The 144179-nt window shown below is 46.5% G+C and overlaps 1 protein-coding gene across 2 annotated transcripts; it reads right to left on the bottom strand.

Moving 5' to 3' along the window:
- Window positions 1–45561: 45561 nt before the first annotated feature.
- ASNS (asparagine synthetase (glutamine-hydrolyzing)) lies at window positions 45562–65861 on the bottom strand. Of its 2 annotated transcripts, none has more exons than XM_051852951.2 (13): window positions 65748–65861; window positions 62079–62114; window positions 61211–61482; window positions 57896–58133; window positions 53802–53987; window positions 53484–53585; window positions 52636–52763; window positions 50749–50875; window positions 49145–49251; window positions 48011–48111; window positions 46665–46746; window positions 46425–46580; window positions 45562–45910 (listed from the first exon to the last, which is right to left on the bottom strand). In XM_051852951.2, the coding sequence occupies exons 3-13, from the start codon at window positions 61457–61459 to the stop codon at window positions 45701–45703; spliced, it is 1686 nt and encodes a 561-aa protein (XP_051708911.2). In that variant the 5' UTR covers window positions 61460–61482; window positions 62079–62114; window positions 65748–65861; the 3' UTR covers window positions 45562–45700. The 2 variants fall into 2 exon arrangements, with proteins under 2 accessions (XP_051708911.2, XP_051708912.2); XM_051852952.2 differs by lacking the exon at window positions 65748–65861 and adding an exon at window positions 64583–64792.
- Window positions 65862–144179: the final 78318 nt, after the last annotated feature.

Genomic DNA, 144179 nt, shown 5'->3' with positions numbered 1-144179 from the left:
AAGATTTTTCCATTTTTTGGTGTCCTCTTCTATTTCTTTCTTTAAGGTTTTGTAATTTTCATCATAGAGATCTTTAACGTCCTTGGTTAAGTTTATTCCAAGGTATTTGATTGTTTTTGTAGCTATTATGAATGGGATTGATCTTAGCAGTTCTTTCTCAGTCATGGCATTGCTTGTGTATACAAAGGCTGTTGATTTTTGTGCATTGATTTTATATCCTGCCACTTTGCCAAACTCCTCTATGAGTTCCAATAGTCTCTTAGTAGAGTTCTTTGGATCCTCTAAGTACAGAATCATATCGTCTGCAAAGAGGGATAGTTTGACTTCTTCCTTCTTGATTTGTATTCCTTTGATTTCTTTTTCTTGTCTGATGGCTCTGGCTAAAACTTCCAGAACTATGTTAAATAGCAGTGGTGAGAGTGGGCATCCCTGCCTGGTGCCAGATTTCAGTGGAAATGCTTCCAACTTTTCCCCATTCAATAGGATGCTGGCTGTGGGCTTTTCATAAATTGCTTTGATTATATTGAGGAATGTTCCTTCTATACCCAATTTGCTTAGAGTTTTCATCATGAAAGGGTGTTGAATTTTATCAAATGCTTTCTCTGCATCAATTGAGATAATCAAATGGTTTTTCTTCTGCAGTCTGTTAATGTGGTGAATCACATTGATTGATTTGCGAATGTTGAACCATCCCTGCATACCAGGGATGAATCCCACTTGGTCTGGGTGGATGATTTTCCTGATGTGTTGTTGTATTCTATTGGCCAGAATTTTATTGAGGATTTTTGCATCTATGTTCATCAGGGATATTGGTCTGTAATTTTCTTTCAGTGCTGCATCTTTCTCTGGCTTAGGGATTAAGGTGATGCTGGCTTCATAGAAAGAATTTGGGAGGATTCCCTCTTTTTCGATTGTTCTGAATAGTTTGAGAAGAAATGGGATTAGTTCTTCTTTGAATGTCTGGTAGAATTCAGCAGTGAATCCATCTGGTCCTGGGCTTTTCTTTGTTGGGAGGGTCTTTATTACTGTTTCAATTTCTGTTTCAGTTATGGGTCTATTTAGGTTTTCGATGTCTTCATGGTTCAATTTTGGTAGATTGCATGTGTCCAGGAATCTATCCATTTCTGATAGGTTTTCCTGTTTGCTGGCATACAGGTCCTTGTAGTAATTTCTGATGATTCTTTTTATTTCTGTGGTGTCTGTTGTTACGTTTCCTTTTTCATCTCTGATTTTATTGATTTGGGTCTTTTCTCTTCTTTTTTTAGTTAGTTGGGCCAATGGGGTGTCAATTTTGTTTATTTTTTCAAAAAACCAGCTTCTCGCTTGGCTGATTTTTTGTAATGTTTTTTTGGATTCAATCCTGTTAATTTCTTCTCTGGTTTTAATTATTTCTCTTCTCCTACTAGATTTGGGTTTGGTTTGCTGCAGTTTTTCTAGGTCCTTGAGGTGCGCTGAAAGCTCATTTATTTGGTACCTTTCCAATTTCTTGGTATAGGCACCTATTGCTATAAATTTGCCTCTCAATACTGCTTTTGCTGTATCCCATAAGTTTTGATATGTTGTGTTGTTGTCTTCATTTACTTCCAGAAAGTTTTTGATTTCTCTTTTGATTTCTTGAATGACCCAGTGTTCATTCAGGAGCATGTTGTTCAGTCTCCATGTGTTTGCATACTTTCTGGGGTTTCCTGAGTTGCTAATTTCCAGCTTCATCCCGCTGTGGTCTGAGAAGCTGCATGGTATGATTCTAATTCTTTTAAATTTGCTGAGACTTGCTTTATGGCCTAGTATGTGATCAATCCTAGAGAAGGTTCCATGCGCTGCTGAGAAGAATGTGAAGTCTGTAGATGTAGGGTTGAAAGTTCTGTAGATATCTGTTAGATCCATTTGGGCAATAGTGTCAATTAAATCTGCTGTTTCCTTGTTGATCCTCTGTCTGGATGATCTGTCTATTTGTGAGAGTGGAGTATTGAAGTCCCCCAGTACTATTGTATTGGAATCTAAGTCTCCCTTTAAGTCCCTTAACAAATCTTTTAAATAGACTGGTGCCCTGTAATTAGGTGCATATACATTTATAATAGTTACATCTTCCTGTTGAATTGAACCCTTAATCATTATATAGTGTCCCTCTTTGTCTCTCTTAACAGTTTTTGTATTAAAGTTTATTTTGTCTGATATTAATATGGCTACACCTGCTTTTTTTTGGTTTCTGTTGGCATGGAATATCTTTTTCCAACCTTTCACTTTCAGTCTGCATGCCTCTTTGTTAGAGAGATGTGTTTCTTGTAGGCAACAAATAGTTGGGTTGTGTTCTGTGAGCCAGTCAGCCAAACGGTGTCTTTTAACTGAAGAATTCAGACCATTAATGTTCAATGTGACTATTGATACGTAGTGACTTTGCCCTGCCATTTTCCCGGAAATATTTTCTAGTATATGCTTTGAGCTTCCCATGCTCTTTTACTGGTAGGTGTTCTTCCTTTCCCTTCTTTCATATTGATGGCCGTGTTTCTGTGTTTCTGAGTGTAGCACATCTTTAAGTATCTTTTGCAGGGCCGGACAAGTGGCCACAAAGTCTTTCAATTTCTGTTTGCTATGAAAGGTCTTTATTTCACCTTCATTCACAAATGAGAGCTTGGCAGGATATAATATTCTGGGCTGGCAATTTTTCTCTCTTAGCACCTGTGCTATGTCTCGCCATTCCCTCCTAGCTTGTAGGGTTTCTGATGAGAAGTCAGCTGTGAGTCTGATTGGAGATCCTCTGAGAGTAATCTGACGTTTCTCTCTTGCACATTTTAGGATCTTTTCTTTATGTTTCACTGTGGTAAGTTTAATTACCACGTGTCGTGGTGAGGATCTCTTTTGGTCATGTTTATTGGGGGTTCTATGAGCTTCCTATACTAGGATATCTCTGTCCTTCTCCAAACCTGGAAAGTTCTCTGCTAGTATCTCACTAAAAAGGCCTTCCAATCCTTTCTCTCTCTCCATGCCTTCAGGAACTCCTAGAACTCGAATGTTGGTTTTTTTAATAGTATCCTGTAGATTCCCAACAATATTTTTTAGGTTTCTAATTTCCTCTTCTTTTCTTTGGTTTGACTGTATGTTTTCCTGTGCTCTATCTTCTAAGTCCGATATTCTCTCTTCTGCTTCACCCATTCTGTTTTTAAGGCTTTCTAATGTGTTTGTCATTTGATCTATTGAGCTCTTCATTTCATTTTGATTTCTCTTCACTATAACACTTTCCTGTTCTACTAGTTTCTGAGTTTCATTTTGACTCTTCCTTAAAATTTCGTTTTCACGAGAGAGATTTTCAATCTTGTCCATTAAGGATTTCTGTAGTTCAAGGATTTGCTTTTGAAAACTTCTAAATGTTCTTATCATAAATTTTTTGAAATCCGTATCTTGCATTTCTTCTATCTCATCATCTTCATACTCTTGGCTTGGGGTGTTTTGCTTATTTGGAGGCATCATAGTGTCATCGTTGATCTTGCTCCCTCTATTTCTGTGTTTGTTACTCGGCATAGTTCATTCTTTTTGTGTCACTGTGCGTTTTTTTTTTCTTTTTTTTTTTTTTTTTTATACTGTGTCCGTGTTAAGTGGACTGCCTGCTGTTGGAGGAGCCTTGGAGGCTTGAGATGGGTGCGGCCTGAGAGCTCTGCCTGGTTCTTCCTGGTTAAGGGTGTGCAAAGGTGACACCCTCAGGTTATGCGTGGTAAATCTCTCTCTTTTTATTTATTTATTTATTTTATTTATTCAGGGGGTAAGTAACACCACAGGGCACGGCTGTGCAGAATTGATGGTATTTAGCTTCCAGTCTTTGGCTCCTCTGGACTCCCACTGGGTTGCCTAGGCTACTGAATTGTAGTGACTCAGTTCCTTAGCTCTCCCCCATTGATATGTAAATCCAGAGAGGAGGCCTGCTCTTTGTCTCTTGGGAATTCTTCAAGCCTTGCAGCCTTGTAACCTTTGCAAGGTTAGGGGGAAGAGAAACCCTGAAGCTTTTTTTTTCCTTCTTTCCGGTAGTGAGTTTGCTGCACTTTCCGGCCCCCCTCTAGATTCTGACCCCCGTTTCCCCACCAATGTCTCGGGTTATTGAGCTCACCTCCCCTTCCAGCGCCGATGTGTGGACTCGGAGCCCTGAGCGTCCCAAGTCTCCCCGCTGTTGTCTGTGTGGCATGCACTCCCCTTGGAGCACTGGCGTGCACCCTGGGGCTTCTGCGGCTGGGTCCCGCGACTTGGCTTGTGGGCGACCTTGTTCTCCCAGTAGGTCCTCCGATTCACGATTCCCGTGCAATTTTTTCCTGGTTCTTTTTTCTGCGGCTACCGTAACTCCCCTTTTATTAAACTAAATTTTCCTGGACTATCGGTGCGCGCCCTCACTATTCCGCCATCTTGGCTCCGCCCCTCTCTTCAGATCTTAATGGAAAATGAAGTTCTCTCCACTCCAGTTTCCCCAGACATGTACATCAGCTCTAACCCAAGTAAATCAATCTTCCATGGTGAAATTTTACGTGCACATAGAGAGGCATTTTGAGAACTAAAGACACTCTTTTGGTTGCCCTATTGAATAATTGATAATTCCATCTCCCTCTGAGATTATACAGTGAATTGGCCCAGGTCCTACTTACTTGTCTAGTTTTGTGGTTGCTACCCTCAGGAGACTTGAATTATGCGATCTGCCCATGGGACAAGATGGAGTGAACAAGTGAGGCTGGCCCAATCCTCTGCCTGTGACTTCGTCAGGCCTACTCTCCCAGCATAGCCAGCTGCTGAGACAGGCAGCAATGAGCACTCTGGTGACCTGGACACGGAACCACATCTTAGGTCACACTGCACCTCATTTCCACATCTGCCTTTGGATCTTCTTAGCTTCCGGTTGGAGACTTTAGGCCCCTCAGGGCTTCTATTCTCCCCACCCCAGGCCCACTCTGGCCTCACCCTCCACCCTGATTCAATTTCTAGCTGCCCGAGTAACATCCCTTCTGGCTGGAGTCTGGCTTTGAGACTGTCCCACGGTCAGCCAGCTGGTGATTTCCCCCAGTTTCCCCAAGCCCCAACCTTGACCCCTGAAAGTGAGCATAGGTGCGACTTTGGTTCCCTGTCTCTGTCTTAGTGATCAGAATGGGCAAGGCTAGACTTAGACCCAGTGCAGAAGTGGGTACCGGCACCATGAGGACATACATCGTATGATTTGAGAAGCTCCATCACCATATCCGTAAGCTGTTGCTACTTAGCACAGCTCTGTGGGAATGATGACCCCACTCACCTCCTAAAACAACAGTTAATCCTAAATGAAGCACACATTTCTAGCAAAGAAACTGGCATGCAGTAAGCAGTTGCCGAGCTAACAAATACTATCATTGTCACTACTACCAGGTGTGATAGGGCCAGCATTTCCACCCTTAGAAATTCAGTCCTTTATCAGGGCCCCTCAGACCCAGGACAGTAATTCACAGTGGACATTTGCTAACAGAGAAATTTGTCGCTGTCAGGAGGGCAGTAGGTGCAAGAAACTGGAGGGCAGAAGCAGGAGGGAAGAAAGCCAAGACATATTGACAGGGAAGGCTGGGGACACTACAGATGAATCTGCAGCTGTGTCTGGGCTACCCCTCACGACACCTCAGTGCCTGGGTCTCTCATGGCAGACAGAAGGGCAGCTGTGTATTGGGCAGGTAACTACTGAGACATTTCTCGGGAGTGCCATTCACACAGAATGCACACAGGGTGCTGTTGACAAGACACAGTGGAACCATTCCCTCCTAAGTAGCCCAACAGGGTGACCCTGGACCAGTGCTTTTCTATACTCAAGATCCACGCCACAATCCCCCCACCAGACCACTGCCATTGTCAGAACCGCACTTCAAGGTAAAGAACAGTTGGTATATGATATAAGCCAGGTGATTATTAACTGGTTGTCACAATTCGGGGTTTGAGGGAGGGTTGCCAATTCCATTTCACGAGCAGAGACCCAGGATATTAAACACCATACAATGCATGGCACAAACTCCAAGATCAAGAATCTCTCCAGCCCAAAATATCGACAGGGCTGGAGTCAGGAACCTCTGCTTAATCTTGGTGACTATTTTTCCTTGCGTGTGAAGACTGCTTGGTGTGCAGAGGCAGAACCTGAGGAAAAGGCGGAGTTCCAGGCAAGAGCTGGCCAGTGAGGAGCCGTACTCCAGAGAAGGGTGACTCTAAGATCATGCATCAGCCCTGCCCCTCTCCCGCCTCTGGACGTTCACAGAGAACTGAGCTCCACATCCTTGCTACGTAGGCCTCAAGGGCTGGAGGGAAGCCCCTCACTGAGGTTTACGTTGCATTGCTATGCGGTCCTGTGCTATGTAGTGACTTTTCAGACAATAACAGGCTGCATATACAGTGGAAGTCCCATAGGGTTATATGACAGAGTGACGTCATCCACGGTTTTTATAAGTACCATTTCTGATGCTCCCTTGACAATGAAATCACCAACACATTCTCAGACTGCATCCCTATCAAGTGACTCATGGCTATAAAGACTTATAAAAAGTATGTTTGGGGCCGGCGCCGTGGCTCAATAGGCTAATCCTCCACCTTGCGGCGCCGGCACACCGGGTTCTAGTCCCGGTTGGGGCGCCGGATTCTGTCCCGGTTGCCCCTCTTCCAGGCCAGCTCTCTGCTATGGCCAGGGAGTGCAGTGGAGGATGGCCCAGGTGCTTGGGCCCTGCACCCCATGGGAGACCAGGAAAAGCACTTGTCTCCTGGCTCCTGCCAGGATCAGCGCGGTGCGCCGGCTGCAGCGGCGGCCATTGGAGGGTGAACCAACGGCAAAAAGGAAGACCTTTCTCTCTGTCTCTCTCTCACTGTCCACTCTGCCTGTAAAAAAAAAAAAAAAAAAAAAAAAAAAAAAAAAAAAAAAAAAGTATGTTTGGTTTCTAGAAAAATATATCCAGAGTAAGATATAAATTTCAAAAAAAAAAAAATGTATTCCCTTTCCTAAAGTGTAGGCAAATCAGTTTTGTTCTATCCCTGGATTCTCCTGGGTGTGCCCCTGTGTAATTTTCAACCTTCTGTTCTTCCAGGCACTAGACTCAACCATAAACTTCTGGAAGATAGATTTGTCATCTTTCCCATTTTATTCTTTGTGCCTAAAACAAGGCACCAAACATAATAAGCACTCAATAAAAATGTTTTTGAATGAATGAGTATGTAAATGAATATAATTTAGAATTTTGTGCCCAACTATCTTGCTATTTTTCTCCTGAGAATTACTTGGTATCTTTTCAAAAAGATTTATGTATGTATGTATGTAAATATGTATTTGAAAGGCACAGTGACACAGAAAGAGAGAAAGAGAAGGATAGATGGGAGAGGCCGGCGCCACGGCTCACTAGGCTAATCCTCCGCCTTGCAGCACCGGCACGCCGGGTTCTAGTCCCGGTTGGGGCACCGGATTCTGTCCCAGTTGCCCCTCTTCCAGGCCAGCTCTCTGCTGTGGCCAGGGAGTGCAGTGGAGGATGGCCCAAGTACTTGGGCCCTGCACCCCATGGGAGACCAGGAGAAGCGCCTGGCTCCTGCCATCGGATCAGTGCGGTGCACTGGCTGCGGCACGGGTGAACCAATGGCAAAGGAAGACCTTTCTCTCTGTCTCTCTCTCTCACTGTCCACTCTGCCTGTCAAAAAAAAAAAAATGGATAGATGGGAGAGAAAAATCTTCCATCTGATGATTCACTCCCCAAATGGCCACACTGGCTGGGGCTGGGCCAGCCAGAAGCCAGGATTCTGGAATTTCATCCAGGTCTCCCATGTGGATGACAGGGGTCCAAGCACTAGGACCATCATTCACTGCTTTTCCAGGCACATTAGCAGAGAACTGGATTGAAGGCAGAGCAGCCAGGACTCGGACTGGGACTCAAACCAGCACTCCAATACGGGATGCTGCCATCGCCAGCAGTGGCTTGACCTACTGTGCCCCATCTTCTCCACTTCTATGCATCCATCACCAGCTGATATCAAGCATGACTCCACGAAGTATCAATTCCATGTTTTTTTTTTCCTAGCAAGTTTCCCCCTTTCCTTATATTTCTAGTTAACATTGTCTGTGAGTCTCCTGTCCTTCATCTTCTTCCCTAGCCTCGTGAGCTTCCTAAGAGCCTTTGTTAGCTTCTCATCATCTTTCTGCTGAGCCATGGTCCAGAAAAGCCCCTGGTGTTGGAGCTGAGCCACTCTGTTCCCAGGACAAGGAGCCTGGTCCAGTCCCAGGGCAGAGCTTTGCCTATGGCGACTCTGGACACATCCATCCGTCTCTCTGTGCACAATGGCTTCCCAACCACAGCTGCCATGAGCCCCAGCACCCTCCTCTCTGGTTCCCTTCCTCCACCTGTCTACAAACCCTTCCTCCTCGCCAAGGAGAGGAAGAAAGACCTTCTCTGCTACTGTAATGTTTTGTTTTTCCACTTCTCTAGGAGGTAACAAAGCCCTCTTTCCTCCCTGCTTTCTTCTGCCTACATCATCTGCCCCTCAGGGATTCTGGGAGTAGTGTGTGGCTCAGAACCAGATGTCCTGCTCAGCCTAGGATTGAAAGCGTTTTTCAATGGCTTCACCAGATTGGGTTAAGAAGTGTGTATTTTATTGCTTCACTTGAACTCAGTAAGTACTGGAGAGCTCAGGCAATTGAAAACATGGAAAGGTCGAATTTAGAGAAAGTTTAATATAATGCATGATGTTACCAATAAATAGAGACAAGTAGCCCATGTGAACGAAGCAATGATTTCCTGCACACTGAACATCAAGGGACAGCGATTTCCGAGCAACCTGACGTATGTGAGGACTGTGATCTGCCTCTTAGAAGCAGGGGCACACACAGTGTAACAGAGACTCCCCCTATTGATGGATGACATCTTTTACACCTCCTGCCACGCCCCACATCTGCACAAGCCCATAACAAATCTCCAGGGCTCCCTCCTTTGGCTCTAGCAGGAAATCCAAGATACCTAAATATCTGCTTAGGTGCAGGTACTCTCAGCCCAGGCCCAAACACTACCCACCACAAGAACCCCAAGTCACTCTCCTTTCTTTCCTCTCTTAAGCCTTGCTCGCCTGTGGAGAAAGCCTCATTATATAACAATCATTTCCTGCCGTGCGTGCGTGCGTGCGTGTGTGTGTCACTGATCCGGATAGCGAATCCTGCTTCTGCAGAGTGGGAATGACATACAGTGTTTCAGGACAGAAGAGACACCTTCTCACCCCATGACCCCCAGATGTAGTCCAAGTTCAGCAGCAATAGGGCAAAGGAGGCCATGGTGGACAGCACACGTTCTACCAAAGTGTTCTATAAAGATCAGGGAAGGTGTAACATGCTGAGTGTTTATTGGCTCTCTCTCTGCCACACATGGTTGCTGTGAAATGAACAAAGTCTCGCTCTGGGTACTGGTGACCATCTCCTGAATCTCACCAGTTTGTTTGGAGGAAAATCAAGATGTATTCTTGCGCCTCATTACTACTTCTCAGAACAGGAAAAATCCAGAAGGGCTCAGCAGGACAGGCACGCCACAGAGCAGTGATCAATTTGTCACAGTAGGGAGTTTATACTGCCTGGACACTGACGTGATTTTGCCTAAAAGTTCACACAAAATTATTCTTAAATAATGGATCAATAGAATATATGTAATAATAGAAGACATTACTTGCCTGCAGTATTTCTGCCATTCTAGTGGGTTTGATGAGATCGACACTGACAGCTCTGAAATCAGATTTATATAATTAAAATCCACTTCGCCAACTGAGAGAGAAGTGTTCAAAAATTTGGTGAATAAGTAGAATGTAAAAATGAGTTTCTCTGACACACATCGAATACAGTTTTTGATACCTAGGATGTAAATGATGTCAACATCCTTCTTTGATTTAAAGAAAAATCTTTTTAAAATGCATTTCATGTTCTCTCTGAAAGGCACTGCATTAGCTGGTGCACTTAAGAGCATACAGAAACGCTTCCTCTTCTCTTCCTCCTTCATTGTATTTTATTATTCTTATTTCCCCTGCATCTCAGCAGCTGGGGATGGAACAGCTCCAGAAGATGGAACTTCAGGGAACGCTTCTCGTCTGAGCCTCCTAATTTCACCAGCCATTCTGCGTCTGTTTATTCATTTCCTGCTAGTGACGAGATGGATGTCTTTAATGTATCTGCACAGACGAGAGCCCAGAGGACGGGCAGGCAGAGCTGCATCACTGCTCACCAGCGACCCGTGATCACGGAGCATCCTCGATGCTCATGGCAGCAAACACGGGCAGCGTAATCCAGATAACGTGCCACGCCCTCAAGAGCCAGAAATCACCTTCTGGCACAGAGGTGTTCATATGAACAGAAAGAGGAGTAACTGTGTAAATTTCAAAAGCTTAGAAGTAACAATCAGTGGCTACTCTGCCTTACCCACTCCAGCACCTAACATGTGGCAGGCATATAATACATTTAAAAGAAAATGACCAGTTAGAACCACTGAGTTTTTGCTGATCGATTTTTTTATATATATATATATATATATATATATATTTATATTAACACACATTCACTGAATTAAAGATGAAAATAATCATTCTAGTTTAAAAGTTAGTGTGAGCTGAATGATATAAATTTTTGCTAACACAGAAATGCTCATTAAAACCAAATATCATCAAGGGCATTTGAAAGCCTTTCTCTGAATGCCTGGGTAAGAGTTTCTCTCAGGTACATCCTTAACATAGAAGTACTGAGCAAGTGGTATTTTTTTAAAGATATTTATTTATTTGAGAGGCAGCATTACAGACACACACAGAGACAGAGAGACAGAGAGGGAGGTCTTCCATCTACTGGTTCCCTCCCAAAATGTCTACAATGGCTGGAGTTAAGCTGATCCAAAGCCAGGAGCCAGGAGCTTCTTCCAGGTCTCCCACGTGGTTGCAGGGACCCAAGACTTGGGCCATCTTCCACTGCTTTCCCAGGCCACAGCAGAGAGCTGGATCAGAAGAGGAGCAGCTGGGATATGAATGGGGCCCCATATGGGATGCCAGCACCACAGGCAGAGTCTCAAACTATTATGCCACAGTGCCAGCTCCAAGTGGTATTCTTAAAACTGGTCTTACAGGTAGTGCCAGTTCACTCTCCTCATCAATGTACAAATTTCAACATCCTTGAGACAGGCAAAATGGGTTTTCATCAATCTATATCTTCACTAGCACTTGGGCTTCATGTCTAAATTTTAGTGTGAAGAGTATAGTTATTGTGGGTTTTATTTGCATTCTTCTTGATTTGTAAGTGAGAGAGCACATCTTTCAGCATTTTTATTGGTCATTCAGGTTTACTCTTATGCTCTTCTGTAAAGTGTCTCATAACTTTTTCCCATTTTTACTAAGACTTTTATATTCTTCATTTTGATCTGTAGGATTTCCTTATGCAACCTGAACACTAACACTCTGCTGGTGGTTTTATGCGCCTCAAATATATTCTACGCACTGTCTTTTCTATCTCCTTAAGACGTTTTTGATACAATGTCTATTTTAATATAATTGAATCTGTTGATCCTTGCTTTCATAATCACAACAGCATTGTTTTTAATAATAAAAAATGGATGCATCCTATTAACAAATAACCAGGAACATGGAAAATGAATAAATAAATTCAAATATAATCCAACAATGGAAGGATTTACAACAGTACAGGAATTAGCAATATATACATAGCAGCCTACAAATCCCACAAATGCTGAGTTAGAAACACAAGTCAAAGATGACAACAAGCAAGAAAAACACAGCTACACTCAACATTTTAAATGACTTGGCAGAAAGTATCATGTGACACATGAGGAGATGCTGAATTCGAGAGTCGGGTTCATCATTCGGTTCTTTGTGCATATTCGCGTCTTCACGCTATGGCGTGCAGCAGCATCTCTGCTGTCTGTCCCTGAAGAGTTCCACCAACCCCTGAAGCATCATACTGAAGACACCTGCAGCTGGCACTAATCCCACACCAGCCGTTACTATGCAACCTGTTACGAAGAGGGTGTCTCCCCGGAAGAGGAGGTTCAGACCATTCCGGAGCTTACAGAAAGGAAGATCATCCATGCTATGTCACCTTTACAGGCAGTAAAATGATTGATCATTGATCAAGTTATCATGAACCCCACAATATGACTTTTGGTGCTAAGCACATGACTGGACACCAATGTGATTATTCATTCTCCAAAAGATAGGCAGGCCAAAGGTTGTAATGGAATATAAAAGGAAGGGATTGAAAACTTCTACCTAAACTTTGGTGTGAAGAAGATAAATGAAATTACAGAAGCCAACTTTGTCAAACTGGGGGATTTTCACAGTAGCATCGTTTTAATGACTCCCAGTGCTAGAGCACAAACAACACTAGAAACATCACTGGTCTCTGCATTGTCAACAAGCCAACTGCCACCACCATTGCTTACGGCTTTGACAGAACATTCACTGCCAAACAAAATGTGTTGATCCTGGGCACAGGAGTAGCACGTTTGATGTAGCCTTGCTCTCCCCTGAAGACAGAATCCTTGATGTGCACTCTTCAGCTAGAGACATCTGCTTGGGTGGAAACGACTTCCTTAACAAAAGATCAACAATTTCAGTGGCAAGGTCAAGTGTAACATAAAAAAAGGACATTAGAATGAGAAGGCTGATAAACAAGCTAAACAAATGCTTTTCAGCACAAAGCATAGATTAATTTTCTCTGTCTTTGTATTTTTCCACTTCCACTTCAATCTCTTCATTACTTGAGTGCCCTTTGTCATAACCTTATCCTCTTTCAAAATACCCTTGTGTTTAGCAGACACTGGAGGTATCTACATCAAGTGTTTAATCAATGTGAAATTGAAATCCAAGTTGTTTTGTGGCTTGCTGAATCCTGTGAAGAGACCCTACATCAAGTCAACAAGGACAAATCATAGGTCCATGGCTGTCTGCTCGGTGGCCCTACCCACATTGCCAAGCTTCAGAAGCTTCTTCAGGACTTCCTCAATACTAAAAATGTAAACAAGAGAATCAACACTGATACATCTGTTGCTTATGGTACAGCTATCTCGATAACCATCTTAGCTGCAGAAAAAAATCTGACCATATCTAGTATTTATTACACTTTTTAGCTCTTTCCTTTGTTTTGTAATTGCTGGCACCAACATTATGCCAAGTAGGCACAAATCATCATTATCTACTTTAACAATCAGCCTGGTGTGCCTACTGGGGCTTATAAAGTTGAATGTGCAGTAACCAAGAGTAACGATATGTTTGAGCTCGCAGATGCTGCTCAGATTCAGGAACCTGGTGTGGATGCCTGCAGTGTCTGCTGAGTGCCAGGGTACAGTGCAAGAACATGAGATTCTGACAAAGGCCACAGGAGCAAAGAAGAGATCAAGTTTATAGCCAGCAAGATGAGGAGCAGAGACACAAGCTGATTTCCAAGAACTTTCTCAGACACTACGCCCTCATCGTGAAGACCAGAACAGAAATTGAAAAACAAGATCAATAATGATCACAACCACAGATTCTCGACTGGTGAGTGCTACATTGAGTTGACTTATGACAATATCAACTAGACAACAATTGTATGTCTGAAAGAGAAGAATGTGTGCATCAAAAGAGAGCAAGAGAGAGTGAGAGAGCGAGAGAGCAAGAGAGAGCACGTGCGAGCGCAAGAGCAAGAGAGAGACGGAGAAGATCCAAAACCCCATTTTTCTCAGCTGTATGAGAATGAAGGCAGCCCGGCAGAAGGAACATGGGGTGGTAACCCCAGCATGGAGCTTCTCATCTCCATCGTGATTAGGAGAACCCAGTGTGCCCAGGATCGTCTCAGTTTATGCCTCTTATCCTGAGCTAAATCTTAATAGCACCCTTCCCTTCAATATAGTCCCAGTGTAGAGATGTATTACATGCTCTCTCTACTAATCTTGACCTACCAGTCAAAAGCCCAGCAGAGCACAGGGTACACTCCACCTAACCACAAAATGTGCAAGACTCAAATGTTTCATGAGAAAGCCAATGGTAGTTTTTTAAAAAAACTTATATGAGAGGTCGGTGCCGCGGCTCACTAGGCTAATCCTCCTCCTGTGGCACCAGCACACTGGGTTCTAGTCCCGGTCAGGGCACTGGATTCTGTCCTGGTTGCCTCTCTTCCAGGCCAGCTCTCTGCTGTGGCCAGGGAGTGCAGTGGAGGATGGCCCAAGTGCTTGGGCCCTGCACCCCATGGGAGACCAGGAGAAGCACCTGGCTCCTGCCTTCGGATCAGCGCGGTGCGCCGGCCACAGCGCGCTGGCCGCGGCGGCCATTGGAGGGTGAACCAACGGCAAAGGAAGACCTTTCTCTCTGTCTCTCTCTCTCTCACTGTCCACTCTGCCTGTCAAAAAAAAAAAAAAAACCATATGAGAACTTCAGGATAAATCTATCAGTGGGCATTCTGAGTACCTGAATGTGAGAGCACAGAAAAAGTGAGTACATTGCACTCAATGGTTCCAAAAACAAATGGAAATGCAGTTCATCCTAAAAAATAGCACTCTCTTAAAACAGGCACCACACCAAACAGAAATGCGTCATAACAAATATTTAATAAAGAACAGAAAAGTAATGAAATGAAATACAACCAAATGCCTACAGTAGTTGTCCTTGGAGTAGAGAATTAGAAGTGCCTGTTTTTTTCTCCTTTATATTTTCTGTAGCTCCCAATTGTTTTACAGTAATCACTCATTACTTTCATAATAAGAAGACTTTTTTAAATGTTCAGACTGACTCACAAAAAAACATAATTGTAAAATTTGAGACACATTTAAAAGGACTCAGAGAGGCTAAAGCTAAATGGATGATCAAAGTGTAGGAAAGTACAAACAAAACCTGGAGATCTGGGTATCTGGCAGTGTAAACTTCAACCCAAAAGGTATGAAACAAGACAAGGACAAGTTTTAATGTTTAAGGGCATGATTTATATAATATATCTAGTGTTCCCAAGTGACATTAACAGCAAGCTTCAAAACGCAAATGCAGGACAAGAATTTGCCCTAGAAATTAAAGCACCACTTCAGATACCCACATCCCACATCAGAGTGCCTGTTTTGAGTCCCAGTCCAGCTGCCTGCTAATGTACCCTGGGGGGCAGCAGGTGATAAGAGAGGTCCTAGAGTCCCTGCCACCCATATTGGAGAGACTTAGACTGAGTTCCAGGCTCCTGGCTGCAGCTTGGCCCAGCCCTGTCTGTTGCAAGCCTTTTTTTGGGGCTGCACCAAGGGATGGATGGATTGAACTCTTTCCCTCCGTATGTCTGTCTCTCTGTGTATCTTTTGTCACTGTCTCTTTCTGAATAAAATTAAAATAAATGACTAAATACTGAAAAAAAACTCAGAAGCTATGGGAGAAGTTATGGGAGAAGCAAGAATAGACTAAACTTAGATAACATCACTTTGGTTTCCAAGTAAACACAGGATACTAATAAAAATTGACCATATATTTAGTCACAAAGAAAATCTTCCTAAATATTATCAGAGTAAAGACAGTCAAAAATATTATATAATCATCAGTGCAATAAACCAGAAATTTATAATAAATGTTTTAAAGGCCCTTCCACTTGGAAATTTAAAAACTCAATATTTCACATGGATTGAAGTAGAAATACATACTAAAATTTCTAAAAAATTTCTACATAAATATCACAAATCAGAATCTAGAGAGTATAATTAAAGCAATGACTAGAGGGAAATCAGTCGCATTAAATATAAATGAGATGAAAATCAATTAAACACTCAACTCAAAAAGTTAGAATAAGAAAGTAATTAACTCAAAACTCAGAAGGAATAAATGAAAGCATAACTTAATATTATTAAAAATAATTTAAAATTTAAAAGATATTTGAAAGGATTTGAAAAAATAAACAATTAGTCTAGTCACCTCATCAAGAGAATGGGACACTCCAAATCACATAGACTCAAAATATTAAATTGCAATGAGGAAGTAACTCTTCACAGGACAAATTAAGAATCAAGACATTATTTGCATGTATGTCAAAAAATGAACGCATTGAAAACTGCAATGAAATTGGTGATCTCCTAACAAAACTTCATATAGCAAAACTAACCCCAGAAATATTTTTAAAAATATGTTTAAATATGTCACTTTTTAATAGAAGAAACAGCAACAATAATCAAGTTTATTGCTACTCCCTTGAAAATACCAGGTGTATAAAACCGCCACAGAGGAAACACACCAATACCCAAAAGGTGACTAATACCAATTTATTTAGAATGTTCCAAAACACAGGTATTGAAGAAAACTCCAAGAGTTTGACATGGGTGTAACATTTTAATAAAAATCTAATAAACACTACACACAAACATATGCATGCACACACATATACACACACACAGAAAACCAGGAACCACTCACACTCACAGCAATGAAAAAATCTTAAGTAGAATATTAGCAAACAAAACCCAACAGCAACCTTATCAAAACATAGCATGACCAAGTGGACTTGAAAGGAAATAGTTTATATTGGAAATACATTAATATAAAATTTGTTATACTCATATTAAGATATAAAGGGAGAAAAATCATTTGGTCTTCTCCATAGATGATAAAATTTATTCACTAGGAATTTAAAACTTTTTTTAATAAAACTTAATAAAGTTAGGTCTCTAATCCATGTTGAGTGGATTTTTGTGTAAGGTGTAAGGTAGGGGTCTTGCTTCATGCTTCTGCACGTGGAAATCCAGTTTTCCCAGCACCATTTATTGAATAGACTGTCCTTACTCCAGGGATTGGTTTTAGATCCTTGATCAAATATAAGTTGGCTATGGATGTTTGGATTGATTTCTGGTGTTTCAATTCTGTTCCATTGGTCTATCCATCTGTTTCTGTACCAGTACCATGCTGTTTTGATTACAACTGCCCTGTAGTATGTCCTGAAATCTGGTATTGTGATGCTTCTGGCTTTGTTTTTGTTGTACAGATTGCTTTAGCTATTTGAGGTCTCCTGTGTCTCCATATGAATTTCAGCATCATTTTTTCCAGATCTGAGAAGAATGTCTTTGGTATTTTGATTGGTATCGCATTGAACCTATAAATTGCTTTTGGGAGAATGGACATTTTGATGATACTGATTCTTCCAATCCATGAGCATGGAAGATTTTTCCAATTTTTGGTATCCTCTTCTATTTCTTTCTTTAAGATTTTGTAATTCTCATCGTAGAGATCTTTAACTTGGTTAAGTTTATTCCAAGGTATTTGATTGTTTTTGTGGCTATTGTGAATGGGATTGATCTTAGAAGTTCTTTCTCAGCCATGGCATTGCCTGTGTATACAAAGGCTGTTGATTTTTGTGCATTGATTTTATATCCTATCGCATGTTCTCTGTGGACATATCCCACTTGATGCATATTAAACATATTTCCTTAACATGAATTCATGGCTTATCTATGTGAGGGTGCCTTCATGAGGTTCATGCAAACTGCAAATAAATGTGGATTTCGGGCCGGCGCCGTGGTAGGCTAATCCTCCTCCGCCTGCAGCTCCGGCACCCTGGCTTCTAGTCCCGGTTGGGGCGCCGAATTCTGTCCCGGTCGCTCCTCTTTCCGTCCAGCTCTCTGCTGTGGCCTGGAAAGGCAGTGGAGAATGGCCCAAGTGCTTGGGCCCTGCACCCGCATGGGAGACCAGGAGGAAGTAGGCTCCTGGCTTCAGATCAGTGCAGCACGCCAGCCGTAGCGGCATTTTGGGGATGAACCAATGGAAAAGGAAGACCTTTCTGTCTGTCTCTCTCTCACTGTCTACTTTGCCTGTCAAAAAAAAAATATGGATTTCACAAATTTTGTACCAAAATAAACTTATCTTTTAATTGTATTTTCCATGAACATTCTGATGTATACTCACATGATAGAATATAGATACAATAATTAGATATTTCATATATATATTTAGCAAATGTAGTACATTATTCTAGTATGCCTTGAACAAAAAGGGAGCTACAAAATTCTGCAAATAATGGGAAAACTTTAATATGGATGAGCTATCAGGGGATATTAGGAAGTTATTGCTGATTTTGTTAATTCTGATAAGAGTGCCTGTTAAGGAAAATGTTCTTATTCTTAGGAAATGCATACGAAGTACTCAGGGACTGAAATATCATATCTAAAACTCTGTTCCAAATACTCTCACAAAAAAAAAAGTACAAATGAAAAAGATTTGTAATTGTTGAATTTGAGTCATGGACACAGAAACACTTGTTGCACTATTGTTTCAATTTTGCAGTGTGAAATTTTTCATCAGAAAATATTGGAGACTGGGTGAAGTTTCCATAATCATGGCAGAACCTTTTCAAAGAAGGTTACTGTGTGAGTATTCCAGTGAGACTCTTGGGGCCGAGGCCCACAGACCCAATTAGGTCACAAGAAAGAGAAAGACAGAAAGACAGACGGACGGACGGACGGATGGGCAGGCAGAAGGAAGGAGGGAAGGAGAGAAGGAAGGGGGGGAGGGGGGAGGGGGGAGGGGGGAGGGAGGGGGAAGGGGGGAGGGAGGGAGGGATAATTTTTTAAGGATGCAGGTGTACTGGACCCCAAGTAGGGACCTGGCCCCCATGGGATACTCGGATAGCTCTGGCAACTGCCTGCCCTCCATGGCCCTCTGGGGAACCACCACAAGCTTCCTCTGGGTCTCCACGTTTGTCGTCATTTCCAAACTTCCGTCGCCTTCTCAACTCTCCTGTAAGTCTCCCTTTGCTTTCCCCAGTTTCAGCTGACCACAGCCAGCAGCATTACACATACACATGCCCTTCTGAAAACACATCGATCTCTCTCCTGGAAATATAGCTCAAAGACATGCTGGCAAAAGCACCAAGCGGTAGTCATACCACAAGATCCATTGTGGCATCATCTGTAAAAGGTTAAAGCTGAGAACAACCCAACTTCCAGCAAAAGGGGACTGGTGGAGCAGACTCTCAGACAGCCGCACAATGTAGGAATGCACAGCCAGAGAAAGGAGTGAGAACATTTTTTACTGACATGGAATGATGCTTGGGTTATACTGCAAAGTGAAAAAAAAAAAGCAATGTATGATATACTATGGATAGTATTATATTTTAAAAGGGATAAAGAAGATTATATATGTTTATATATGTAGATTTTCATAAATAGGCAATGGGAGGGTAAATCAAGAGTTAATAAAAATGCTCTCTGAGAGTAGGAGTAGAAAAAGAGGATGGGGGAGCCACAGACAGAGCAGCTTCCCCAAAGCAGCTTTAGCCAAGTTTCTTAGAACCTGTCCCTGTGGCTACCAGTGTAGGGTTCTAAGGCCCAGTAGGACACAAGAGCTGACCAGACTGAAGGGAGGAGAGGGTGTCCACCTGTCCACAGGGAGAGGGGCAGACAGTATGTGGCCATACCTAACATGCCTCTGCATTTCTACAAGCAGGACAACCCCAGGATGTGCTGCAGAACATGACCCAACACAAAACCTACAACAGTAGCTTTCATGTAATCTTGCCCCAAAATAATGCCTGAATATTCAGTCAAGCCTCTAACTCTCCCTCCCTAGAAAATGTAAGAATTAGAATAAAAAGTTTAACCCTTAAAAGGTTAAAGAAGCTACAAGATGGGGGCCAACAACGTGGCACAGCAGGTAAAGTCCCCACCTGTGATGCCAAACATCCCAAATGGGCGGCGGTTCGAGTCCCGGCTGCTCCACTTCCAATCCAGCTCCCTGCTAACGCACCTGGGAAAGCAGGGGAGGATGGCCCAGTGTTGTGCCTACATGGGAGACCCAGAAGTTCTTGGCTTCTGGTTTCTGATTGAGACATCTTGAATATGTACTGGGTATAAGATTATACTTAAAAATTACTATTAATTCCATAAAACTGTTTTTAAATAATGAAGCATTTAGAGAAAAACTGATGAAATAACATGATACACAGGATTTGCTTTAGAAAGTTAATGGAAGATAGGGCCTGTGTTGTGGCACAGTGGACTAAGCCACCACCTGCAACACTACCATCCCTTCAGGGTGTCGGTTTGAGTCCCAGCTGCTCCACTTCTTATCCAGCATTGTGCTGGATAAGGATGTTGGCTCAAATCCTTGAGTCTCTGCCACCCTTGCACGAGACAGATGGAGTTCCTGGCTCCTGGGTTTGGCCTGGCCTATCCCTGGCTGTTGAACCAGTGGATGAAATATTTCTCTCTTTGTCTCTCCCTTTATGTCACTCTGCTTTTCAAATAAACAAACAAATACTGAGGAAGATAGAAAAAGAAGAAAGAGAAGAAGGTGGTGATGAACGCCATAGATAAAGCAAACTGCAAAATGCTGAGGCAATTGTGCGTTTTTGTGCATTTCCTTTGTACCTTCTGTTACTACCATTAACAGGTAGCCGTATAACTTAGCGCAGATGCCTTGATGAGTAAATATAATTGACTCCACCCCGCTGTAGTCCACTGGCCCAGCTCTGTGGTTTCCCTATGTTTGGGTTGATGGTCTGCTGTGGTCTGAATGCCTGTGGTTCCCCCTACCCTCAATCCCTGTGTTGAAACTAATCCCCAGTGTGATCAGATTAGGAGGTGATTAGATGATCAAAGTGGAGCCCTTGAGATTGGGATTAGTGCACTTACAAGGGCCTGACAAGACCAGAGAAATCCCCTTCCACTGTGTGATGGCACAGCTAGAAGCCTTGTATCCCAGAAAGCAGGCCCTTGCCAGACACCAAATTTGCCAGCACCTTGATCTTGGGCTTTGCAGCTTCCAGGACTATGAGAAATAAATGTGTTAAGAAGCTATCTGACCTATGGCATTTTGTTACAGCTCCCTAAGTAGACTAGGATGCTATCTACTCACCCTGGGTCCAAAGAGCTGGGAAGAGTAGCTTATAAAGTAGAAGACTTGATCACCTGAGCCTGCCCCCCTCAGTGGAGTTGAGAACTGGCCACATCCCTGGAGATGGAGGACTGAGAGGCAGACACACTAGACAGGGACCCTAGTGCTGTTTTCTGGGGTGGGAGGAGCTGTTCTCCAATCAATCAGCTGTACGTGCATCTCAAAAACGATAGCATCTTCTCTTCATCACTTGTCAAGAATCCTGCTTGTCTACATCTCCCTGGACTGCTCACTGTTACAAGGACAGAATGGAAATGAGGAGTTACCATCATACCTTTGTAGCCAGACAAGTGACAAAGTGATTTACCCAAGGCAAGAGCAATAGGTTCCAGGGGAAATGAATGAATTGTATTTTAATAAATCAACTAGACTTGATCTTCAGAGAATTTCACTGCACTGAAAGCAATGTTCAAGATAACTAATAGTTATCATTAAGTATCCCATTCCCTCTTTTGAAAATATACGACTTTCAGAGCCAGCGCTGTGGCAAAGCGGGTAAAGCTGCTGCCTGGAGTGCCAGCATCCCATATGGGTGCCGGTTCAAGACCCAGCTGCTCCACTTCCAATCCAGCTCTCTGCTATTGCCTGGGAAAGCAGTAGAAGGTGGTCCAAGTCCTTGGGCCCCTACACCCACATGGGAAGACCCAGAGGAGGCTCCTGGTTCCTGACTCCTGGCTTTGGATCAGCATAGCTCCAGCTGTTGCAGCCAATTGGGGAGTGAACCAACAGATGAAAGACACTTCTCTCTCTCTCCCTCTCCCTCTCCCTCTCCTCTCTCAGTGTAACTCTGACTTTCAAATAAATAAATAAATCTTAAAAAAAGAAAATATATGACTTTCATTCTAAAATTCATATGTAATTGCAAGAGACCCTGAATAGCTAAAGCAATCATAAACAATAAAAAATAAAGCTCAAGGTATCACAATACCAGATTTCAAGACATATTACAAGGCAGTTATAATCAAAACAGCCTAGTACTGGCAGAAGAATAGACATGTGGATCAATCAAAACAGATTACAGACCCCAGAAATTAATCCACACATCTACAACCAACTAATCTTTCACAAAGGAGCTAAAATCAATCCCTGGAGAAAGGACAGTCTCTTCAACAAATGGTGCTAGGAAAACTGTATCTCTGAATACAGAAGTATGAAACAAAACCCCTACCTACTGGGGCCAGCGCTGTGACTCAGCAGGTGAAACCTGCAACCTAATGGGCACTGGTTCAAGTCCTGGCTGCTCCACTTCTGATCCAGCTCTCTGCTATGGCCCAGGAAAGCAGTAGAAGATGGCCCAAGTCCCTGGGCCTCTGTACCCACATGGGAGACCAGGAAGAAGCTTCTGCCTCCTGGCTTCAGATTGGTGCAGCTCCGGCCATCGCGACCATTTGGGGAGTGAACCAGCGGATATAAGACCTCTCTCTCTCTCCCTCTCTCTCTCTCTCTCTCTTTGCCTCTGCTTCTGCCTCTCTGTAACTCTGCCTTTCAAATAAATAAATAACTCTTTTTTTTTTTGACAGGCAGAGTGGACAGTGAGAGAGAGAGACAGAGAGAAAGGTCTTCCTTTAGCCGTTGGTTCACCCTCCAATGGCCGCCGCGGCCAGCGCGCTGCAGCCAGCGCACCACGCTGATCCGATGGCAGGAGCCAGGTGCTTCTCCTGGTCTCCCATGGGGTGCAGGGCCCAAGCACTTGGGCCATCCTCCATTGCACTCCCTGGCCATAGCAGAGAGCTGGCCTGGAAGAGGGGCAACCGGGACAGAATCCGGTTCCCCCGACTGGGACTAGAAGCTGGGGTGCCGGCGCCGCAAGGCAGAGGATTAGCCTAGTGAGCCACAGCACTGGCCTAATAAATAACCCTTTAAAAAAAAAAACTGCCTTACATTCTATACACAAATCAACTCACAATGGATCAGAGACCTAAATCTAATATCTGAAACCATCATATTTCTAGAGGAAAACATAGGAGAAACAGTGCAAAACATTGGCATAGTCAAAGACTTCTTGGACAAAACCCCAGAAGTACAGGCAATACAGGCAAAAATAGAAAACGAGATCACATCAAGCCAGGAAGCTTCTGTACAGAAAAGGAAACACTCAACAAATTGAAGAGGCAACTGACAAAATGGGAGAAAATATTTGCAAATTATACATCTGATAAAAGATTAATACCAGCATATACAAGGAGCTCAAGAAACTCAACAACAATAAAACAAGTAATCAGTTAAGAAATGGGCTAAGGTCAAGACTCTGTGGCAAAAAATATTCTACACAAAGGATCTCTATGAGACCTCAGTGGAAAGAAAGGGCCTTCAAAGAAGGATATACTTTTCTCTGAAGGGAGGAGAGAACTTCCACTTTGCTTCTGGATGCCTCCAAATACCGATGGAGTCTGTGGTCACAAAAGGCTTCCATAGCCTTGGCAGCCAATGGCAAGAGCCTCAGGTGATCACTGACATCATAAATTAGAGTTTTAATTGTTAATGGAACAACAGAAGTCACTGTGCACTTACTTCTCGTGTAGGACCTCCATCCTTAATGAGTTGTACTATGAGAATTGACTGCAAATCTTGTTCTCAAAGTGTACTCTATATGTGTGGGTGCAAACTGTTGAAATCTGTGCTTAACATGGAGTTTGTCCTCCATATATAAAAAAATCAAACTAAAAATGAACCATAATGAAGAAGGAGATGGGAGAGGGAGAGGGAGGTGGGATGGGAGTCAGGGTAGGAGGGTGGGTATGGGGGAAAGAACCACTATATTCCTAAAGTTGTTCTATGAAAAATGCATTCGTTAAATAAAAACTTTAAAAAAAAGAAATGAGCTAAGGATATGAACAGATATATGAAAAGATACTCAGGATCACCAGCCATCAGGGAAATGTGAACAAAAACCACAATGAGGTTTCACCTCACCTCAGTTAGAATAGCTATCATCCAACAATCAAAAAATAACAAATGCTGGTGAGGACGTGGAGGAAAAGGTACCCCAAAACACTGTTGGTGGGAATGTAAACAGTACAAATATTATGGAAGATAGTAAGGGGATTTCTCAGAAATCTGAAAATAGATCTACCATATGACCCAGCTATTCCATTTCTGGAAATTTACCCAAAGGAAATGAAACCAGCATAAGAAAGAGTTATCTGCATCCCCTTGTTTATAGCAGCTCAATTCACAAGAGCTAGATATGGAATCAACACAGATGTCTAACAACTAATGACTAGACAAAGAAATTGTGGTATATATAGACAATAGAATACTACCCAGCCATAAAATGAATGAAATCCTGTCTTTCAAAACAAAATGGATGCAACTGGAAACTATTATGCTTAATGAAAAAAGTCAGTTTCAAAAAGACAAACTTCACATATTTTCCCCAATTTCTAATTTCTAACTAATATACAAAGTACAAAAAATGTAATGTATATGAGTGAAATTGACATTTTGAGATTTGATTATTATTTATATAATATCTTGAGGATACTTGAGAAACAGCAGTTGTTTTTCTACTTACCACTTGTTGAGTTATTTATTTAGTGGAGGGTTAAGCTTATAATTATAAAGTAAATTGAAAGTGTGCCATTGTAAAAATTAAAAGAAAATAAGACAGGAGGAGAGAGAGTGAGAGTGAGGGAAAGAGGGTGGGGCGAGAAGGAGCATTATGTTTTTAAACCTGTATATATGAAATACATAAAATGTGTTCACTTTGTATAAATAAAAAATAAAATAAATGTAAGACTTTCCTATGGAAAAATCTGGAGGCTGGTACAGTAGGAAATATGTCAGAGAATTAGAAGCTCTGCTTATGAAAGGCCTTAGGAAGCCAGCTTAGGAATGTGAAATTTGTGGCTGTGTTAGAATTGTCCAAGAAGTTAAAATTCAAGTAGACAAGTAAACAAGTAGTCAACAAGGGCTAATGAACAAGTCAGAGTCTGACAGAGCTGGGACATCAGCTAAGAAGTTCAGGGGCAAAGGCCTGATCCACACCAAGTGGCAGTCGAGGTGCCAATATTGTGTGTATCAGGTTAAGCCACAGCCTATGATGTTGACATCCCACATCATAGCATCAGTTCCAGTCCCACTGCTCTGCTTCCAAGCCAGCTCCCTGCTGATGTGCTTAGGAAGGCAGCAGAAGATGGCCCAAGTACTTGGATCCCTGCGTCCCGGGAGACCACTATGGCCCAGACCCTATGATCATGGCCTTTTGGGGGGTGAACTAGCAGATGGACAATCTCTCTCTCCCTGTCTCATCCTCGCTGTCACTCTGCCTTTCAAAAAAATCTTTGTTTTTTTTTTTTTTTTTTAAGCATGGTAGTTGAACAGTAGAGGAAGCAAAACACCTGAAAGATATTCCAAAGTGAGAAGCAAGTTATGTTAACTATGTTGAAAATTTCTAATTGGGGAACTAAGATGAGCTGATTCCAAACAGATAAGAAATAACAGACTGGGAGCCACAACAGGAGGAAGACAACCCCTCTACCAGTCCCTGACAGGTAGGAACTGGAAGTACTTCTTGGCTAAGAAAGACATCCAAAGGCATTATCATGTCACTCTCCAATTCCTTTGTAAATACTGAATTATGCAAAAGGTGAAATTCATGGAATTCAGACAACTTTCACTGTTTTGAGTAGATAACCTGGGGCTCAGAAAAGCAGTGTTGGAATTAACTTACTAATAGCACAGAGTGGGCTTGACTAATACTACAGTGGGTGGGCTGAGAGTTTAGGTATCTATGCAATTATTTCATCATCCTTATATTTCCTTCCTATCGAGGATTCTAAGCTTTATCAACTTGCTAATCACCTTAGCCAGGTGAAATTCAATAAAATATCCTTGTCTTTAAGTTGTATTTACTGTGAAGTGTTTTAATTACCAGACAAAATTCACCTGGTAAAGGAACTCAGACCCAGGTTGGAAGGGTGAAAATTTGACAAATTATTACTGTGGTTGATGCTTTTGCTTGCAGACAAAACAGAAGTCTAACTCCCTCTGGAAGTCAATACTTCATATCCCAGTGTCAGCATCTTCAAACAGTGCCAATCCAAGAGAATTGCAGGCTATTTCCCAAGAGAAATGGCTCTCAAGGTACACTCTGCTCTGCAAAGCGCATATATCTTATTGCAATTTAACCATAATCTAAAAGTTAACTCCTCAAAATTGAAGATGGATCTGTCCAATTCCGTAAGCCTCCCATCTTGGCAATACATTGAAGTCACATGAAGACCTTTATATCTACCTCCTGTCCCAGCTCCCAATCAAGTTTTATTGGTCTGGAGTGTGGGCCGTGGGCCAAGGGCCAAGGGCCAAGGGCCAAGGGTTTGAGAAGCTCCCCAAGTGATTCTAATATGCAGAGCAGGTTGAGAATCTGCCAGAGTTGAAGACTGAAAACTCAGATTTCCTTCACTTTGCAAACAATGTCTTAAAATTCTGGAATTCTTATTAGACATAATACTGGAGTAACAGGGGGAAATGACAAAGGGAATCAAACAACAAATGCAAAGACAGGAAAAGTGGCTTTTTTTAAGGAAGTGAGAGGATAAAACTGTTACTTGGGGGAATTACTTAAAAGCTTTTTTGAGGGACAAATCAATAACCAAAGGGTGTTGTATAGCAAATGTTGAGTCTTCACAGGGCTGAAACTGTCCAGCGCAATTAGGAAAAAGATGCTCCCCTCTGGCAAAAAGAGGTTGCTTCCTGTTGGTTTTGTTCTTTGGTTGCTAAGTTGGCCAGTGGTTTTGGTTGTATCAAGGGAACATTTTGTTGAATTCTTCTGGCAGTTGAGAAACAGTTGTTTGGATTGTTTGTTTATGTAAGTGCTTTGGGGAAAGACACAGAAAATTTGGGAGGTGGGGGATGGCCTTAGAGTTGTTTTGACATTCATGCCAGGAGGCCCAATCCCAACATCTGGAAATGACCAGTGGAGCCTTGTGTACTAGAGCCTGGTTGCAGGAACGTCAAAACAGCAATGCAAGTGTCTGTCTTTTCCATGTTGGAATTCCCCTTGCCCATCCAGCTAGGTCTTCACTACCACCCAGTGTCTGTCTCTGTCTGTGTGTTCGTAGATGATGAAGAAAGGAGCCACAACCCAGATCCAATGAAGGGGGCAACCTGCAGTCGCAGAAACGAAACATCCAAAGCCAGGAACAGCCACTGGGTTTGTGAGCAGAGAGCATTAAGCCTACAAAGACTCACTGCACTTTCCTGCAGTTTTACAGGAAGAGCGCTTGAGAGATTTTAGAGATAAAAATAATCAGTATCTTCCAAAACTCTGTAAGATCAAAGAATATAAGAATACACCTTTCCTGTCGCTCCCCCATTCGTGGAGGAACAACACAGGACCCTGCGCTGTTCTTTTGTCTGCTCGGCCCTTCCCGGGTTGGCTGCCGACCCCTCCACCTCCGTGGAAGGGCGGTTCCCCCTGCCACTTTCCCCACTTCCGTGGAGGAGCGGCACACCACCGGCCGGCTCTCTCGGGGGCTGCTCAGGTGTTCCTTCAGATGTTCCTGGTGCATGTTGTCTCTCTCCTCCTTTATAGTCCTCTTCCACCAATCCCAACTCTGCTGCCCACACGCCGAGCACGCTGCTCTCCTCCAATCAGGAGCAGGATCAGCTCCTGCAGCTTATCAGTCAAATTGGCGAGAGGCAGCTGCGTAGAAGTTTACTCCTCCCCAGCGCCATATTGTGGGAGAGCAGATGCATAGAATAAGTCTTAATTCCAGTAATTTAGTCTAGTCTCAGTTGCTCCCCACACTTACCAAAGGTAGCCTCATTCCAGATGATCAGGAACGTACTTCAGCACAGGATGCCAGCGTCTTCCATATCTGTTGCCTCCTCTTCCTGAGAACACCTAGCGACATCTTCTGCCCTCCTGACTGGGAGGCTGAGCTACCTGATTGGGTGACAGCCAGTAGAAAGCGAGTGGAAGTGGCGGAAGGAACTTCCAACATCAGCTTCTAGAGCTTCCTGTATAAGCTCCCTGCTCTTTCTCTGCACTCACTGGGCACCTAGGTACAGAGACGCCAGTGAAGAGATGGGAAGAGACAGTGACAGCACCACTAAATGAAGCAGTTAATTGCCTGAATCATCACTAGAAAGGTCGCCTAGCAAACACTCTCTGGGCTGGGAAAAATATGAAAACATTTATTGCGTGAAGCCACAAAGATTTGTGAGTTACAGCAGCTCATTTCATTTAATCTGGCAATACACTACTCAAGTCCAAAGAGTTCCATTCTGTGCAGGCATTAAAAATAAATAAAAACAATATTCAAATCATACAAAGTATTCTTTCTGACCCCAGTGGAACTAAATTAGCAAATAAGCAACAGAAAGAAACCTGGAAAATCTTCAAATGCTTGAACACTAAATAGCACACTTTTAGGAAATCCATAGGTCAAAGAAGCAACCAAAAGGGAAATCAGAAAATATTTTGAACAGATGAAAATAAGAACACAGCATTTCAAAATCTATGCAATGATGCTAATGTAGCATTTGGGAAAAATCACAGTGCACTGTTATTATGGTTCTTTCCTTAAGAGATCTATATCTCAACTTTGCAATTCTGTTCCTCTTTTTTCATTATTTTCTTTCTGCCCATGTGAGGAAGGGAACTGGTTTAATCTTTTTGTCTTACTACTAGTTATCATAATTTACCTGCTAAACAAATAAGCATTAAAAAAAAAACTACTGTTGGCCTATAATGCTGGCTCATAGTGGGAGCTGCCAAGCATCAAGTGAGTAAGTAAGTGAGGTTCAGTTTGGAGAGAGGGAAATAAGGAAATGAAAAGAGTCAGAAGCTCCGTTGTCTATTACAAATCAAAGCATTACATAATCTTGATCCTACTGTACTCTCTTAAAAGGCCAACTGAAAAAGTAAGTCATCAAATTACAAATCTAATCTGGCCACGTCTAATGTATAAATGTCCTCCGGCATCTCCAACAAGATTGTATCCGGCCTCCCCTGAGCTTCCCCAGTAAGACTGTCCAATACATCAGAGACTGTAGATTCGTGCTAGTAGGTCATTTTGGATGTTTGTTTCCAGACTGATTTCTAACCCCCGTGACAACAGGAACGTAAGCACTGGCATGGAGTTGAACTTCAAGTCCTCCCAGCTCAAGTGGGCTGTCCCCAGAGAGGACAAAGGCAGAGCTGTGCTCACTCAGCCACCTTCTCAGAAGACCAGCGATGTACCCACAAAACTTCCATTTCCTCCCTTTTAAAACTTTTTTTAACCAAGTACCATATTTGAGCACATCACCTTGATTAACCACGTGTGCGTTTTTATCTTCTACACACTCTCAACACACAGAACGTACACATCGGAACGCAGAACTTCCCTAAATGGGCCTCACGTTAACTCCCTTGAAAGACCAAGAAAGTTCCAATGACCATTAAAAAAAAAAAAGATTCTGATTACACGTCCACTCCCCCTTCCTCATCTCGCTAGAGACTCAGCTTGCCAGTTTGCCCTCACTACTGAAGCATTGTGGGTACTGTCCCGCACACAAGAGGAGGATGGTGTTGTGGTTGGAGTTCCACTACCTTTCTGATGACTGCTTCCGTGTGTGTTGTCTGCATCCCAGAATGCCTCTCTCCAGCATCTGCGAAGGACAGCCAACCTTCACCACGTCCTGCTCTGGAGCTGAAACTTAGAGCACAAAGTTTACAACACATCAGCCATGCTTTGGGAGCTAATTTCCCCAGAAAACATTACAGGAGTTTGGCCACAATAATCAAATCCTGTTCTCAAGCTCTTTTGTCACTATTCAGTATTTTGCATAATCAGGTGAAATATGTTAATTAAATAAGTCTTTTGTGTTCCACATCTGGCCACCTAATATTTTAAATGGCATCATGTTAAGCAAAGAAATTCAGCCCTGTCCTCCCAAAGCAGCGTGTGAGTCTCACTAATTTGTGCTAGAACACGGTAAACCCTACCATTAATACGGCACCCTGGAACTCCTGGGGAAAACCGACACGGTGTGTTTAGAGTGACAAGTTAATGATCACAGCCATTTGCAGCCAACAAGAAAAATCCTTCGGCTTAGACTAATGTGTTGTTAGATGACAGGCAATTGCAAATGAACAGAATAATTATATTTCCAGGAACAATGCACTCACAGAGGAAAACAGACTTGGTTACTTCCTGCCCTCCACATTTGCCACAGAACAAACTGCACCCAAAGCACTCAGGGTAACACTGAGCAAATACTGCGGCAAATGCTGGCCACCATAGGGTCACTGTCTCTGCTGGAGGACCCAGGGGGAGCCCCCGATGAGAATGGGAGATAGATGTGTCCCCAGTGGTGTTTCTCTCGGAGCACCACTAACTACTCTGTTCACAAATCTAATTAATTGATTTCAACTACCAGTGCAACCTTGCTGAGCAAATTACTAATTTAACTCACTTGATAAATCAAACTGATACTGGTTGGGCTATCAGAGTTCGTGCCTAGCAGAAGGCTATGTTTGTTATTAAAGCAAAGGTTTGGAGTGCCGCAGTCCATTAAGTTTGCACATATAAATAGAGTGTAGAAAAACTACTAATATATCCCAACTAGAAACCCTTTTTGATACAAGGCTTTCAAAAAATGGGCTTTATAAGATGTCCCTGGATGACGTGTGACTCGGTGGTTCCCAAAGGAGCTGCGACTGGCATTCAGGAAGAACAGTGCCTCCTGTTCCGTGATGTTCAGCATCCGGGTGCCCATCCTCCAGGCACAAGTGGATTCTCCCAGTCTTGGACCACCAACAGTGCTCCCATACATTTCAAAATAGCCCCTAGGGAAATGGTGCTGGCCTCCTTCCAAATTAAAAGCCTTTTGTAAGGTTTCCCAAAAGGAGTTGAAGAATTTCATAGGTAATTTCCTAATTGTATGGTTAAGGATTCTTTCAAGAAATTCTAAATCAAAGATACAAAGGAGAGGAGCCAGTGGCTCAGCACTTGAAGCCGCCATGCCAGCATCCCATATGCACGCTCATCTGTGTACCAGCTGCTCCGCTCCCCATCCAGCTCCTTGCTATGCACCTGGGCGAGCAGCAAAGCTGGCCCCAGTGCTTGGACCCCAGCCAGCCCTGTGGAGACCCTGATGGAGTTCCGGGCTCCTGGCTTCAGCCGAGGCCAGGCCTGGCTGTAGGGCCCATCTGGGGAGTGTACCAGTGGATGGAAGATATTCTCCCTCCCTCCTTGCCTCTGTCAATCTGTCACTCTATCTTTCAAATAAAAAGATAAAAATCTTTTAAAAAGATACAAAGGTGTTAATTCTCAAGTATAATTTGTAATGAAGCCTAACAATGCTCCTCCTCCCTAGGTTCTTGTTTGAAACAACATGTGCACTTCAGGCCAACAGTTATTTAATTTTTTAATTTTAATTTTTAATTAGTTTTTAGCAGATTCCATGTGATTTGTAGATACAATTCTAAGGACATAATGATATTCCCTCCCTCCCTCCCTTCCCCCTTCCCCCCCCCCACCCTTATTGAGGGACAGTTCATTTGCTTTAAAAGAGTTGTAACCTTCCTGACTTGGTTTAAATCAATCCTCTTTGAAAAAGGCAGGGATCTTATCACAACAAACAAGCAAGAGCACCACCTAGTGGCAGTTCACTTAATAGGCACAGTGCCTTGGAATAGTCATCCAGTAACTAATATTGGAGACTTGGCCCTCTGGCCTCACCAGGTCCAGTGGCCTGACTTGCAAAGCTTCCTTCCTACATAGAATTTTAGATTTCAAGAATGTGAAAGTTCTGATGAGCCTGAGGAAGATAAGCAAGTGCTTGGGCCCCTGCCACTCATGTGGGAGACCTGGATGGAGTTCTAGGCTTCTGCCTGCAGCCCAGGCCATGGTGGCCATTTGGGGAGCTAACCAGCAGGTGGACAATCTCTCCCTTTCAAATAGGTAAAAGTCAATCTTTAAAAAAGTGTAAAAAATGTAATTTTTAAAATAAAAGTCAATCAAGCTCAAGTTGCATATCACCAAACTGAAACTAAGTTGTCTCTGTGCTTTCTGAGAAATCAGGAGAGGGAGGGGGAGAGGGAAGAACGGAGGGGGAGGGGGAGGGGGAGAGGGAGAGGGAGGGGGAGGGGCAGGGGGAGGGGGAGAGGGAGGGGGAGGGGCAGGGGGAGAGGGAGGGGGAGGGGCAGGGGGAGGGGCAGGGGGAGGGGGAGGGGGAGAGGGAAGGATGGAAGGGGAGGGGGAGGGGAGGGGGAGGGGGAGAGAGAGAAGCCGAATCCCCAGACCGGCTGGTTTTAGTGTGCATGAAAAGCAAGTGCCCGCATAATGCTTACCTGGGAAGGAACCTGCAGTGACCAGATGTTAGGGAATTTGCTTTCCCTACTATGCTGTTTCCTGGTTACTGCTCCAACTGCACTAAGAAACGGCAGCCTGGCTGTCTAGATGAAATGCCACCTGGCTCACATACTGAAAATAATCCCAATTAGATCACTGAACTAAGTCAGTAGAGAGGTTGTCTTTTGGCAGAGGAGATGTTCTGTTGGTAACTGGGAAAAACCAACAACCCCTGAAAGTCTGCTCCCACAACTCCCTGTCCCGGAAGGGGGCGCGGCCGTGGGAAGCCGTGGGAAGGCACTGGAACTGTGGAAGAAAGAAGCTGCACTTGCCCGCGGCAACCACCCCCAGCCTACAAAGCCAGTGAGGCTCCCAGCAGCTCCCTGGCGAGCTCTGGAGAACAGTGTGTGTCCTGGGACACCTTGAGACTGGGCGCACAGTGGGGAACGTCTCTGACTTCATTTCTCCCAAGAGCGCTCCCATTTGCTGGTCACTCTCCAAATGCCTGCAATGGCCATGACTGAGCCAGTCCAGGTCTCCCAGGTGGACAAAAGTAACCCAACTACAGAGCGGTCACAGTTGGGTTCCCTGGCCTTCATGACTCCCCAGCTCTCCGCCTAGGTAAGCCAGCCCCTAATTCCTCAGAGCAAACCCTTTATGCCCAGAGCGCAGGGAGTGGTTCACCTGGTGAGACCCTGAGTGTTGCAGATGCGTGGTGAGACAGCTCTCCTGCACTGCCCTGGTTTGAGAGGGGCAGTCTGTCTGGTTTTATGAGGCTGAGTAGCAGAAAACTCCCAGCTTTAAAAGGATCACACGGGCTTCCCAGAGAAACTGATGTCTGAGTAAGCCGGTCTTAAAGCTGGAAAGGGGGCTGGCATTCCACATAGACGCCGGTTCGAGTCCTGGCTGCTCCACTTCCGATCCTGCTCCCTGCTAATGCACCCAGGAAAGCAGTGGAGGATGGCCCAAGTGCTTGGGTCCCTGCACCCACGTGGGAGACCCGGAAACAGCTCCTGGCTTCAGCCTGGCACAATTCTAGCCATTGCAGCCATTTAGGGAGTGAAAGAAATTTCTGTCTCTCTGTCTCTCTTTCTCCTTCTCTGAAACTCTTTCAAATAATTAAATCTTTTTAAAAAAGAAAAGAAAGAAAGAATGGATCAATCAGAAAGAATCCAGGTGCAAAGCCAGACTTGGAGGCTAAAATAAAGAAAAGTCAGGAGACTGTCGCCTCCACGGGAGTATCACTCCAACCTTGCTAACATTGTAGGGGTCGGAACAAAAGCCCAAACGGAGTCCCACGTCCCTGCGCCCGCATAAGCAGCACATAACCTAGGCACAACCGCTAAGAGAACAGGTTGTCCTCCTGCCCTGAAATCCACCGTCGCAGCGTCCAGAAAGTCTGAGCGAGCTCTATCAGCCGCACTCAGGAGGGCCCAGCCTCTGGGTCTTCCTCAGACCTTGGGTTGCGCTGCAAAGCCTGCCCCCTCCTCTCGGCCTCGGGGTGAAGTACAGCACACCCACTGCTCCCTCCCCTGCTGTGCCTCACCTTGGCCATGTTGGGGGGGGGCAGCCTCCCCAACTCAGATCCTCCGTTGAGCTAGGGCATGGAACATAAAGTGGGGTGGGGGTGTGAGTCCTGGACAGTTTGAGATGACAGCAGAGGTCTGGGGTGCCCGTGGGGAAGTCGGCCCGAGTCCCGAGTCCACAGTGCCCACGCTGTTGTCACTGGCACACTGAAAGCCACACCCCCGATGAGGCTTTCCTTTCAGAGCAAGTAAGAGAAAGGCTCGGGGGGGGGGGTGGGATGCACCCTGTTTCTCTTGCTCTGATGGTTGCTCCACAGCCTAAAAAGGCTTCGTGGCTGGGGCCGGCCTTGTGGCTCAGCGGGTTAAGCTGCTGCTTGGGAGGCCACAGCCCACGCTGGAGTGCTGGTCAAGTCCTGGCTACTGCACTTCAGCTCCCACTTCCTGCTAATGCACCTGGGGAGACAGCACATGATATCCGGTGTCCCTGGGTCCCTGTCGCCCATGGGAGAGACCCAGATGGATTTCCATGCTCCTCACTTCAGCCTGGCCCCTCCCTGACCATGGCAGCCATTTGGGGAGTCTCTCTCTCTCTCTCTCTCACTCTGTCTCCCTCCCTTCCTCCCTCCCACCCCCCATTGCTCTTCCTTTCAAATAAATCTTATAGCAAACATACAAACAACTTCAGGGGCTGCTGCTGTGGCATAGTAGGCTAAGCCTCCACCTGCAGCGCCGGCATCCCATATGGGCACCACTTCACATCCCAGCTGCTCCTCTTCCAGTCCAGCTCTCTGCTGTGGCCTGAGAAAGCAGTAGAAGATGGTCCAAGTCCTTGGGCCCCTGCACCCACATGGGAGACCTGGAAGAAGCTCCTGGCTCCTGGCTTCTGATCAGCCCAGATCTACCTCTACCTTTCAAATAAATAAATAATCTTTAAAATAATTTTAAGGCCAGCACCGTGGCTCAATAGGCTAATCCTCCGCCTTGCGGTGCTAGCACACCAGGTTCTAGTCCCAGTCGGGGCGCTGGATTCTGTCCCGGTTGCCCCTCTTCCAGGCCAGCTCTCTGCTATGGCCCGGGAGTGCAGTGGAGGATGGCCCAAGTCCTTGGGCCCTGCACCCACATGGGAGACCAGGAAAAGCACCTGGCTCCTGGCTTCGGATCAGCGCAATGCGCCGGCCGTAGTGCGCCGGCCGTAGCACGTCAGCCATAGCGCGCCGGCCGCAGCGGCCATTGGAGGGTGAACCAATGGCAAAAAGGAAGACCTTTCTCTCTGTCTCTCTCTCTCTCTCTCTCTCTCTCTCACTGTCCACTCCGCCTGTCAAAAATAAAAAATACTAAAATAAAAAATAAAAATAAAAAAATAATTTTAAAAACTTCACATCTCTATCTGCAAAATAGAGACATTATAGATGTCTTTTGAATGCACACAACATGGTAAGTAACTCAATCAACATCTCTATTAAGAGTTGGTTATTACCACGATCCTAAATTAATCTCCACACCACATTTCAGGCTAAAGAGCTCTGATGCCTGATCATGGGGAATTAACACTTGACAGCAGGAGACAAGAGAACCAAAATACCCAAACAGAACAAAGCACGCACATAGGTGGGGCTCAGGACATGCCATCCCAAGCTACGCCACTTTGGCATCTTGATGAGCCACAGAACCAAGAAGCTCTCTCCGGCCTTCCCCAAAGCAGGTCATAAAAACTAGGGGGGATTTTCGGGTCTTTCCGGAAGCAGTTCACAAGACCCTGGTGTGACACGGGCCCTCGCTACACCCAGAGAACTGAACACACAGATCTGCTAAGCTTGTCTCTGCGGATTACTATTAGACCAAGTCCTGTTTGCCTTGCAGCATGTTCCACCGTTCACCAAACCCGTAACACTCACTCACCCTAAGTGCTTCTGCACGGCTTCGTTTCCAATTAGGACACCTGTGTCACATAAGACTTAAACACACATGTATGCCTTTCTTGTTAGCCTTTTGTCATAGGTGCCTTGGCCATGAGCCGAAGATGGTGGAGAAAAACATGCTTCCTCCCCTGCACACACACACTGGGTTGTTCTCTGAGGAGCGCAACATCCTGGCCACAAAGGCTCTCAGCACTGGTTTGCTGAAGGAGAGAACAGAACCGCCTCAAAACCCTTTCTTGGGCAGGGCATTTGCCACATGCGACACTTGCATGTCGCCTGGTGATGTCTGGCTCATGTCCCAGCTCCTCCACTCTGGGCCCTGCTCATGCACACGCTGGGAAACAGGGTGATGGCTCAAGTGCTTGGGTCCCTGCACCCACATGCGAGACCCAGACTGAGTTCTGGGCTCCCGGCTTCGGCCTGGCCCAGCCCTGGCTGTTGTAGGGATCTAGGGAGAAAACCAATGGCTGGAAGATCTCTCTCTGTGTCTTTGTCTCTCTCTCCCTTTCAAATAAAATAAAATTTTTTTAAAAAAAATCTTACTTGTAATATGAAGATAATTAAAAATGAATCTTAATGAAGAATGAGATGGGAGAGGGAGTAGGAGATGGGATGGTTTGCTGGTGGGTGGGTGATTATAGGGGGAAGAACCATTATAATCCAAATTTGTACTTTTGAAATTTATTAAATAAAAGTTTTCTATTAAAATATTCTTACTTGTAGTTACTAATGTGCTTCTCGACCTTTATATTAAGAACAGGAGTCAGGGTGGATTACTGAGCTGTGTGAACTGTCCAGGTTAATTTACACAGGTTATTGTTAGCATGTAGGACATGTTTTCTTTGATACAAAATTCATATTTTAATCAATAGTTTTAAATCAGGAGATTTTCCACAAAGCTCTGGATTTCTGGATTCTCCTACAAAGAACAGCAGAGCTGGCACTTGGCGTGGAAGGGCTGGGTCCCAGGAGCTACACTTGCTGTTACTGGCTGCAGCTCCCCAGGCTGCCTCCTCTCAGCATCGGGGTGTGTGGGTTCTGCGAATGTGACAGCACCATGCATGCTCACCTGTCTGCTGCTGTCCGCACAACACAGAGCTCACGTCTCCCCACCCCCACTTCCTCTTTCATCCCCCGTCTCAGTGGGGATCTGAGTTGGGGAGACCACCTTCCCCCTCCACCTGTCAAGGTGAGTCACAGATTTAGGAAAGAACAGTTGGTGGGTTTACTTCAAGCTCAGGCTGGTGGGAGAGAGCTGGCTTTGCGAAGCAAGCCACCCTCTATGACATCACTGTCACATGATCCAATACAGCAAAGATGACAAGGTCACCACCTGGGGTTGTGTCTTCTCATATATCTAAGGCCACAAAAACAAACTGCAAATGCACACATGCTTTCAAGATTCCAGTGTTGAATTTGACAGCAAAACTCCCACCACACGCGTGAGCCAGTCCATCAAATATCCTCTAGCCCCACCTTGTGGTCATCTGAGAGCTCCACAACCCAGAGAACCCCAGCGCCAGCTACAGCAGAAGGGACCTGGTTTAAGCTCATGTTGCCTTCAGTGTATTCACGAAGACCCCAAGCCAGCAGCTCATGGAATTTTATCTGGTTGCTGCTGGATGCACAGCCCCACACCTCCTGCCACGTGACCCAAGGACTCATTCCTTCCAGCTGTGTTTTCTTCTCACGCCTGAAACAGAACAACATCCACCCGGGGCCTTCCCTGCCCCTTCACTTTCAAAACCTCTGCTCCCAATGGCTAGCAATCCCATGAAAGCCCTGGTCCATGAGCTCAACCTCATCAAGTACTGTCAATGGGAGAAGCCCCCACTTTATTGGAAAGAACTAAAGAAGACCCTTCTTGCAAAGGCTGATGGTCAGTGCCGGGGAGACCCACCCAATGGCCATGGGTCACTGGACCAGCTATGAAATTTGCCCTGATATGCAGGGCGCCTCTTATCATCAACAGGCAACTCCATTGGCCATGAGCTGGCTATTTTCTTCTTCAATTCTTGGGTTGCTTGGGAATAGCAGCAATAGTGGGTCCCTGTCAAGACTGCTGGAGACTGAGAAGGATCCTAGACCATGTCAGGGGCACAGCAAGTCATCAGGACGTGGTAGCTGGGATTCTGTGCAGAGAATTTAAAACAGATTTGATCTGTTAGCAGCAGCATTTCAATGGATGAGTCAGGGTAAACAGAACGGGTGATTATGAAAATGAGCCGATGTGGATTTTTGAATGCATTCAAAAAGCAAATCAAAGCTGACCTGGGGTTGTTCACACCCTTCCTAGCCTCTGGGGTGTAAGGGATCTCACTTTTCTCAGAAAGTGCTTTCTGCAGATGTGGTTAGGATGGAGGGTCAAAGGAGAGGGAGATATAAGGCTCAGTTTGTGGAGAAATGGAATGAGAAGATCATGAGAATTTCCTGTGAACTTTCAGAGCCCCCTCACTTAATTTCCTAAGCTCTGCACAGGTTAGAGCTGTCCCCTAAGTACCTCATGGCACCTGCAGAGGTTCTGTGCTGGAGCTGATTCTATGAATGAACATGTCATCTCCACGCTTTGGCACAAATGAGTTTCTTCTCTCCCTGCCTTCTAGAAATATGCAAACATGCCTGAACAGGACAAACATGTCATGGGTGCCACCTTGTGGTTTTGTGCATTATCTTCCAAACACTCGGAAATCAAATACCTTTGCTGCAAAACCAGTTTCTGAAAGACACTGACAATTTATGAGAGCAGCTTATTTTCTGAATAGTATAAACATTCTCCAAGTTGCAAAGAGGACCATAAATTAATGGCATTCACTTCCTGACCAGATGGAGCCGGAAATCAGGGAAGAATTCACAGAAGACCCAAACCACAGAAAGAATACATGCATAGGTGGGTACATTACGAATTTTAAAAATCGTCATGTATCTTAAATTAGTACATGTGCTAACATGAGCTACCCGTAAATGAACTATGTCGCCATTAAAATGAATTAGAAAAAATTATGCAATTTTGTTTTTCCACATATGCCATCATATTTGATATTTCTATCCCTTGGAAAGGTCACAAAGAGTAGAGGTTAAAGACAAAGTCCACTCCCAGTATCAACTCTGTGACCTCAGCGTGCAGCACCAGCCCCCTGCACATCACACCCCTCACCCACAAAATGTGGATGACATCAAGGGTGCATCCCGCACAGGGCAATTCTGAGGACGGATCACAGCAAGAGCCAGCACGTGCCGCCATCTGCAATGCCAGCATCCATTTGGAGCCCCAGTTCAAGTCCAGGCTACTCTGCCTCCGCCCCAGCTCCATGCCAATGTTGCTGAGAAGGCAGCAGAAGATGGCACAGGTGCTTGAGCCCTGCCTCCCATGTAGGGGACCAGGATGGAGTTCCAGGCTCCTGGCTGTGGCCTGGCACAGACCTGGCTGTTGCAGCCACTGTGGGGAATGAACCACCAGATGGAAAATTGATCTTGTCTTTCTCTCTGCCACTCTTTCAAATAAATACATAGATAAATCTTTAAATTTAAAAAAATTGATTATAGCTTTTAGAGGGGTCCTGGGCCACCAGGATGATCAGTAAACAGTGACTCCCATTGTGTCACCAAAACGAGGTTGCCAGGAGCCATCACTTTATTGCTAGCAATCAGCCGCTGAAGCCCCACCCCACCCCACGTGTTCCTCGTTTCTCACCGCTGCCCAGGCTCTTTCACTCCTGACCGCTTCCGCCAACACCCCAGTCAGCTGGGGTGCCGTCTGAGGGCAGCTTTCTGCCGGAGACGGCACTGCTGCCGGGCTTCGCCGTGTCCCCTCTGCCCCCCGGGGCACCAGAATGAGCTTTCGTGTTGAAGTATCTCTGCTCTGCCCTGTGACGTGGGCAACAGGCACGGCTTCTTCCGAGTGCTGCAGAAGGGCCAGCTCCAGCCCCGGACCCAGCTCCCACATCAGGGCCCCTCCGGGCTCCTGACCAGCCTCTGGGTGGGCGCCCACAACGGGATGGAATCTTCACCTGGCTTCCCGAGAGAGAGGCTGAGTGTGTCTCGCACGCAGGAAACACAGGGGCGCGAGTTCCTGGGTGACGGGAACGGACTCGGGCGTCTCGCTGCTGTTCCCCGAGTGTGTGGTTCTCCTTTCTGGAGCGGGCCCGGCTGAGTGAGGTGCAGCCGTGTGACTTGTATGGAACGCCGGGAACGTTCCCTTTGCAGTAGGAGCTGTAGGTTTGGGTGCGCGATGGACCACCTTCCCCACCCGCTGCCTTGCTGATGGCAGACACGTGTGGTCTAGAAGGAGCCTCTGGCGGCCCCTGCCCCCTCTGCAGCCAGCAGCGGCCTCCACAGGCCAGGATGGACGCCCGGTTTGAGAACGAATGACTTCCAACGTGGCAAGACAGCGAAATGCGAGGCCTCTTTTCTCAGCGTCTTGCAGCCAGTGCGTGGCAGGAGAGCCGCGGTGCGGTTGTCTGGGAGGTGGCCTGCTCCCCCATTCCCGCTCTCAGCAAGCGCGCAGAGAAGCCGCTGCCCCTGACCCCGATTCCCAGCCCAGACCCGGGCTGCAGCGTCTGCAGGCAGCACCAGCGCCCTGGAAGCACCGCCTCGGACCTGAGCCAGCGTCTCTGGCTGCAGCTCTAAGCAATTAACTGAAAACCACCTCGTGTTGGCGATTTATTTAACCTGGGCAAGGCAGGGGTCACGAGTCTCCCCGTTTCCGCGACTCTCCTTGCTCACGACGCCACCCCCCACCTGTCACACAGCCGTCTCTGATACTCACAGACTCCTGGTGAAGAGCTTGGGCAGGGCAGGCCTCTCTCACTGCCCCGGCCTGGGGCCTCGCTGGAGGACTGCGGCTCCCTCCCGCACGTGCCTGGCGATTGATGGTGGCTCTCACGGCAGCCTTCCCTGGGAGCCCGGAGCCCAGACTCCCACACAGCTCCTCCGTGTAGGCGGGGCCTCAGGAGAGCGAGCCAGCCTGGGGTTCCTGGCACAGCAGGGCAAGCTGCCACGTGGATGTGCACATCCCATACCGGAATGCCAGGGACCGAGCTTCCTGCTAACACGCCGGGAGGCCGCAGATGATAGCTCCTGCCACCCGGGTAGGCGACCTGGATGGAGTTCCCGTCTCCTGCTTTGACCTGGTCCAGCCTTGGCTGTTGCAGGCATTTGGGAGTGAAACAGTGGATGGACAATCTCTCCCAACTCCCACCTGTCTCTGTGGCCCTGCCTATCAAATAAAGAGAAGCAAATTTTTTTTTTTTTTTTTTTTTTTTTTTGACAGGCAGAGTGGATAGTGAGAGAGACAGAAAGGTCTTCCTTTGCCGTTGGTTCACCCTCCAATGGCCGCCGCGGCCGGCGCACCGCGCTGATCCGATGGCAGGAGCCAGGTGCTTCTCCTGGTCTCCCATGGGGTGCAGGGCCCAGGCACTTGGGCCATCCTCCACTGCTTTCCCGGGCCACAGCAGAGAGTGGCCTGAAAGAGTGACAACCGGGACAGAATCCGGCGCTCCGACCGGGACTAGAACCCGGTGTGCCGGCGCCGCAAGGCAAGAAAAGCAAATTTTTAAAGAGAAAGCGCCTTTTGTGACCTGGCCTCAGAAGTCACGCAGCGCCCGGGCAATCAGAACACACTGCCGGGCTCCAGGAAGCAGGAGCAGCCGCCAGGGCTTGGAGGTTGTGCGTGGAGCCAGCAACGCTGCCCTGGCCACACTCCGCCCCCTGCAGGCGGCAGGAGCTAACGCAGCCAAGCGCAGAGCGCAGGTGCTAGTGATTCCTACACTGCCTAGATCTGCAGCCACACGCTGCGGGCGCCCTGCCCAGCCTCTGTCCTGCTGCCTCAAGGCCAGGGGACCCAAGGATCCGGGTCGCGGACCCCAGACCAAACGAAAGCACCCCCAACGCAGAGCGTGCGCTGACTTGGCCGTCTCGGGGGACCCACGCACCCACCTCAGAGCGTGTGGGGCCTAGTCTCGTGCCTTTCCATATGCTCCTTCTACAGGACTTGACAAGCTCCGAGGCCCTGGCAACCAAGTCTGCCTACTTAGGCCTTGCAGTGAGGGGGCTGCATGAAAAATGCCAAGCCTGTTTAAAAGAGCGTTGCGATTCTAGGTGGCTTTTGCCTGTCGTTTTTAAATAGAAGTTTATCATTACAGCAGATATTAAAGGCAAGTGGGACTTTCAAAGGGCAGATCCCCCCGGGGAGTGCACTCAGACTGATACGGGACACTGACGGCTAATCACCTTCCAGGTTCTGCGTGAAAGCACTGGGTTGTCTGTTGTCAGCATGCTATGTGGATTAGACACCACCTGCCCGTCAGCGCTGAATTACCAGGAATACGGTCCAGGACAGCAGGCCACCGGGTCCTGTGCACAGGATCCCAGGGCCACCATCTCCTAAAGCTTCCACTATTGAAGTCACAGAGGAAAGGCTAATGTTACACTGAACCTTATGTAGGGGCAGACAATTAGACAATTAGACACAGAGTTCCATGGTGGTTCCCTCCCTAAATGCCTGCAATGGCCAGCAGTGGCCAGGCCAAAGTCAGGAGCCAGGCACCTGAGTCCAGTCTCCCTCATGGGTGGCAGGGACCCAACACTTGAGCCATCACCGAGCTGGAATTGGGAGCTAGAGCTGCACACTGAGGAGCCTCGGATGCCTCAAAATGGGATGCAGGTGTCTCAACCAGCGCCTTAACCATCAGGAGAAACACCTGCCCCTTACGTAGGTCTTGTGTGTGATCAGAAATCCAGCAAGCGGCTGCCATTGAGATGGGCCTGCACTTTGCTGCTATAAAATTGGCTTCAGTATCTGTACTGTCAGGATTTCTGGGAGGTATCTAAATAGGACAGGAACACACGGTCACTGAAGCTTAAACACCTGGAGCCCCTGCCACTGCACACTGACATCCTGCTGATGTCATCCCTCAGTCCTGCACTGCATGCTGGGTAATCACCATCAACCACCTTCCCAAAGTGTTTTTGGCGTCTTGTAGCTTGGCAGAGGGAGGTTTTACCAGGAGTGGGTATGCCGGGAACCAAGCCACGAGTGGCGTTTCCAGAGTTTTGGGGAAATGTTTTTAAATTGTAGGTGATGGGGGCCGGCGCTGTGGCACAGTGGGTTAAAGCCCTGGCCTGAAGCACTGGCATCCCATATGGGCGCCGGTTCTAGTCCCGGCTGCTCCTCTTCCCATCCAGCTCTCTGCTATGGCCTGGGGTAGCAGAAGATGGCCCAAGTCCTTGGGCCCCTGCACCAGCATGGGAGACCCAGAAGAAGCTCCTGGCTTCGGGTAGGCTCAGCTCCGGCCATTGCGGCCATCTAGGAAGTGAACCAGCAGATGGAAGACCTCTCTCTGTGTCTCTCCCTCTCTCTGTAACTCTTTCAAATAAATAAAATAAATCTTTAAATAAATAAATAAATTGTAGGTGATGGCCCACGCCTTGCCTCCAACACTCTTGATTTTCCACTTGCCAAGTAGATTCATCCCTGTCCTACTTGCCTTCCAACCAAGCATTCTTCTATTTGTGTGCTACTTGTTCCTTTTTCAAAAGTTCCTAATAACTAAATTCACAATGTGTTTCCATATATTGTCCCTGAATCACCAATTGTGGGGAGCAACTCGGACTAGACTAAGTTACTGGAATTAAGACTTATTCTATGCATCTGCTCTCCCACAATATGGCGCTGGGAGAGAAGAAAACAGCTTCTACACAGCTGCCTCCAGTTCAACCAATAAACTGTAGGACTTGCTCCTGATTGGAGGAGAGCAGCGTACTCGGCGTGTGGGCAGCCGAGTTGGGATTGGCGGAGGAGGACTATAAAGGAGGAGAGAGACGGCATGCACCAGGAACATCTAAGGGGAACATCTAAGGGGAACACCTGTGCAGCCCCCGAGAGAGCCGGCCGGCGGTGTGCCGCTCCCCTGCGGAAGTGGGGAATGTGGCAGGGGGAACCGCCCTTCCACGGAGGTGGAAGGGACAGTAGCCAACCCGGGAAGAACCAGCAGCAAACCCGGGGAGGGCCGAGCAGACGAAAGAACAGCGCAGGGTCCTGTGTCGTTCCTCCACGAAGACGGGGAGCGACATAATGGTGCCGTGACTCGGATATGAAGCCTAGGCAGGGCTTAGTGTCGTTCCTCCACGAAGACGGGGAGCGACACCAATGAGCATTCAAATGAAAATCTACTTCCCCAAGTCAAGTTTAGATGACTTTCCTTGTACCCAAAATGCTTAGTGTGGGCTCTTATAGGGCAGAAGTCAACAAACTACAGCTCAAGGACCATATCAGAATTAACCCATTTTTCTGTTCATTAGTTTGTATTATTTTTATTTGAGAGGCAAACAGAATGGGCAGGAAGAGAGCTTCCATTCACTGGTTTACTCCACAAATGCTTCTATCAGCCAGTGCTGGGTCAGGCCCACACCAGGATCCCAGGACACAATCCAGGTCTCCCATGTGGATGGTAAGGACCCAACCACTTGAGTCATCACCATTGCCTCCCAGAGTACAAATTAGCATAAAGCTGGACTGGGGAGCTGAGCTGGGACCCAGGCACTCTGATATGGGTACAGACACTCCAAGTGGGGTCTTAATGCTCAGCCAAACACCTGCCCCACTTCTACATGTTTTTATAGTTTTAACAGAACACAGACGTGCCCATTTGTTGGCATATTATCCAAGCAACTGCTTCATACCCCAACGGTAGAGCTGTTGCTTCCAGCGGAGGTCCAAGAGCCTAAAAGAGTTAAAAAACAAAATTTGGTTAAGTATTTCAGTAACAGGGCAAGCACACATTTCATTAGCGAAGTCGCTGGAATAGTAAATGCTTGCTTCATACATAAAAGGATCTATTTGGATACAACTTTGAATTTTTCAATGAAAAATAAAAAGGCACTAATCACAATTCTCTTCAATCAGCTTGGTGCTTAAACTTTTGTAATCAGGCCACAAACCTGATCCAGTAGTATCAAATTCCAAGCAAGTTAGGATGAACTGATTGTAGTTCAAGTGCAGATGAGAAGTGACCTAGTTTACATAATATTCTACAGGTTCATTTTAGTTAAGGGAAATTTTCAATATACTTGAGGTAAGAAATAGCTTTTTAGTATAAATACAGAAAGTGACTGTACACAAATACCAGAGTCTTGTTTTATAAAAGTCTTATTTACAATTCAAATACATTAAAATGTCACCGCTGTCACTCACTGCTGTTTTTACTTTCTGTAGAATTGGGAACACTTTGTATGCCTAAAAGAATTTCCAGGTTTATCTTATTTTGCTGTTTTCACATGTGACAATTGCCACTATTTATAACACTTAATTTCTGATTATGTTATGACTAGAAAATTCAAACATGTCCAATAATTAAATAAAGCTCAGCCCTTGCCCTAGATAGCAGTCTCCAGAGAGATGCTGGCTCGGCCTAAAGAAAGAAAAAATGAGCTATCTTGGAATGCAGTACTGAAGGACTCTGGGCTCCAGGGTTGACCTAGTCAGCTGTTGGGAGCGAGGCCGGAACCAAGGCAGACAAAGAAGAGGCAGGCCTGGAAGCAGAATGTGTGTGAGAGAGAAACAGGCTTATTTAAGGTTGACTTCGAGAGGGGGAGACAGAGAGATCTTCCATCTGCTGGTTCAACACCCCAAATGCAACAGAAGCCATGAGCCAGGAATTCCATCCGGGTCTCCCACATGGGTGCAGGGGCGGGTGCAGGGGCGGGTGCAGGGGCCCGAGTGCTTGGGCCATCTTCTAGTCCCTTCCCAGGCACATTAGCTGGGAGCTGGATTGGAAGTGGAGCAGCCGGGACGCAAACCAGCAGTGCTCATCTGGGAAGTGGTGGCTTCACCCCAACACTGGCACCACACCCAGACATCTTGAGCAGCTCTGGCAGGAGCTGGCTCGCCCACAGCCTCCCCCTGACACAGGAAAAGCTGCCAACTCACTGACCTCTAAGCCAGGGTCTGAATGAAGAGATACAACTAGCGCGACGTTGTAGATGTAAGACGTTTATTTTGTTCCCGCTCAGTCAAGCCTCAGTGGTTGGCCCTCACCGTCCCCATATCCGTCCCCAGCCCCTTACCCTCACACCAAAAGGAACGGTTAGTCTCCCTGGACATCAGGGAAAGCAGCTAAGCTTTGGCGGCAGACTTGTAATGGGAGAGAGTGCGGGCGGAAGGGTCCGTGGCACTGATCCACTTGGGCATCCAGTAATGGGTCAGCCAGTCAGCCCGGCCCGGGTAGTGGCGCTCGAAGATCTGCCGGTAGTAGTAGCCCTCTTTGGTTTTCGGAGTATTGAAGGGGAATCTCTGGGCTGCTGCCTCCATCATAGCATCATCAACCTGCAGGAGAGAAAGCGGAAGAGCCAGACGGTCGTTAAAGGAAGGGCACGCGAATCCCTGTACTCTTGAGCTGGCTTCACGGAGCCAGAGACGGAAGGCACGGCAGGTCTCTGGAGTTCACAAACGGCCTCCGAATCACACATCACTTGGAAAACGCTGAAACAGCCGCAGGACACGAGGGGACCTTCACGTGCACGGTTATGCTTGGAGGCGCTGAGCGTTGGAGTCAGTGGTGTCTAACGATACCGAGACCAGCAGACGTCCCCCGGGTGTCAGAGGAAGGCCCGGGAGGACAAATCAGGGAGCGCTCCCTCCTTAGATTCTGGACACTACTCTATAGTTTCTCTATAGTTTTCCACACCATTTAATTCTTACATAGTTCTTATAAAACCGGCTTTAGGAACTACGACTCATGCCTGCCTATATAAAATGCCCAAACTAAAGGCAAAATGGATAAACGGTTCGAGCTCTTTCCAAAATGTTCTATTGAAAACATCTTTTAAGGCCATTTTACCTGATGTTCAACATATTCTTGCAAAATCCGAAACCAGGAGTTCTTTTCGGAGGTTATCCCATCACTGAAGGCTTCTTTTGGTCGCCAGAGAATCTCCTTGGGGATCAGGTTGGAGTCCTCGAAGGCCTCTCGCAGGAGATGTTTTTCTATCCCATTCTGAAGCGGAAACAAAAGGAACATCCAAGTCGCCAGGGTAACCTGACAGCAGGGACGGCGCGGCCCCTGAGCTGGTTTACCTACCTTAGGAATCCGCATTTCCGGGGGCAGAGACAAGTAATAGGAGCAGAAGCGGTGATCCAGAAATGGGACTCTCAGTTCAAGGCTTCCAGGAGAGAGAAGAAAAGTCTGTGTCAGAATGGGTGTGCAGCGTCTGTCACTCTGCCTTCAGGAGTGGAGCTGCCCGTAATTCAACCAGATTTGCAGTGATGCTACAGGGTCAGCTCACAGCCCTCTTCATGGCTGCCCTACACTGATGGAGAAATCCAAAAATCTTCATTCAAAACAATGCATATTAACCCAGCCGGGACATGAAATCAACTACTGGACGTGGTGAGTTTCACTTCTCTTGCCCTGAACACTTAAACATAAGTCTGATCATTAAGAATGCACCTTGCCCAAACTCTTCCAACTCAGAGGTTTCTCTAGAAGAGCCCATCTCCTATTAACAACTGCAGTAACAATTCTCCACTTCTACTACTAAGTGGTGAATAATTCACACACAGTAAGCAATATAAACCAGCATTCCACATTATTGCCTCATTGCATCAAATGCCACCTTGGTTGTCCCCTGAATCCTAGTGACTCTTTTTTAAGATTCATTTTATTTATTTGAAAGGCACAGTTACAGAGAGTGAGAGGCAGAGGCATAGAGAGAGGTCTTTCAGATGGTCGCAAAGGCCAGGGCTGGACCAGACCAAAGCATGTGTGCAGGGGCCTAAGCACTTGGGCCATCTTCCACTGTTTTCCCAGGCCATTAGCAGGGGCTGGATCAGAAGTACAGCAGCCAGGACCTGGACCAGAGCCCATATTGAGCGACAAGTTCAGTTCACTCCTCAGGCCCATATTCAATCATGTCCTAGTCTAACAGTGATTCCATGGAAGCAACTAAAACATGGAATATCCGTTGCTGATCGTGAATAGTAGGAATCCTCAATTCTCTAACATAACCAGCGAAGATGTGAAAACTTTAAACCCAAAGAATCATGGGTTTATAACTGAGTCAAACCTCTCACTGCCTCTTCTCATGGCCACTGCCACAGCTGATGGGAGATTTCTGTCCCTCTGTCTTTCCATCTCTCTACCTTTCAAATAAGTCATAAGTCTAAAAAGTAACTAAAAATGGACACTGCATCTAAAACAACCCACACAACACCTCTGCCCTTCGGCACAGCAGCACTTTGCAATCGGCCTCAGTCTTTCGGGCCGTGTTAAGAGACAGCTTTGTTCTCTATAGAAGCCATACGCACAGCATTTAGCCAACTGAATAAAAAAAAAATCAGCTACTGAGCTTTTGGCTTCCGAGTTTGTTTTCATTTTTGCTTTTGTTTTCTTCCCGTTTGCAGTGGCTTCCGAGAAGTCCGAGTTACCCGTGCGCGGCGGTGGTTCGGTCTGCTCGGAGCACGTCAAACAGGTAGAGCTCCTTCAGCAGCCTCTCGCTCTCCTCCTCGGCCTCCTCGGGAGACGGGGCCTAAGACACACAAACAGCTCAGGTCACGGAAACACCAACAGGTCGTGCGGAGATCGCAACACTCAACGCGCGAGAGACCAGAGGTTTCCCGAAGCCTAGGGATGCACGGGCGCAAGCGAGGCTCCACCCCTTCCCTCCGCCCACAGCTGGAGCACCAGAACAGGCGGCACAGGAACCAGCGTTAGTGCAGAGGGCCACGCCACGGCGTGGGTCACCCACATCCCGCATCGCAGCGCGTCCCGGGCCAGGCTCCTCTGCTTCCGACCCAGCCCCCAGCTACCGCACCTGCGAAGGCAGTGGAGGACGGCTCGGGTGCTTGGGCCTCTGCTACCCGTGTGGAAGAATGTTTCTGGGGAGTGAACCAGCAGGTGGAAGATCTCTGCCTCTCCCTGTCTGTCTGCCTTTCAAATAAGTAAATGAATCTTAAAACAGACACCCTGTGCAGCAGCCATAATGCCACAGGAGCCTAAGGAATGACAGAATGATGATTCCCATGCTTAACTAGCTTCGTTATTAGTATTTACTTAATTTATTTACTTATTTATTTGCAAGGCACAGTGACAGAAGGAAAAGACAGAGAGATCTTCCATCTGCTTGTTCACTGTCCAGTGGATGCAGCAGCCAGGGCGGAGCCAGGCAGAAGCCAGGAGTCAGGGACCACATGGCAGGTCTCCCACCGGGGCGGCAGGGGCCCGAGTATTTGGGCCACCTACTGCTGCCTTCCCAGGTGCATCAGCAGAGAGCTGGAACGCAAGCAGAGCAGCCAGGACTCAAGGCGGCACTGCAATAGGGGATGCCGGAGTCACAAGTGGTGGCTAAATGCAGCGCCCACCCCACCTCACTAAAGAATGGAAATTCTGTGACTTCTTCCTTCCCAAAGGAAACATAAAGCAGGCATTCAGAGCTCCCCTTCTAAGCTCGCGGGATACTCAGAGATCTGACTGCCACGCCAAAAGCACAGACAACAGAAAAGATCAAACAGTTCATGCTTTCCTTAGTGGAGCTCAGAGATCCATCCATACAGCGGCCTTACCTTGTGAAAATATATGTAACCCTGCGTAAGCTCATCGGATCCCTCCCCAGAGAAGATCACCACGCTGTCTGTGTTCTTCCGAATGTACTTGGAAATTAAATACATGCCTTAGACGAGAGAAATCAATGTCAACATAAGCCCCTCCCAAGATGCCTTTTATGAATCGGTTTTCAGAAGCAACTGCAAGCTTTACAACTGCACTGACCTTCGCGGTTTCTAGAATAATGACCTCGTAAGCTACCCTGCCCTGTTGCAATAGCATAACCCAGAACCATTCTGTAATTCAGAAAAAGTTTTAAAATTCTAGTGTTTTAGACCAAGAAGGAGCACCCTGAAATCTGGCTAAACTGAACAATGACTCTCACACCTAAAAATCCTGCCTTTCACCCTGGTGTGACTACACAAAGATATGGAGGACTTGGGTAATTGTTAATTTTGTTTTTATTTCCTACTGCTGCTTCTCATTTCCCAAATTTCACATGTAGTTGAGGAGACTACTTAATTTATTATGCCCTGCCTGCTGGGTGCCTACCCTACATTCCTCTAAACAAGTATTTCTTCTCAACTTTGTTTTACTATCACCCCCCTAAGGAGCTTTCAAAATTTGTTTTTCCTAATCCCACACCACGTTATGAAACTGCAGCAACGCAGATCTAGGATATGTCTGTTATTTACTATGATGCTTTGCAGGGCCTAAAACCTTTGTCATATCTAAGACTGTTTTGCCCTCCGTTGCAAGTCTTTTCAAAGACAGGCATATCGGGGGGTATGGGGGCTCTTGTCTAGTGGTTAAGATGCCTCCATTCCACTTCAGTCCCCAGCTCTGGCTCCGACTCCAGCTGCCTGGCAACACAGACCCCGGGGCGCAGCTGGGATGGCTCAAATATTTGGGTTCCTTGCCATCCATTTGGCACTCTTGGACGGAGTCCCTGGCTGCCAGCTTCAGGCCCAGCCCGGCTCCAGCTCTCAGCAGCATTGGGGATGGTCCAGCACTTGGGCACATGTTCTTGTTCTCTTTCTCTCTTTCCCTCTCCCTCTCTTTCTCCGCCTCTCAAATAAGTTTTAAAAATTAAAATGACATTAGAGGCTCACCAACATGGGCCCCATCTGACTTGGGGTTTACTCCAGTGTCCGCAGGAGACCCCAGGATAAAACCAGCACTGTTTGCAGGGAGCGCTAGCCTAGTGATTGAAAGGTTGTGCGATGGGGTATTTACCAAAATACGTCTAAAATAAGGAGTCCTTACTGAAAATGCATGACGTCATAGAACCACTTCCCCATCTCACTCAGACTTCAGCCCAGGAAATGTTACAGAAAGAAACTAGGAAGGGAAAGGGAGGGGCAGGAAGCAGGTGTCCACACCGGGGAGCACAGACATTGACCCCCAAGATGTGGAGGCTGAACCAGGTATCATTCTGTTCACTAAAAAGACATCAAGGACTTCTCAAATGGTCTTGAAAAATTAGTCACACAGGAATCTTATCTGTATTCACTCATCAATAATAGTTCTTACACTGCTGCTTGAAATAGCATTTTGTTAAAGCCTAATTCTTCTCTCGTATAAAAAAAACCAAAATCTTTTTGAGTACCATAAAATACCTTACCCACTGAAGCACGAACGGTTGTGATGTCGTAAGTTTCCAAGGAAAATATGACTTCATCCAGGGCCTGAATGCCCTCCTCAGAGTTAAAGAGGACTTCATGGTGCTCACTTCCAATGTGATTTGCTACCTGGTTAAATAAACACCCATACACTTGTTCTAAAGAACGCCCTCTGACCATCACACAGGGGGCAGGCGTTTGGCACAGTGGCTAAGGCGCTGCTGAGGATGCTAGAATCCCGTTCCAGAATGGTGGGGTTGGAGTCCTGGCTACACTCCCAAGTCCAGCTTCCTGCTACTGTGCACCCTAGGGGGCAGCAGGTGATGGCTCAGGTAATTGGGCCCCTGCCACCCACACGGGAGAACCAATCTGAGTTCCCAGCTCCTGGCTTTGGCCTGACCCAGCCTCAGCTCTTTGGGGACATTTGGGAAGTGAACCAATGGATGAGAACTCTGTGCAACTGTTTTTCTCTCTTTCCCTCTCTGCCTCTCAATCAATAATGAAAGAAAAGAAAAGAAAAGAAAAGAAAAGAAAAGAAAAGAAAAGAAAAGAAAAGAAAAGAAAAGAAAAGAAAAGAAAAGAAAAGAAAAGAAACGAAACGAAACGAAACGAAACGAAACGAAACAGGATGGTAGTTCAGAAAGCACTGTGCATTAACAATAGCAGAAAACAAGCGGAAACGATTCACCAGGACACACACGCAACTGCCCAGCCAGGGGCCGTGCCCGCAATGTCTCCACCCCGTGCTCAGCCACAGGAAGCCAACCTCCCATCAGCTCTTCCCACCCCCAGGCTTCCACCAACAGGCACTTGGTGCCCCCTCCTCCCCGCCCATTCACCTAACCTTCCCCGTCTCTCTGGTCCAACACAGTGCCCTGCTAAACGTGGTCTCCTTGTGCCTCCCTGACATCTGCAACGTTAACGCCACATGGAACAGCCCTCCTCTCATTCTGCTGTCTGGGGCTCTCCTGGATTCTCCCGTATTGATCACTTGCCCTGGGCCTGTGTCTAAGGTCTTTCTCCTCCCTTCTCAGTTCTTCCAGAGTAGGGCTCAGTCTCCTGCACACTGAATGGGTACAAGGTCCCCTCTGCCCATGGTTCTAAACACAGTGCTTATAGACAACAAAAAATAACAAAAACAGCTAACATTCGCTAGGTATATGATACATGCTAGGTTCCATCCTATGTACTTTGTACGAAAGATATCATTTTCCCCTCAAAACTGCACCATCCTGGACAAGCTACTGCCATCATGTGAGGACCAGCGGCATAGCCAGGAGCCGGTAACCAGACTCTAACGCCTCAGCCTTCCCACCACTCCGGGCGCTCACTTTCCCAAGGAGGACCGATTGGGTCAAGGCAGAGAAAAAGCCCAGAGTCCAGTGTACAGTACAGTGGAGATTCAGACATCGCACTCATTTTACTACAGTTAATTTAAAAAAAAAAAAAATTACCCTGGAGCCAGCATTGTGGCATGGCAGGTTAAGCCACTGCCTGCAATGCCTGCATTCTATATGGCTGCTGGTTCGAGTCCCAGTTGCCTCACTTCCTATTCAGCTCTCTGCAGTGGCCTGGGAAAGCAGTGGAAGATGGCCCAAGTGCGTGGGCCCCTGCACCCATGAGAGAGACCCAGAGGAAGCTTCTTGCTCCTGGCTTCTGCCTGGCCCAACCCCAGCTCTTGCTGCCATTTGGGGAGTGAACCAACAGATAAGACCTCTCTGTGTCTCTCTTGCGTGCTCTAACTCTGCCTTTCAAATAAATAAATAAATCTTAAAATAAAAATGACCTGAGTCACTACAGCAGCAGAAAAGGAATCATTGGTTACAGACCCGGTTCTTACTCCAGCCTCAAGGCCATCCTAAGTACATCACAGGTGGAGTGGTCCCTACCTTTCTCGCAGCCAGTAAGTCGGGGCTGTCTTCCATGCCAATGGCAAACGTCTGCAGAGCGTACTGCACCTGGGCCTCCTTCAGCTGCCTCAGTAGTGATGCAGCGACCAAGCTGGAGTCTAAGCCCCCTACAGGGAAGAAAGCAAGTGTGCTGGTTACCCAGGAACCGTGCATAACACAGGGACACATGTAACTCACATTCCGGCTAAACATCCATGGCAGTTTGATCCTTTAAGACCCTCAAGTTTTCTAAACTGAAAATCAACTTTGACAAGGGGAAAACTGAACAATAACCTGTGAAGATGGTAAGTGTATTTGAGTTGGCTTAATAAGCAATGCATGGGGGTGCACCTTGCAATGAAGCAGGTAAAGCCACTGTCTGGGACACCTCCGTCCTATAACACAGTGCCTGGCCCAAGTCCCAGCTACTATGCTTCCGATCCAGCATCCTTCCCCTGGAAGACAGCACAGGACAGCCCAAGCACCTGGACCCTGCTCCCCACATGGGAGACCCCATGGAGGTCCTGGCTCCTGGTTTCGGCCAGGCCAGCTCGGGCTGTTGTGGCTGTTTGGGGAGTGAATTAATGCAGGAAGATCTCTCTCTGTCTCTCTCACTCTGTCTTTCCAATAAATAAATGAATTTTAAAAAAAAAAACTACACAGTATTCTAAAGAAATGTAGCTCATCCTTATATCAGTAACACACATATGCACAAATATGCTGTAGTATAACTAGGATAGTAAATGCAATGAGAGATTAATCCTACAGCCAGTATTTCATAGTGGGAACCTCAGGACAGCTACAAATCCTTTCTTTCCCAGTTGCTAGGTTTTCTTAATCGGCCTCACCTGATAAGAGGCAGCCAATCCTTCTGTCTGTCATCAACCGCTTCTTAATCGCGTTCTCAAACAGGATCCGCAGGTTGCTCTTCACCGTCTCTATCTCGAAGCCTACAAACAGCAAGCACAGGACACGGCTCCAGCAGAGCCAGGGCAGACTGGGCTCGTGGCTCGAGGTGCGCGCCTGCCATGGCCAGAGCCACGGCCACGGCCACAGTCACAGACACCTGCCGTGTCCGCGCAGCCACAGAGGCTGCCACATCCAGGCCCACTGTGGCCAGAGGCAGCCACTCCCGCGGGGCAGGAGCAGGGGGCGGGCTCCGCTACCTGGGAAGAGTTTCTCCACGCTGTCATAGAGGGCGTGCAGGGGCTCGTCCCTGCAGTGATGGTATTTGACCATCTCCACCGACGCGACCTTGCCGTTCGGCTTTAAGTCCAACACTTCATAGTGGCCGGGAAGAAAAGGCTCCACTTTCAGAAAGGGGGTCGTGGAGTGCTTCAGCGTGACCAGACCTGCGGGGTCAGAGCGGGGCTTTATTCAGACTCAACGTGGGCAGGTGATAGCCTCTAAACGCCAGTGTACTTTCTCCAGTACCAACACATGCCCGTTATATATGCAAAAAAGGAAAACACTTTCAATTACCCAAAGCCCTGCCATCTACCCACCTGCGAGAGGAGAGCGGCACAGGAACATACGCCACACTACACTGCTACTCAAAGCTACAGGCACTCTCCTGGATTGAGTTCCTTCCCCCTTCCTGGCATTTCTGATGAAGACAGTTAGGGGCGGGCACCTGGCCTAGCGATTAAGATGACAGCTGGGCCGGTGCCGCGGCTCACTTGGCTAGTCCTCCACCTGCGGCGCCAGCACCCTGGGTTCTAGTCCTGGTTGGGGCATTGGATTCTGTCCCGGTTGCCCCTCTTCCAGGACAGCTCTCTGCTGTGGCCAGGGAGTGCAGTGGAGGATGGCCCAAGTCCTTGGGCCCTGCACCCCATGGGAGACCAGGGGGAAGCACCTGGCTCCTGGCTTCGGATCAGCACAGCGAGCCGGCCATAACAGCCATTTCGGGGGGTGAACCAACGGAAGGAAGACTTTTCTCTCTCTAACTCTGCCTGTCAAAAAAAAAAAAAAAAAAAGATGACAGCTGCACGCCCACATCACCCACGGGACTGCCTGGGTTCAACATCCACTTCTGGCTCCTGACTCCAGCTTCCTGCAAGGTTGGAACCTGGGAGGCGGCAGTGATGTCTGAGATACTTGGGTCTTGGCCTCCCACGTGGGAGGACTGGGCTGAGTTCTTGGAGGGCGGCCTTGCTCCGGCAAATCTCTGGCCTTCATGGGCATGTGCAGAGTGAGCAGATGGGGGCTCTCTGTCTACTTCTTTCCTCTCGTGTACACACATTAAAAAAGAAAAGAAAATCCGCTATGTATAACACTAGATATTTATAATTTCCTCAGTAAGTCCTTATAGGTAGTAACCAAACTGACATCATAGTAACCTTTTTTTTTTTTTTTTTTAAGAGGTAGAGTTACAGAGAGGGAGTCACAGAGAAAGTCTTCCATCTGCTGCTTCACTCCCCAAATGGCCACAAAAGTCAGAGCTGGACCAATCCAAATCCAGGAGCCAGGAGCTTCTTCTGAGTCTCCCACATGGGTGCAGGGACTCAGGCACTTGGACCATCTTCCATTGCTTTCCCAGGCTGCAGCAGGGAGCTGGATTGGTATTGCTGAGTTATAGCCAAGTTTCTTTGATTCATGGGACACTTTTCCATTTATTTAGACCTTCTCTCTTTTCTCTTTTAACCCTGTTTTAGAATTTCCAGAGTACAAGTCTTACACTTGTGGTGTTAAATTCTATCCTTTTTGATTGCTACTACAAATGCAGCTGTTTTCTGTTTGTTCACTGCTAGTGGGGAGTGCTTGCTGCATCTAGTACAGCTGCTGGTGTACACTGAGCTTATATCCTGCAACCCTGAGGGCCGTCCTGCTGATTGGTGTCTAGAATACATAAGGGACTATTGCAATTAAATCGTAAAAAGATCAACAACTAAAAGATGTACAATTCAAAAATGGATAAGCAAACTGTGGCACAGCTATACAATGGATGTTATTCAGTGATAAAATGAAATGAGTGATTAAGCCATGAAAAGATGTGGAGGAATTTTAAGCGCATATTACTAAGTGAAAGAAGCCAATCTGCAAAGACTACCTCCTGTGTCATTCCACATTTATGATATCCTAGGAAAGGCAACATCATAGTGGATCAGTGTATGCCTGTATTGACAGGCATACAGGACAAGGAAGGGGGTGGGGAATGAGTAAGTGGATCATGGGAGATTTTTAGGACAAGGAAACTATTCTATATGATACTGGAATGGTGGATACATGATAAAACTATGGACTTAATTAACACCAATGTAGCAATATCAGTCCATCAATTCTAACAAAAGTAGCACAGTAACAAAGAGCATGGATGGTAGGAACACTGGCCGAGCAGAGCGAGCACATGGGAGCTCTCTGCCTTTTCTGCTCAATTTTCTTGAAACCTAAAACTGCTCTACACAAATATTCCATTCGTTTTTATTTTAAATAAATGACCTCCAGGAAGGGGGGAGGGGCGTTTGAAGTCTCTGTAGAGACAGTTCTTCAAGAAGAAATGAAAATGGCCAATCCACAATGGAAAAGATGCCTGACGCTGCAGTCACCAGGGAAATGCAATCAAAGCCACAATGAGATAGCACTGCACACAGGAGGCTGCCTACTCAAAGTCAGGCGAGCAGGAGGGTGCAAGAAAACTGCACCCTCTCTGTACTGCGGGAGGGAATACAAATGGAAGCGGTCACTCTGCCAAACAAACTTAGCCATGCCTCAGCAACTCCACACCTAGGTACACATCCAAGACAAAGAAAACGTGTGCCCACACACCAACAGCGTCATTCATAATAGCCAAAAAGGGGGAAGGAGCACCAAAACCCACCAACTGGCAGAACCACAAAGCGTGCTCTGCCCACGCAGTGGGACAGCATTTGGCCTTTAGAGTAAGTACAGGAGAGGCGTTTGGCTTGACTGCCAAGATGCCGCTCGGGAGGCCAGCATACTGTATCAACGTGTCTGGGTTAGACTCCCAGCTCTCCTACCAACCCCAGCTTCCTGGAAGAGGGCAGGCGATGGCTGTGGTAAACGGGTCCCAGCCACTCATGCAGGAGACCTGGGTCGAGTTTCTAGCGCCTGGCTTCCACCTGGCCCAGGCGCAGCTGTTGCAGGTGTATGGGAGTGAACCTACAGATGGGAGCACTCTTTCTCTTTCTGCTTCTCAAAAAAATTAATTTTTAAAAAATAAGTATTAAAACATTTTACAACATAGGCAAATATTGGAAATGTTATGCTAAGCGAGAGAATCTGGTCACAATGGTCCACACTATGATATGATTTCATTCATATGAAACGTGCAGAATGGGGAACCACAGTGACAGAAGGAGACCTGGTGACTGCGGGAGGCTGACTGGGAGGGTAGGAGACATACGGGATAAACCAGGAAGGGTGAGAGTGATGGCTAAGGGGCACAGTATGCCTTTGTGAAGTGATTGTTAAAAAATCTAAAATGGGGGCCGGCACTGTGGTGCAGTGGGTTAAAGCCCTGGCCTGAAGCACCAGCATCCTATAGGGACTCCAGGTCTAGTCCTGGCTGCTCCACTTCCAATCCAGCTCTCTGCTATGGCCTGGGAAGGCAGCAGAAGATGGCCCACGTCCCTAGGCCCCTGCACCCCACTGGGAGACCCGGAAGAAGCTCCTGGCTTCGGATCGGTGCAGCTCTGGCTGTTGCAGCCATCTGGGGAGTGAACCAGTGGATGGAAGACCTCTCTCTCTAACTCAACCTCTCTCTGTAACTCTGTCTTTCAAATAAATAAAAATAAATCTTTAAAAAAAATCTAAAATGGATTGGGCTTACAGATATTTGTGAATATACTAAAAGCCATTAAATCACATACTTTAAGAGGGTGAAATACTTGGTATGTGAATTACAGATCCATGCAGCTGTTTTTAAAATGCTCCTGTTTGCTCGGGATCTAAGTGCGGCAAGGTATCACGGTGCAGTAACTGCAGACCCAATCCTCCCATTACACAATGACACAGGTAAACTGAAGAGATACAGGATCCAATCAGATGCAAAGCTATTAGCCTGACAGAAAAGGAGGTGAGCCTACACAGGCTCACCATCCCTCAAGGAGTCAGAGTCTGAGTGGTGGAAGCGAGGACCCATCGCCTTTGTTTTGTGCAAAAAGCCAAGCTCAGAGGATCCAGCATTTACGCGGTCACTCATAAAGTTTCCAACTGCCCACATGGAATTTGCAGCTATGCTCTCGAAGAAAACCCAAGGCTACGACAACAATGAGGAGCTGTCGACAAATGCTATCAGTACCTTTAGCTTCTGAACACACAGCCAAAAATCCATCTTCAGTCATGGCTTTAAACAAAGGTCTGACGCCGTAAGTGTCTCGACCCAGGAACACTTTCTTATTGGCCGTATCCAGTAAAATAAATGCGAACACTCCGTCCAGCATACAAATTGTCTGCTCAATTCCTCCTTTGTCGTAAAGATGAAGGATGATCTCTCCATCCACTTTGGTCTGGTATTCAAATTCAAAGTGATGTTGCATCTTGAGGAGGCAACAGCAAAACAAAACATTAGAATCCTCGTGCATTCGCTAGACGTTTTATGCCGAAGTAACCTCAGTGACTTCCGTGCTCAGTGAGTCTTGTATGCACTTCAGTGATTTGGAAGAATCAAGGCTTTATCAAAAACAGAGCTTGTTTCATTTCTTACAACACAAAGCCAAATGGTGAACCTTTCAGTTGCATTCTGAAAAGGAGAATGCATGGTAACATACCAGAAGAGTGACACGTGGAGGGAAGCATGTGCCTACCATACACGGCCATACGAGGCAGGTAACATGATCCACATATAAACGTGTGTTAAGAACATAGGTTGCCACTCAAAAGGTGTCTTCTGCGATTGTAAACTTCTGGTTTGGGAAACAGCATAAGCCAAGGTTCTGCCAATTCAGCCTCAAACACCTACCCATGAAAATACAGAGCACAGGGATACAGAGAACTTGGCAACATTCCCTGAAAAATAAATGTCCCAGCACAATGGCAGACACGTGGTCCAAGACAAACGTGCTGGTCATCAGGGGGAGGTCCTTCCACCCCCACTTCTCACGGACAGACAAACTCCTAGTGAAGCTTTTTCAGCCCAAGCCCCAGCGGAACAGCAGAGGCTGTCGCTGACGCCACACGCAGAGCAGGTCCCAGGAAGCTGCACCCAAAGCTCTGTGGCTCTCCCCTGCCCCTGCCAACCCTGATGAGCCAAGGCCTCCCTCGTCCTCTTCGTACTTGCACTCAATGTTTTCAGTTGAGGCTGCAGACAAAAGAAGTTCATGTAAAACCAACTGAAAATCCTGGATGAGGTTGAGCCTCTGCCTGCAGCACCAGCATCCCATACCGGATGCTCCACTTCTGATCCAGCTCCCTGCTAATGCACCTAGGAGGGTAACAGAAGATGGCCCAAAGCTCCTGGCTCCTGGCTTTGGATTGGCCCAGCTCCTGCTTGCAGCCATTTGGGGAGTGAACCAGTAGATGGAAGATTTCTCTCTCACACTCCCTGTGTAAGTCTGCCAAATAAATTAAATGACATCTTAAAAAAAAAAAAATTATTGGGACACTTGGGAAAATTTAAATACGAACTAAATGTTGGAAGGTATTATAGTTCTTAGGTTTAATAGTATTGCTTAAGTAGAAAAAATGTGCTTGTTCTTTGAAGATAAATGCTTACATGTTGAAGGAAAAGTACCATAATACCTGCAACATACTCTCAAGCCCAAGACTGAAAGTGTGCACACAGAAACAGAGAAAAAGCAAATAGGGCAAAACATTTAGGATTGGTCAATCCAGGAATTCACTGCTCTGTTCTCTATATTTGAAAGGATTTCCACATTGAAAGTTGGACAGTGGTGATAAACAAAAAGGAAACTGTCAGCCACAGATTTAAATTTTGTTTTCTCATGAAACACTAGCCAAATAATCCGATTGGAAGTTCCTTTGGTTCCTAGGGTCAGAATTTCTTTACCCACCACCCACACTTTAAGCGGAAGCTTTCGCCAGATGAGAGGCATCTGTGATCCCAGTGCTACTGCGAGTCTAACTTGCTGCAGGCCACCTTTCTGCCCTCTGGCTCTGATCAGTGAGGTAGGCGGATGCCGGGAGATCTCAGTGGCAGCATTATATAAAAGCTGTAAGCATGATCATCTCCAATATCTCCCTTAAAGTCCTCAACTGCCACCGCTCTTAGATGGTATTCCCATTGCTGACCATGGCTACAAAGACTTGCTTAGGGGGGCCAGCACTGTGGTGTAGCAGACACAGCTGCCGCCTGCAGTGCCACATCAGGCTATGGTTCGTGTCCTGGCTGCTCCACTTCCAATCCAGCTCCCTGCTAATGTGCCTGGGAAAGCAGTATAGGATGGCCCAAGTCCTTGGGCCCCTGCACCCACATGGGAGACTGGGAAGAAGCTCCTGGCTCCTGGCTTCGGATCAGCCCAGCTCCGGCCACTGCACCCATTTGTGGAGTGAGCCAGTGGATCTCTATCTCCTCTCCCCCACCCCCCTGCCACTGCCTCTCTGTAACTCTGCCTCTCAAATTAACAAATCATTTTTTAAGATTTTATTTATTTATTTGAAAGACGAGTTACTGGGAGGCAGAGAGAAAGAGAGAGAAAAAAAGGTCTTCCATCCCCTGGTTTACTCCCCAAATGGCCACAATGGCTGGAGCTGCACCAATCTGAAGCCAGGAGCTAGAAGCTTCTCCTGGGTCTCCCACGCGGGTGCAGGGGCCCAAGGACTTGGGCCATCCTATACTGCTTTCCCAGGACATCGCAGAGAGCTGGATTGGAAGTGGAGCAGCTGGGACTTGAACCAGAGCCCAAATGGGATGCAGACACTGCAGGTGGCAGCTTTACCCACTACACCACAGCGTGGGCCCCAACGAATAAATCTTAAAAAAAAAAAAAAAAAGAGCTGCTTAGTGGCCCTGCTTCCACTTAAGCTCAGCCTTCCCACCTGCCTACTGCTCACTGCACTCCCAGGGCTGCCGCCCACATCGGGGCTTCCACATGCTCTTCCTGCTGCAGGAAGTGCTTCCTGGCCTCATGAGCTGATCCTTGACTGCCAGGTCTCAGCCAAGCGTCGCTTCTCCACGAGGCTTCCAACCACCGTTCCTCACAGTGGACCTCCCCTGCTCAGCAATTCTGCATTCATTCTTCCAGAACACCCGTGGCATGAGCAACGACTCTCCCTCTGTCCCCGGAGAGAATAATCTCCTCCGGCAACTGACAGCTCTCATTTGCCCCACCATGCCCAGCCCAGAGCAGAGGACAGTGAGCCTAGCACGGCCCTTAGGTAATATTTATATTCCTAACAGAAAAACATATTCTGAGAGTCAAAGACCCAAATGGTAACTTCAGTTTTTGTGGCTTCTATTTTGTGTGTGTTTGTGTGACCGACTTCTCTCTTGGTGTATCAGTGCCTTGTCTATCTGTATAACTGAAACAAATGAGATAATGGACAAGAAAAGGGCTTTGAAAGTAGAAGGCATCACACGGAGCGTGTAATACTATTACGACCAAGTAGCTCTGAGGTTACATCCCCTCCAGACATCGCCTGCTTTTAACTCGCTTACCGCCTTGTGGTTGTAGATTTCTCCATTGTAACAAAGCCACAAATAAGGGTATTTCTTCACTCGAATTGGCTGCATTCCAAACAACTGGTCAACCACTGCCAACCGATGAAATCCAAAGCAGCAGTTGGTGTAGCCATTGACATTCTCGAAACGAAATGCATCTGGACCCCTGTGTGCGATTTTCATGGCACTCAGACACTGCACAGACAGGCAGTCGTCACTGCCAAAGAGGGCCCAAATGCCACACATGGTGCAATGGAGCTACGGGCTTTCTATGGAGAGAAGAGCAGGACAAATGCTCAATATCCAGTCCGAATCTGCATTAAGCCCTGATGCCAGAAACTTGCATAACACTCCCAACACTGAGACAAGCCACCTTATCTATAGTGATTTTTCCATTAGGGTGGCAGGATCACAAGAGTAGAGAATGACTTCATTTACTTACAAGTATTTAGAAAAGATGAATAACCTTTACATCCAACCAGCTACACAACAGCTTGGCAGCCACCACAGCCTGTATCTCCCCGACTTGGGGATTTGGTGTTTGGTTAGAACAGGCAGCACGCAGGCTGTTCACGTTCTGCATCCTGAGTCTGCCCCCAAGGGCTCAGGTCAACCTGCAGCTGACTCCAACCGGAGCCCAGATTCAACTTTCCCCACCCCAAAATCTCAAAATCTTTCAAAGGTGGAGGAGACTCTGCACCTTACTTGTCTTCTCTTGGGTCTCCTTGACAATGTAATATGCCCTTTCTTTCCCTGGACAAAGCGTAGGCAGAATATAGTGGGCAGACAAGAAGAACATACACACTGCCACAGGGGAATATTAAGATACAAAGCCCTTACAAGCATTTTGCAATGTCTAGCTTACCTCCAAGTGATCTGTTCAACTGTGACGATCCAAAGTCTAAAGAGAAAAAGAAAGCAATGTAATGAAATACGTGTGTAACAAACAAAACATGTTGACAGAAAATACAAAATGTTGGGTATCCAAATGTCCTGGCGTGGGCATTTGGTGCAGTGGTTAAGATGCAGCTGTGAGGGCCCGCGTTGTGGTGCAGTGTGGTTAAGCCGCTGCCTGCAAGGCCGGCATCCCATTTGAGTGCCAGTTCTAGTCCCGGCTACTCTGCTTCTGATCCAGCTCTCTGCCAATGTGTCTGAGAAAGCAACAGAGGATGGCCCAAGTGTTTGGGCCCCTTGCCACCCATGTGGGAGACCCTGAGGAGTTCCAGGCTCCTGGTTTAGCCTGGCCCATCCATGGCCATTGCAGCCATTTGGGGAGTAAACCAGCACATGGATGATCTCTCTCTCTCTCTCTCTCTCTCTCTCTCTCTCTCTGCCTCCCCCCCCTCTAACTCTGCCTTTCAAATAAATGAATGAATCCTTTTAAAATAATAATAATAATAATACAAAGATGCAGCTTTGGACACCCACATCCCAGTTCAGAGTGCCTGGGTTTGAGCCCTGGCCCTGCTTCACATACCAGCTTTCTGCTAAATGCACACTCTGGGAGGCAGCAGGTAATGGCTCAAGTACTTGGGGTCCCTGCCACCCAGATTGAGATCCTGGCTCCTGGCTTTGGCCTGGCCCATTGTGGCCATCTGGACTGAACCATCAGATGAGAAATATCTCCCTGCTTTTCAAATAAATAAATATTAATTATTAAAAATGTTCTCGTCCCAGGACCAGCATGGTGGCCCAGCAGTTTAAGCTGCTGCCTACGACATCGGCATCCCATATCAGAGCACTGGTTCAAGTCCCAGCTGCTCCACTTCCAATCCAGCTCCCTGCTAACGCTGGAGAAGGCAATGAATAATAGCCTAAGTACTCAGGCCTCTGCCACCCATGTGGCAGACCTGAATGGAGTTCTAGGCTCCTGGCTTTGGCCTGGCCCAATCCTCACCGTTGTGGCCACCTGGGGAGTGAACCAGAAGACAGAAGATCTCTTCCTCTGTTTCCCTCTTTCTCTCTATCACTCTGCCTTTCAAATAAATAAATCTTTAAAGCAAAACAAAACAAACGCATGCTCTAAATGACAAAAATGTTCTCAAACATTTCTGTCTCAAAGTTAGCTTGCTCAGTAAGAAATCAAGGTAGCTCCTGCACATAAATGTAAAATTCTTTAATAAAGTAAAAGAAATCTGAAAAAAAAAAGAATATTCAGAAAGTATAAAAAAATCAAGGTAGGCAGGACATACACAGATGCAGCAGCCTTAAAAAGCGACTCAGCTCATCCCTGTAGACCAAGAAGCAAACAACAAATTTCTATAAACATTAATTCCTTTTCAATTTTAAATTCTAAGCTGTGAAATAAGAAGCAACTGTATTTGGATGCTATCAGCTATTTTACCAAAATCCATGCCTTGGAAAGTAACTATTCTGGCATTTTCAAAAATTGCCAAGTCTTCATCAAATGCCTAGATAATCTGGGGAAACTCTAAAGAGATTGATTGATTTATAGATTTAAATCTATATATAGATATCTCACTAGAAGCAATCCTTGGAAGCGATTTCATTTTTGTTATCTGAATGAACCAATGCTCTGGCTGGCCTTTCACTAAGACCAAACTGAAGTTATGGAAAATTGTGGCATTTCAAGTAACTTGGAAATGAAGCCTTAGGGAGTCTCTTCCACACACCTGGCCCAAGAGCCGACAATGAAGACTGACTTTAAGAGCTGGGAAGAAAATGCAGATTTAAGTGAGGCTGTTAAAGCAGCCAGCAAATATTGGCCTATGTGTGTAAGAGGGGCCGAAGACAATGAGAAGAAAATAAACTGAATTGAACGGAGTGAGGACACGAGTCCTTAAAGCAGGATGCAGCCTGCTGTCCGTCTCCCTGCCCATCCTTCAGCAACGGGAATTCGCTGAGTTGAGGGAGTGAAGCAACTGGCCCTACTGGACTGCAGGAGTCCTGTGCCTCTCCAATAGATAAGACCCCTGGCGGCCAGTACTGCCCACAGGGATCTGTCTAGGGGAATTCCACATCCAAATTCTCCCACCCAGACTCTCCCAGAAGACAGAGGAGGGGAGAGGGCATGGGGGACCCATCCTCATGTCCATAAAAGCCCAGGCTGAATGCAGACTGGGTCCCCAGCCCTTTTCTGAGACGCCGCCCCGTCTATCAGGTGTAGGAATTTCTGTCTCTTCACTTTCCCCAATCAGCTAGGCTAACGTGACCTTCTCATCTGCTCACTAATAGAACAAGTCCCCGGGGTTCCATCAGCGGTAACAAAGTGACTACTAACAAGCAATCTACCTCCGACCTACTCCAACGAAAAATGGGCTGGGGAAGTGCTTTGAAAATGAAGTTGGCCGTCGGGGAACCATCGACCAAAGTCTTCTCACTGCTTAGTGAGAGGAAACACATACTGACCGCTACACGGAGCTCAGGGGAAGACTGCGAACAAGTCCGTGACCTGCACCTGTTTCTCAGCAAGAAGAAAGCAAATTAAAACTACAACCCATCGTTGTTATAGGGATCACTCTTAGAGGAGCACAAAGCCCCTGCTCGCAATGCTCGTCCCCACTGCTGCCGCCTGTTCCAGCAATTTCTGCACTTCCTCATTAACTTCTACCGCAGTGCTATTCAACAGAAACGGGAGCCACCTATGTAATGTCCAATCTATTCATAGCCCCCCATTAAAACAAATCAGTTTTAAACAATTTAACACAACGTACAAGAAACAGTACTGCTACAGCACATAATCAACATAAAACCGTGACAGGAGCTGCAACTCTTCTTCCTAAGGTAGTCAAAATCCAGTATATTTTACCCCTGCAGCAGCCATCAGTTCGCAAGTGTGCAATTAGCGCCTCCGGAACTGGACAGCGCCGCTTCGGCACAGTTCAGGTCTGCAGCAAGTCCCGAAGCCCCGCCTAGCATCTCACTTTCACCGTAAGGCCTCACTGACCCACTCCTGGACAGGTGCAAGGCCCGCTCTATTTCTGATGACTGCGATTGATCCCTGCAAAAGCAGCGGTCGGTGCTTCCAAAACATGAGCCGATCCGGCACCCGGGGCACCCGACCCTGAAAAGATAACGGAGACCACGGGCCGCGAAGAAACCGCCCCTTTATTTGAAACTGTAACGTCCACCCGGAGCCAGCCACGGAGAAACAGCAACGCCAGCCCCCTTGGCCTTCCCACCGCCCGGAGCAGCTCTCTCTGCTGGGGCGGTCCCGGAGCCGGCCAGGGGAACGCGCACAGCGGGCTGTGACTGCCAGCTGTCAACGACAGCACCCTCCCTCCCGGCCCGGGGAGAGCGACCGCGTGGCCACGTGCGCGCTGCAGCCAGCCGGCCGCAGAGCCCTCGGATGAGAGAAGCGCCCGGGTTTCGGCGCCATCAGCTAACGACTGCACCGCGTCTCCAAGGGCCGGCCTCCCGCACCTCCTGTGCGGGGCGCCCCGGGCTCCCGGCTGCGGCCGCGCGGTCCCACGAGCACCCCAGCCGGCAGGTGCGCCCCGCCCAGCCCCGCGCGCCCGGCGTGGGCCGCGCATCCTCCGCCCCGCTCCCCGGTGCCGCGGCGGGCCCGGCTCACCTGCGCGCGAGGGCTCGGGCTGCGGCGCGCTCGGGGCTCGCCCGCTCGCGTAAGGCGTGCGCGCGGTTTCATCATGTCCGCGAGCGCCAACCGGCGCGCGGGGCGGGGCCTGCGCAGGCCCGGCCGGGGCAGGGACGCGGGCGCGGGTGCGAGCGAGAGCGCGCCGCGGAGGGAGGCGGCCACCAGCTCTGCGGCGCCAGCCTGCAAGTGCTGAGCAGGACCAGCGCGCGCGGGCCCGGGGTGACCTTGGCTGCTGGGCTGCACTTAAGGGCTTGGCTTGTTCTCAGCTTGGTAACCGGTTTGAGCGCAGTGCCCCCCACCAATGCAGATCCCCGCCTCTCCCTGGATTTTAAAGTCTGCCGTTGCGCCTCACTGGGAGAGCGGCTCCTACGCAGAGGTGGAGACCCGGATAATTGGCCAAACTACTCCGCGGTGAGGCCGTCAGGCCTACCTGGTAGGGTGGCCTCCTTGTACTAAGTACAAGGGTCAGCCCTCGCCCTCCTCCGTGGGTCGCAGCTCAGGGCGTGCGTTCTGAGGTGGGTCCCCAGAGCCCAGACCGCGGCCTGCTTGCTTCACCCTCGGTAGGGTGGCGAACGTGTGTTCTCGCCCAAATGAGTTAGGGTCCGAATTTTACCACGACTTGTGTGGATGTCCAGGGGTCCAATCGCCTCTTTAGGTAGGCTTCCAGCTTTAAAGTAAAAATCCGTGGGGCCGCCTTGTGGCGTAGGGTTACACCGAAGCCCGAGAGCAGAGCCCCAAAGAGTGGGGATTCCGGTGTCTGTGCATAGCAGCCAAGATGGCCCTAGTTTGGGCCCCGCCACCTGCCTGGGAGACCTGGGTGGAGGTCCAGGCCTGTACTTGGCCTGGCCCAGCCCTGGCCATTGCGCACTGTGGCCATCTGGAGAGTGAACCACCGGATGGAAGATTCTCGAAAAGAAATTCAGACTGCAGAGAGTCTTCCAGTCCTGACATTCTGTAATAAGATTTCTTGGAACCATGGCATGTAGAGAAGGAAATGTTTCCATCCCTACAATGTGGAGCTATCTTGTGGAAAGTAAAAATAACCTTGTAACAGGACTGTTTGTGCATCAGCCCCAGTTAGAAGTCAGTTGTCCAGATTCCCCATCCCCACCCCCCACCCCGGCCTCCTACTCTCAGGAGTGCAAAGCCGGGCTTGCTCACATGCACAGTCGCCCCTCTGGTCACACTGCGCCCAGAGCCGTAGCAGGACCAGGACAGCCCGGTTGCCCCGGAGCCCCTGATGGAAGAGCAGGAGGCTGCGTTGCTTCCTTGTTCTTACTGCACGTGGGGGAGATGCACTTAGGACGTGCACCCCTGCTTTTCCAGAGTTCGTTCCCATTCCCCTATTGGGGCGTTGCTGTAAAATTGACTTTTTCCCGTTTAGGGTCTACACGGAGAGTTTGAAGGTGGGGGAGTCTTCATTTACAAATCGCTATTGAACGGGGCCTAGCACTGCCTTCAGGGTAAGTGTGCAGCACAGGAAGGGGTTGGCTCAAGACACTGACGTGTAAAGTTGATTCATGAAGCCCAAATACAACCGTGGTTCTGAAATGCTTTATCTGCAAAGACTCCTTTTAGAATCTGAAAAAAGGATGCTTCTCAACCCACAGCATGAGTGTGCCTCTGGGGCCCCTGTGATAGAGGAAAATACGCCATGACTTGCAAAAAAATGCTGTGACTTTGTAACACTCTTAAATAAGTTTGTATCTTATTAATCACATCAGCACAAAAGCAAAATTGAATACTAGTAAAAAAATATGTGTTCAGGACCCGTACTAAGATCAGACCACAGCTGATGCTTGTACAACATACAAGTTTGACATCCCCCATAGAATACATGCCCGAGTTCAAAACTGCAGAGAACATAAAATCCCTAAGCACAGAGCCTGTAGGAGACACTTGGTAGCTGACGGGCGAGAGAGCAAAGATGCTGATATCTAAGTCCAAAGGTCCCTTCCTCAGGTGGGCACTGAGGTCCAGCAGGTTAAGTCGCTGCTTGGAAGGCCTGCTCCCTGTATCAGATTCACTCCCAGCTCAGTTCTCCATTCCAGCTCCCTGCTAGTGCGCTGGGAGGCAGCAGATGAGGGCTCAAGTACTCGGGTCCCTGCCATCCACAGGAGAGACCTGGGTGGAGTTCCAGGCTCTGAGCTTCAGCCTAGCCCACTTCCAGCTGTTGTGGGCTTTTGGGGAGTGAACCAGCAGGTGGAAGATCTCTGGATCTCGATCTCTCTCTCTCTCTCTCTCTCTCTCTCTCTCTCTCTTCCTCTCCTTGTTGCTCTGTTACTCTGCCTTTCAAATAAATAAATCTTTACTTTAAAAAAGTTCCTTCTCCAAATGTTTCAATATCAAAACAGACTTTACTGTGTTCTAATCAACACATCAAACCCGAGAGCAACTTGGGGACATTAAGTCTTCTATATACATTTTACAAATGAAAAACAAAAACTCAAAGACATTGAGGAATTGACACGAAAACACATAGGTTCACAACCGTACAAAACCAAATCATGACTGGTGTGAGTCCAGAGCCTGTTCCACACCCCCTTGCCTACACTGGGTTCTAGTCCCAGTCGGGGCGCCAGATTCTGTCCCGGTTGCCCCTCTTCCAGGCCAGCTCTCTGCTGTGGCCAGGAGTGCAGTGGAGGATGGCCCAAGTGTTTGGGCCCTGCACCCCATGGGAGACCAGGAGAAGCACCTGGCTCCTGCCTTCGGATCAGCACTGTGTGCAGGCCTCGGCGGCCATTAGAGGGTAAACCAACGGCAAAGGAAGACCTTTCTCTTGTCTCTCTCTCACTGTCCACTCTGCCTGTCAAAAAATAAAAAAAAAAAAGACACAAGAACTGAGGATGCGCAGATTTAACAACTCACGTCCTTCCTGACCCGACACAAATGGAAACTACATTACGTGGGTCTGTTTCCCCACATTTCACTCCACCTCACCACAGAGCACTTCAGGAGCTTTTAAAATTACTGAGGAATCAGAAGAAAAATCCTCTACTGTCAAGTCTAGTCCCCATCCCCAAAAGGAATCTACAATGCCAGATTACACTTCCTCCACCCTGAGTGTTAATTCACATGAAGTTTTATTGGGGGTGGTTTGAGTCCTGGCTACTCAGCTTCAGATCCAGCTTCCTGCTGATGCACATGGCAGGCAGCAGATGAAGGCTACAGTGTTTGGACTCCAGTCACCCATGGGAGGGACCTGGACGGAATTCTGGGCTCCTGGCTTCAGCCTGGTCCAGCCCTGTTGCTGGTTTGGGGAGTGAACCAGCAGGTGGAAGATTCTCTCTCTCTCTCTCTCTCTCTCTCTCCTGTTCTGCCTTTCAAGTAGATGAAGATAAAAAAGCATTCCTTAAAAGGGTATTTGTTTTAAGACAATGTTGAAAAAAATCAACTAAATCAGTTCCTCTCAATAGTATTTTGGTAAGTAGATCCATTTCCTTAAAAAATTATATATGATAATTTAAAAGACTAAAAGGATAGCAGTAGGTACTTTTTGGAATGGATCAATAAAAATGTGGATAAGAAAAAATTTCACTGAGATTAATGATGTCTTTAAATAAAGTTGCATTTTATTCAACGTAATCATCCTCTGTGAGGTTAGTATTTGCTGATAAATAATTCATATTTACTAAGTCTATCGAAAGTGCTGTGAAAGCCTTCAAACTTGCCAGCTGTTAGCAGTAACCCTAAAGCTACCCAGAGTCTGTGATCCCCTCTCCAGATAACACTGCATTTTTAGAGTGTCACCTGGTTTATCAACTCATCCACTGCACCAGCCAAAACTAAAATGCTTTCAGAGCAGGGTGTATGGTCTCCCAAACACTGGGTGGACTGCATGTCAGCAATCGTATCACCTTTGCATTCCAGGAACCTGAACCCTTGCCCCGCACCCACTCTTGAACTCCCCTCTCACCAGGAACTTGCTCACTCAGGGAGGACTTCCAGAAGCCTCCTGGAGAGATGAGCTCTCTAGACACAGGATGGAGCCACAGTGAGAGAGCGCGATGCGGAGTTGAAGCCTCCATGTGTCCCCTGCCCATCCCGCGCAAGGCAACCCATGCTTCTGCAGCTGCGGCTTCAGCTCGGTCCAACGTGCAGGAGCCTTTGAATCAGCCACTGGAATTCCGTTGGCTATAGCACTCCTGACCTTTACTTCCACGGCCCCTACTTCTCTTCCAGTTCCGGAACAATCTCCCTGATGCCTGCGTTTAAATCAACAAGTTAAAGAGCAATGTGGAAAATCCAGGAAGCTCCAAATTCCCCACACATCACTCTATGATGACACCTACTGACTCTTGGTAAAAGCAAAGAGACACGTTAACATGGATTATGGACACATTCCTTTTGTACTATAAATGTCACAGAACTGGGAATTACTTAACTCTTCCAATCAGTTACTTGGTCCCAAATTAAACAGAGCCAGCAATTTAGCCTGTGGATTCAAAAAATATATGTAAGAAAATATGGGCAAAGCTGATAAAAAAGAGAAAGAAAAATCTTGATATAAGAGATTGAAATTTTACTGGGGAAGAACAGTGGCTACAATTAGAATAATTATTAGTATGAACGGAGAGAATTGTAAGTGTGGAGCTCCCAGAGTCACAACGTCTGGGCTGAGGCTGATGGTCAGAATCACGGTCATCTCCAGTTATTTATCTGCAATGCATCCTGTACAAGTCATCTCTCTTCTACACAGGAAACAATAATTATTTTCTCTTTTTAAGTTGTTTACTTATTTTAAGTTTATTTCAAAGGCAAAGAGACAAAGAAAGAAAAACAGACACACAGAAATCTTCCAAATGCCCACAGCAGTCAGGGCTGGGCCAGCCTGAAGCCAGAGGCACAGAACTTCAGCCAGGTCTCCGCATGGGCAGCAGCAGGACAAGTACTTGAGCCAACACCTGCCACCCTCCAGGAGGCACATTAGCAGGAAGGCACTCTAACTCCACACTCTGATAGGGAATGTGGGCGTCCCAAGCCACAGCTGTGCCAAAAGCCCTCCCCTTATTTTCTCTTTTGACAGTTAAAGAAGTAGCAGGTGGCTCAAAAAGATAAGTTAGCGTCATGATACCGAAGAGCTACAGAAGTGATGGAGCCAGGGCTTCAAACCCAGTGCTATGACTCAAGAGTGACTCCCCAAGAAGCTGCTCCACAGGCAGCTCGGATAGACGAAGCCCTGCCAAGAACAGACCCTGAGGCACAGGGTGGAAGAAGCCAATAAGGACAAAGCAATTCCCTTGTAAAAGCGCAAGAGGAAAGGGATCAGGCCTGAGAAGCCGCCACAGGAAATGGGCAGGATGCAACATGCTTTGGTTGGGGTCATAGTTTAGAAGTCCTCCAAAGGCCCCAAGGTATTGGGGATTGACCCCCCCCCCCAAATCGCATGCTAATGGTTAATAGGTTAAGGTCTTTTTAACGAAATATTTACAGAAAACCTCCCTAGTTTGGAGAAAGAAAGGGACCTCCAAGAACAGGAGGCACATAAAACTCCTAACAGACATGACCAGAGAAGATCGTCACCACTATACATTGTAGTCAAACTCTCCACAGTAAAACATAAAAAAAAAAGATTCTAAAATGTGCAGGAGAGAAACACCAGATTACTTTCAGAAGATCTCCAATTAGACTCACAGCTGATTCTCATCAGAAACCTTACAGGCTAGGAGCAAATGACGAGCTATATTCCAAGTCTTAAGGGAAAAAAACTGTCAACCCAGAATACTGTACCCTGCAAAGCTCTCATTTATGAATGAATGTGAAATAAAGACCTTCCAGGGCTGGTGCTATGGTATAGTGGGTAAAACCACTGCCTGCAGTGCTGGCATCCCATATGGACTCCGGTTCAAGTCTCAGCTGCTCCACTTCTGATCCAGCTCTCTGCTATGGCCTGGGAAAGCAGTAGAAGATGGCCCAAGTCCTTGGGCCCCTGTACCCATGTGGGGAATCCGGAAAAAGCTCTGGTTCCTGGCTTCTGGTCAGCACAGCTCAAGCCATTCTGACAGTTTGTGGAATTAACCAGCAGATGGAAGATATCTCTCTCTCTCTCTCTCTCTCTCTCTCTCTGCCTCTGCCTCTCTTTAACTCTACCTTTCAAATAAATCACCACAATTCCACCTTACAAAAGATGCTCAAGAGGGGCCGGTGCTGTGGCATATCAGGTTAATGCCCTGGTCTGAAGCACCAGCATCCCATATAGGTGCCAGTTCTAGTCCCAGCTGCTCCTCTTCCAATCCAACTCTCTGCTATGGCCTGGAAAAGCAGTAGAAGATGGTCCAAGTCCTTGGGCCCCTGCACCCATGTAAGGAGACCTGGAAGAAGCTCCTGGCTCCTGGCTTCAGATCAGTGCAGCTCCAGCCATTGTGGCCAATTGGGGAGTGAACGATCAGATGGAAGACTTCTCTCTCTCTCTCTGCCTCTCCTCTCTCTGTAACTCTGACTTTCAAATAAATAAATAAAAATCTTTAAAACAAAAAAATGCTCAAGGATGTGCTACACACAGAAACATGGTCATCACTATGAAAGGTGAAGGCAGAAAATCTCCCAGTGAAAGTACAAAGGAAATCCAAAGTAAACAAGAGGAATGGTAATGGAAAAATGGCAGGACAAAATCCCAACTCATCAATAGTCACATTGAATGTAAATGGCCTCAACTCTTCAGTTAAAAGATAGATTGGGAGAATGGATTAAAAAACAAAACCCATCTATTTCCTGCCTACAAGAAACACATCTCACCAACAAAGATACAGGCAGACTGAAAGTGAAAGGATGGAAAAAGATATTCCATGCTAACAGAAACCAAAAAGTAGCTGATGTGGCCCTCCTAATATCAGACAAAATAGACTTTAACACAAAAACTCTTAAAAGAGACAAAGAAGAGCACTATGTAATGATTAAGGAATCGATTCAACAGGAAGATATGACTATTATAAACATATATGCACCTAAATACAGGGAATTTTGCTATTTAAAAGAAATGTTCATGGATCTAAAGGGAGACATGGACTCTAATCCAGTAGTAATGGGGGACTTCAATACTTCACTTTCAGCAATGGAGAGACCAACCAGACAGAAAATCAGCAAGGAAACAGCAGAGTTAATAGGGACTATAGACCAAATGGACCTAACAGATGTCTGTATAACTTTCCATGCTACAGATGCAGAATACACATTCTTCTCAGCAGTGCATGGAACTCTCTCTAGGATAGACAACATGCTAGGCCATAAAGCAAGTCTCAGCGAATTCCAAAAAATTGCAATCATACCATGCATCTTCTTTGACTACAATAGGATGAAGCTGTAAATGAACAACTCAGGAATCTCTAGAACATATGCAAACACATGGAGGCTGAACAATATGCTCCTGAATGATCAGTGGGTTATAGGAGAAATCAAAAGGACTTAAACTGATATTTTTCAAATGAGGAAATCTAAATGGCCAACAGACACATTAAAAGATGCTCAGGATCACTAGCAGTCAGGGAGAAGGAAATCAAAACCACAATGAAGTTTCACCTCACCCCAGTTAGAATGGCCCTCATACAGAAATCAACAAACAACAAATGCTGGAGAGGATGTGGGGGAAAAGGTACTCTCATGCACTGCTGGTGGGAATGAAAACTGGTAAAGCCACTATGGAAGACAGTACAGAGATACCTCAGAAATCTGAATATAGACCTATCATATGACCTAGCCATCCCACTGCTGGGAATTTACCCAAGGGAAATCAGATCAGCATATGAGAGAGTTACCTGTACCCAAGATTCACTGCTGCTCAATTCACAATAGCTAAGACATGGAATCAATCCAAATGCTGTAAACTGAAGTCTGGATAATAAATGATTGGATATGTACACCATGGAATACTACACAGTGGTAAAAAAAAAATCTGGTCATTTGCAACAAAATGGATGAAATGGGTAGCATCATTCTTAGTGTAATAGGCCAATCTCAAAGGGACAAATGCCAAACACCTTCCTTACCTGTGAAAACTAATAGAACATCTAAAAGGCTATCTGTAGAACTGAAATTGACACTGAGAAGCAATGTCTTTGAGCCATTTTCTCGATTGTTGAGGAACAGGTTTTTTAAAACTATTTATTGAACATTTTATTTAACAGTTAATTATATGTGTATAAAATTAATTGAAAATAGATCTTAGTAAAAAATAAGAGTAGTAATAGGAGAGGAATGAGGAAGTGGAGAGGGAAAAAAAGGGTCAGAGAGTGGGTGGGAGGGCAGGTACAGTGGGAAGAATCACCATGTTCCTAAAGTTGTAATTATGAAACGTATGAAGTTTGTATTCCTTAAATAAATGGTTTCTGAGGGAAAAAAGAGGAAATAGGATCCCTTAACATTATGATATAATATACACCAGATTTGATCATGGCTACAAAGTGATTACGCAAATGCTTTAGGATGAGTATATATTCAAACAAACCATAATTCTTAATTAAAAAAAACTCAGCTGTTTTTAAACAATCAGAACTTAACAGAGACATTAAGAGAACACGATAGATCACTTCAACAGAACGTAAAATCTATGTCTCTTTGGTTATCCCAAGAATCAGAAATAAAACCTTAAATATAAGAGTTAGCACACGGAATTATCCCATAATTTGGAATAATTTTAACAGAGTCAGGACTAGGGAAGAGAAAATAGCTTACTGGAGCTGGCTAGAAACCTAACAGAGTCACCAATTAAACAAAAGCTATAAAAAGAGATGCTAGAGTTTTTAAATAAAATTTTGCAAAAAAAAAAAAACTTTATGGCTTTAACAGAGGATCAGATTCTAATTCTAATTTTCAAGTGCTGTTGAACTATTTTCATATGGACAATTTATAAAAACATATGTTAGCAAACCCAAATAGTTTTCCCATAGAACATAAGGTGCTAAGTACCAAAATTTACAGTTAGATACATTTGTCTCAGTTGCCTTTACCCAATTTACATTTACAATTATACCTAGATGGCTGAACATGCTGATATTATCATACCTCTATCTGAATTAAGGTCATATTACATTTATGTGGAATTATATTCCTTTTTGTAAAACTCTTGCTATAAATCAGTGACATTAAATCCAAGATTGCAAAATCCACCTTACGGGGATCTCCCAAGCACTGATTACCCATTGCTATTTCATCAGAAACCTGTTAAACCAAGTTGCAAAACCAGTTCAGCAAGTTGTAAAGCGATTTTTTTTTAAAAAAAGATTTATTTATTTATTTATTTGAAAGGCAGAGTTACAGAGAGGCAGAGGCACAGAGGTGGGGGATGGGGGGAGAGGTGTCTTCCAACTGTTGGTTCACTCCCTGATTGGCTGCAACAGCGGGAGCTGCACTGATCCAGAGCCAGGAGCCAGGAGCTTCTTCTGGGTCTCCCACACAGGTGCAGGGGCCCAAGGACTTGGGCCATCTTCTATTGCTTTCCCAGGCCATAGCAGAGAGCTGGGTCAGAAGTAGAGCAACTGGGACTCAAACCAGTGCCCATATGGGATGGCAGCACTGCAGGCAGTGGTTTTACCAGCTGTGCTACAGTGCCAGTCCCTCAAAGCAATATTTTTAAAGATTTATTATTTTATTTATTTGGAAGACAGAGTTACAGAGAGAGATAGAGACAGAGAGAGAGAGGTCTTCCATCCGCTAGTTCACTTCCCATATGGCCACAACAGCTGGAGCTGCACCAATTAGAAGCCAGGAGCCAGGAACTCGACGTGGAGCCAGGTCTCCCACGTGGGTGCAGGGACCCAAGGACTTGGGCCATCTTCTGCTGCTTTCCCAGGCCATAGCAGAGAGCTGGATCGCAAGAGGAGAAGCCAGGACTAGAACTGGTGCCCATATAGAATGCCAGCATTTCAGGCCAGGCCGTTAACCCGCTGTGCCACAGCACGGCCCCACAAAGCAATATTTTTTAAAGGCAGTGATTTTCCCAGATTCAAGAGAGAGAAATTTCTGTAAACCCAGTATTCAGTTAAAGTGGAACCAAATTCTCATGCATGAGGCTGCTACTTAGCAAAGACGTCTTTTTAGATTCTAACTGAATTGGAGTCTAGTTTTCTATTTACCACTCCACCCCAAAAGACACCTTAGGCCAGTGATGCCTGTCAGCAGTCAGCTACTTGGGGCTGCCTCCGAAACAAAAAGCTCAGGCAGCTGCCAGGCAGATCCCAAGGGTGACTGTGGGATAGGGACCGATGTGCCAGGGACCAGAAGTGCCCTGGAGACGGTTCGCCATCATGTTAGGTTTCATGGGAGAGGGCATCCATCAGAACAGTGAGCACTCCTCTGGAGATTCCTAAGAGACTCTGATAGGAGGCAGAATGAAGGGAACAAACACAAGGAGGCTCCAGTAGGAGCCTGAGAAGAGGCAGGCTGGAGGAAAAAAGAAAGAAAGAAAGAAAAGAAACAAACTGGAGGCCCCACAAAGAGACAATAACTTTATACTCCAGACCAGAAAGTGTCTGATTGTGGGGATGTCCATCAAACTAGCCTCAATGATGAGGAGTCAGGTCAAGAGCTGCCTCAAAAAGTCCAAGACCTCATCATATATATTAATCCCTAGGTACAAACAGCTTATGAGGTTATTGGGCCTAGATTCTTGCCTAGAAACCCCCAGGCAAAATTAAAACAATGAGGCCAACAGTCACCTGATTAAAAAGCTCTCCTCCACTGGGGATCCAAACCTCAGTAGTCAGACACTAAAACAGAGGGACCATGGTGGATCACTAAACAGACCCAAGGACCCTGTGACACTCTGGAAAAGAACTTAATGCATATCAGAGCGCATGTAGGGAGACAGAGGCAAGAGGCCAGCTAGGAGATGGAGTTCTGAGATGGGGAGTCAGAGTAGGGGGGCTGGCACTTCTCACAACTCACCTAGCCTAACTTCTCCATCCTCTAGCGTATAAGCAGGCAGGATGGTGGTGCTGAAAAAGATGAGGAATTTTTCTTTAAGCTCAGGGATCAAAGAAATCTCAAAGAAGATGGTTTGCCTCCTGGCAGGAACGAGAGCATAAAAACAGAAGCCTACTTCAGGTCTTACGTCTCCTGAGTTGGAGAACGTCTCTCAAAGCTCTCTCGCTGCTTGTGGCATCCAGACATGCCCTGAAGCCCACAGGGAAGGGAGGAAGGTGAGGGTGGGGTTAGCACGTACTGTCCATGGTCACTCAGAGGTCTATGCCTGTGACCTTGGGTATGTATTTCTCATAATAGCACACACATGGAATGCGCAGTTCCCTTTACCAGCGGTGTGCTAGATTGGGCCTCTGCCTGGTCAAACATACACTGTCGGTTTGTTCCCCTTCAAGAAGAAAACTAGCCATTCCACGCCTCTTAGCCATGAGTCTTATCTATAGGCCTGATTTCAACAATGAGACTTCATGGCAAGAGCCTTAGTAAACAAAGGGGTTTAGAGCTAGAGTGTGCCAATCCTGGTTACCACCAAGGTTGTGACTAGGCAGGTGAAGTGACAGAAAAGCAGAGTGGGGAAATAAAATTCCCCTCCAGTAATCTCCTCTGAGGTGTATACTACATAGGAAGGACCAGACAGAAGTGACCCAAGAAGGAAGATAGGGGACACCAGAGACATGCTGAGACTGGTCTACAGGTTCAGGTCACGTGGGGAGTTGCATCTAATGGGAGTCTAGATCCAAAAGCTACCTGTCTGCAAATGGGATAATTAGACTTTAACCCAGAATGAACAAACGAAATATCTAGAGAATACCCACTAATGGAACCTGGAATTCAAGTTTGTAGGAATTGAAGAGACCTGGCGAGGTACAGAAAGCATTTAGGGGAGCAGAGAGAGATGGAGATCTTGTCATGGTCTGGGGTAAAGGAAAAACTCATTGAAGGGCCTGGAAGCCCATGGCCTTGCTCCAAGCTGCACTGAGTCTCAGGGACAAATTCATCTCTGAGGAAGGAAGAACAGAATGCAGTTTTTGGCCGACACTCTAACAGGCCACAGGGCCTGATGTCCGGTGAGAGACTTGAAAAACGCCAGAGTGGCCCAGGCCTGAATTTCAAGGTTATGCCAAGCTCTTCTCCCAGCCCACGTGCCGGCTGAGTTGGACCAGGCCAACATTCCCAGAAGTATGAAGAGTGGCACCTCTGGCTTTCCAGCCCATGAGGACCCCGACAGAGCAGGGGACTGTCTCCCCACTGGAAAGTGCGTTTCCCAGACCATCTGCATTTGGGTGTCAGGGTCCAGTGCCCGGCCACGAGACCTTCTGGGAGCACTGGTGTGTGGCCCCAGCCAGGATCCATCAGTTGTCCCGAGGCCTTCTCCCCATCCCACGTGAAGGCCCCACCCACACCGGAGAAGAGAGAGGTTAGAATAGAGTTTCAGCTCCAGGGAGTTGCTCAGGCCTTAATCAGCAAGGCTGGTCCCTGAGTCTTAAGTCCACAGCCAGGATAATTGTTTTTAACTGGCTGACAGAGACCTGGTGTTTTTTGAAAAAAAAAAAAAAAAGAAAAGAAAAATGAGAGTTGCCATAGAGGAGAGTGAAATTCTCCCAAAAAAAACCACAAGAGCTGTCCACCTGCCCACCAGTCTGATGGGATGATCCGACACTGGCAGGAGTAGAGCTGCAGCAGGACCCACATCACGTTGGAGTTGCTGTCTGAGTCAAGGCACCACTGTCACCAGCCACCCTGCACTGTTCCAAACTCAACTGCAAGAGCAACACCCGCACGGATGGGTCAGCAAGTATCACAAGTCACCCTTTACTTCATTTTAGTATAGATGTTAGTACCAGATGTTAGTACTTCCCAGGAGGACCTTAAGCTTTATTACCTTAACATACAGCCTATGTTAAACTGTGTTTCTTTTTTTTAAAGAGTCATGTTATTAATTTTAAAGGCAGAGTTATATAGAGGCAGAGGCGGGGGGGGGGGGGGTGTCTTTCATCTGCTGGTTCACTCCCCAGTTGGCTGCAATAGCCAGTGCTGGGCCGATCCAAAGCCAGGAGCCAGTAGCTTCCTCCTGTTCTCCCACATGGGTACAGGAGCCCAAGGACTTGGACCATCTTCCACTGCTTTCCCAGGCCACAGCAGAGAGCTGGATCGGAAGTGGAGCAGCCGTGACTCAAACCAGTACCCACATGGGATGCTGGCACTGCAGGCGGCAGCCTTACCTGCCACGCCACAGCACCGGCCCCTAAACTGTGTTTCTAAACTGCACCTGCGTGGATTGTACTGAACCCCATATGTGATATTAAGCACTGCTGTTCTACAAGACTCATTTCTCTCTAAAATAAAAGATGCCCATTTCCCCTGCTCATAGAAATTATTTCCTGTGGTCTTTTTATTTGCTGCGAATAAAGTAACTTGCATAAGCATCTCCCTCTGGTGCCTTTCGTAGAACTCACCAGGAAGCAGGCTCACAGTGTGGGGTGGGTGACACAGGGAGCTGCTGCCAGCCCCATGATGCGTGCTAACAGGGCTAGGCTAGAATAGAAATCGCGGTCTAACCCCAGATGTGTTTAGAGTATTACTACATGTAATCTACTTTTCAGACTTCCTCTGAATTCCTTTTTTGGAAGCTAGCAGGAGCAGGAGGAATTCTTTATGATTTTAATTGAATTATTAAGAAAGCAGAATTCGTTCCCTTCCTGTTTTTAAAAGATCTTGGGGTGGGGCTGCCATTGTGGCATAGAGGGTTAAGCTGCCACCTGCAACCCAGGCACCCAATATGGACACCAGTATGAGTTCCAGTTGCTTCACTTCCGATCCTGCTCCCTGCTAAATGGCTTGGGAAAAGTAGCACAAGATGGCCCAAGTGCTTGGGCCCCTGGCCACCCATGTGAGAGACTTGGAAGGAGCTTCTGGCTCCTGGCCTTGGCCTGGCCCAACACTGGGCTGTTGTGACTATCTGTGGAGTGAACCAGTGGATGGAAGACCTCTCTGTCTCTGCCTGGCTCTCTGTAACTACGCATTTCAAATGAAATAAAAAATTCTTTAAAAAAATAAAAGACAAGCCCCTAGTGTTACTATCCCCAGCCTCCCCTATTCCTACCTACTCATACCCATTCCATTAGTCGGCCATACTCCATCGGAGTTTCTTATGTAAACTTACTCTGCCCTGTTCCAGGATCCATGGCCAGAAAATGCATCTACCTGGGAATATTAGTTAAACTGAGAGCTTTTACATGAAAATAATCCAGCTACTATGTGGCTGTGAAACAGTGTCTTTTAAGCATCAAAAATTTTAGACTTACATGAGAAAAAGCAATAAATTGAGTAAATTTATTTAGCAATGAGAAAAATAAGTGGTAACTTGCTTTTCACTTAGTTCATTTATATAAATGCAGTAAAGATTTTGAAACTCATTTTGATTTCCTCAGCATAAGAGGCATCTACATGTATCTTAAAATATAAGCCTCACAGTTGTTCATAATGACTCACAGGCAAGGAGGGCACAGCCATTAATAGAGTAATGGTCTAGGGGGAGCAGAAATGCTTCTGTAGGCGACGTAGGCCACGAGAGGTTTCCGAGTGGAGTACAGTGATCGGAGTGACATTTTCAAAAGTTAATCTTGGCAGCAAGAGTTGAAGCAACTGCAGCGGGCAGCCTAGCAGCAGGGGCTCCCTCAGCAAGCCAAGAAGATCAGCTGCAGCGGAATCCAAAAACGCCTTGGCAGTGACTCAGAAACCGACGGACGCAGGCTGGAGGAAAGAGAAAATCCACAGTGGTCTTACACTTAGGGAGTAAAGTAAAGGAGAAACTATGATAATAAATAAGGGATACCAGAGAGGGAGCTGCTGAAATAGGATCATTCAGGAGGTGGGGAAAGCCTTGGCCTGAGGGGAAGATGCTATGAATTTATTTTGATGCCCACCAGGTAGAAATGCCTAAGCCATACTCATCAGGCAGTTGGATGTCTTAATCCAAAACGAAGGACTTTTGAGTTGCACGGTTAGAAGATAATAAAATATAGAAGTGATAGCAACAGTTTTGAGACAAATAGACAATGGCTTTCATCAAAGCTCTGCCATTGGGGTGGGCATTTGGCATAGTATTTAAGATGCCACTGGTCGGGGGGGGGGCAGGCAGAACAGGAACAGGCAGAACAGACTGAGAGAGCACAGAGCAAGGGGGAAAGAAGAACCAGAATTGGATAAAAGTCAATGAAAGGAGAACCTGAACCTGTTGGGGGAAGGACCGGGATCACCGAGTTTCACAGATAAGGGACAAACGTTAATATTAGAGCTGACACTGAGGTCTTTGTTGACCTGAGCAAACAGTAGTTTGAATAAAAGCAAGGTAGGCCGGCGCCGCAGCTCACTAGGCTAATCCTCCACCTAGCGGCGCCGGCACACCGGGTTCTAGTCCCGGTCGGGGCGCCGGATTCTGTCCTGGTTGCCCCTCTTCCAGGCCAGCCCTCTGCTGTGGCCAGGGAGTGCAGTGGAGGATGGCCCAAGTGCTTGGGCCCTGCACCCCATGGGAGACCAGGAAAAGCACCTGGCTCCTGGCTCCTGCCATCGGATCAGGGCGGTGTGCCGGCTGCAGCGCGCCGGCCACGGCGGCCATTGGAGGGTGAACCAACGGTAAAAGGAAGACCTTTCTCTCTGTCTCTCTCTCTCACTGTCCACTCTGCCTGTCAAAAAATAAATAAATAAATAAATAAATAAATAAATAAAAGCAAGGTAGAGGCAGTGCCCCGAAGTGTGAAAGCTTCATTGTTAAAACTGGTGACATCATCCTAAGAAACAGAATAGAATCCAGCTGAAAACAGAAAGGAATGGTATAGAACAGCGAAGAGGCTCATTCCAGGAATCTTCCCTCAATGTGTGATGGTGCTATTATTTCTCCTCTCTTAAAAAAAAAAAAAAAAGGAGTGTAAAACCACCACACGTACATACAACCTGCTGACTCTACAGTGCTATTTCTTCCTCCATGGATTGCTCCACTTCCCTCTTCCCCTTCACAGAGAAATTCTTCCAGTGTTTGCTCTAAATCCATTCCCAATTTCCCTCAGTTCTCTCCTACATCTATTCAGATGGGTTTCCCCCACATTCCCCCAAAACTGCACTTCTCAGAGTCACCAGTGACATCCGCATTGCAAGTGCCCGTGGCCAGTTCTCGGTCCTCACCTTAGCTGGCCGATCAGCAACGCTGGACACAGTTAATCCCCCTCTTTCCTTTCAATGCTTTCTTCGCTTGGCTTCCAGGATACACCTCCTCCTGATTTTCCTCCTTTCTTCTCACCAGTCACTCAGTTCCCTTTGCTTGCTCTTTATTATCTTCTTGATCTCTTAATATTGGAGCCCCCTACAGCCTGGTCCTTGGACTTCTGTTCTTCTTTTTAAAATCTACACTCACCACTCAGCAGTCTCATCCAGACTCATGACTTCAGAAAAATACTTCCAGGTTGGTGACTCCGAAATTTATATTTTAAGCCTGGACTTTCCAGAAATCCCAAACTACTATGTGTGCCTTCATCTCAATCTTTCTATTTAAAATTCATTTTATGACTTTAGTCATAATTGAGGTTTGTATTTCATTCACTATCACACACATTTCCAAAACAATTTTTACTGGTGCATCTGTTACATTTTTTTAAAATCTGTAGAAGGCGATGCAGGAATATCCACACTCACCAGCATCCCAATATCAAGGCCACACAGGTTGAAAAACACAACTAGATTGCCAGCAAATTACATGCATCTCCACGTTTGCGTCTTTAAGCCTTGACCACCATGTGAACACTACGTGAGAAGATGATTACAGTAATGACTGACCGTTGTTTCTCTTCATTTCGATCCATTACTCACAGGGATTCTGTCTCCACACATCTAAATGGGGAAAACAGAAATTCTCCTAGTGCATTCTCCAGTCCGCTATCAATCCTCTCTCATGATTTCCTAAAGGCCCTGTTCCATCTGTTCACCTCCTAACCACAATTTGAAAGGTTAAGTAGCAGACGGGGAAATTCATAAACACCCAGTTTGCCATAAAATCATGCTATTTTCACTTTGTGATATTTTAACCAAATATTCAGTCCCTCCCCTGCCTCATTTTTTCTTGTATACATGCAACAAAAAGCTACTCAAGTTATTTAGTGTTCATCTCCCACTCCCAGAATGTGAACTTCCTGGACACTAGTATTTAGCTCATAGGACTGATGCAAAGGGATTACTTGGGACAGGCCCAGATTCTGCTTTGCTGGAAATAGACTGCAGGGGGTTCGGTATGCTCTGGCCATGCCCAAGTCTAGGAAGGGAACACTGGTGAGGAATACTTACTTCAAAGGGTTGCCCCCAATGCCCTGTTTCCTCCAAGGATCTTTCTCTGCTGAGAGCAAAGGTGCTGGCAATGATTTGGGGAGAATAGTAAATATTGACCCCAAAAAAGGGAATGGCACGTATGACTGAGGCTCCAGCCTGGAGTGGGAGCCACGCCCCCCACTAGAGTGCTCAGTGCCAGCGCTAGCTGGGAAGGCAGAGGGAATAGTGAGTGAGGGTTGATCCTGGGAGCACCTGGAACTCCCAAAGCAGGGACTAGCTCTTCCGCCTAATTCCCCCTTAGCTCAACACGACAGCCACTGATTTCGCAAAGACACACATCATGTCCTGGGTACTCCCATCCAGAGCACTTGAAGGAGTTTCCTTCACTCCTCAAGCCTTAGGTGAGCTGGTTCCTCTCTGGCCTCCTCTCACACCAGTCCCTTGCTGACCAGATACCAGACACCCTACATGACTCTCTTCCTCATGTGTCCCAAGGTCATGTGTGCCTCAGCACTTTGCTCATGCTGTGTCCTCCACCTGCACCCCTGTATCCTCAGATCTAGGCGTGGCCAGTTACATTGCAGGATGAACTCCCATCTCCAATGTCCTCCCCTCAAATAAGACCATAGAAAACTAGAATAAAATCCTCCACTTCCAAGTAAAGGCACTAGGTCCTAGTTATTGTCTACTAGTAGCAACAGGTGCCATACATCTCAGATTTCTGTATGGCACATGTACACTCTTGGCCAAGAAGACATTCTAGCTCAGTCTAGAGCATATTAGTCGTAATAATTAAAGGTTTCCAAATGCTGATATAGTTGCTGGGTTGATATCTACTAATCAGTGCCTCTCATTCTAATTTTTGAATAACTTTTCTTATAAAATTACATAAAATACATTATAAAATTACTAGACCTTCACTGTATAAATATCATGGCATCTTTTTTCTTGGTAATCATTGCTGAGAATATATATGAAAGAATGACTTTAGAGACACTTTAAAATATATCCTAAAGGTTGGCACTGTAGCATAGCGAGTAAAGCCACAGCCTGCAGTGCTGGCTCGGGTTCAAGTCCTGGCTGCTTCACTTTTGATCCAGCTCCTTGCTAATGCACCTGGGAAAGCAGAAGGTGGCCCAAGTCCTTGGGCCCCTGAACCCACATGGGAGACCTGGAAGAGGCCCCTGGCTCCTGCCTTCAGGTTGACTCAGCTCCAGCTGTTGCAGCCATTTGGGGATTGAACCGGCAGGTGGAAGACCTCTCTCTCTCTCTCTCTCTCTCTCTCTCTCTGCCTCTCTGTAATTCTGCCTTTCAAATAAATAAATAAATCTTTAAAATATATGTGTGTTCTAACCCATATCAAGGATATGTTTAATAATTGTTTTCTGGAATCTATTAATTCAGTCTAAGAACAATACCACAAGAGTGTTCAGATTCACCAAGCCCTGCTGTCACTCTGAGTCCACAGCTAACAGGTTAGAAAATGCTACACAGAGAACAATCCAACATGGGAAGTGGGATACACAGCAGACTCATAGAATGGCAGATGTCCTAAATAGCACTCTGGCCTCAGAATCAGCCCTTAAGGCATTCAGATATGGCTGAAGAGCCCATGAGAGTATTTTAGGCATGGAAAGCCAAGACACTCTGGGAAAAAAAAAAAGAAGGAGAAGACCTAAATGAAAGATCTCTGTGAGTGAGATCCCAGTGGAAAGAACGGGGCCATCAAAGAAGGAGGTACCTTTCTCTGAAGGGAGGAGAGAACTTCCACTTTGACTATGACCCTGTTGGAATAAGTTCGAAGTCGGCGAACTCAAAAGGCTTTCATAGCCTTGGCAACTCATGACTAGAGCCTAGGGTGATTACTGAGGCCATAAACAAGAGTGTCAAATTGTTAAGTCAACAACAGGAGTCACTGTGTACTTACTTCTCATGTGGGATCTGTCCTTAATGTGTTGTCCAATGTGAAGTAATGCTATAACTAGTACTGAAACAGTATTTTACACTTTGTGTTTCTGTGTGGGTGCAAACTGATGAAATCTTTACTTAATATATACTAAATTGATCTTCTGTATATAAAGATAATTGAAAATGAATCTTGATGTGAATGGAAGGGGAGAGGGAGCGGGAGATGGGAGGGGTGTGAGTGGGAGGGAAATTATGGGGGGGGGAGCCATTGTAATCCATAAACTGTACTTTGGAAATTTATATTAACTAAATAAAAGTTAAAAAATAAGAAAAAATGCTACACAGCCCCCAGCTTCTATGTGAGCCCCCAACACAGGACCACACTGTGACTCTCATGGGCCCCAAGCACCCTGCCTCCATGGGTCTCTCCACTATTAAAAAATATTAAAAATTACATTATGACTGTGATGGTATTCAGACAATTATGTTGATATCACATAGTAAAATCTTTTCCTTGTTCTAAAAGTTTGTTTTTCCCCCTGATTTTCAAAGACATGAAAGCGGTTTCATATTGTACCTCAATCCTGTGCCTGATGGAAAACTTGCCCTGTCTACAGAAAGTACCTTTCAGGGAGTGGATTTAGGGCTCACTCATTAAGTTGTGTATCAATCAGTAACCCACAAAGAGGGCACTTGAAATACAGACTTGAGAAAGCAAAACTTCAGAACCTATCCTGTTCGTTGTTTCTTAAAATTCCTTATGCCTACCTATCCCAACCCATAATTCAATATATTAAAACACAGGATGGAAAGTTCAAGAGAATTTTCCATTTCCATATGTACTACATTGCCATACCTGTTTACTGTATCATTTTAGATATGGTCACATCATATCTCTTAGTTTTGTTTGCATTTTGTACAGAGGAATTTTTTTTAAGATTTCTTTTATTTGAAAGTCAGAGTTACAGAGAGGCAAAAGCAGAGAAAGAGGGAGGGAGGGAGGGAGGGAGGAAGGGAAGGAGAGAGAGAGAGAGAGAGAGAGAGAGAGAGAGAGAGAGAGAGAGAAAGAAAGATAGATATATCTTCCATCCACTAGTTCACTCCACAATGGCCACAAGGGCCAGAGCTAGGTCAATCCGAAGCCATGAGCCAGGAGCTTCTTCCAGGTCTCCCACGTGGGTGCAGGGGCCCAAGGACTTGGGCCATCTTTCACTGCTTTCCCAGGCATATTAACAGGAGCTGTATTGGAAGTGGAGCAGCCAGGACTTGCCAGTGCCCATATGGGATGCCTACACTGCAGATGGCTTTACCAGCTATGTCACAACACTGGCCCCAGAGGAATTATTTGTAAAAGTTTTGCTTTATTTATTGGGAAAGTAGAGTGACACAGAGAGGGAAAGATAGGTCTTCCATATGCTGTTCACTCCCTAAATGGCTGCAACAGCTGGGGTTGGGCCATGTTGAAGTTGGAAGTCAGGAACTCCATCCAGGTCCCTGATATGGGTAGCAGGGACCCAAGCTCTCAAGCCATCTTCTGCTGATTTCCCAGCCACATTAGCAGAGAGCTGGATCAGAAACAGAGCAGCCAGGACTCAGACCTGCACTCCTTTCTGGGACGCTGGCCTAATCCACTGTGCCACAGGGTCATCTCAGTAGAGGAATTGCCTTATTCCATTGGTAGATGCATTTGGCTTCAAGAAAAAAAGTCTCTTGGGGATTGGCACTGTGGTGTAGGGGTGAAGCTGCAGCCTGTGATACCAGTATCCTATATGGGGGGCGGTTCATGTCCTGGCTGCTCCACTTCCTATCCAGCTCCCTTCCAGTGTCGTGGGAAAGCAGCGCAAGATGGCCCAAGTGTTTGGATCCCTGCCATCTGCATGGAGTGAACCAGCAGATGGAAGCTCTCTCTCTCTGTCTCTCTCTGTGTGTTTCTCCCTCTGTCTCTGATTTTTCAAATAAATAAATAAATAAAATAAAGAAATGCCTCTGAAAGCAGTGGGAAGGAGAGCTGTAGTGTGCAGACTTAGGAGTCAGGGGCGCAAGAAAGAGACAGAGACAATGACACAGTCACGGAGATGCCCAGACGTGCCCAGAGCAAGCTCTGCAGGCTGTGGTGCCGGCCGGACCCAGGAGTGAGTCTAGGATGAGTGCCCCATGTGCCTGAGAGCAGTTTATCACCTCCCAGCTCCAAATTTACCCAAAGCCTTCTCTGTGAAATTGGATCTGGGTCCCTCTAAATATTTTCTCATGGCCAGCTGGCATAAGGTTAAGCTCTGTCAGTAAAGGGAGAGGAGGTAGGGCTTCACTTCCTGTTCAGGGGTGCTCAGGCGTGCATATCTCTCCCCTGCACCTGCTCCTGGAGCCCTGGAAGCATTCCAAGGTGCTGGCAGCCAGCAGTCACCAGCCAAGCGCCTCCTCACACGGTCTCATTGCAGAACGCCTCCTCCAGTGAGATCCGTTCTGTGAGCGGCTTTGCTCCGCACCCTCCAGGGCTGATTTCTGGCAAATTTTGCCCACACAGCACCACTGCGACCTCCCTGCCACCCTCTCCAACAAACTCTAGGGCCCAGCCTGGCAGGGCGGGGTCCCACCTGTGCCCACTATCTCAGCCCTGGGGCAAGAGCTGCCCCGTGGAGCTGCAGCGCCCAGATTCTTCCCACTTCACTTCCTGGCCAATCTTGGGTTGCTTCTATCACCTTTTACAATTAATAAGGTTTTTTTCATATTGAACTTTCCCATTATTGTGTGGTTTCTGTCCCTTGACTGGGTCCAGACTGATACACCTGGCTCCTCAATTCACAAGGATGGTGACATTACAAATAAATATAAAAAAGACAGAGAAGAGGAGATCAGAAGAGAAAACAACGTGGTCTGTTTTGCATATGTCTGATCGAGGTCCTTGACAGACATTTGGGGCCTGGGTATTCGGGGTTTCATATTATCCAGTGCTTTTCTGAAATTGAAGTCTAACTCTGCCCACTGAGATGTCCATGGAAACGCAGATCTGGGTTGGAGCAGAGACACCTGTATGTCTCTTTTCTCAGCTTTCACAGACGATTTTCATGTGTGGCAGCAGGCACATACAAGGAGATATCAAAAAGTTCGTGGGAATGTGCATTAGGAAACCACTATGCATGGATTTCAAAGATTTGGCACAAAAATGGACTTAATGCCATTTAATGCCACTTTTACTACAAATTTTTGAACTACCCTTGCACTTGGCAATACATGGTACAGTTTTGAAACAAATTTAAAAACCGTTTCTTTCATTCATTTGAGAACCAGAGACAGAGCCAGAGCTCTAACTCCGTTTCCTCTGCCAGTGCCTGCATCAGCTGAGGCTGGGCCGGGCCAGAACAAGGGACCAGGAACTCCAGCCGCGTCTCCCATACACATGGCAGGGACCCCAAGTCTCGAGCGATCATCTGCTGCAGGATGTACACTAGCAGGAAACAGGAATCAGGAGGGGAGTTTTGACTTAAAGCCAGCCACTGTGAAATGGAATCCCGATGTCTCAAGAGGCATTTTAATTGCTAGAACAATGCCTGCCCAAGAAAATAGTTTTGTAGTTAGATTAAACTTGGGTTACATCCCAGTTTTGCCTTATATTAGTGGTAGCTTTCAATTATGATAAACATCTTGTACAAATTGTGGGAAGCCATAAGCTGTTTAAATTGTAAAGATTAAATTAGATGAAAAGAAGCAAAATGGTTCTCATCAGTCTTCATATTGTAATATTTTAGGAATAATGGGTAAATGTTCTCATGTTTTGAGTCTGCTTTTTTTTGCATTTCACTTATCAAACATGCATAACATTATGTATTTGTATTCTTACTTTATAAGCTGCCCTTCAAGAAAGCAGGGAATTTCTTCCAATCCCAGTTGCTCCTCTGGGTGACACCAATGTAGGTGCAAAAAAAAAATAGGTTGGGTGAGTAAATGGCACAGATCGAAGCACCAGCATATTTAAGGCAGAATCAGTTGGCCTGAGAGAGCCAGAGAGAGCTGAATTGAATACAAAATATCTGTATTTGAAACATGGAAGATGAACAGCCTAAAACACAACTTTTCCTCTACCCTCTTTTTTATTTATTTATTTATTTTATTTATTTATTTATTTTATTTATTTATTTATTTATTTATTTTGTGGACAGTGAGAGAGAGAGACAGAGAAAGGTCTTCCTTTTGCCGTTGGTTCACCCTCCAATGGCCGCGGCGGCTGGCGCATCATGCTGATCCGATGGCAGGAGCCAGGTGCTTCTCCTGGTCTCCCATGGGGTGCAGGGCCCAAGGACTTGGGCCATCCTCCACTGCACTCCCTGGCCACAGCAGAGAGCTGGCCTGGAAGAGGGGCAACCGGGACAGAATCCGGCACCCCAACCGGGACTAGAACCCGGTGTGCCGGCGCCGCAGGCGGAGGATTAGCCTAGTGAGCCGCGGCGCTGGTCTCCTCTACCCTCTTACATGAGGGTACTTCAAAATGTTTGTGGGAAGTGGAATTAGAAGACAAATTCACAAAAAAATTTGAAATCCATTCATAGTTTTTTCACAATTCACGTTTCTCTTGAACCTTTTGAAGAGTGGATCGTTTAGAGCTGAGACCTGCAAACTGAACCGACACAAGACCTATTCACAGGAAAAAAGCATAAGCAGGTTGCTTTTTTCTTCGGAAAAAAAGAAGCAAAAAAGAGGGAGCTGGACCTGGCATTCTTTATTCTGTTTTCACAAAGGATGCTGAACTGTAGCGATACGACAAAGGGGAGGAGTCGTGCTCCCAGGGGTGGAAAGTGGTGGGAAGGCAGAGCTGGACTTCAAAGCTGACGGGTTATTCAGAGAGGCGCTGTTTGTGCAGCCCCTTCTCAGGGCCACCTTCCTCTGCAGTGATAAAAGCTGCCCTTCCTTTCCTGGCATGAGACAAGGGGACACCTTCACAAAGGGACGTGCAGCCCCCACTTCTAGGCAGCTGGAGGAAAGAGAGGGTTCCTTGCCTCTACTATTTATCATTTACGTTCAGCTCAAAACAATCCTCACACAAAAGTGGCCTGTTTGGGGTGGCCTAGGCTGATCCCTTCGACGTCAAGATGCACCAGCAGGGTCAAGAAGAGAGTCCTGAGGGAAGGATCCAGGAGCCAGCAGAATTGTACGGCAGGACAACAGGGAAGTTGGCCAAGACGTTTCAGGAAGGTCGGCCATGAAACCTGGCTACTGGGTTTGGCAGTGACGAAGTCACTGATGATCTAGAACCATGAGATCAGAGTTCTGAGATCCTGCTGAGTGTAAGCAATAGGGATTGTTTTTACTTGACAGAGTTACAGACAGTGAGAGAGAGACAGAGAGAATGGCCCCCCGAATGGCCGCCACGGCCGGCACGCTGCACCTATCCGAAGCCAGGAGCCAGGTGCTTCTTCCTGGTCTCCCATGTGGGTGCAGGGCCCAAGCACCTGGGCCATCCTCCACTGCACTCCCAGGCCACAGCAGAGAGCTGGACTGGAAGAGGAGCAGCTGGGACTAGAACCTGGTACCCATATAGGATGCCGGCGCCGCAGGTGGATGATTAACCAAGTGAGCCACGGCACCGGCCCCAGCAATAGGTAATTCTAATAAGCACAAGACTAAGCAAGGAGAGAAGATTTCACTCAAGCTAAATTAATGATCCTAACATAAAAATAAATTGGTCAACATGGGAACCACAAATATGCACAAAGAAACACAATTTGTCTGTTCAGCACAGCCCTGGCCTCTGACAATTCCAAGCTACAAACTTGTCCAGGCCCTCCCTCCAAATGCCAACCTTCTAAAAATTGTTACTACCATGTGGAATAACATTGAAACCATGAGCCATTTAAATATCAAACTAATGTCATCAAACTCATTGCATGAAATGCTGGCTCACAGATAAATTTCTGTACATAATTTTTCTTCTTGTGCAATATTGAGAAATAATTCTGGTCCTTAGGGTAGAAATGTTTCCAGTTGCAAAAGTGGTATGCTGCACCCTGGTCTCATGTCAGATCACTAGGGATTTGGTCGCTGTGAATCTGTCTACTTTGTCACTACTAGGACACTTGGAACATGTCACTGGTGGGTGGGAAGGCTGAGATCCAAAAGCCATTCGCATGACCTTAGGACTTGGTACACTCCTTTGAGATCATTTTGCGGCCAGCCCTTCCACCTGCCTAGCAATCTTCCCTCTATTTTGACTGAGCATAGGGAGGATGGATATCACTGAGCTCACAAAGCAGCCAGGAACCACTTCCAGTGCAATCAGGGAGGAGACAAAAAGCTGTGGCCAGAACCAGGGAAGCAGACAGCAGAGAACAGGCTAACATGGAGTCATCTGCTCCGGACTGGGACAGAGGGGACAGTCTGACAGGGCAAGAAAGTCAGGCTGATATGATGCAATCTAGGTGTGATACTGAGAAGGCGAGAAGGGAAGCCATAAGTAGGCTTACAGAATAGGAAAATATGGAGTGGAGGAAGTCAACGTATTAATTAAATGGGGATATCGGGGGTGATGAGGACAGCAAAGTGGGGTTTTGACATTAACGGGACCTACAGAGCCAAAGCTAGAGTCTTGTCAAAACCTTTCCCAGATGGGCCCCCCATGTGGAAGGAAATCTCTGTGAGCCAGGATGTTCACAAGTTCCAGGTGCCTGGTTGGGAATCCTGATTGAGAGACCCTGGGATGGAGCCAGCCAGCGATGCTTGAGGTTGTTGAGTGCTACCAATCCCAGTCGGACTCCCCTGTTCTGCCTATCCTGATGGGAATCCCTATCCAAGCTGGGTCCCACCACAAGTGTGGGCCATGGGAACCCCTGCCCTGTTCACCTCTGCTCAAATCCTAGCCCTCCAAGAAAGACAAAACAAACATCCAATCCAGGAAAGTCTGGCATATGCTGGCTGGATGCAGTGTTAATGATCTCTGGTCACTGCACCTACTGAGCAGGAAGCTGGAATTAGGGACTGCCACTAGCCAAAGCCCTGCTCAGCCCAACAAGTGGTAATTTAAGAGACCAGGCAGTGGTAATGGCTTTCCTCAGACAACTGTCAAACACTGGCTCCCCAAATATCACCAAACACAGCTTATTGATAAGACAAAGCTGAGTTCATTGTTACTGAGGTAAGCAAACAATGTCTTACAGTGTCTTGGCAGTGTCTTAATGGAAGAGAGAGGAATACACAGCAAGGTCAACATTTACAGATTAGAAGTTTGATTTCAGGTGGAGTTTTCCAAGGCAACTGGCAGGGGCTTGATTAAGAATGGAAAAGGGTCATGATGCAAGTGCAGGATGGGTGAAAACAGCAAAGTGATCGATCTGGGGCATGAGATTAAAAGGAACTAGGGGCTGGCACTGTAGCATAGCAGGTAGAGCTGGCACCTGCCATGCCGGCATCTCATATGGGCGTCAGTTCGAGTCCCGGCTGCTCCACTTCCAATCCAGCTCTCTGCTATGACCTGGGAAAGCAGTGGAAGAGGGCCCAAAGACCTGTATCCATGTGGGAGACCCAGAAGAAGCTCCTGGCTCCTGGCTTCAGATCGACACAGCTCCAGCCATTGCAGCCAACTGGGGAGTGAACCATCAGATGGAAGACTTCTCTCTCTCTCTCTCTGCCTCGCCTCTCTCCGTGTAACTCTGACTTTCAAATAAATAAATAAATTATTTTTTTTTAAAAAAAGGATCTCATGGTCCAGACCTCTGTTGATGCTTCCCACTGAGGATCTGATGGGTCTGTATTAGTTTCCCGTTGTAACCAATTAGCACAAACTTAGTGGCTTAAACCCCACAAACCCTTATTTATTAGGTCAGAAGTCCTAAAGCCAACGCGGCAGCAGAACCACATTGCTCCTGGAGGCTCAAGCACAGAAGCCATTCCCGTGGTCTTCCAGCTTCTAGAGGTGACCTGCGTTGATGGGTCTTTGCTTCCGTTACCACATCCTCCCCGACTCTGACTCTCCTGCTCTCTCTCATGAGGTTTCCTGGAATCACATTGGGCACACCCAGATATGCCAAGATAACCTTCCCATGCCAAGATCTTTAGCTTAATCGTGCTTGCAAAGTTCTTTTTGCCACATAAATTAATACATTCGCAGGTACAGTGTAGCAGAATATGCCACCTCAATATAAACTACTTTCACCCAAGGATTATTTTTTGAGATGAAAACAATGGGAAAGGAACAGATAAAAGAAAAACTCTCTGCCTTCTCCCTGTTTGCCAAGAAGAACGCCACGGCTCAATAGGCTAATCCTCCACCTATCGGCGCCAGCACACCGGGTTCTAGTCCTGGTCGGGGCGCCGGATTCTGTCCCGGTTGCCCCTCTTCCAGGCCAGCTCTCTGCTATGGCCCGGGAGTACAGTAGAGGATGGCCCAAGTACTTGGGCCCTGCACCCGCATGGGAGACCAGGATAAGCACCTGGCTCCTGCCATCGGATCAGCGCAGTGCGCCGGCCGCAGCGCACCGGCCGCGGCGGCCATTGGAGCGTGAACCAACGGCAAAGGAAGACCTTTCTCTCTGTCTCTCTCTCTCTCTCACTGTCCCCTCTGCCTGTTAAAAAAAAAAAGTGTGTGTGTGTGTGTGTGTGTGTGTGAGAGAGAGAGAGAGAGAGAGAGAGAGAACATAAGCTTGTGATGGCAACTGGCCCCTCCTCTCTGCCAGGAAGGGCAGGAGTTAATCACCTGGGAAACGCTATACCTGTATCAGCCTAGAGATGGCACTAAAGCAGTCTAAGTAACAAACCCCATGGACTAACCCTTCTCTCCTGCTTGTTCCCAAACAGCTTTACCTTCCCATATTTTGCCACCCTAGAAACTTAATTCCTTTTCCTTTGTCTTATCATTTCTCTGTTGATCAACTGCTGTTTTCTTAAGATGCTATATAAGCCCAAATACTAACCACTCCTTTGAGCTTCTCATCACTGAATGTTTATACATGACGCTCATTTTAATGAACTTGTTCATTTCCTGTTCCTCTCTCTTAGGGCCCCAGCAGTAGGATCTAAGAAGGTAGAGGGGAAAATAATAGAGTTCCCTTCCTATATAGGCGTAGGCATAAGGGCAGACATCTTTAGGGAGCCATTATTCTGTCTTTCAGGAATCTCCTAAAATGAATCAGCTATCTGCCTGGATAGGAGATGAGAAAACTAAATTAACACTAACAATCTCAGAAGACTAGCAAAGTAATATTAACATAGGCAAGACAATGTGGTTCTTAAGAATCCAGGCGGGGGTGGGTGTTTGGTGTAGCAATTAAGTTCTGGTTTGTTTCACCTGCCTTCTGTATTGGAGTTGCCTGGGTTTGAGTCCCACCTCTGCTTCTCATCAGCTTCCTGATAACGCACACCATAGTGGTAAGCAGGTGATGAATAGAGTAATTGGGTCTCTGTCACTGGAACCTGACCTGGATTGAGTTCAAGCTTCCTGACTTTAGACTGGCCCAGCCCCAACTGTTTCAGGCATTTGGAGAATAAACCAATAGTTAGAGGATCGATCTCTCTCTCTCTCTCTCTCTCTCTCCCTTTCAAACTTTATTTAAAAAACAGTCTAGGTTGGTACAACTGCACGCTGGTTTTAGTTCTCATCACCTCTCTCTACAGCAATTAAAGACAACTGGAATCCTGAAATCACAACAGTCAATAATAGTCAATAATAGATGTAATGTACTGAACCCTGCCACCTTTTTATGGTTTAATTCCACAATTCACTAAGTGTCCAATAGTCAAATGCCAGTTAGCCATCCTGTCTGCAAAGCTGGGATTCCAGGGAATGGAGGCTGCATCTCCAAGAAAGCTTCCAGTCTTGGAAAATGCAGCCAAAGGACGAGGCCACAATTTAGGCAGAACCAGGACATCTCTCTTCAAGAGACCCTGGGAGGTGCCCAGGGTGGGTGGCTGGAGGCAACAGTCCACTTCTGGGGAAATAGAGTCAAGAGGGTGCCACCAAGCTGGTGTGCCACTCCCCATGGATAGATGCACTTGTGGGCCCCTCCTCAGCAGAGTTCTCCAGGTTATACCCAGCCAAGGGGCCCTTGGTGGTGGAACACTCAAAAATTCTATTCTGTTTGATCTTACCCCCAGCCTACTGCTGGGGAAGGGTGAGAGAAACCATCTCCTCCCAACCCAGAAAACCTCTCCACAAAAGTGGAAGAGAAGGAAAATAATGTCATGATTGAATAAGCATTAAATCAGAATCTGATTTATATCACAGGCAACCTACCAAAGGGATTGTAATGACAGAAACTTCACCCCTGTGGCCATCATTGTGCCACTGTGGGCTAAGCTGTTGCCTTCAGTTCCAGCATCCCATGCATATGGGACTGCCAGTTTGAGTCCTGATGCTCTGTTTCTGACCCAGACCCCTGATAATGTATCTGGGAAGACAGGAGAGGACAGTTCAAGTTCTTGGGCATCTGCCACTCACCTGGAAGACAAGGATGGTCTTCTGCCTTCAGCCTGGCCCAACCCAGGATGTTGCCACCATTTGGGGAGTGAAACAGTGGATGGAAGATGTCTTTCCCTCTCTCTGTTCTTTCTCTATTATTCTGCCTTAAAAAATAAATAAAAGAAAAATGTAAGCTCTATTAGTTTATATAGCTAAGTGTATTCCTGTGTTCAAGATAAAGTAGCTAAATTTACCATATTTTTTAAAAGATCTATTTATATTTGAAAGTTAGAGTTACAGGTAGAGAGGAGAAAAGACAGAAGAAAAGATCTTCTGTCCACTGGTTCACTACCCAGGTGGCCACAACTGCCAGTGCTGGGCCATGCCAAAACCAGGAGTTTTATCTGGGTTTCCCACATGGGTAGCAGGGGCCCAGACACTTGGGTCATCTTGCATTGCTTTTCTCCAGGCCATTAGCAGGGATCTGGATTGGAAGTGGAGCAACTGGGACACAAATCAGCACCTATATGGAACGCTGGTGTTGGAAGCAACTTTACCCCCTGTGCCACAAGGCTGGGCCATATCATTAGGACCAGAGTGGTTTCCAATTTGGTAAGAGCTGAAATTAGGCCCTCTGCTCCTGAAACTGGAAGATAAGTTACCTTCCTTGATGATTACAGGTGGTTGAGAGACTGGCAAGAGGCTAATTGAGCACTTGGTCTTATGCCAACCCTAGGAAAGGACAAGCTTGCAGCACAAGAAACAGCTACCCTCCCTCAGTACCGCACCGGAAACCTGACCTCAGCCTCTAGTTTGGGTACCTCCCCAGCCTCTGTCACATTCATCCTAAATTATCCTGTCCAGACCATATCTAGTGTTCCCGACTCAACCCATGATTACAGCTCTGCTTCGCTGAATTCAATCCAGAGATCTCCGTGTTATCCTCCTGCCATGAGTCTAATGCAGTAAAGAATGTGCGTTTCCAGGGAAAATCACACCTTGCGTAGAAGACAGCCCTCCAGGTTCTCACCTTCCAGCACCCTTTGTTGCCTCTGAGCTCTGCAGGTTATGGGCACTGATACATATGCAAATTTTATCTTGTCTTGAGGAGGGTCCTTGTCTTCTCTGCCAACCTGTGTAACAAAATGTACCCCCATTTGCCCCTTTAATGCAACACCCCTCTCCCTATATATATGCATTTGTGCTTTTTGACCTTTCCTATGTACGTTATGACATCTGCCTGATTCCCTCCATGGGTTAAGCAAACATTCATTTTTATGCCTCTAAATGTGAGGGAGTTCAGAGTTCTGACATAAGGGTTCTTTTGAGCTTAAGGCAATTAAGAAAAAACACAGGGGCCAGTGCCATGGCTCACTTGGCTAATCCTCCACCTGCGGCACCACCATCCCATATGGGCGCTGGGTTCTAGTTCCAGTTGCTCCTCTTCCAGTCCAGCTCTCTGCTGTGGCCCGGGAGTGCAGTGGAGGATGGCCCAAGTGCTTGGGCCTCTGCACCCGCAAGTGAAATCAGGAGGAAGCACCTGGCTCCTGGCTTCGGATCGGTGCAGTGCGCTGGCCGTGGTGGCCATCTAGGGGGTGAACTAATGGAAGGAAGACCTTTCTGTCTCTCTCTCTCACTGTCTAACTCTGCCTAATAAAAAATAAATAAATTTAAAAAGAAGAAGAAAAAACACAGACATGGGATGGGCTCTCTGCCCTGCCCCATTTACCAAATGTTCATCACCAATTCCCCTGGTGAAGGTGTCCTCTCTCAACACACACACACACACACACACACACACACACTACTCCAGGAGAGGATACAACCTCACTACCGAAGAGGATATAAAAGACAGCACCAAGGGGGATCTTCACAACAAAGCCTACTAAAACAACCCTTGTCTGCCATAGTTCCCCATTGTCATAGTTCCCCATGTATGCACCTACCTTCCCCTACTTTGCCACCCTTGGAAGCCCAATACCCTTCCCCTTAGTCTTGGCACTTCTCTGCAAATGTGATCTAACTTGCTAAGGTACTGTATAAATCCAAGTGTTAACCACCCTGCTATGGTTTAAAGGTGTTCTTCAAAACCACATGTGTTGAAAATTTAATCACCAAATTATATGTTGATGGTCTTTGGAGGCGGGGTTTTGGTAGGTAATTGGGGTTATATGGGATCAGTGGTTTTATGAGAAAAGCGAGAGAGACCCCGGTTTGCATGCTTGCTTTGTCTCCATCGTGACATAGCAGGAAGGCCCTTACAGGTGCCAGCACCTTCATAGTGGACTCCCAGCCCCCAGAGCTGAGAAACACACTTCTGTTCTCTACACATTCCCCAGCCTCTGTATTCTGCCACAGCAACTGAAAACGGACAGAGGCACACCCCTTCACGTTACTCATCACTGCGTGCTCCCTGGGATGTGCCCTCCACTGTGTTAATAACATGTTGGCTTTCCTTTATTAGCATGTCTCATCCATCTAATTTATAGGCCCCTGGATGGAGAAGCTGGGAAAACAGAGGGAGAACATTTCTCCTTGTACAGTAAGAATCATCATGAGTTGTCAGTTTGTGCTGCCATCGCAAAATACCAGAGACCGGATAACTTATAAAGAGTAGACTATTGTTTCTAGCAATTCTTGAGGCTGGAAAGTTCAAGATCAAGGTGCTGGCATTTGGGGTCTGGTGGCAGCCTCCTAGCTGCTTTCTCACATGGTGAAAGGCAGGAGGGCCAGAGGGAGCAGATGCTGCTCACCACAGCATCTAGTGTGTGTGTGTGTGTGTGTGTCCTCAGATGACAGCAGAGTGGACAAGCCAGAAGGGCCCAACCCAGTTCCCTCTAGCCCTTGTCTAAGGCACTGATTGAGAATGCAGCCTCATGACTGAGTCACTTCCCCAAAGACCCCAACTCTTCCTGCCACCACAATGGGGATAAACTTTCAGCATGAATTTCAGAGAGGAGATAGTCACATCATAGCAAATACCAATAACACCCAGGTGGGAGAAGCAGCCATGTGTTTATCTGCCTTACCTGCTACAGATCCAGTGCTTCTCTGCCCACCCTGCCTTATGGACTGTTTGCCCAACACAGCACATAGCCTCCTACACACCTCACTTTCACTCCACTTTACTGTTTACTCTTTTTTTTTTTTTTTTTTGACAGGCAGAGTGGACAGTGAGAGAGAGAGAGACAGAGAGAAAGGTCTTCCTTTACCATTGGTTCACCCCCGCAATGGCCACTGTGGCCAGCGCACCACGCTGATCTGAAGCCAGGAGCCAGTTGCTTCTCCTGGTCTCCCATGCGGGTGCAGGGCCCAAGCACTTGGGCCATCCTCCACTGCACTCCCTGGCCACAGCAGAGAGCTGGCCTGGAAGAGGGGCAACCGGGACAGAATCCGGCACCCCGACCGGGACTAGAACCCGGTGTGCCGGCGCCACAGGCGGAGGATTAGCCTAGTGAGCTGCGGCACCGGCCACTGTTTACTCTTCAATCAACTCAGAAGTCTACAGTTGCATGATCAGTCGGTGACCTGCAGACCATGGAGAAGAATGTTCCAGGCTGTCCCCTCCCCTGCTCCTCCTGGATCAACTGACACCCCTTCGCTGGGCTTAAAGCCTGGTTTCTGGGCCGGCGCTGCGGCTCACTAGGCTAATCCTCCGCCTAGCGGCGCCGGCACACCAGGTTCTAGTCCCGGCTGGGGCGCCGGATTCTGTCCCAGTTGCCCCTCTTCCAGGCCAGCCCTCTGCTGTGGCCCGGGAGTGCAATGGAGGATGGCCCAAGTGCTTGGGCCCTGCACCCCATGGGAGACCAGGAAAAGCACCTGGTTCCTGGCTCCTGCCATCGGATCAGCGCGGTGCGCCGGCCGCGGCGGCCATTGGAGGGTGAATCAACGGCAGAGGAAGACCTTTCTCTCTCTCTCTTTCTCTCTCACTGTCCACTCTACCTGTCAAAAAAAAAAAAAAAAGCCTGGTTTCTGTGGCACTTTCCTTCAAACTTGGGTAGGGTGACCATTACAAGCTATTGTGTAACGCAGGACCTCTGGGAAGCAAAGGGAGTGCTTTTTCAAGTCATAAGACAGGAGGAATAAGCCAGAGTGCCCTGGGCAGCAGGGAGTGGATGCTCACACTGGGAACCTGCAGGAGAATCTGGCTTTAGAATCAGACAACAGATAAGTGCTGGGATTCTGGGTAAATCCCCCGCCAGCTGTGTGATGTTGAGAACATTGCTTTAGTTCATTGGGTTTTGGTTCTTTCTCCTGTCAGTTGAAAGCAGAAAAACAACATTCTAGCTCCAGCTGTGAAAATGAGAACTGGAAGATTAGAGACGCTTCACATAGTGTTTCACACACCAGGGGGCTCCACGACACGGCCTCTGCCATGAGCAACGTGGAGCCTGGTGTAGCCATGCCCACCAGCGCCACAGCACTGTGGCCAATTACAGGCCTGCTCCTGGTCTTGTCACAGCTCTGTCCATCAGCCCAGGGCTGTGAACAGCAATCCCATTCCCTCCATCACCTAGCGTTTCCTGCAACCCTACCTCCCAGCATCACGTGTAAAACTAAGAAAAAGGAGCTACTTTTGGAGGGAAAGGTGTTTTTTTCATTCCTTTATTTAAGAATTATCTCATAAACACCTGAAGAGCAAAGATATTACATAACAGAAGCACAGAAAAGGAACTTTTAACTCTAAATGCTTCATAAAACTGAGTCTACCCACCCCCCACCCCCCACCCCCGCCCAAGGAATCTCAACCCCAGCTACAGATGGAAGTCTTCTTGGAGATTTTCTTTTTTCTTTCTTTCTTTCTTCTTTTTATTTAATAAATATAAATTTACAAAGTACAACTTTTCCATTGTTGCGGCCTTTCCCCCCATAACCTCCCTCCCACTCGCAACCATCCCATCTCCCACTCCCTCTCCCATCCCATTCTTCATTGAGATTCATTTTCAATTATCTTTATATACAGAAGATCAACTTAGTATATATTAAGTAAAGATTTCAACAGACTGCACCCAAACAGACACACAAGATATAGAATACTGTTCATGTAGTTTTACCGTTAATTCTCATAGTACAACACATTAAGGACAGAGATCCTACAGGGGGAGCAGGTGCACAGTGACTCCCGTTGTTGATTTAACAATTGACACAGTAATCACCCGAGGCTGTTGTCCTTATTGGAGATTTTCAAAGACACTGTGTGGGGGCAGGTGTTTGGGGCAATGGTTAAGATGCCTCTAGAGATGCCTGTTTCCCATATGGAAGTGCCTGCTTCAATTCTTGTCTCTGCTTCTAATCCAGCTTCCTGCTAATGCACACTCTAGGAGGCAGCAGGTGATGGCTCAACTTTCTTGGGAAACTTGAACTGAGTTCCAGGCTCCTGAATTCGGCCTGGTGCAGTCTGGCTATTGCAGGCATTTAGAAAGTGAACCAATAGGTGGGAGATTCCTTTTTTCTATCCCCCTCGTCTTCTCTCCTCTCCCTCTGTCTCTCTTCCAAACAAATACATAAATGTTTTTTAAAATTATAGATGCCTGACCCTCACCCAGAAATGATGAGTGGGTGAGTGTGGTGTGCTGCCACAGTTTTAAAGCTGCCCTTGTGATCATTGTGACCAACCAGAGTGGACACCTGCTGACCTCTGTTCCAAAAACAAATACCTCAATATCAAGCAAATGTGTTGAAAGGGCAGTGAGGATGTTGGAAAAAGGCAGTTGCTAACTTGTTAAGGTAGTGGATTTCATGATTGTGGTATAATATTATTATTTGTAAAATATGCAAAATCCTACGATGGTTCTGTGAGTCATTTGCTTCTAGTAAGAAACATCTCCTTGGAAGTCTGTGAAGGATGCAAGGGAAAGCGTAAGAGGCAGGAGCTAGCAGAGGGTGCTCCCTGGTCGTCCTCCATCTCACCCCACCCTGCCTGGCTGCAAGCTACAGGCGAGTTTCCACATGTCCAACTGTCAGCTGGTGCTTAGAGTATGGACTTGCTGCAGGTTCCAGAGACAGCGCACTGCCCACAGCCCTTCCCACACTCCCATGTCTGGATACTTTAATTAGGCTGGAAATTACAGCATTTGGGCAAGGCCCTACCAGGTCTGTACAAGGCCGTGAAAAATTTTGCTGCCCCAAACTTCCACCTTAAACTAAATACTAGGAGAAAAGAGGGGTGGAAACAGTTACGTTCAAGCTCTGCCTGTGAGCCTGATCATCAGAAAACATGTGGAAACCTGAATCATGTGGACAGAGGGCTCTCGTTTGCAAAGAATAAGGACGGCATGCTTGTCTCCTAGTATTCAGTGACTGCCTGGTTTAATGTGCAAATGCAATGTATTTGGTATCTTACCATGTATCAAGAACTGTTCTGAGGGGTGGGCCTGTGGCTCAGCCAAGTAAGCCACCACTCGGGAAAACTGCATCCTGTACTGAGCTGCCGGGTTCGAGTTCTGGCTCCTCAGCTTCTGACCCAACTGCCTGGGAAGGCGGCAGTTGAGAGTTCAAGTACATGAGTCCCTGCTACCTAAGACCGAGATGGGGTTCTTGCTTCCCAGCTCCTGGCTGTGGCATGGTCCAGCACCTAGCTGTTATGGGCAGTTAGGAAGCAAAGCAGTGGATGGAAGATGTTTGTTTTTCCCCCTCTCCGTCAATTTGTATTTCAAAAAACTAAATAATTTTTTTCAAAAAAAAAAAAAAAAACCAAGACTGTTGTGTATGTTCTGGGTGGGGACACAGCAGCAGACAAAACAAACAGTCTGCCTACTAGATTGACTGCGCTAATAGAAAGTTACCACCTTTTGAGACTCTTCCATTAACCTCACCACTCCTATCTTTAGTGGAAACTGGCACATTGCTTGCTTGCTTTTCCCTTATCAAAATAAACATAGTACTGGTAAAGACTTGTTCCTTACGTGTCTGTTGAACTGATGCATGGAGACTCCCAAATAATGTCTGCAATAGTGGACAACTCTCATTATGCAGATTAGTGAAGCTCTCTCTCTTTGGCCCACAAGCAAAACTAATTTTTCTCTCTCTTTCCCATTTCAGTGTTTCATCTCAGCTGCTATCCCAGCCCAACTACAGCAAGGCTGGTTGAGTTGAGGTCATGGTCTCTATAGATTGGCAGCATCTTACGATGGAGAAACTCACGTAAGAACCACGCACTCACCAGCACCAAGAGAACTCTCAAAATTCATTCACGATGTTTCATCAGTCTTTGATTATTGGATAATCGCTCTACCCACACAGTAGAGCAACAGCCAGGATGTGAGATAGGACCCTGAGCTCAGGCACAAGGCTGCTTACGATGTGACTCTAAGCATTCTTTTCTTAAGGTTTCTGCTGGATTGTGAAAGTCGATAACCGACTTAGCATGCCTGGTAGCCCTAGAATTCTGAGCACTCCACAGATGTGAGCTAGTGGAGGATCTTCAATAGCGAAAATACTCCTTGTTCACCTCCAAAAGAACAAACATGTAGAAACCTGAGAAGGTCTTTTTAAAAAGTATTTGATTCTTTTTTATTATGGGGAGAATGGTAGGACTTAGGATTCAGATTCAGCTTTTCCAAAGTCAAAGGGTTGGCCACTGTTAATCCAGCATCTGAATCCAAATCTGTTTGATTCTACATCAAATGTGGTGCTCGTGTAGTATGGACTGACTGACACAGGTAGCTTGCCAAGGATAGAAACAGTTTCACCCTTTGGTTTGTTACAGAACACAATGGAAGAATAAACTGCATTACAGACTCAGTGCCCCTTATCCAAAATACTTGGGGCTAGAAGCATCCCACGTTTCAGATTTTGTTTGAGCATTCCTATTCAAAAAATCAGAAAGCTGGGGCATATGTTTGGTGCAGTAGTAGTGAGTTGCTGCCTGGCACTCCACATTCCATATTGGAATACCTGGTTCAAGTCCTGGCTCCTCCACTTTCAATCCAGCTTCCTGCTAATGCATATCCAAGAGAGACAGCAGATGGTGAGCAAAGTACTTGTGTCCCTGTCACCCACATGGGAGACCTGTATTGAGTTCTAGTCTCCTGACTTTGGCCTGGCTTAGTCCCACCTGTTGAGGGATATTTGGGAAGTGAAGCAGCTGCTGTTCTCTGAAGCCCAAAGAGGGTGTTTACACAAAGTTTTGATTTGTTGTGTTACAGAAGTCAAGTAGGAGAATCCTACTTATAACATCAAAAGATCTTAAGTACTATAAAGTGAAATTCAAAAATTCAACTTTTTATTTTCAGTAATTCAGTGATCACTTATATCACTATGACTTAAGTAAACCTCTAAATTTAAATTTCCTTTATCATATTAATGCACACTGTTACCTGGAAAGTGATTGCCTACCTTTACCTAAAAAGTGATCCTTGCATTGGAACAAATCATCTGACCTTGGAACCAACTGCAAGAGTTGTAAAGAGGCTGAAGTGTCCTTAAAAATGCTTTTAAACACAATGGCAGGGTGTTTTTAACAAATAAGTCTCAAATTGGAGAGTGGAACCAACTGGATGGTGGTGAGACTAATGGGCAGAGACAAGTTGGGAGTCAAGAATTCCTCCCTAATTATGAAAATGCAAAGATTGAAAAAGGGTAACATGGACCATAGTCCCTGAGAAACAAGGGGTGGCAAGGCATGATTGAGGGAGGGGAAGCAACATGGATGTCTATAGTTCTGAAGACCAGCTGTAAGGCAGAGTGCAAAGCATCCTATTTGTCAGGCCAGGTTGGGGAGAGAACGGTGATGATTTCAGTGTGAAGAGCCTGAGTACTCACATCCACTAGACAACACGTCTAGAATGTACAGGTTTATTACAGAACAGGTGTAAGATGTACCACTCAAGATCTATGGCCATGGAACATGCAGCCTAGGGAAAGCAAGCCAGAGTGGTCACGACAGGCCTGGGTTTAAACCCCAGCTTCAACAGGTAAAAACTATGAGAGCCCGGCCACAACCTTCAATCTTACTGAATCCATTTCCTCATTTGAAAATAGCAGCAGGAACACATTGCTCACAGGGATTGGGGACTGGGGATTGGGTTAGATGGGGTAACTTGCACAGCACTCAGCAAAGAGTCAGGCAGCAATTGCGCCAGGTGCCATGACTATCACAGAGAGGCAACGGTCATCTCAAGACAGGGTAGGGGGTAGGAAGACTCCCAGGGAAGGAGAAGCAAAGGCAAGAGCCCAGGGACTCCAATGTGAGAGCAGCAGGCAGAGGAGGGGTGGGCAGAGACGTGGACAGAGCTGCCAGACACCAGCGGAGAGGCAGAGGAGGGTGGTGCACTGCTGGCAGACAGGGAACGCTTGTTCAGAAGCAGGGGAATGGGACGGCTACATCCCATTGCACAGAAATCAGGGCGAATGGGACGCAATTTCACCTTGGGATTTGGCAAGATGTGGCCTGAAAAACAGCAGTCTGGAGAGCTCAGGGAGGATGGGGGAAGTCCACAGACACATCGGTCGGCACTTCCAGGACTCTGAAATCTTAATCACTAAAACAGGCACATAATCAGAAGACAGACTGTGATCCGGACCACAAGTAGGACGAGCACAATTTAAAGGAGCAGCATGTCTAAAGCCATAACTTGGCTCAATCTAAAAACCTGGGAGTCTTCTTTGATTTTTTTTTTTTTGCTTATCTTCTAATTAAATACATGTAAGCTCTTTTTGACTCCATGTCAAAAACAAAGCTCGATGCATCCACACCTCTTCCATGTCTGCAGCTATCACCGTCTCTCCTCCCTGCACCACACCTCCCCTGTCTTCCGCCTCCCCTCTTACTTCTACAAATCCATGCCAGCTGCCACAGTACTATTTTAACACACGCATCCAATGAATCAGATGGTATGAAACCACCATTTTAAACCTGCCAGAGATCCACACTTACACGTAGACTAAAATCCAAACCAAGGAGTTTGTGTGGGATGAGTGTGGTCCAGCATGGCCTTAGCATAGACACTCTCCCTGACCTTCTCCATCCCACACATCCCTCGCTTTTTACTTTGCAACTGTAATGCTCCTGCTTCTTTTCTTGTATGTTTTAAAAGGGGTTGCGTAGTGACCTAAGCCTTAGGACTCATGAAACTGAAGCCACTGTTGTTCCATAGCCTGTCACCATCACATTAACCTTTTCTCTATGTTATAGTGCCTGCCAAATAATAGATACTCAGTAAACATTGATTAAGTAAACTTATCAGAGCCACAAGAAGTCTTTATCAAAAATGGGCTTTTTTTTTAAAGATTTCTTTTTTATTTGAAAGTCAGAGTTACAGAAAGAAGAGGAGAGAGACAGAGAGAGATAGAGATCTTCCATCTGCTGGTTCACTTCCTAAATAGCCTCACTGGCCAGGGTTGGGCCAGGCCAAAGCCAGAGACAGGAGGTTTATCTGGGCCTACCACATAAGTGCAGGGGCCCAAACCCTTGGGCCATCTTCTGCTGCTTTCCCAGGTACATTAGCAGGGAACTAAGTTGGAAGTGGAGCAGCCAGGACTCAACCTAGTGCCCATATGGGATGCTGGCGGCTTAATTCAGATTTTAAACAGTAATCCAGGTAATAGGTTACAAATAAATTAGGAGGTGATAGAAATCAGGATTGTTATCCCTGGAGATGGAGAATTGATTGAGCAACTTCGCAGATGGCAGTTTCACACTCCCCATAATGCCAGCCCCCCAAAATGGACTTTTGTAATTTGTTTACTCTCCAGGAGCTAAATAAAACTACAAGGAAGGCACCCTAACTTTGAAGCTGAATAAGTGGAAAGACAAAGGCAGACTCATTCCCGGAAAATATCTCAGATTATCACAAATAGTCCAGTGTACGTAGCAGGAGAAAGGACCACTTCTCGGAAGCAAATGGTTGGGGTACAGACGTTCTAAAGTAGCTCAGGGTAAGATAGATTGAGAGGACACCATTAAGAAAAGCCATTTACAACTGGAAGCAATATGGGACTTACACTCATGGAGGATGGCCTGTGATGGAATCAAAGATGGTTGCGTGTATCCCATTCCATCTGTTCTTCTAACAACGTGACTGGGCGGTAGGATCTGTGTTCTCTTCCCTTAATCAGGCAGACAATTGTAACTGCCTCAACAGACAGCATGTGGCAGAAGTGACACTGCGCAACTTCTCAGTGTGGGTCATAAAAGGAGATACTGCTTCCAGCTTGCTCTCCATCCTAGGATTGCATCTTGGGAAACCTAAACTGACAGATGAGATTGGTGATGCTGTACTGTGAAGCCATATGAAGTAGCCACAAAGAAATACAGAAAGGTGACGACACATCGTGGAGGCAGAGAGCAGCCTTCACCAGCCACCACGTCTCCTGGCACCTTGATCTTGACTTCCCAGCTTCCAGAACTCAGAGTAATACATTTCTGTGCTTTCTAAACTCCCCAGCCTTAGGCGTTTTGTTATTGAACATGAACAGCATGAACAGCCTAAGATGCCCATGCAGACCATCTCTTCCATTAATGCTGGTGACTGCCTGCACCATCCCTGCCCCAACCCTCAGCTTCCCTTTCCTCCTGGAGCCATGGTCATCAGATGTCTGTATCTGCCTCACCTCCAAATCTATAAGGGGAAATCTCTGCACGTCTCTCCTTCATTGCTCCCTCCCTGTTGCTCAAACTATCTGAGTTTGAGACATTCTAAAGGGCACAGACAGTCAAGTCTAGGCTAACTTACCTGGACAGCTGGCCCAAGCAGTCTTAGAAGAATGTGTTATTTTTTGAAGATAACACAATCTCAAAGTTATTACATTTACATCCAAAAATCATATCTTTCCAGGACCTAGGGGTAATATAAACCATAAGTAGACTCGTGGTCCAATTCACTTAGACAAACATGTAAGCTGGCATTCCAAAATTATAATTTATAAGAAAAATCACTGATTGTGGATTTAGATGCCTATGCCCCCAAGATTTGCTACTGCTTTTCTTTCTCAATTGTAACAGTACAACAGAAGACATATCCTTATAACCTTTTCCAACAATCCTAAAATACATTTTTGTTTTTTCTTCACATTTTAATATCTCTGAAACCATAAGGCATCTTACAAGTGACTACGTTGTACAGTCACCATCAGCCAGGTGGCAACCATCATATAGTAGATTTAAATCTTCTGTTGGTTTGGCAGTTCCTCAAAAAGTTAAATATAGAGTTACTGTTTGATCTAGCAACTCCAGTCCTGGATGTGTATCCAACAAAACTGAAAACACATAAACACAAACACCTGTAGCTGGGTGTTTATAGCAGCATTATTCATAAGAGCCACAAGCACAAATTGGATGTTCATCAGCTGATGAATGGATGAACAAAATGTGGTATATGAACATAATGGGCTCATAACTAGCCATAAAAAGAAATGATAGTAATATGGGCGACCACTGAAATATGATAAATGAAACAAGCTAGGTGCAAACGTCTACACATGTGAATCTATTGTTTGAATTGTCTAGAACAGGCAAATCCATTGAGATGCAGTCAGTGGTTGCCAGAGTTTGAGAGAAGGGGGTAACAAGAAGTGACTGTCCGTGGTATGGAGCTCCTTCTTAGAGCAATGAGAAACTATCCTAGGATTACATGGTGATGATGGTATGACTTCATGAATGTATTCAAAACCACCAAATTCCACACCTTAAAAGGGTGAACATGGTGAACATTGCTATACATGAATTATATCATATAAAACATGGGGACTTAACAAAAAAGTTGTAAAATCTATATAAAAATGGGAAAAATGAAACCCCCTCTGGTTAGACGAAGAGAGTGCAGCCCTCTGGGTGGCCGAGACCCAATGAGGCAAAGTTGTACAGGACACTGTCGGCTGGACACCGACTCTCTCACCATGCAGGAAATGACCAAAGATCCACATCAGCACAGGTGGAGGCCTTCATCCGTCTCCATTTCCGTGACTGACACCAGCAAATTGTGGCCAGAAACCAAATCTGACCTATTTCCTGTTTTTCTGCAGCCTTGAATTAAGAATTAATTTTACATTTTAAATGGTTGAAAAATTACCAAAAAAGATATTTCATTACAGATGAAAACTATATAAAATTCAAATTTCTGCATCAATAAATGAAGTTTTATTGAAACACAGCCAAGTCCATTTTTTAAATTCTAAAACATTTAAATTTATTTATTTGAAATGGGGAGAGGGAAAAGAGAGAGAGAGAGAGATTGATTTTCCATCTCTCCACTGGTTTACTCCCTGAAATGCTCACAACCACTAGGGCTGAGCCAGGCCAAACCAGAAGCTAGGAACCTTGTCCAGGTCTCCTATGTGGGTAGCAAGGACTCAACTACTTGAGCTACCACCTGATGTTCCTGAAACAAATAAAAATAAATAAAAGTGTTTTCCCCAAAGAAATCTTTTATTTAAGGAGTACCAATTCCATAAGTACAGGGCTGGTGCTGTGGCATAGAGGGTAAAGCTACTGCCTGCAGTGTCAGCATCCCCTATGGGCGCCAGTTCAAGTCCTGGCTGCTCCACTTCCAATCCAGCTCTCTGCTATGGCCTGGGAAAGCAGTGGAAGATGGTCCAAATTCTTGGGCCCCTGCAATCACATGCGAGACCCAGAGGAAGCTCCTTGGCTCCTGGCTTTGGATCAACGCAGCTCTGGCCATTGCGTACAATTGAGGTGTGAACCAGCGGATGGAAGACTCTCTCTCTCTCTCTCTCTCTGCCTCTCCTTCTTTCTTTGTGTAACTCCAACTTTAAAATAAATAAATAAATCTTTAAAAAAATTTCATAAGTACAACTTTAGGAATATTGTGATTCTTTCCACTATACCCACTCTCCCACCCCACTCCCAGTCCACCTCCTCCTCCCTCTTCCATTCCCAGTCCCATTCTCCACTAAGATTCAATTTCAATTAACTTTATACACAGAAGACCAACTCTATACTAAGTGAAGATTTCAACAATTTGCACACAAACACAAAAAAATATTTGAGAACAAGTTTTACAGTTAATTCTAATAACACAACTCATTGCAGCATAGGTCCTGCATGGGAAGTAAGTGCACAGTGACTCCTGTTGTTAATATAACTATTAACACTCTTATATATGAACTCAGTGACCACTTGAGGCTCTTGCCATGAGTTGTGAAGGTTATGGAAGCCTTTTGAATCTACAGTCTCCATCAGTATTTAGACAAGGCCATAAGCAAAGTAAAAGTTCTCTCCTCCCTTCAGAGAAAAGTACATCCTTCTTTGATGGCCAGTTCTTTCCACTGGGGTCTTACTCACGGAGATCCTTCATGTAGGACATTTTCTGCCACAGTGTCTTAGCTTTCCAAGCCTGAAATGCTCTCATGGTCTTTGCAGCCAGACCATGATGCCTTAAGGGCTGATTCTGAGGTCAGAGTACTGTTTAAAGCGATTGTCATTCTATGAGTCTGCTGTGTAGACTACTTCCCATGTTGGAACATTCACTCCTTTTTAATTCTATCATTATTATTACCAGACAGTTGATCTTATTTATATGATCCATGAGGAGTAACCCTCAACCCATAACTCTAGGCCACTGGCGTATAAATCCCTGGGCTGTCTACCACTTGGATGTGTAGTTTGCATCATTTCCCGGGATGCCCTTATGGATTGAACACTCATCTTAATATTCCATTTCCTTCATTATGCTATTATTTTTTGGGTGGTATGATTCCAATTCATATCAGTGTCTCCTGAAACTCCAAAATAAACTGCTTGTACTAGAACCATTTGTCTCAGCCTCTGTTTCTAGGAGAATCTGAACTTTTGTTTTTACACTGAAACTAAAATAACACCTCCTATGTACCTTTGCTGTTTATCACCTGGGGTAAAGATATTTTTGGAACAACATATGAAATCCTCAGAAATTTCGACTCCTTTGACAAGGGTCAAGATGAACATACACTAGAAATAAGTTTGCTCTCCTCTCAAGAGAAGTCAGGACTAAACACTTGCACTGGGGTTAAAAACAAACCTCCCCTAAATCTCTATGCTCAGGCCAACTGGGTTTACTGCTACCTGAAGCTCTAATTCATATGGCCTCAGTTTCTGCTTGGTGGACATTACCTTGTAGAACATACTTCACATATGTATGTATGTAACATATGTGTGTATGTAACAATGATACATATATATAAAATCAAACTTAATGTTATCTATGCCCTGAGCTATTCTTATTTCCTTCCATACCAGAATAAGTCAGTATGTTGCTCCCTCTGGTATTCCCACTCTTCCCATGGTCCCATCCACCAGTGCATTCTCCATGGAAATAGCCCCACCCATGCCTTCTCTGGCATGCCCCAGTCCAGGTGGGGCTCAAGGTGTCTCTGTCTCACTGGAGCTCCTGATATCATCATCTACCGCAGCATGGACCTTCTGCCACTGGTCTTTCCAGCTAGCATTTGAGTCTCCACACTGCTGACAAAATTATCATTCAGAAAGCACAATCAATTGAATTCTGTTGTTTTGCTTTGAAATCTCATTTGACTTCATTTTTGCCTAGGGAATTCATTTCAATCTTCTAGGTTTGTCTCCCAAGGTCCTGGACTATTGGTCCTGCCTCCTTACAGTCACCTATTCCTCACACATGCATGAATGATTATTTTACAGATGGATATTGATACTGTTGCAGCACAGAAAATTAAATTTGTTTCAAAGATTCACTGAATTCATACTGACTTCATTCATGTATTTTTTCAATCCATGGAATATATTTATAAAGTATAGCTATAATAATGTGCAGCTGCAATTTTTGATGTTAAGAAAGGGATTCTGATCCTTAAAAAGCTGGGATACCATTCTTTTTCTAAAAAAAATATGGTAAGAATATTCAACACAACATCTGTTCTCTTAACACATTTTAGATGTAAAATATGGTGCTGTTATCCGTCGGGGTGATGCAGAGCATATCTCTAGAGTTTCCTCGCCTTGCGTAACTGGAATTTTGCACTTGTTTTCTAGTAACTCCTCACTTATCCTTTCCCCCAGCCCCTGGCAACCAGATTCTACTCTACTTCTGTCCGACTACTTTAGACATCTCAGGTAAAGTGTAATTGGGCAGCATTTGCCCTCCTGTGCTGCTTTATATCACTTGGCAGAGTGTCTTTATCTGCATTTAAACTTTTTCAAAGTCCTCTTTGAGCTTTCAGCATTAATTCGTGCTGTTACTGTTCCAGGCAGGTTGTTCAAAGGATCAAGCTTAAAAACCATGGTGTATCTCGCCAAAAATAAGTTAGCTTTGAATTAGAGTGAGCATGAGTGTATAAAGTGTGTGTGACGGTGACTGGTCAATAATAGATTAGTCTAGGGCTTGTGGAAATAGGTTAAGATGCTATACTTTATTCTTAGTAATTTAACTGAGAGGCAACTCTGGCTTAGGTAGGCTTTAATAGAAAATTAGAGTAATGAAACACAATTCATCATATATTTTAGGCTTCTAACATGTCCTGCAATAACAAAGGTATACAAGTTTCTTCCTTAGTGAAGACACCATTTTTTCAGGTAGCATCAACAGAATACCATCTCCCATCAGAGAATTAGATTATGGTAATTACAGGGAGTAGCCTGGGTTCAAATCCTAGGACCTCTAGTGATAACTGTGTAACACTGAACAAGTCATTCTTTGAGATTCCATTTTCTTTTGATCAGAATACATGATACATTTTGCAACATTATGATGACTTTAAATCAGGTTGAGTTGTTCTTGTGGGTATTACTGTAGTTTTTCTTTATTTGTTACTATTAGTAAATGTGCCATACTCCCAAATACCTCATATGTATTGAAGACCTCAACTCTTGAGTCTGGAAGGATCCTTTGAGCATACTTACAGCACCTGACACAGTTTACACATGTGAAAACCCAAAGAAGACTTGTAGGTTTCCTGTCATTGTATCACAAAGTGGTAGAATGCAGGATAACCACAAAGGAAAATCAAACACCTTTGAGATGGTTGCTAACACCAAATTCAGCAAAGGTAAAAACACATGTGTACCAGGGAGGGTACACATTTTTTCCCAAAAAATACTCAGAAGCAGAAATGAAGGAAGAGAGTAACCAGTTGATCCAAGTTTGGAGATCATTGTACCTGTCAGGAAAGATGAATGGGTAAGAAAAATAAAAGATCTGGAGCGACAAGGCGTTAACTGAAAAACAGAAGAACCCAAACCACAGGCAGGTTGGCAGGCGGAGAGCATGAAACAGGCGGAGAATGAGACAACATGATTTCAACATGTTGGGCAAGGTGAGGTAGGTAAGGCAGTGGAACACTAGATGCAAAATTAAGATTTGGAGAAAGGCGTTATTTATGATTTTAAGAGCATTGAATGAGAGAACCGCAAACTGCAATGCACCAAAGCTTTTATGACACTGACTATTAAAGAATCAGTGATGAGCTGTCTTTGGATCTGCTGCTGTCTTGGAAATTATGTGTTAAGATGCTCACAGATGTCAGCGAAGGCTCAGGAGCTTCCCTCGTGAAAGACTCCATCACGTACATACATGCAATGAGGTCTGAAACTTGTTGGAGATGACCAATCCATCTCTGACTTCTCCACCCTGATGGTCCTGATGGTGGCCTCCCAAAGAAGGGTAAGAGGGGTGTCCTCTGTCCATCTGACTATAGCAGCTGAGGATTCTGTGCACCTCTTGCACAGCCCTGGTCAACTCTGATGTAGCCCAGTTCTACGCTTTAAAGCCAAGGTCCCCAGGAACATTGGGTAGTAGGATGGGGCAGGGTATCATCACCAGGTTTGTCTACCAAAGGCTCTGCCCCTTCGCCTACTTGCTGTGGGGAGACAGTTCTCCACGGGTGCCTCATGTCTGCACGCCTTGCAAACAGAGGTACTGACTGCTTAAAAAAAAAAAATTGATTTATTTATTTGAAAGCCAGAGTTACACAGAGAGAAGAGAGGCAAAGACAGAGAGGTCTTCCATCCGATGGTTCACTCCCCAGTTGGCCGCAACGGCTGGAGCTGTCGGATCCGAAGCCAGGAGCCAGGTGCTTCTCTTGGTCTCCCATGCGGGTGCAGGGCCCAAGGACTTGGGCCATCCTCCACTGATTTCCCAGGCCATAGCAGAGAGCTGGATCAGAAGAGGAGCAGCCGAGACTAGAACAGGCGCCCACATAGGATGCTGGCGCTTCAAGCCAGGGTGTTAACCTGCTGTGCCACAGGGCTGGCCCGGTGACTGCTTTTGTCACTTGCTACAGTTTCAAGGATGCTTGTGGAACAGATAGCTTAGAAGATAAATAATTCTCCCTCTGGAACAAGGAGAACTTTGGCTTACTGCTCATTAGAAAAGATTAAGGTTCTCTAAGCACAGGTTTTTCTCTGTAACCCCATCTGCTCAGTGCATGAGCCCTCTTCACATTGGAACCATCACCAAAAAAATGCTCCTGCTACCACCATTCTTAAAGCTAAATCCTTTGTCTGACTCAGGGGTCCATCTCCTCTGCCAGCATCCATGAAACTGTCACATTAACTTGTTCATCTGAACGCTGGGTGAAAATCTCAGACCCTTCACACTTCATGACGTTTGGCAAGTATTATTAATAATAAAGATGGCTTTTCAGTCCTTGAGCAGAAACTTTATATAACGGGATCCCTAATGGCTTTGTTCAGACCACTAACAACTCAGGCAGACCTAGAAATAGCAACAGTAACCACTTATGTAGCACGAGACTCTTAGGGCCCCATTAAAATCCCCCTTGGATGCCTTCTGGCAGCTGGGCTGAAATCTTCCAGCTTTTGAGGGCTCTGCTGCTAACTGCTCTCAACTCGGCCCTCTTCAGAGGACTGACTCTGAGCGATGGAGTCACGTTGCCCACACACAGTGCAAGACGTGGCCAGAATTTCTGTTCCTCCCAGTGACTGACTTCCCCTTTTCGCTTCAGGCAAGGCACACCCAGAGACGATTTATGCTCCACAACTCCCAGTGGGGTCAGGCCAAGCCAGGGGCTTCCCTTGCTTGGTCTCATTCCCTTCTCTGTCCTACTTGTCTCCACCCACTCCTCGCCCCCTGATTCCCCTACTGGTCTCTCTTTGCAACCTGTCCTTAATGAATAACAAGTGAAACCTTGGGCTGGCTCTGCGTCTGGGAGAGCCTGACCTAAGATTCAAGGTTTTACCGTGTGATGTCTCCCTCTCATGCTCCCCCCACGATGTATCCACCAGCAGCCCTGGTCCCTGAGGCTGCCCGATCGTGGACGTTCGTTCAGCCTCCAAAACCATGAGCTGAGAAAACTCTTTTGTTGATACATTACTCAGTCAAAAGTATTTTTGTATAACAAGAGAAAATGGACTAATGCACTCCCTGAATACCAAATTTAACTGAATTTATCTGTACATATATGCACCTTTGACCTTACAATCCATACTCTTCCAACTGGTTTTGACTAAAAAAGTTATTTTAAATCGTTGAAACTCTGAAATTTAGAGTAACTACTTGCTGAAGAGCTGGTCTAGTTGGTTCTCAATATATCCTGAAATCCCCTTCCCACCAGAGAATTGCAACTCCACGTGACAATTGTTGTGCTTTTTCAGTAAATTTTGATTGAGAAAACATGTGAGAAAAAGTCAGCATGACTTGTCAAGCTTTCAAATAAGTTTGTTTTTTCCTATATCTCAACAGCGTTTGTATCCATCTAAAAAATAAGCACTTATGTGTGTGTGAAAAATAGCTAACTGAGAGGCAGGCTAGGCCAATTGGCAAGAGCCTTGGGTAGTGTACCAAAGAGATTGAGACTTATTCTGTAGGCCAAATGAAATCAAGAGAGATTTTAAATCAAACTGGCAGAATTAGATTGATTTTTTTTTCCCAGAGAATAATTTGGCAGCAGTGTGGAGAACCAAATATAGTGCAGTAACAGAGGCAGAAGTCAGGATGGAGACGAAGCACAATGCAGCAGCCACAGCCTTACAGAGACACCTTGACCCCAGCAGGGAAGCGCTTGGTGAACAGTCAGACACCGGCAGTGCAGGTGCTAAAGCCTGCAAACATTTCTTGGCTTGGAAACTTTGGAAGAACATTACTTTGAAAAGAATAAGAAATACCGAAAGACATGTGTTTTGTTGAGTTGCATGTTTGGGGTAGGATGAGGGGCTGGAATGGTGGAAAGATGGGTGAGACTGACAACACTAACATGGATTCTTGTGTATTAAGCTGGAAGTGACGCAGTGCACCCAGGTGGTGACCCTTGGCATGCCCCTGGGTATTTAAGTCTGAACGAGATCTTTGGTTAGCAATAAACCATAGCTATGTTTGACGATAGCTTATAAGTCAGTAGGTCCTTAGTGCAAATCTACCTACCAATTGTCTAGAGCAAAATTCTAAACTTTACAGAACTTTAGCTTCTTCATTTGAAAACTGGGATTAGCTATTTTTCACCATCACCCCAGGGGTTTGAAATTGACGTCATAGTAACACCTGCCAGTTGATGTGCCCCCACCACAGGCCTTGTGCATTCCCAATACATATGATCTTTCAAAAACATTCCAGTTGGTTTTTTAATTAGACATTTTATGTATTAGGAATGTGCAAAGTGTTGGTTCCATTCCCTTAGGTAATGAAATTTATCCTCCTTAAAAAAAAAAGAAAATAAATAAAAGGCAGAGCCCTGGGGGTGTGATACTGGAGACACCACTGAAAGAGGAAGAGGCAGAACCCTGGGAAAGAAAGAGAACCAGGAAAAGATGGTGACCTGGCCATCACGAGAGCAAAGAGTTTCGAGAAGCAGCAAGTGGATTGCATTCCTAAAGACAGGAATAGTTAATGTCTGTGGCTAGCCATGGAGGGTTGCCCCAGGGCACTGGGGAAATCCCAAACCTAAGGGTGCAGCAGTCTCCCCAGCCCCACTCAGATGCCAATCACCCACCTGGGAAAACCTGCTGGCTCACGGGAAATACTCATCCTGGCTTAAGATGGGACTGCTGTCAAGGAAACGCCTCAGGTTGCAGCTCCGTTGCAGGGGACAGTCTCTGGCTCTCTTCCCCCTGCCGCCTCGCTCTCTGTCAAGCTGCTCCGGTGAGTTCTCTCACAGCTCGCGACGCTGGGTTTAATTGGTCCCTTCAGGAATAATGTGTCCTTGGACTTTCTATCCTTTTTTGGCAGTCAAAATTGAGTGGGGAATTGAGTTACAATGCTGGGGAAGAGGGGGTAGTTTTTGCAAGCCAGAAGCAATCTTGTCAACCATAGAGTCTGCCTTACACCAAAAATAAGAAAAAAGGCTCTAAAACGGGGGCTGAAGGGTTTTATTCAAATTAAACTACACGAGTTACTCTATCCCTCTCTATGAAGTCCAGCCATCAGCAAATGCTGTTAGATTAATTTCCAAAGCCAATCAGAAATACAACCCTTCCTCTGTTTCTCCACTGTTGATGTAGCCCATTGGAACTACTAACTAGGATCCCCTATTTAGTGTGGGGTGTCCTGTGGTCACTCACAGATCTATTGGCTCCCTTGTTGGAGTGGGACAGTAACTGGGCCCAAAATCCTTCTCTCCAAGTCCTGGGTCAGAACTTGAGTAACAGCTGGTGGGGGGGGGGGGGAGGATCACCTGCACCATTAAGGCACTGAGACAGGTGCAGATCCAGGTTGCCCATAAATAACCCTGTTTCACACTCAGGTTTTCCTCCTAACTCCTGGAGCTACTAACTTCACTGACCTTACGCCTGCTGGGAGACAGTGAGGCAGCTTTCTGCAGATTTCATCTCTTGGGTAAGTTTACACCCCATTATAAATCCTGTGCTTCATAACACTTGTCGTGGTCGCTTCCTTGACTGAATCCTGATTGATACAGAAATTGACACCAGAGTGCTTCCATGGGAAGAGAATATTAGGGCTGGTTTTATGTTAGCTGCACTTGGCTTCCCGATGTAACTAGCCAGTGGGAAAGAGGACACTGCTGGTTCATGGCATCCAAAAGAATTACTTAAATTATCACCAGTTTACATATTGTAACCAAGTGTCTGTGGAAGGTGGGAATGTGGGTGGAACAATCGCTATCAATGAAGATTTTAGTGACCATAAAGAAAGAGTATGGGATACAATTGTTGGTTCTTAGTGCACTACAGGGTGTGAGGGAAGAAAATGGCGAGCTTTAGGACACATGGCTGTGCTGCAGGGTAAGGATGCTCTGTACTAAAAAGCTATGGTTTTTCAAAACCAAGTATGACATCCAGTGTGGTTAAACTGTAACACAAGTCAAACACTCTACTTTTGGCTGTCGCTGCGGCTCACTAGGCTAATCCTCTGCCTGCGGTGCCAGCACTCCGGGTTCTAGTCCCGGTTGGCACCGGTTCTGTCCCAGTGGCTCCTCTTCCTGTCCGGCTCTCTGCTGTGGCCTGGGAGTGCAGTGGAGGATGGCCCAAGTCTTTGGGCCCTGCACCCGCATGGGAGACCAGGAGGAGGCATCTGGGCCCTGGCTTCGGATCGGCACAGCGTGCCGGCCATAGCGGCCATTTTGGGGGGTGAACCAACAGAAGGAAGACCTTTCTCTCTCTCTCTCTCTGCCTGTCAAAAAAAAAAAAAAATCAGCTGATCGTCTTCCAGAGCTACTCTCACACCTCTCACTACTTCTAGACCTGCGACCAGGCTCAAGGCCCAGGAGGCAAGCGATACAATGTGGCTCATAAGAAGTCAGCGTACACCATAAAAAAAATTCCAAGATTTTGTAAATTTACATCGATACCACCTCAGTAATGTGTGCTGGACTCGATCCTGTTGGATCAAAGAAGAAGCATAATGTTGGATCCAAGGGAACTGGCTGATTTGGGAGCACTAAGCAGTGATTCTGGAAGCAGAGTGTACACTCAAGGGGATGAGAGAGCTCTCAAAGTGCTTGGTTGGTTTCTGAAATCGTGAGTTAAAAGTCGTTTACGTGAATGATTAGATGTTTCGTAACCTTCTGGTATGCTGACAAAGACTTGGGGAGATTGGTCTGTGAAGTGGATTTACTGTGTAAGACCTATCCAGTGATCCAGTCTCCAAATAAACCACCCCGAGTGGGCCAGAGGAGTCAGAGACGCCAGTTGGATGATAACATTTCTCCCTCTCCTTCCTAACCCTTAGAGAAGAGTACCAGTGCGTCACGGGTTCTGGGATTTCCTTCCCTAATGTGCCCTCAAAGTCATATTCCAGAATACGACTCTAGTCTGCCCTGACTGGAGTGGAGGGGAGGCTTTAAGGAGTAAGTAGGAGAACGCTGGTATGTGGAAATGCCCAGGAAGGCAGATTTTGATTGGAGAGGTTTGGAATCGCCAGCAGGGTGCATTGGCCTTCTATCTCCAGATTTCTGTGCTTAAGGAAACTCTCCCTTCTGAAGGTCCCCAGTGAGCCCAGCTCCAGTGTTGCACTGGCTTCTGCCTGTTAATCTTTTTTTTTTTTTAATTAATACAAAGAGAACAGCTTTCCTGAACAATTCTTATAGTGATACTGCCCTTCCTCTGTCCCTTCCTCCGCCTTATTTTCTTTTAATTTTCGTAAAAGCATATTTTAAATTTACTTTGTAATCTATAATTACAGGCTTTATCCTCCACTAAATAAAGAGTTCAAGGAAAAAGTAGAAAGACCACTGTCCTGTCGGAGTATAGACAAAGTATAGAGTATTTACAAAAGATGTTATTATAGATAAAACTATGAACAATAATCAAATCCTAAAATGTCATTTCATACATATATACATTAAATTTTTTGTACTTTTAAATATTAGCTACCACAAATCAGAGAAAATATGTGGTATTTGTATTTTGGAGTCTGGGTTTATTTCACTAAGTGCAATGGTCTCCAGTTGCTCCATTTTGTTGCAAAAGACAGGATTTCATTCTTTTTTATAGCTGAGTAGTATTCCGTCATGTACATATACCCCTCATTTTGTTTATCCAGGCATCAGTTGATGAAAATCTGAGTTGACTCTAATCTTGGGCTATTAGGATTTGAGTTGCTATAAGCATAGGGGTATAGGTAACTCACGCTGATTTCATTTCCCTTGGTCTATTCCCAGGCAGAAGGCCAGGTCAATCTATTTTTAGATTTCTGGAGAATCTCCATACTGTCTCCCATTATGGTTGTACAGGTTTACATTCCTGTCAACAGCATGTTAGAGTCCTCTCCAGCATTTGTTATTTTTTGACTTTTGGAGATGACTATTCTGAGGTGAGGTTGAACTTCATTGTGTTTTTTATTTGCATTCCCCTGATGGCTAGTGCGCCTAACCATTTTTTTCATGTGTCTGTTGGCCATTTGTATTTCATCCTTTTAAAAATGCCTTTTCATGCCTTTGCCCATTTCCTAATTGGATTGTTGTTGTTGAGCTCCTTATACATCCTGGATATTACTCCTTTATCAGATGTGTGGTTTGCAAATATTGTCTTCCATTCTGTCAGTTGCCTCTTCACTTTGTTGAGAGCTTCCTTTGCTGTGCAGAAGCCTCTTAGCTTGATGTACTGCCTGTTAATTTTCCTTCTTTCGTGCAGGCCTAGGTTACATAACATGTTCTCTACTCTGGTTCCCCCAAGCATGTTTGCCCATGGCCTAAAAAGCAGAGACTTAAAAAAATATGATCAGACCCATTGTTAAGGCATAAGATGGGGAGGCTTTCAGGAAAAGTGTTGGAAAGTATAGTAGGAGGCTTTTGTGTTTGGGGCTTCAAGGGAAGAGCTGGGAAAAGGGCAGTCCACTGTCACTAGGATTGAGAAAACCTGCTTTTCCCCCAGACACCTGTGACCTCTTGAGTTTCAACAGCAGAACATGAGTCAATGCATGATAGCTTGCTGTGATTGAGGAGAACAGAGACAAAACAACTTGGATCTGGCAATGAGAGTCACATGGTTGACTGAAGAGTAATGCGGGATTGATGTTACTACACAAGGACAATATGCATGTACTTCTGGACCCCTGAGAGGTTAAGTGTCTAAAAATTACATAATGGCAAGAGATGAAAAGAAATCTGGATTAGGAAGAATATGATGAACCATATTAACAAACCAAAAGAAAGCTTTGTTTAAACTAAAAATATGAAGTAATCATTCCTTTCGTCATCCCCTTTCATTTATCAAATCCAACCCTGAACACCTGCCATCCGAAGTCAATCCAAATCCAATCTGTGCCTTTCTCTTCTACTTCCCCTCTGCTCCCTCCTCCAGCTGAAGCCATTACAAACTCTTTCTTGGGAGGCCACTTTATTAACCTCCTATAGGATGAAGCCAAATTTATATCAAATATCCATAGTCTTAAATGTTTTCATCATTCAGCAAGAAAGAAAATACAGTAAACTTAGTATGAAATTTAAAGAATCCTTAAAAGAATAAAATAGTGTAAGAAAAATTAATAGAGTGGGCTGGTGTAGTGGGTAAAGCTGCCGCCTGCAGTGCCAACATCCCATATGGGTACAAGTTCGAGTCCCTGCTAGTGCACCTGAGAAAGCAGTAGAAGATGACCCAAGTCCTTGGGCTCCTGCACCCCTTTGAGAGTCCTGGAAGAAGCTCCTGGCTCCTGACTTTGGATCAGCCCAACTCCAGCCATTGTGGCCTTTAGGGAGTGAACCACTGGATGGAAGACCTCTCTCTCTCTGCCTCTACCTTTGCCTCTCTGTAACTCTGCCTTTCAAATAAATAAATAAATCTTTTTAAAAAACTGATTTAAAAAGGATTAAGAAACATAATTGACTTCAATGTATTTAGAGATTTTATTTTTCTACATTTTAAGAATAAAAGTTGGCCGGCGCCGTGGCTCAATAGGCTAATCCTCCACCTTGCGGCGCCGGCACACTGGGTTCTAGTCCCGGTCGGGGCGCCGGATTCTGTCCCGGTTGCCCCTCTTCCAGGCCAGCTCTCTGCTATGGCCAGGGAGTGCAGTGGAGGATGGCCCAGGTGCTTGGGCCCTGCACCCCATGGGAGACCAGGAAAAGCACCTGGCTCCTGGCTCCTGCCAGGATCAGCGCGGTGCGCCGGCTGCAGCGGCGGCCATTGGAGGGTGAACCAACGGCAAAGGAAGACCTTTCTCTCTCTGTCTCTCTCTCTCACTGTCCACTCTGCCTGTCAAAAAAAAAAAAAAAAGAATAAAAGTTAACAGGGCCAGGATTATGGCATAGTGAGTTAAACTACCAACAGCAACACTGGCATCCCATATGCACACTGGTTCAAATCCTGGCTGCTCTACTTCCAATCCACCTCCCTGCTAATGGCCTGAGAAAAGCAGTGAAAGATGGCCCAAGTGTTTGGTCCCCTGCATCCACGTGGGATATTTTGAAGAAGCACCTGAATCCTGGCTTCGGCCTGGTGCAGCCCCAGTCTTTGTGGCCATCTGGGGAGTGCACCAGTTGATAGAAGTTCTCTCTCCCCCTCTCCCCCTCTCCCCCTCTCTCCCTCTCAGCCTCCCACTCTTTCACCCTCCCCTTTCTCTCCCCCTCCCTTTCTCCCTCCCCCTGTGAAACTCTGACTTTCAAATAAATCTTAAAAAGACAGACTTCATCTTCAAAATGTTTAATATTTCAACAAACAACAAAAAACCTAGTATTTCATAAATAAATGGTTACCATACATGCCATTTAAGCTTTATCTAAGCTCTTAGAAAAGCTTGAGGATTTCTTCTCAACCAGCACATACAATTTTTAGCTAAAATGCACCCTTCCTGGTAGGGTGTGTATCTGAGAACAGAATTGCTGAATCTTAGGATATGCATGTGGTCAGCTTTCAAAGAAACCAGAGGTTTTCAAAGCAGTTGTATAAATTAACACTCACACACCAACAATTTAAGAGAATTCCTACTGATCTATATCCAATATCATTGCTTGGAATTTTGTATTTGTTTTTAAGTTTTATTCATTTGTTTGAAAGGCAGAGTGATGCCATGAGGCAGAGGTGCAAGGGGAGCAAGAGAGAAATCTTCTATCCACTCGTTCCCTCCTCAAGTGGGTACAACAGCCAGGACTATGCCCGCCCAAAGCCAGGAGCCTGGAACTCCATCCAAGTCTCCTGTGTGAGAGGCAGGGACCTAAGCACTTGGGCCATCCTCTAGTGCCTTTCCAGATACAATAGCAGGGAGCTGGATTGGAAGCAGAGCAGCCAGCACTTGAACTTGGTATTGCAGACAGCATTCTTTGCTCACTGCACCACAATGCCGGATGGGAATTTTGTCTTTTTTTATTGCAATTATTCCGGTGGGTGTTTTTGCTTTCATTTCCTGTGTCAGTAATGAAATGGAGCATGATCGTTTGCACATTTTCTTTGAGAAGTGTTAAGTATTTTTAAAACTGAGCTTTTCTTATTAACATGTAGAATATATGCATATCCATTTCCCCAGAGAACAGGTCCTTTGTTTTAACTATTTGTAGTAATATTTTCCTTTACACATCAATCTTTTCTTCACATACCATTCTCTTATTTATTGATTGATCTTTTGACAGGCAGAGTTAGAGAGAGAGACAGAGAGAAAGGTCTTCCTTTTGGCATTGGTTCACCCCCCAAATGGCCGCTACGGCCGGCACGCTGTGCCCATCCGAAGCCAGGAGCCGGTGCCTCCTCCTGGTCTCCCATGCGGGTACAGGGCCCAAGCACTTGGGCCATCCTCCTCTGCACTCCCAGGCCACAGCAGAGAGCTGGACTGGAAGAGGAGCAACCAGGACAGAATCCAGCACCAACCGGCACTAGAACCCAGGGTACCTGCACCTAAGGCGGAGGATTAGCCTAGTGAGCCATGGCGCTGGCCATGCTATTCTCTTTATGGTGACTTTTATTGGATAGATGTTCCTGATATTAGTATATCTCAATTTAGAAATTGTTAACTACCTAGGTGCTCATCAATAGTAAAATGAATAAATAAATTGTGGTTTAAGCATTTAGTGAAATAGGATATACCCATGAAAATGCACAAATCACAGCGATGTGTAACCATGGGGTGAATCATGAGAGCGTGTATTGTTCTCATTCTAATTGTTTTTAGATTTACTTATTTATTTGAAAGGCAGAGTTCCAGAGAGAGAGAGAAAGAGACAGAGAAAGCGCTTCCATCTGCTGGTTCACTCCCCCAAATAGCCACGACAGCCAGAGCTAGGCCAATCTGAAGCCAGGAGATTCCTCTGGTTCTCCTTTATGGGTACAGGGACCCAAAGACTTGGGCCATCTACCGCTGCTTTCCCAAGCGCATCAGCAGGGAGCTGGATCGGAAGTGGAGCAGCACGGATGCAAACCAGCATCCACAGGTAGCACCACAGTGCCAGCCTCTAATTTTGTTTTTTTCATTTCAAAAATACAACAAAAGTCATTCCTGATGCTAGAGGTCAAGATGTTGACAGCCCTCACTGGGCCCCAGCGCCAGGAAAGGGGCCTTGATGGCTGTGGTTTGTGGGGATGGCACGTTCCGGATCTGGTGCTGGCTTGTTCAGTGTGTGAAAATTCAGTTTACATTTACGATACATATCTACATCAGTAACAAGTTAACAAGAATAGACAGGTGTTCCCGGATGTCTGTGTTCCCAGCGATTCAGTAGCAGGCAGGGCTGGGACCCCTGATAACTACACTGTTCCCAAACGTCTGTGCGGAGTTGGGAGGGCTGGAGCCCCTGTCTCTTGCCGAGGGCTGTGGCTCATCAGTTATACTGGAGAGTGGGACTGCGAAGCTGCTCTTTCCTTGACCATCGCTGCTGTGCTCTTAGGATGTTCTGTGCGATGACTAAAATCGGGTCAGTTATACAGATCGGGGCTCTCATTTGCTGCTTTCCTTTTCTAAAAGGAAGCATTGGCTTGCAGCCCTAACAGTGTGATGAGAGGGAGGAAGTGAGAAAATAAACAGCACGCTCTCAGCACTGGCTTTCCCCTTTGGTGCTCCTCTCATGGGTTCCGACCCTGAGCCAAGCATCCCTCCCTGACCAGATGTGGGCACGGCGGTGACACACGCTTCCCTGGAGGGCACAGCCCGAGATCCGGGGGCCTCTGGGAGTCCCTGGAGGGGAGTACACTCTTGCAGAGCAGAGACACGGAAGCAGAGGAAGCTGCCAGCCGTGGTTTTCTCTCCTCTCTCTCTCTGCCCTCTTGTGCCCTGCCCATCTGGCAATTTAAATGCACACCAGACATTTCATCATCATGTAGGCAGGGGCACGGACTCCGATGCAGCCTGGCGGATTCTGGTTTAGATGGGAGACTGGGGCGTGGGGAAGGAGATGTCACATGGGGAATGAGGTGTTCACTAACGGGACCTGTTGCTCAGACTGCCACAGAGCCCCACTCCCAGCCCTTTGGTGGCAGCTTGGTTTTTCCCTCTAGGAAGCTAGAGGGCATCTCTTTCAAGGGGACACCAACCAAACCATCCCCTTCTGCATCTGATTTCCTCCCACTCTCTTCATTTTAAACCATGGATTGTGTTTGCAGTGCGGAGTAATAATTTTTGCACTACAAGTTGAATGTACCAGGTTCAAGGCTGAGGCAAAGGGCTGGGAGATAGAAGGTGCTCATCATATGCACAGCTGGTTTCCCAGGGCACGACTTGTGAGCCACACACAAAATAAATCTCTCCCTCCTTTTGCATCTGCTGCACAATGGCACGTCTTTTTTTTTAATTTTTCATTTTATTTGAAAGGCAGAGAGAGACCCAGAGAGATGGACAGAGTTCTTCCACCCACTGATTCACTTCCCAAATGCCTGAAACAACCAAGGCTGGGCCAGGCTGATACCAGGAGGTCAGAACTCCATCCGGGTCTCCTACATGGGTGGCAGGAACCCAAGTACATGAGCCATTAGCTGCTGCCTCCCGGAGTCTGCATTAGCAAGAAGCTGGGTCAGTAGCAGAGCAGCTGCAACTTGACCCGGGAACTTCAATATGCACCTGGCTCTTCTACGCAGCTGCTATTCCAGCAAACCTGCTTTGTGCTCAGCGGCTGAGAGCCATGGCTCACTCTAGCCCACTGGTTCTGAGTGTAGTCCTGGGAGCAGAAGCATCCCCTAGAGATTTTAGACATGCATATTCTCATGCCCCAGCCCAGCCCAGAGTTGGATTCTCAGAGCATGGGGCCCAACAACCCGGAGTTTACTGAGTTGTCCAGGTGATCCCAGTGCAGACTAGAATGGATCCCAAACTCGAGGAAGGTTAAGTTTCCCTAGATAAAGGGCATCTCTGAGGCATACCCTGTAAGACTTGGAGACCAGTTAAGTGCAGGAAGATAGAGAAGGAAATGTTAAATGTGCTTCTAATTTTAGAAACTTGATGGATTGTTGGATCATGTGATCAAATCATGAACACAAGGAAGCAGGTGTTTTGGTTTTGTTATTGTTTGTGGTGAGTAGGGACAGGCAATAAAGTTTCGTTCTGCCTGTTTCCCAGCATCAGAGCTAAATGCACAGGTCATCCAGTAGGAGGCCCAGAGCATCAGCCTGGACATGTGAGGCCTGAGCTGGGGCTGCAGACGGCAGTAACCACAGCTAAGGAGCCACGTGGACCTTGCCCAAGTTCAAGTTCTGCCATCTTGAAATCTGGGAGCATGGGAAACTTCTTACATCACTGAGACGTCACTTCTTCATCTGACAGCTAGAATAACCATACGTACTCCTCAGAGTCCCAAGAGGGATTAAAGGAGAGAATGCACACATGTTAATCAACTGTCCAGGCTCCGGAATCATGGACTGGCTGCTCTATTATTGTACAGATTTGTGATCCTGCAGACTACAGAGGAAATGCAGGCAGCAGAGTGAAGCTGGTGACCTTGGCTGTGGATGAGAGGAAGGGATGGAGCCTGAGGATGCCACACTGGGAGGCAGCTGGAGAGGGGCAGGCAAGGGGACCACTGGGAAGCACAGGGGAGAGGCAGGAAGAGACTCGGGCGAGTGGTGTGGGAGCCAGTGAGGAAAGAGGTGAAATCGCCAGCTGCTCGTGTTGTTGTGATTAAACTGGATTGGAACAAGCAATGAACCATTTTATTGGGTGGTGAGGAAGTCACTGGTGGCCTGGAAAATGGTGACATGAATGGAGTTGTGAAGGTTGAGGCAAAGATGTGCTGACAACATCAAACAGTCCTGGAATGCTCCCAGTGTAGTAACTGGGATGCACTGATAATTGGAATTCACCTTAACAGGAAGAGCCTCGTTAATTACACCAATATGTTAATAACACTAATTATGCTAATGTGGGCAATGAGACTTTTCTCAAATCCGTGGTCTGAGTCCTCATTATTTCTTGCCTTTCCTTTGTGTCTCACATTGAAATCATCCACTTCTGTTGGATCTACACCAAAACACATCTCCCCTGTGCCACTACCACTCAGGTCCAAGCTGTCCTCCTCTCTCTCCAAGCAACCACAAGGGCTACCACTGGTTTCCCAGTTTGCTTTCTGCATGGCCCCACACCTCTGCTGTCACCAGCCTCGGAGAGCTTCATCGTGTCCATCAAGCACAGCAGTCCCCTGCTTCCAGCTTCCCAACGGCTTCTTGCTGCTCTGGGCAAATAATCCAAACTGCTGTCCCTGGGGGATGAAGCCCCAACTCGCTGGTTCCTACTTCCCCCGTCAACCTCTTATCTGATATGGTAGCTGCTGGCTACAGGTGGCTACTGAGCATTTGAATGTAGACCGTGTGATTGGAAAGCTGGATTTCAGATTCCATTTATTTTGTAGGAAGCGTAAATCACTGCATGGGGCCGGCAGGTACTTTCTTGTACAGCAGGTGTAGGACACCGCCACCATTGCAGGAAGCTCCACTGAAGAGCCATGCTCAGACCTGGTGTCGCTGTTGCGCGCGCGCTCGCTCGCTCGCTCTCACTCGCTCTCTCCTGCTTACTCCATCATGGGCATCCTGAGCTGCCCTCCTTCCCAACCCCAAGGCCAAGTTCCATCTCCCCAGGGACCTTTGCTCCGCTTATTCTCTGCGTGCAGACCTTGCTGCTGGTGGTCTCCGCAGGACAGGCTCGTCTTAGCGTCGTCAGCCCCCACCCAAAGGCCTTCCCTTAGCATCCAAATCAACGTCTCCTACTTCGTTAGCCCCAAAGCACGGCCTGGAGTTGAGACGTGGATTGTTTGCATGTTTCCTGTGCCCTACTTTGTTACCTACTTCCCTGCGGTAGGGCTTTAAGCTTGGGGAGGCAGGATTTCTACTTCTCTGAAACAGGGAAGCAGCAAGTGGGTAAGGTGCTTTTCTTGGAGTAAGAAAAGAGGCACCCCAGATTGCACTTCAAGCTCTCTGTTTTCTTTAAAAATTGAGAGGCGGGTTTGTCTGCTGAGTGCGAACCTGCTGGAGACAGAGTGATCTGGGTATCTAGAGCCCAGGGCGTAAGCAGGATTTAACCTGCCATTAGCAAAGGCACCCACTGAGCACCACTGGCTTCCAGACACAGATGGAAGGCTCTAACGGCTCGTGGTGTGCTCAGATCAGTCCTCCAGCCTCAGAGATGTCTGCAGAAGTGCCCCCGCCACGTCCCCCCCCCCAGCCCCCGCATTACAAGTGAGCGGAAATGAAAGCTAAGGGGGTTCTATAATCTATGCAGGCTCTTCAAAGAGTTCTTGGAAAATGTCTATTTTGAAAAAAACTAGGCATGGATTTCAAAATTTTTCTCGCCAAAAGAAGCTTCTCTCACTTGTAAACATTTTAATCATTTGTCTGAGAGACGCATGTACACACACACACACACACACACATATACACACACACATACACATACACACAGAGCTCCCATCTGCTGGTTTACTCTGCAAATGCCCAAACCCGCCTGGGCTGGGCCAGCCCGCGGGGAGCCAGGAACTCGGTTCAGGTCTCTCACATGTGTGGCAGGCACTCAGTCATTTGAGCCATCAGCTATGCTTCCAGAATGCACATTAGTGGGAAACTGGAATCGGGAATGGGGCTGGGACATGGAAGCAGGCACTCGCGATGGGATGCAGGCATCTGAAGCAGCATCTAACCCACTAGGCCAAACGTCTGCCTCCTCAGATAAGCGTATCTCACAATTCCACTTTCCCTAAACTTGTGCAAATACCCTCATCTAAGAGCGAGCAGGTGCTAATTGACAGAGCTAGGATTTGAACCCTGGAATTTAGAACCCAGAGCCAAAGTTCTCAGGCCGTTTGCTTTATTGTCTCCTTGTTGGAGAAATGCATGTAGCAGCCATCCCTAAACAGCAGGGTAGATGAACATTCACTCCAGGGCTGTGAGCCACCCCATTCCTTTCAAAATGTCAAGCCAGGTCTGAAAATCAAGGGGAGATGGAAACTTGATAACCTTTATGTAAATTTCCATAAATTAGAACTTATAGAATGTGTGTTGTTTTGTGTGTATAAGAACACATGCAAATAGACATGAAACACTTGAGAATGGTCTCTTTTGGGGGTTCAGGGGATAAACAGGAGCAGATAGAACAAGAGGGCCTTGCATGGACATAAAACGGTGACAGGCTGTGGGAACTGAGAAATATGATTAATCTGGCTCTCTGCACCTGAGGTCCGAGCACTCGAGCCTACCTCCAGGTGGGAGGAGCAGGGTCAGATGTTTCCTGCCTCCCCCTCAGAGGTCCCCACCATTCTAACCTCGCAGGGCTCGACGTGGATAAGGCTTGAATTGGTCGAAGAGTGCTCACAAACATTTAAAAGGTTTTTTTTTTTTTTTTTTTACTACCAGTATTTACCACACAAAAGATATGCTTACTAGTTTTAATTGTGGAAATTCAAAAAATGGACCTTTCAATGAAAATTTCATGAGTAAAAATGTTGCTCACTTTTGTGGTTCTCATATTGGAAATGATTCTCAAATACACTTCCATACATTAGAAACCACAGCTCTGCAGCGTGGCCCAGGCATCTGGATAGTGTGTGTGTGTGTGTGTGTGTGTGTTTATTGCTATCATCACTTTTTCAGAAGTTTCGTTGTCTACTTCACTGTACAATTCACCCATTCAAAGTGTGCAAACTGGGCAGGTTTTAGTGTACTCAGAATTGTGCAGCCATCATTACAGTTCGATTTTAACACACTGTCAACACTCCAGAAAGGACAGCCACACACTTTAGCACTCACTTCCCACTTCCTGTTCCCATCCCTGGCCCCCCATCCTCTACTTTCTGTCTCTTTGAACTGGCCTAATCTGGACATTGCATATAAATGGAATCATGTAATATGTGTAATGCGTTTCTTTCATGTAGCATAATACTTTCAAGGTTTATCTTGCCGTAGAATGTGTCAAGCCTTCACTTCTTTTGATTGCTGAATAATATTCCAGTGTGTGCAAATACTGTGTTTTGTTTATTTGTTCATCAGCTGACTTGAGTTTCTTCCACTTGTCTTACTCTCATGAATAATGCTGCTGTGAGTACTTTTGTGTATGTTTTTGTGTAGATGTGTGTTTCTGTTTCTCTTGGTTATACACCTAGGAGTGTGACTTTGGAGCCGTATGGGAACCCTACGTTGTGGAGGAAGCTAGTCATCTGGGTATTTTTAAACCCCTCTATACTTTCTAAAGGACAGTCATGAGGAAGAACCATGGATTAAATCTCTCATTGCAAAGCTATGTCAACATGGCTACAGATCAGAAGGCACAATAGAAAAAGAAAAAATGACTACAGTTGACTTCTTAAGATTTGGGGGAGTTAATACCTGTAAAGTTCATGGAGCAGTATCTGGCACAAAGTATTCTGCAAGGGCTCATTGGTAGGTCCCACTACCGACATTCATGATGTTGGCCACATCCTTGGTGCTGCATGAAGGTGTGCTCGGGGAGATGCATGATTGGCACGGTCAGCAGAGAGATGGGCTTATGCTACCACAAGGGAAGTGGGCTGGACCCAACCTTGCCATTTGTTCTGCGGGAAATTAAACCCTTCATTTTGGATGCATGCACAGCTCTTAGAACATGTGGTAGAGCTGATCAGCCTTGAACTACAGTGCCTGGGTCTGTGACTGCCACAGATCTTCAAGTTATTCTTCACCCTAGTCCAGGGCCAAGGGATGAGCAGGCTGGCGACTATTCACTGCAACATCTGAGTGGCACTTGTTGGCTGACCAGTCTTATACTCCCTGGAAAATGGTGGAAACATTTGTTAGAAGCCAGGAGCATTGCATTTTCTATGAAGTTCTACAATTGAACTATTTATATGACCTCTGACCCTACAGCTTCCCTCTTTTGTGTTTTCAGAAGGTATAATGTTGAGTCTGAAAATGGCATTTGTGTGGCCCAAAAATAGCTGTCACAGAGAAGCTATTTCATATGATTCAAGCTAATATTTCAACCCCCTCAAGTTCTTTGCACTAAGCCAATGGTTCTTGAAAGACATATGTAGTATGAAGGATGGAAAAAAATATTCCCACAACACACTTGTACACACAACACGGTACACACATTTAAGGTACTATTACATAGCAAGCATGGGCTATGTTGCAGTATAGCACTACAGGAAAGGAAATGAGTGTTAATAATATTCAGAAACACAGTCTCACTTAAACTTCAATGACTTTTCTAGAATAGGTATTTCCCTCTATATTACAAATGAAAAAAAAAAAAAGCAGATGCCAAGTGAATCGCTTGTAACTGATACATGAATACTAATCATGGCTCCAAGTCTCCAACCCACCACCACATCTACCTGGATCCAGAGCCTGTGTTCTCTCCACAATACCCTGCTTCTGCAGAGGTCACCCAAGCTATACAGGATGGCCAGCCAGGAAGGAGCAAGGGAGAACAAGTCACCAGCAAGAGGCTGGATGATAATTCGTGCACTCTACATATACTGCAGGATGCAGCTGCAATTTTATGTCAGTTGAGCCAATTATTACAAAATACTTCTTGACTTCATGTCCACTCCAGCACTGAAGCTCCATTGGTGGCATTTAAAAATCTCTCAACTGGGGCCGGTGCTGTGAGGCTGCAGCTTAAGACGCCACTTGGCTGCACTAACATCCCATATGAGCACATTTTCAAGTCCCAGAAGCTCCGTTTCTCGTTCAGCTCCCTGCTAATGCACCCGGGAAAGCAGCAGAGAGTGTCCCAAGTCCTTGGTTCCCCTGCCACCCACTTGGGAGATCTGGATGGAGTTCCTAGCTCTTGGCTTCAGCCTGGCCCTGGCCGTTGCAGCCATCTGGGGAAGGAGCCAGCAGATGGACGATCTCTCCCTCTGTCTCTTGCTTTCAAATAAATAAGTAGGTCTTTAAAACAAATCATAACTGAATCTTCAAGAGTTCAGAATAAAATCCCCACGTGCATGGTAAGCAGCAAGGCAGGGTCGTGGAGAGACTGCTCTGATTTCTGCCACTGTGTGACTCTGACTCTCCGCGAGGTTCTTGGCCTCCTCTCGTCTCACTTCCTTTCTTCCTTAAAAAAATTAAGTTAATATCAGTAACTATTGGGGAGTCTAAAAGCACTCTTTCCTTTTCTTGCAGAAAAATTAAAACTATACACTGTTGACACAAAAGGCCGTATTTCAAGAAGATGAGTAAATGGAAATTAAATCAAAGCCAGATTAATTAAGTAAAAGCAGAACCCCATAAGAATCAATGTGTCAACTGCCTCACATAGCTCATGACAGACAGGCTTCCTCTTCTGTGACTTCAGGGCACTTTCCCATTATCAAACATTTTTGCTCACAAAATATGTACTAGGGTTTTTAGTTTTAGTTTATTGTTTATTTGCAAAGCAGAAAGACACGCACGCACACACACAGAGTGAGATCTTAAATCCGTGTGTTCACTCCTCAAATGTCTGCGGCAACCAGGGCTGAGCCAGTCCAAAGCCCGGAATCTGGGACTCCATAGGGTCTTCCGTGTGGGTGGCAGGGACCCAAGTACTTGCATCACCACCACCACTGTCTTCCAGTTTGCATGTTAGCAAGAAGCTGGAATTGGGAGCAGAGCCAGTATTTGAACCCAGACACTCTGATATGGGTTGCAGGCATCCCTAACGTTGTCTTAACCACTATGCCAGATGCACATCCTACCCCCCCACCTTTATTTGAAAGACAGAGTTAAAGGAAAGGTAGAGACAGAGATTTTCTACCTGCTGGTTCACTCCTCAAAGGGCTACAAAGGCTGCGGCTGAGCCAATCCAAAGCCAGGAGCCAGGAGCTTTATCCAGGTCTCCCACATGGGTGCAGGGGTGCAAGGACTTGGGCCAACTTCGGCTGCTTTCCCAGGCACATTAGCTGGGAGCTAGGTTGGAAGTGGAGCAGCCGGGACTCAAATCAGCACCCATATGGGATGCCATGCTACAGGCCAGGGCTTTAACCTGCTGCACCACAGCACTGGCCCCTGCCCTATCCCTTCTATACAAATTTAAAGTGTGATTGATTTTGGTTGGGTTTTTGAGGTATAATTAAAAAAAAAAAAAAGACTGTCTTTTCCTTTTCTTGCTTTGTTTTCCAAAAAGCTATCACGAGAGAAAACAACCTTTGTTTTTTAAAGTTTAAAAAGCTCGCTTTGACAAACACTAATAAATTATTTTTATTTTTAAATCAAATTAATATACTTTGGGGCTGGTGCTGTGTATAGCAGGTGAAGCCACTGCTTGTGGTGCTGGCGTCCCATATGGGCACCAGGTCTAGTCCTGGCTGCTCCTCTTCTGATCCAGCTCCCTGTTATCTTCTGGGAAAGCAGTGGAGGATGGCCCAAGTGCTTGGGCCCCTGCACACGCATGGGAGACCTGGAAGAAGCTCCTGGCTCCTGGCTTGGGATCAGTCCAGCTACAGCCAGTGAGGCCATCTGGGGAGTGAACCACCAGATGGAATCTCTCCCTCCTTCTCTCTCTTACTCTGCCTCTCAAGTAAATAAATTTTTAAATATTAATATCTTACATACTATATATGATATATAATGTATATTATGTTTATATAGTAATATAAGTTAATATAACTGGGTTCTAAGCCTGCACGTAACTAGAGCTTTGCCTCTATCCTGACCGTGACGCACGGTGCTGTGGTGACTAAACGTGCTCATTCCTGGAAAGCACGAGTGCCTGGCCCGAGCAGTGCATTCAGGAAACAATTACATACTTACATGCAGTAAATTCATGTCTCCTTCAGAAAATGCTGGCCCATACATTCTATCTGGATCAGTAGTTCCCAGCCATTCAGAAAACAAACAACAACAAAAACACAAAACAAAACTTAAGGGAAGCCCTTAAGGTAAAACAAATAAAAATTACAGAATTCCACATGATGTACATTGAATTTTCAATATCCCCTAATTGAAAAAAAAAAGTAGTTATACTAACACTGAAAAATAGGTGTTTTTATCCCCACATATTAGTTTAGAAGTTATTTGCCAAACATCCCATAACTAGGGTATAACTGAACTGAATTGCTGGGATAGGATTCAAACCCAGGACCAAACAAGCATAATCCCACATGACTTCCTGTCCAATAGTAGTTTTAAATATGCAGCAGAGCCCAAGGTTTACTTTGGAAGGATTTATAAAATACAGCTTCTAGAATCTCCAGGTCTCCGTGAACTAAACGTGAGTGCGTGATGTTTGCGTGCATTTAAAAGTGAGCATTGATGATTTTCATAGCCAGGCAGGCATGGGGAGCACGGCACTGCGGCTTGTTGAGTAGTAGCGGTGAAGTCAGACAGAGAAGGGAGAGGCACACAGGACAGGGAGGGTGCAGGAGTGGTCACCCACCAGAGCGCAGGGGTGTGAGACCCGGGTGCAAGCTGGGGCTGGGGAGATGCAATGGAGTCGCCTTTAGAAGTCCTGGGAAGCAATGCTGAGAGCACTCTTCCTTTGCGAGAGAACATGGCTAATACAGGCTTTTAAATGCAAATGGGCAATAATTGCACATATTTACAGGCTGCAGAGCGTCATTTCAATGCAAGCATTCCACAAGTACTGCTCAGAGCAGGACAGTCAACATTTCGCCGTTTCTGACATTGCTTTATGAATGTCTGGAGGCTTGGAGCTTCTTTCTTAATGCTCATGCAGTGTGTACCTGGTTATCACGGACTCTAGTCTCCCCTCCATACTGTGGGACTCTCGGAACTATTCCCTCAATCCAGCTCTGATTTGATACTATCCAAACTCCCTCTGTTCACCCCTCCACCCCTCCCAGCCTGTAGTAATCCCTGTTCAACATTCATATAGGCTTTTCTTTGTTTTTGTTTCTGTTTCTTAGCTTCCGAAGACAAGGGAGAATTGGTGGTGTTTGTCTTTCTGTGTCTGGTTTATTTCACTTAACAGGATATCCTTCAGTCCCATCAATGTTGCTGCAAATGACAGGATTTCCTTCAACTTGATGGATGAATGATACCGCATTGTGACACAGGAAGTGGTTCTGTGTCTGCTGACGATACAGCTCTGGAGGCAGTGTGCAGGGTGGAAGGCGGAGAGACTGGTGCACACTCTAAGGCAGGCAGTAAGAAGGAAGGCAGCAGCGTGGACTAACAGAAGAGACAGGTACAGAATGATTCTGATGCTTCTATGGTGGAAGACGGTGTGGAGACAGCACTGGAAACCTTTAGTGTCCTACTTAATGAGATCTAACTTGAATTCACTGGTCACCAAAATCCTTCCCATATGAGGTTTGCTGTGTCCTTGTCTTACTGGGAATATTGCATGAGCAGGAGATTTGAGAGGAAGAGGAAGTACTCAGGTTCTACATGGTGAGTTTATGCATGCCTGCAATAAGTAACTGGATATCAGTCCTCACAACACAGGTTTCCGTGTAGGCAAGAGCTCCTCATGGGGCCTTAAGTGACAAAGTACCAGTGGAGGCCTCAGTCTTGGTGAGCCTGGTTCACCAGGGTCAAGGGGGAGCACACATGTGTATTTCTTTTTAATCTCCATTGACCAGAATGATTTGAAACAAAAATGAAAATCACTGCTCTGGACCCCAAGCCAGAGCTGTGTCCAGGCCACAGGCTGTGTAAAGCTTAAGAACAACAGCTTTGAAGTCACTGGGTTCAAATCCAAGTCTGCTACTTACTGGCTGTGTCACCTTGGGCAAAATAATAAACTTCGTAAAGCCCCACCTGCAAAATACACATAATAATCTCTCTCAAGTTAGAATAACAATTAAACAAGCTTTTGTCAGTTCAATGATTGAAATAATGCCTGGTATACAGTAATTATTCAATAAATGCCAGCTTCCATGCTAGTATGAAGCAGAAAGCGCTAACCAAAGACATCAACATGTCTATGGGGAAAAGAATATATATGTTGGACTTCATAAATTACAGAAAGTTTTAAAGACAGAGAGATTGGTATCCTAAGATACTCTGAACCACAAACAAACATGAGCCCTGATCCCTCAGGACTGCTGTATGAGTCTTATAAGGACAGGTGCATCTGACCTTTAAACCTGAGGCCACAGGCTGTACCAGCCCACAATAAAGCAAGTCCCCTGGCTTGAATTCCCTGTTCTTCAAACCCTTTATACTGAGAAAGAATGCATTAGACACACAATCTGAACATAAGCTCTCTGTTTTATATGACAATAATATTTATCATTGCAACTTAAGAAGTTGGAATTTTATTTTACACATCCATCACTTACAAGTTTGAGTAGTAGGTCAAGTGTTGCAAGGTTTGATCAACCCTAGGAAAATTCCGAAGCTCGACCTCTCCCACAGTACAGCAGCATCCCCAAGGACATATCTGAATGATTGATGTGTCAGCATCCCCTTAGAAAAATCCCACTGTCTTGTCTGTTCTCTAAACTGCAGTAAGCGCTAAAAGCAGAAGGTAGTGTGTCGACGAGCAGAAGGGGATTTACCAGGTGATAACAACAAGCCTGTTTAGGAAGGTTTGCAGCCAGCAGGATCGTGAAGCCCTCTTAGTGTGCATGGTGGAGACTCCAGCGTGTGTGGATGGGGAGGAAAACACTGACTGCAGGAGAGCTCACCCCAGAGACTAGCAAGTGGCCGCTGTCCCCAGGCGGAGACGGGTCTCCTGTGTCTCGGGAGCGGAGACCTGGTCAAAATGCGGGTGCTGCTGGGGCGAAGCCTGGGAAGAGGAGCCAGTGACAGAAGAGTGAGTGCTCCATGGCGTCTGTTTAGAGAGATTACTGGTTGGGAGCAACTCAGGACTGTGCTGCTTCCCTAAGGGACCAGAAGGGACTGAAGTGTAGTCGTGGTGGGTGCTGGCCAAATAGTGGCAGCAACGGTGATTATTAGTCAATGTTGCTTGGTATTTTTCCCTCCTGTTGGCCTTACACATTGTGATGGACAGCCCCAGAAATCATAAGATAGGACAGGGAGGGAGACCTAATTCTACACATCCTGCCTTATAATCTCCAACCCTCAAAGGTTTCCAGAAGTATTCCTTATTGAACCAAACAAATGGCAAACAATGAAAACTATACAAAACCATTAAATGAAAAAAGCTGTTATTTTTGGAAGTTTCCAGGACTTATGCTTTATCTTTTCCAGTGTACAGGAAGACGTCTTCAACTCTACGTAACATTAGGGCCAGAAAACCTTGGAATCACAGGTGTTACAGAATGTTTATTCTTGGATTAGGAATTCTCATTCCAAACGGCTGGCACGCTGCGGCTGGCACACCACGCTGATCCGAAGCCAGGAGCCAGATGCCTCCTCCTGGTCTCCCATGCGGGTGCAGGGCCCAAGTACTTGGGCCATCCGCCACTGCACTCCCTGGCCACAGCAGAGAGCTGGACAGGAAGAGGGGCAACCGGGACAGAATCCAGCGCCCCGACCGGGACAGAACCCGGTGTGCCGGCGCCACAGGCAGAGAATTAGCCTAGTGAGCCGCGGCGCCGGCCCAGACATGGAAATTTACAGCAGCTGATTCACTGGTGTGGGTGTCTAGGCCAATCTCTGTTTTATTACCATTATGGTGTATGGAAATTAAAAACATGCTATGATTTTAAGTAAATTGTCATTGATTATCTTTTGAGAGGAAGCTGTGAGAGGTAAGCAAGACCACGCTGATGGCCCCACCCACAGCCAGGCACCCTCCTGTGTGCAGGTGTGAGCATGCTTGTTTCTCCAGGTTTCTGCAGGGTCTAAATGTCTTTAATGTGGGAAGCCACCCGGAGCTCCATTTTCAGGTCTTCCCTCTAGTTTTGCTACACAGAAAGGAACCTGCTAAAGATCAATATGGTCATCTAAATTCTGGCCCAGACCCCAAAGCTTGGCTTGGGCAGGGGCAGGCCTGTAGGAAGAGCTGTGTGCCCCAGTCTGACACAGTTCCTGGGTACCTAGGGAGAAGGGCAGGGGATTGTGCAAATTGTCTACATCTCTTTAACCCAGGGCTGAGACCCTGCCTGGGACTGAAGGCTGTGCGATTTCTAGCCTCCTGCTGAGATGGTTAAGAGAGAGGTGGCCATGGGGAAGCCACTGGGACTGATTGGGCTGGTGGGAGGATTTCACAGCATCGGGAGGAACTGTCAAAAACCAACCTCTTCTTTGTTGAGTCCTTGAGCCAGGGTGTAAATGGTTGCCTTCTTTTCATCCTGACTGTACCCCTGGGTGGGGGTGGCTGGGGGGAGTCACTCTCCCACATTACTGATCCCAGACACAAATGCTGGGCCCAAGCAGCTCGGCTTGCTCCATGTCTAAAACTTGATGACCTAATTTAGCCTCCTGGCTCCTCGGGCCGTCTGGCCTCTGTGCAATTGCTCCCAGGATATCTGTCACCTCTTTAAGCCTTCAATTGGCTGGGTAAGTGGCACTGCCGCAGCAGCAGCCCACACTGTGCGTCCCGCTGATCCCCAGCGTCTGTATCCCTTTGCTTTCAGTCGGCTCGCTCCTGCCCAGGCCATTGCCTTCTCATTGGCCTTGTCACTCTCAGTCTATCTCTGGGCTTCACTGTCAACGAGGATTAGAAAAGCATCCGCTGGGAGCCCAGACTCCTCCCTGGCGGCCGCAGGGGAAGTCCTGCTGTGAAATCGATCAGCAATCCAGGCTCGAGGCAGTGAGGATGTGCCCAGGGAGGTTTCAGGGAAATGGGCACAAGGCGAGGGGCCACAGCACTCACGTGGCGACTGCACCTAAGTTTACTGGGGGCAGAGAGGCGACGTATTTGAAAGATGTAGGATCATTATTTGAGGAAGAAGAAAGCAGGAGAAAACCAAGGCAGGAAGTGATCACTAAGTGTGTGGGCAAGCACGTATTTTCACCCAATTTAGTCTAGAGGAAAGTAGAGGAGATCTCTGAAAACGTGAAAAAATCTATCTGAACAAGCTTACAGGTTCAGGTGGCCTGCCCTCGCTTCCTTAGAGGATTGCCTCTGGCGTAGGAATGCACACGGGACTCTCGTGAGATGCTCCCAGCTCTTCTGTCTGGGGTCCCAATCTGCCTGCTCCCCTAACACAGCCAGAGCCTCGCTTTTTTCTTGCTTCTCCCCGGGTTTCTGCACACTACCGTCTTCTGTTCACACCCTCCAACTCATTCAGAATCCAGCTCTTAAATAAACTTCTCAGGATATTGATCAGATGACTTATTTTTGAGAGTTTACCATGTGCTAAATAAGAAAATATCTTACAGAATTTTCTCATTAATCATTACAAAAGAGAGTTATTATCCCCTCTTAACACAGTGTCCAGAGCCTGCTGAAATGACAGCTCGGGACTATCCCCTTGCTGGGGTATCAAGTCACCAAGTCTTCGGGCTACACCTCTCTGGCTATCCCATCATATTGTGTATGATATCCTCAGCAGCAAATTACCCCCAAACCTGCGACTTAAAGCAACACCCATTTATTATCTCACAGTTTCCGGGTAGAGCTCAGCTGTGTGGCTCCGTCTCGGGTTCCTCGCCAGGCGATAGCCCAGGTGCTCTCCACAGTGGTGGGCTCATCCGCAGGCTCGACTGTGGGAGCACCTACTTCCCAGATGACTGGTGTGGTTGCTGGCAGGATGCTCTTCCTCTCCAGGTGCCAGGCCGGGCTCTGCCTTGGCATTTGTCATGAGTGGAGCGGTCACAACATGACCACCGGCTTCCTTCAGAGCAAGTGAGCCAGAGACCAAGAGGGAGTCCATAAGAGAGAAGCACTGACTCTTGGTCACCAGATCAGAAGTGACCTTCCCTTTGCTTTTGCCACAGCCCAGTCATTACCAATGAGACGTTAGATTCAGTGCACTCTGAAAGTGAGAAGTTGACACCAGGCTGCAATGCCAGCAGGCAGGATTCACTGGGCGTGTCTCACGATCCCCCAGTGTCAGGAGGTGCATCAGTTGTCTAGCTGTGCTTAAAATCTTGATAAACACTTTGGAATTTTTTAAAAGCTTCCTTTAGCATGTAAATTGTATTTAGGGGCCAGTACTGTGGTACAGCCAGTTAAGTCACCACTTATAATACCAGCATCGCATAAGGGCGCTGGTTTGAGTTCCATCTGCTCCTCTTCTGATCCAGTTCCCTGCTAATGTGCTTGGGCAAGTAGCAGAGGCTGGCCCAAGTGCCTAGTCTCCACCACCCACATAGGGGACCGAGATGAAGCTCCTGGCTCCTGGCTTTGGCAGGGCCCAGCCCTGGCTGTTGAGGTCTTTTGGAGGGTGACTCAGCAGATGGAAGATCTTTCTGTCTCTATCTCTTCCTCTCTACATAGAACTCAGCCTCTCCAATAAATAAAATAAATCTTTAATATTAAAAGATGTTTACACATGAGCTTTCATAAAGCTGTGTAATTAGTGTTATTCTTTGTACTATTTGATTATTCTTTGTACTGTTCTCTATAATCTTTGTTTCTAAGATAATGAAAAATATTTCAAAAGTTAAAGAAGAATCGAACACATTCCTAGAGTTGCTTTTGTTCATTAATTTGAGAGGCAGACAAACAGAAAGATAGTCCCCATCAGCTGGCTCACTCCCCAAATGCCTACAATGGTCAGGGCTGGGCCAGGCCAAGGCTGGGAGCTGGGAACCGCGTCAGGGTCTCCTACAGGGGTGGCAGGGACCCAGCCACTTCAGCCATCACTGTTGTCTCACAGGATCTGCACTAGGAAATGGGAGTCAGTAACCAGAAACAGAAATCAAACCCAGGCTCTCTGGTGTGGGATATGGACACCTTAACAACTTACTTGTTTTTCACGTGTTCATTTGAAAGACAGGATAATGGGGGGAGAAAGAGAGATCTTCTGTTGTTCCCCCTCTTCATGGAGGAACGACACAAGACCCTGTGCTGTTCTTTTGTCTGCTCGGCCCTCCCCGGGTTTGCTGCTGGTTCTTCCCGGGTTGGCTACCGACCCTTCCACCTCCGTGGAAGGGCGGTTCCCCCTAGCCACATTCCCCACTTCCGCAGGGGAGCAGCACACCGCCGGCCAGCTCTCTCGGGGGCTGCACAGGTGTTCCTTCAGATAGATGTTCCCCTTAGATGTTCCTGGTGCATGTTGTCTCTCTCCTCCTTTATAGTCCTCCTCCGCCAATCCCAACTCGGCTGCCCACACGCCGAGTACGCTGCTCTCCTCCAATCAGGAGCAGGATCAGCTCCTGGAGGTCATCACTCAAGTTGGCAAGAGGCAGATGCGTAGAAGCTGTTTTCTCCTCTCCCAGCGCCATATTGTGGGAGAGCAGATGCATAGAATAAGTCTTAATTCCAGTAACTTAGTCTAGTCCGAGTTGCTCCCCACAATCTTCCACCCCTGGTTCATTCCCCAGCTGGCTGCAACAGCCAGGTCTAGGCCATGCCAAAGCCAGGAGCCAGGAACTCCATGCAGAGATAGATGGCAGGGGGCCAAGCACTTGGGTCATTTTCTGCTGCCCTCCTGGGTGCATTTGCCAGGGGTTGGAAGCAGAGCAGCTGGGATTCTGACATGGGATGCCAGCGTTGCCAGTAGCAGCTGAACCCACTGCGGCACAATGCCAGTCCCAGATGTGGGCATCTGGACTGCCCTGCTAAATGCTCACTCCTCCTAGAGTTGCTTTTGTGTGGCCGTCTGCTTATATATTTGTCCATGAGCAGGTCTGTGTTTTATATCTTGTCCTAATTTCAACATATGTTAAGGGAGGACTGTTTATGTAACACGAGTCCTTTGTCCTACATAGGCTGTTTCCCAAGGACCATCTCGCTGTGCTTGCTCCACTTCCTTTAACACAATAATTGCGGTGATCAGAGATCCTGCCTACCAAATTAGCAGGATGCTCTCCTTCCTTAGCTGTCCTCTCTCCAGACATCTAGAAAAGTCCCAGCTTTGATTATGCGTGTCCTTGAATCAAATCTCCTCACTGCTTACCTGCTGATGCTAACTTTATTGAATAGAAAAGAGCTGCAAGCGGTAGGAACACCCCCTTCTCTCTCAGTGGACCTGAAGCAGTGATTCTGAGTAAACAGATCAGCCCTGCAGGCTCCACCTCCCTCTGGAATGGGCTGCCCTGGACCTGCGGGTCTGTAGGTAACTCTTCTTCCTTTCTGTACTTAAAAAAAAAAATGTCTTTGGGGCTGGCACTGTGGCATGGCAGGTTAAGCCACCATCTGCAGTGCCAGCATCCCATATGGGTGCCGGTTCTAGTCCTGGCTGCTCCACTTCTGATCCAGCTCCCTGCTAATGGCCTGGGAAAGCAGTGGAAGATGGTCCAAGTTCTTGGGCCCCTGCAACCATGTGGGAGACCTGGAAGAAGCTCCTGTTCCTGGCTTCATGCTGGCCCAGCCCAGACCGTTGAGGCCGTGTGTGTGTGTGTGTGTGTGTCTCTCTCTCTGTATGACTCTGTCCTTCAAATAGATAAATAAATCCTCCCCAGAAAATGTTTGCTGGAACAGAAAGCAAAGTTTTTTTTGTTTGTTTGTTTTTGTTTTGTTTTGTTTTTGTTTTTGTTTTTTGACAGGCAGAGTGGACAGTGAGAGAGAGAGACAGAGAGAAAGGTCTTCCTTTGCCATTGGATCACCCTCCAATGGCTGCTGCGGCCGGCGCATATGCTAATCTGAAGCCAGGAGCCAGGTGCCTCTCCTGGTCTCCCATAGGGTGCAGGGCCCAAGCACTTGGGCCATCCTCCACTGAACTCCCTGGCCACAGCAGAGAGCTGGCCTGGAAGAGGGGCAACCGGGACAGAATCCGGCGCCCCGACCGGGACTAGAACCCAGGGTGCCAGCGCCGCAGGCGGAGGATTAGCCTAGTGAGCCGCGGTGCCAGCGCAAAGCTCCTTTTACTGGGCCACCCATCAGAGCACTTAGATAAGAGCGACGATGTGTTCCCAGCTTCCTGTTAGGCCGGCTTTTCAGACGACTTTCCTTCTCCAGGGATCACTCTTTCTCTGACATGTTTTCTTTTCTTCCTCAATGACCTGGAGGATACACATGGGTTCAGGACTCAGGGTCGCTGTGTGATTGTCAGGATTGCACCAGCCAGGGGTGGCTGGGCAAGAAGCAAGAGCGCCTGGGACTCAACCTCTGTTCTGCTCACCATTTCCGGTGAGCTGGTGTGGCCCTTGGTGCCTGAGCAGCAGGGGCGCCCATTACAAGTACACACAAAGGCATTCCCTCGACCCAAAGCAGCTCTGCCTGCCCTCAGTACAACCCAGCCATGGAAGATGCCCCAAAGAGACCGGAAGGTCCTCGATTGTGTCATAAATGCAGCTGGAGCAGCTTTGTCCAAGGAAAGAGAGCGACCCAGGAAAAAGCCATAGGAGAGGGGTACTTTGAAAACTGCACGGGGCCAGTGCTGTGGCTTAGCGGGTAAAGCCACTGCCTGCAGTGCCAGCATCCCATATGGGTGCTGGTTCAAGTCCCAGCTGCTCTACTTCCTATATGATTCTCTGCTATGGCCTGGGAAAGCAGTAGAAGATGGCCCAAGTCCTTGGGCCCCTGCACCCACATGGGAGACCCGGCAGAAGCTTCTGGCTCCTGGATGCAGACTGGTCCAGCTCCAGCCATTGCAGCCATCTGGGGAGTGAACCAGCGGATGGAAGACCTTTCTCTTTCTTTCCCCCTCCCTCTGTCTGTAACTCTACCTTTCAAATAAATAAATAAAACTTTGCAAAAAAAGAAAAGAAAATGAAAAGTATTTGAAGACATAGGAATTTTGGGGAAAAATATAAGAAGATAAGGAGGCCCTTCACAGAATGAAAAGCACAGCATGGCCTCTTGAGCAGTGGAACAGGAGCACTGCCTCTACCCAGCTCACCTCTGCACATCCGCTGGACTGTGCAGCTTCTCCCAGAAAACAAGTGCCTGCTGCTCATTAGAGAGCTCATGACAAGACCAGGGCCTTGGCCTCGTGTCAAGGAGGCCCTGTCCATGCATTCTCTCTCATCTAATCTCTAACCTCAGTATCCACAGCTTAGAATCAAATTCCCAAGGAACAGAAATCCAAATTCCTATATTACTCATTTACATACTCAAAATGAACACGTCCTTGATGTGGACAGAGAGCATGTCTACCAGTCACGTCCAGGGCGGTGGGTATCTCTATTGAGTTCTGCAGATCAGCCCATAGCTGGCTCCCAACCATTGAGCCACAAAGTAAGAAACAACCAAGACAAGCTATGAACATTCTATGGTGACTTCCCTGCCAGGTGACGGCATGATGGTCAGCAGAGAAATAAGCATGCTTTACACCTGCTTGTTCTGCATGACGTATTGGAGCGGGAGACCCAGACCTGAGCTTATTCAAAAGGAAGTAGCCATGCTTCTCACACGAACGCCTGGGAAATGAATGGGTTCCTGAGCTAGAGAGATACAGATGGTTCTCATCTCTTTCTCTTCCTCATTTGTGGACCGATGTGTTGGGTGGATAGATGAAGACTTGCTCAGACATGGCGTCTAGAGTGCTCATGCCCCGAGAACTGATTCTGATCTCCAAAGTGAGGATGTTCTCCCCAGTTTCCCATCTTAACGGGAGGCTGACAGCTGTCTGTCTCCCAGTTCACTCTCACAGGGTTGGGAAGCACTTTGTGCTCTGAGGGGCATGCCGCCTCGCAGCTGTCACCAGGCACTGGCTATTTTGAGAGAAGCCTGTCGGAGAGATAGGGCGCTTGGCTGTTTTCCAAAAAGATGGATTTATTATTTATTTATTTGAAGGGCAGAGCAGGGAGAGAGAGACAGAGACAGAAAAGAGGTCTTCTACTTGCTGATTTAGTT

This window comes from Oryctolagus cuniculus, chromosome 16 (genome assembly GCF_964237555.1).
Source record: "Oryctolagus cuniculus chromosome 16, mOryCun1.1, whole genome shotgun sequence".
NCBI classification, from domain to species: Eukaryota; Metazoa; Chordata; class Mammalia; order Lagomorpha; family Leporidae; genus Oryctolagus; species Oryctolagus cuniculus.
This window is presented reverse-complemented; position numbering and strand designations above follow the sequence as displayed.

Bases quoted from the DNA above. Each gene is read 5' to 3' on its own strand.
- ASNS (XM_051852951.2), bottom strand. From the start codon at position 61,459: ATGTGTGGCATTTGGGCCCTCTTTGGCAGTGACGACTGCCTGTCTGTG. The intron at 53,586-53,801 runs GTAGCGGAGCCC...TGCTGTTTGTAG, and splicing joins CGTGGAGAAACTCTTCCCAG to GCTTCGAGATAGAGACGGTG. The intron at 49,252-50,748 runs GTAAGGTATTTT...CTCTCGTCTAAG, and splicing joins AACCGTTCGTGCTTCAGTGG to GCATGTATTTAATTTCCAAG.